This window comes from Amblyomma americanum, chromosome 9, assembly GCF_052857255.1.
Source record: "Amblyomma americanum isolate KBUSLIRL-KWMA chromosome 9, ASM5285725v1, whole genome shotgun sequence".
Classification (NCBI taxonomy): Eukaryota; Metazoa; Arthropoda; class Arachnida; order Ixodida; family Ixodidae; genus Amblyomma; species Amblyomma americanum.
This window is the reverse complement of record NC_135505.1, coordinates 108605373-108749551: the sequence shown is the minus strand read 5'-3', so window position 1 is coordinate 108749551 and position 144179 is coordinate 108605373. Positions and strand designations below refer to the sequence as shown.

At 46.1% G+C, this 144179-nt stretch overlaps 4 protein-coding genes and 2 long non-coding RNA genes across 6 annotated transcripts; 3 read left to right on the top strand and 3 right to left on the bottom strand.

The window, feature by feature from the left end:
• Window positions 1-904: 904 nt before the first annotated feature.
• LOC144105318 (uncharacterized) lies at window positions 905-7305 on the bottom strand. The gene is made up of 4 exons (XM_077638454.1): window positions 7180-7305; window positions 5999-6121; window positions 4703-4932; window positions 905-1138 (listed from the first exon to the last, which is right to left on the bottom strand). The coding sequence occupies exons 1-4, from the start codon at window positions 7242-7244 to the stop codon at window positions 1065-1067; spliced, it is 492 nt and encodes a 163-aa protein (XP_077494580.1). The 5' UTR covers window positions 7245-7305; the 3' UTR covers window positions 905-1064.
• A 25884-nt stretch (window positions 7306-33189) lies between these two features.
• On the bottom strand, window positions 33190-36278 carry LOC144103577 (uncharacterized). Its single transcript, XM_077636256.1, has 3 exons — window positions 36051-36278; window positions 34590-35865; window positions 33190-33680 (listed from the first exon to the last, which is right to left on the bottom strand). The coding sequence occupies exons 1-3, from the start codon at window positions 36201-36203 to the stop codon at window positions 33190-33192; spliced, it is 1920 nt and encodes a 639-aa protein (XP_077492382.1). The 5' UTR covers window positions 36204-36278.
• Window positions 36279-69680: 33402 nt separating this feature from the next.
• On the top strand, window positions 69681-73087 carry LOC144105353 (uncharacterized). Its single transcript, XR_013308774.1, has 3 exons — window positions 69681-69798; window positions 70528-70637; window positions 72996-73087. It is a non-coding gene; the product is annotated as an uncharacterized LOC144105353 (long non-coding RNA).
• A 5141-nt stretch (window positions 73088-78228) lies between these two features.
• Window positions 78229-81777, top strand: LOC144105352 (uncharacterized). Its single transcript, XR_013308773.1, has 3 exons — window positions 78229-78285; window positions 79947-80044; window positions 81697-81777. It is a non-coding gene; the product is annotated as an uncharacterized LOC144105352 (long non-coding RNA).
• Window positions 81778-92471: 10694 nt separating this feature from the next.
• Window positions 92472-118789, bottom strand: LOC144105317 (uncharacterized). Its single transcript, XM_077638453.1, has 9 exons — window positions 118545-118789; window positions 117621-117748; window positions 113105-113205; window positions 110831-111017; window positions 107498-107549; window positions 105078-105178; window positions 102125-102210; window positions 99081-99306; window positions 92472-92600 (listed from the first exon to the last, which is right to left on the bottom strand). The coding sequence occupies exons 2-9, from the start codon at window positions 117714-117716 to the stop codon at window positions 92583-92585; spliced, it is 867 nt and encodes a 288-aa protein (XP_077494579.1). The 5' UTR covers window positions 117717-117748; window positions 118545-118789; the 3' UTR covers window positions 92472-92582.
• Window positions 118790-123978: 5189 nt separating this feature from the next.
• Window positions 123979-130219, top strand: LOC144104028 (uncharacterized). The gene is made up of 2 exons (XM_077636812.1): window positions 123979-124431; window positions 127354-130219. The coding sequence occupies exons 1-2, from the start codon at window positions 124132-124134 to the stop codon at window positions 128827-128829; spliced, it is 1776 nt and encodes a 591-aa protein (XP_077492938.1). The 5' UTR covers window positions 123979-124131; the 3' UTR covers window positions 128830-130219.
• Window positions 130220-144179: the final 13960 nt, after the last annotated feature.

The window sequence follows — 144179 nt, the reverse complement described above, 5'->3', positions numbered from 1 at the left end:
GAGTGGGTGAGGGAACAAACGCGCGCTAATAACATCCTAGTCGAAATCAAGCGGAAGAAATGGGCTTGGGCAGGGCATGTAATGCGAAGGCAGGATAACCGCTGGTCTTTAAGGGTAACGGAGTGGATTCCAAGAGAAGTCAAGCGTAGCAGGGGGCGGCAGAAGGCTAGGTGGGTGGATGAGATTAGGAAGTTTGCGGGCATTCGGTGGGCGCAGCTGGAAAAGGACAGGGAAAAGGACAGTTGGAAATGGACAGGAGAGACATGGAAGAGGCCTTTGCTCTGCAATGGGCGTAATCAGGCTGATGATGATGATCACATTTGTTAAATTTCTTATTCCTTGTGTGGACTTTGTCTTTGAGGTATATGTGAAGGGGTTCAGCTGCCTTGTGGAATGAAGTTGATGTTAAGCGCCTCTGCCGTCATGCTTTTTGTTACGTCCTTGTGTCTAAGTGCTGTCGGTCAGTATGATGTTGTGTTTCAGCGCTATTGGCCAATTCTGTCGTGAAAAGATGAGAACAGTTGAAACATCGCATCATGGCGGGACACAGATTGCGCACCACAGGACACAGTTTTCGTAGATCTTGCTCCTGCGGCGTAAATGACCACTGAACGCGTTTCGAAGTCGTTGCAATGAAATAATGGCAACCCATCTATTACCGAAACTGTCGGTAGTAGCGGCTGGGACCTTCTGATTTGGGGTTTGTGGACGCAGTGCAAGGACAAACAGAGAGAAAACAGGGATTAAAATCTAAGGCATTGGCTCGCAACTAGATCCTAAAGTTCATCGAAAAAGTTATTTCACTGAACATTTCGCACGTCTGTGTCGCAGGAAATGCATGGGGTCGCACTCATGTGCTACTTCATGCAATTCCACCACATTTCCATGCAGTGTAGTACGAGATTTGTTTCGGTATTTATTTTCTGCTTATACTTTCGGCGAGGGAGCAGTAAAACGCTACTGACGCGTGCCATGCCTCTTCAGCAAATGGCGTCCCGTTTCTTCCGAGCGACAAATTTTGCGCCCGGGGCGCTACAGTTGATCGAGTCGCCACGCTGCCGTTGTCATGAAGGAGGCCGTCCGCTTATAGAACTTTCCATTCCCTTCATCGGTCTGTCCATGCCCGCTCCTTGCAATGCTGCATAGAAAGACAAAAAAACGCGAAATATTGTTCCTTCCGCTAACTAAAATCTATTAGAGCGTAACAGCACTTGGACGTCTTATTGTGTTTATTTAAGGTATTCTGTTTGAGTTCGCAACGAAAGTAAGGATCCCGCTTTCCAAACATCTAACCGACCCAGGGGACCTCGAACACGAACACTACATCCCGGATGACCTGTATTGAAGAGCTGCACAGAAGAGCTCTTTCTGGCGGGCAAGTTTGGTACTTCGAAGGTTCTTCAATAGAACAGATGAAAAAAATAAGCTTTTAAAGCTTGAGAATAAGGGGAACCAGATAGTATACGGCTGAAAGGAATATCATCAAGGTGTATTGGAATGATAATGGGCGCAGCGTTTGGGGGTGTCAAAGGGTTCAAGGCCTTTATTTATGCGGACAAGTCAAGGGAACAAATGCATGTTCGTCCAGCAAGACGAATTAAACAGCAATGCTCAAAGCAAGTAATTTTTCTGAAGCAAGGGGGTTCCAAGAGGTCGCCAGTGAGCAAAGTTATATATTAGTGCTTAAACATATAAAACGACAAAAGAGGGAAGGGGGCGGAGCTCCTTAACCAACTAAAAAGACCGTAATTTGAAACAAAGGAGGGTGAACGAGGCTTAAGTACCAAATATAATTTCGTCACTGAAAACAATGCATTGTATTCAGCGTACGCAGCGAACATATAGACACCCTTTGCTGTGCTGAAAACTTCCTTACTTCTTTTAAAACTAATCGCACCCATAACCAAGCTGCGATCATAACCAGCAACTGCCACGATGAGTGTGATACTGGCTCGCATTGACTCAAAGTTCACGAACAAACAAAGGCAAAAAAAATGGTAGTGAATAACTTCGTTATTCAACGGTTATACACCTGATAATACTATCCACGGTCTCTCCACAATGGATTAGGCACAATCTGGCACTGCATAAACAATTTGAAACTTACACAGGGTACAAAACCACTAGGCTTTCCAGTGCGTTGTTACGAAAGCGCTGGCTACATCTCTATAGCTACGAAGAATAAGAATCTGCAAGCATGCGGGAGGAATCTGACGTCTAAACAAGGAATTGTTGGATCAGGAGCACAGTATCCGCCGCCTTTGAAGTCAGAGCCGCTCATTTCAAGTCACCGATTTAAAGCACATTGTTGGCGTGCTCGTGCCGACGGTTATTTGAACATCGTCAGTTCTGGCCAGCACAGAAGCCTATCTGATACAATGTGGATGGTCTGGCGGCTAATGTCTACAAATTTCTCAGTCATGCTTCGAAGCTATGTTGTCCAGATTGGACAATGTTTAAATAACCCTCTGTTCGAGCACGCCACCAATGTGATACGCCCAATGCGTGAAAAGATCCATCTACAAGACAGCGACTTCGATGGCGACGGCCACTCTGTTCATAATTTCGAGAGATATCTGTGGTTGTTAACAGTCGTTCAACGCAAATTACACATGAACTACTACGAGCACTGCAGATAAATATTATAGGAGGTCACTGTGTAAATATGCCACTTATGCTGAGCTGGGAGAGTTGGAGAGGATGAATCTAGGAAAATTCAGCCCAACGAAGGGACGTTGTACTCGTCCCTTTGTTGCGCTGAATTTCTCAGATGTAAATACGCCGTCAGGTGCTGTCTCGAAAAAACAAGATTCGCTGTATATTCCCTATCCGTATCACGACAGAGCTTTGGTGTTCGGGTTTCATCTGCAAGCCCTCTTTTTGTTTTGCTTTTTTTCCTTACGTGTTCCTAAATATTTCGAACAATGTTTAAACTACATATTAGTTCGAATTACAGCTTCGCTGCTGTGTTTACTAGGCGGTGCCTTTCTCCTCACCTTATGTAAAACACAGCTTACGAACAAGCTGGACCCATACCTTACTGAACGGTCAAAGCCACGGCGACTAGCAAGGCAAGAAAAGACGATTTAATATGACGAATGTAATTCTGCATGCTCACATCCAGCCCATCTCAAACTTTGTTCTACTGCTAGATGTCGTCCAAAGAACGAGGCTCAAGCGTTCTCGACAAGTGTTTGGCCCTCTGTACACCCGCCGCCACAGCGTATTGAAGATGGATCTAGAAATAATTTAGCATTTTTGCATGCAGGGCGTATTCCTTGAGGTTTATTCATGCACTGCATAGTTCCCATCATGATAGTTAGGCCGCTTATATATCTATTTCAGGATGCATGGGTTAAAGAACAGCAAATGAAATATTTTAGACTTTTTTCTTCCGGGTGCATATGCGGAATGCACAGAAACATACATGGCAGGGAAGTCAGTTAGCATATCCCGAGACATTCAGAGCCTTTCAGCCACAATTAGGACAGGCAGCCGCCGATATGCAAGAAGCTTCGAGGCCTCAAAAAGACATGTGGTTGTTAGCTTCCTCAAAGTAACAAGTCTGAGAGGTACGTTTTCTGGTGAAGAGGAATAGGAGAGTATATAAGCCATATAAAGACGACATTTTTCAAAATTGGTGAAAATAAAAGAAATTTTACAAATAGTTGCAATGTGACAAATCATCAGCCGTAGTAGTTCAATATCTATGGAGTTTATCTGCATATGACGAGGTTGAAGGACCGAAACACAGGCCGCAAAAGTCGCATTTTGATGGAGGCGAAATACAAGAATTCCGATCTGCTAAGTGATCTCTGTACAGTCGGGGACATTAGTCTCTAGACCACATCGTCCACGAACAGCGGGAATAACTTCATAATTAGCCACAGGTTGGAGACCACTATTCTGTAGCTGAGAGTTAAAATATTCGTTCACATCTAAAAGCGTGGACTTCAGACGACAAATAGTAAACTTATTGGATTCGCTTGCGGATCATGCGGCCCAGAAACTTCTGTCCCCGACTCTACATGTACAGAATCGGAAGATGTCGACATTAAATCGGAACCCTTTACTGCGATTTCCCTGATAGCGTGTGCAGCTTCGGGATGTTAAGATCAGAATGCTCCTGAGGACTGGTACTGGAAAATGTTTTCAGTGTAAAGAACAACGAAATCGCAGGGAGGGCAGCTATCGAATGACGTTTAGTGCCGTAAAAATACTCATTGCCAGCTACATTTAGGAACTGTGTTCCTATCCAATGGGTATGTTCAAAAAGAACCTTTTTTATCTTTTATAGGATCTTTCATAAACGTAGCAATTACTCCACGCCCGTTTCGGGGTGGCGTTCAAAAAAAGCAAGAGAATTCATGTGAATTTCAACAGGCAGTAAAGAATTTTTGTGCATTCGTTAGCAATAGTTACAGAGCAACGAGTGTGCGTAAGCACGCATCTGAGCGAAGACTCGGGTTTGATTTTTACAACCTGCTCAGCATTCGGAATTTAGTAGCAACACCTATTTTAGCATGTTTTAAAACCCCGATTATTATGTCCTTAGAGTACGAAAACAACCAGTGACCCGCTTTGCGTTCCGGCTTTATAGAGCGTATACCGTGAAATATCGAGTGTTCTGTTCACGGTAGAAGCGAAAGCTGAACTATGTATTCGTCGGCGAAACTGCTGAGTGCGCCGCGGGCGTACGCACCATTAGTTATGCCTATCCAGGGCCAGGGTGTGTGCTTGGTGCTGCTCGTAGCATCGATTTCCTGGGCTCTGCGAGGAGCGCCGTGCTTGGTCCGATGGGAGCCACTGGTCAGGAGCAGCGTCACGACCAGCACGGTGAAGATGACCACCGTGGCGGCCAAGCAGGTCCCTCCCGTGAGACGGCGCTCCCAGCGGTTCCACCGCGATCCGCCCTCGAAAACAGGCTCAGGCCTGCAACATATTTTTTTTTTTCAGAACTAAAACAGGCAAGCATATTGCCACTATAGCACCATAAAAGAGCCTCCCCTGGCACCGTTGGAAATGCGAAGCTCTCGAAGAGGCCACCGTGGTGGCGCAGTGGTTGTGGCGCTCGGTTTCGGACCCGAAAGACGCGGGGTCGATCCCGGCCGCGACGGTTGAGTTTCAATGGAGACGAAATTCTAAAGGCCCGTTTACTGTGCGAAGCCAGTGCACCTTATACAACCCCAGGTGGTAGAAATTTTCCGGAGTCCTACAATACTGCGTTTCTCATAGCCTCAGTCGCTTCGGACTATCAACTGTCGTAAACCCACAAATCATTTGGCTCTCGAATTTTAGCAAAAAAACATTTGTTTTTTTTATTATTATTAAAAAGGTGAGTAAAGTTACGGCAAAGAAACATGGCACACAGCCTTGGTTCAAAGAGAAACTAATTGATTTTGTTCTCACGCATCATTTTTTTTATTAAAAAAACACCAGGGTTCACAAGCTCAGGCTAGGAATCCTTCTACGAACAAACCAGTACAAAACCAGAAATGGCCTATTTTCCGAGCAAAACGTTCGTTTGGGATTTTCGAGTACTATTAAAAATTTCTAGGCAGCCAAAACAAAAACGAGGGGCCAAGCAAGAAAATTACTACCAATATTATGGTAGTGGTTATCTTGCAAGCTAGTAGACATCGGAGCCATTTGTCCACGAAAAAACTAATGGCGACGTTCTGGAACATTGAAGCCGACCTGAGAAGCTCAGACCGCTGCATACATAACACTCACGCCACCGCTGACGTGTGAAATATGATATCCGAAATATGAAAGTCATAATATATGAGCAATATTACTATGCATATTAAGAGTAGGCCCAGGAAGTTAATAAATGAAATGAGAACCAAATAGAACAGGCAATATGGCCGTGAAACCATTCCGTCTACTTGGAGTGAAGGAGACGGAGCCATTCCTCTCGAAAGACAGAGCCGATTTTAATCTTGAAGGTTTTCAGAAGTTTCGTGTTCTTAACAATGAAAAAAGCTCCCCTACTCACGCTTGCTCGATGTCCATCGGGGTGGTGGCTGCATCACGTAGAGACAGCGCATTCCGGACCTGAAGCGCAGCCTCCAGAGATCGACTGCCAAGCCTCCGTGCCCGGCCCAGGAACGTCCGCTTACTGCAAGGTCCACGCAATGCTCCTTCAGCAAAAGACGTTGTGTTCGAAGGAACTTCAAGATCACTGCCTTGGTTTCGTAGGATTTTTCTACCTATATATGAAGGAAGCCAACAGTCATCAAAATCGAGGAAAGCATGGGTAAGTGTTTCGATTTCTTTCTATCCATTTTTATGTTTATTAATCGGGAATTATTAGTGTAATCATTCATGGCTGAAAAATAATAGTAAGCACTTTAAAAGACTCATCGTCGAAGTTTGAGTACATCAAAGTGCCTTTATTTAGTCTGCGGTTGTTTTAGACATCGTGTGCCGTGAAGCCTTGAAGGCTGCTGTTAGTATATTTCTTCGTGCATTTCAGAAACACAGGACGGAGGGCTTGTGGATTAAAAGCTTTTATGTTCTCTACAGGCATATCTCGCAGATAAAGGCTAGTTCGTATGCTCGCGCATTCATAAAGCCTCAAGATACTTTACATCAAATGACACCTAGCTCTTATGAAATTCCTTTAAAACAGTAGAAAGTCACTCGCGTTCTCAATGTCCTCGGCACACCCATCTCTCCCATTAATTTGGGAGTTTGGACGGCAATGCAGCTTAGTTTCTGTAATTAAATCGGCTCCATGAGACTATTCCTTTAACTTCGATACGAGTGCAGCGGCTTGCAATTCTTCGGAAAATACTGCAAGCCTCGCCAAATGTTCCATTTGTAACGGGCGTCCAAACATACTTAAAATACAGGAAAGCTACGAAAAATTTTAATTTCTTAGCAGTCTGAGAATTTAGCCACGACATGAATGGTGTACCCTGCATTGCCCAGGTGCGGCCTGCAAAATGTAACCTTAGACGCCAGACAGTACCTTCAGGCAACCACCAAACTCCGCTCTATCGACATGACTTCGTGATCCAAGCAGAAGTGTGGGTATCTAACTGCGCACACCGGTTAGCAACCAGATGCGTTCCTGAAAAGGATATCAACAGACGTCTCTAAAGCAACACCAACCCATGATAATGCGGTACGGGAACTGCACAGAATTATAGTGCTTGTGCGAGTGCGACTTACGCGGCCTTCGACGGAGCCGGTGCGGCCACGGTCGAACTGCCGCTGCTGGACCGGGCGGCCTCCATGGCGGCTACGTAGCCCACCGGGCACCCCCTGTTGCGCCCTGGCCCAGCCCACGACTGCTTCTTTTACTTCTACTTCTTTTGGCCCACAAAGAGGTACCCAATCATCTCTCATACCCAGCAATTTTGGACAAAACCATTTCCGAACGGGAAAGAGTTTATGAGCGCGATTTCTCATATATTGTGAAATGTCATATCACCGCAGATCTCCCGTCGGCAGGCTTGCATTTTATTTCTATCAGCATTTTTGATATCGTCAAAAGCGTTTTACAGTGGTTTTGTCCGGCAGTCTGAACTGCTCGATTCGACCGATGGAACAATTTTAAAAGGACGATTTTAGTGCACATTGGAGGAGGGGACCATTACCTTCAATATTTTTAGAACAGTACGTCACGATTTCATAATCTTCAAATTTTTTGCCTGAGAATGTTAAACATGGCTTCTTTTTCTGCGGTGAACTGCCATATGAGACGTCACACAAACAACATATAACCACAAGACTGCATCAGCAATGTTTTTCTATTCTTGTTCATAGCACCTTCGTTTGCATTTTGCTCCTTGTTTTTTTGTTGTTTCTTCTTTCTTATTTAGCATGCCTGTCTATCTACCCTTACAAACTGCCGTTCAAACTCTCCTGGTCAATATGTTTACGGCGTGCCTCCTCCTAGGCTCTCTTCTCTCTTGTGTGTTTTGCGACTATAACCGCTGAAACTTTTAGGCTAATCCAACATTCTGTTTACCGAGGACGCGACAAGTGTGCAGCGTTTGCTGCCACAGGAACCCTGTTTTTATGAATATTTTGTTCCTCCCTGCTGGAAGTAAGAAGCAAAGCTATGAATTCTTGTGAGAATGCTCGTATGATAGGAGTTTGTAATACCACGGCCACGACTTCAAGTGGGCTTCCTAAGTACTAAATTGACATGCAGCTCATGTTTTTCGAGAAGAACCTCTAAGGATGCCCACATTTGCGTCTTTTTGCTGACCGCTGATTATGCTGTGGAGTCGGAAGAACACTCCGAGCATATCTTTCCCAGCACCCTCCCACATTAGCGTCGGCAAAAATAACAAACGTGTGAATGAAATTAGATGAAAATTGTATCAACGCTGAATAAAATTACAATGTCTTGTAGCAAACACCCGCCGCGGTGGCTCAGTGGTTAGGGCGCCCGTCTACTGATCCGGAGCACCCGGGTTCAAACCCGACCGCGGCGGCCGCGTTTCGATGGAGGCGAAACGCAAAGGCGCCCGTTTTCTGTGCGATGACAGTGCGCGTTAACGATCTCCAGGTGGTCGAAATTACACCGCAGACCTCCACTACGGCACCTCTTATTTCCTTTCTTCTTTCATTCCCCCCTTTATGCCTTCCCTTATGGCGCGGTTTGGGTGTCGACCGAGATATGTGAGACAGTTACTGCGCCATTTCCTGTCCCCAAAAACCAATTTTCATTTTCATTGTGTTTAGTTTGCGTCCAAGACATACGACCCAAGGAATTCGCGTTCGGTACATGCGCCGTGGCTAGCGTTGCAACGTTTGCAGTAAAAACGTGTCGTGGTTCATAGGAGACCTTGTCATCGCCCCTGTGCAGCTGAGGATGTCAAAGGTTGGTGAGAGCCTTAAAATACAACTTCTTGGGCCATGAATTTTGACGCCAACTGTATCTCATGCTTAAAGGTCCGTTCGTTACGTGACGGGCGGTGACGATTAGGTTGGTTCCGACAGGAGTAGTGGAGGTGCTTCCCAGAGTCATCTCTGCCTGTGTTGCTGACAACCTGCAATGTGGAAATGAAACAAGGTGCTGCAACATATTTTAAGATCTGCTAACAAAACAAAATACCGCTGCGTATGCGTACTTCAGAGTTATTTTGCGTTGTCATCATTCGTGCGCTTTGTAGGGCTTCTTCGCCGGAAGCCTATGCTTCGTGTCTTTGGAGTAATTGAGCTATGCAAAAAATACACATTCTAGACACCTTGCTCCATTCAGCTGAAATCGGTCTTGGTGCTTAATTACAAAATTGCTGCATTCAACAGGGTTTGCGGTTACGAAACGTTAATATAACGGAAGGAACGAAGGCATAATTTGCCTTTGTTTATCATGCAATATTTTTTTTGAAGTTATGCTTCCGTGCTCTACCCGTTTTTAAATGAGGTACTTAAACTCGCAATGTTTGTTTTTACAGCGAGAGCTGTCAATGGAGCTCTCGCGGTAATTGAGAGCTGTTAATAACAGCTGTCATTGCCCTCACGGAAGCCAGTAAGAGGCTTCAGTAAAGTACAGCCTCAGGCGTAGTTAGGAGAGAACGAAAGAAGAAATACATTAACAAGGAAGCAAGAAAAGCGGAGGCAGCTCTCGCTTATTGATGTGGCAAGGCTTTGGGCTTAGTGTAACCCAGCACTTTATTTTTGGGGGGGTGCAGGGAGAACATTGTGTCATCGCCTCCGGAAAAAAAGTATTCATGATGAAACCGAATGTAGTAGTTATAACCATCAATTGTAGGCAAAATATTATAGTAAAAGCCATGATCTCCAAGTCCTTTTTGAGAGTTCCTTGAAGAATGTCCCCAAAAACACGGCATCACGACAAAACACAAAGCAAGGATCGATGAATAGTCTCTGGCTGCTAAAACAAATCGCAGTTCATTGACCATGGCATAACGTCCCCTTGCACGAAGCCACTTTTTGACAGTAAAGGTCGACGTCTGGAGTTTAAAAAATAAAACCTTTGCGGCTGATTGAACAGACTTCTGTTGCACCCACCTAATACACTGTAGTCTAGGAAGGCCAGGTAAGGCTGCCAATATTCGACACGAGAAATGGCATTCCAAACAGAACTTTATCATCAGTTTTCTGCAGAGTCTGTAGAGGTACTCAGGGAAACAAGTACAGTGAAGAAATGGAACCTGCCGGCAAGTTCTTCTTTATCGCCTTGGTTAAAAGGAGACCTTGCCTCTCTTGCCGTGCATCACGTGCTGTAGTTAGCTTTCTGATGTATGATATCAGTGTGTTTAACTACAAAATGGTGCTAATTAAGAAATGAAGAGGGAAATACCCATTAACGCTGTCGCGTCATGCCCTTTAAGTGGAGTAAGTGTCATAATATATTGTTGCTTGATTCTTCGAACCAATCAAATAGTTCATGTCAAAAACTATCCCGAAGTTTTCGAATTAGTTCGCAAATGAGTTCGGAAAAGGCACACCGTAGTTTTCTTCAGGGATTGTTTTACGATTGGCGCTCCCTCCGATGCCGCACAGCATACAGCCGTGATCGACCTGCACGGGAAGTAGGATTCAGCGCTACCATACTATTCATTCGAGTCACAACATTAGTAATACTCACAAATTACCTCCATGAATGGGCGACGAGGCAAGGCTCAGGCAGGTTCGGCAAACCTTACTTCGATGACTGTTTCCTAAGGCACCTGCTCATGCGTAGTTCCTGTCCCTCTTCTCTACAGAGGTGCGCCACTAGGTAATTCGCTTTCATCACTAGCAAAAGGTAACTTCTCTAAATGTAAAATATGGCTGTCATTTATGTCATATACTAATTCATGAGATCACTCTTTCGTCTTTTGTCTTCTGTAATTACTCCAACCATTATAGCACCACACAGGAGCGCCGCGCTGTTTTGCACAGATATTCGATTTGTACGAATGTTCGGAACCCGCCGCGGTGGCTCGGCGGTCAAGGCACTCGTCTACTGAGCAGGAGTACTTGGGTTCGAACCCAACCGTTGTGGCCGCGTTTCGATGGAGGCGAAACGCAAAAAGGCGCCCGTGTGCTGTGCGACGTCAGCGCACGTTAAAGACCCCCAGATGGTCGAAATTATTCCGGAGACCTCCACTACGGCACCTCTTTCTTCCTTTCTTCTTTCACTCCCTCCTTTATCCCTTCCATTTACGGTTTGAGTGTTCACCGACATATGAGAGACAGTTACAGCGTCATGACCTTTGCTCAAAAACCAATTTAAAATTTTTCAGTTTCCAATGTTCACAGCAATAACGAATATTGGTGACATTTTATTTACGTATTTGATATTGTTCTATCGTAATTCGACTTGTATTCTGTTTTAGATAAGCAAATCAAGATCGATTCGGTCGCAAAGGTAAGCTATTCGTGTTGGTTTCTATTCGAAAAAACTACTATTCTCACACACATATACTTGAGACCTTTTTCGAGTGAACTGATCACTGTGAGGGACAAGTAATTTTGTTCTCGCAGCGGCACACTTTATTAACGCGACAGCCTTGCTAGGCTATGTCGGCGAAAACAATTCCGAGAAAAGTGTTCGTAAAGTGTGTCCGCAAAATGCGGAAGAGAAATTTAAAAGCAAGGTTGATGTGTCCACCCACATGTAGAGATCTGAGCGCTACTTCGCCCTTTCCTTTCATCAAAAACGTTTCGTTTCCTCAAAACACATGTTTTCGCGGCGTGGAGGTGTCCACAGAGATGTCGAAATCTGAAAGCTACTGCGCCCTTTCTTTTCGTCAAAAACATTTCCTTTCCTCTCCTCACATGCTTTCGCATTCCTCCATGTAAGCAGACTGAAGTTCCCTCAGAATTTTTGAAAACATTTACTCCTATCAAATATATTTGAACAGCTTTTTGAAGTGTTCAAAAACGCAGCGCTCACCTTTTTGTGCTCTTAGGCGTTCTCATAAAATGATCGTTTGCTCTTCAGTAGCAACAAGATTTCCCTATAGATAGTCATCCTTTGTGGCTGAGGCATCTACATCGGTGTGCGAGGAAATGCTGCCCAGCTTAGACCCCAGAACTCCGCACAAGCTGACAGAAGAGGCAAGAGAGAGAGAAACAGAACAGAAAGGCAGGGCAGTTAACCAGGCGATGCCCAGTAGGCTACCCTCTACGTGGGGAGGGGAACACTGGGGAGAAAAGGAATGAAAGGCGGCAACGAAATGAGTTTTTTAACTGTCCATCGACCACTGTGACAAGGAAACAGAGGCTTAAAGCTTAAAGTTTATAGTCGGGAAATCAACCCCGACTCCTCCAAGCCCTTCAGGAGCGCCTTCACCGCAGTCCTTTGTGATGAAGGTTTTGTCAAAGGCTCCAGAGTCTTGGTTTCTGTAAGGGGACGAGAGTCCAAGCGCCGGAGTGTAGCAGCCAGGAAGGCACAATCTGGCTCAAAACGAGGGCAGTCACAAAGTAGGTGTCCGATCGTTTCATCGCAACTGCACTGCTCACATGCTCACACGCTGAAGAGCCTGCCATTGCGATGATATGGGAATAGGCGTTTGTGGATGCCACCCTCAGCCAAAGGCGTCACAACAGCGTAGTATCACAGCGGGGGAGGCCGAATGGTATTTGAACTTCAAGTAAGAGGTGGATGTGGCGCGAGCGGGGTGTCCAGCCTCCACGTGTATAGAACACGACTCACCAATACATTGCTGTGCACGGCAGCCCTAACACATTGTGACCCCTCCTTTAGCGACAGCTGCCCGCACTGTAGAGCGGTGTCTTCAGACACATATATTATGGTGTCGGGACGCCCCTCCAACCCGGCTATTCCCCCCATCCCCAGCCCAACCCGGGAGGACTGGGAGGCGACCCTGCTCGGCTGCCACGGCTTACAGGCCCAACAAGCCTTAGTCGGACGCACCCGGGCGGCAGCCACCCTCCATTTACTGATTGTAAGGACCGGTCTCTTACGGGCTGATCCAAGCATACCTTCTGTCCCTTGTACAGCCAATAAATGTTTTCACCACCACCATCACCACGACTGTACAGTCACGTTTCGGGCGAGCAGTTTAAGGTGCCTTGCTGCGTTAGCTCTTGTTAGTGGTATGCGGAAAATGTTGATTGTGTCGTGAGCCCATCTAGCAGCATCGTCAGCTAAGGTGTTGCCTGCAACGCCAATATGGCAAGAGGCATAGTGGCAAGAGGCAAGAGTAGCTGAAAAATCCAACAGACTGCCAAAATAGGGGAACAACCATAAATTTAAGTTGAAAAAAGAAATGATTTCGGCATCATCATCAACAGAATTGCATCCGCCCTTTTTAAACAGACGGGCACGTAAAGATAATCATTATCATCAACGGCGGTGTGCCGTTTTAAAGAGCGGAATATTCAGAAACAACCTCAGAGAACGACGAAGAAGGTCTGCCTTCACCAAGGTATATACAGCGTCCCTGATTGAAACAGACGGCGTAAGTTCCTCGACATTTACTGCGCTTTTCCTTTCTTCTAAAATCCCAATCACAGCGGAGTACGCACACCGGCCAATTCAGGAAGCAGCCTCACTGCAGCCCTGCTTGGCGCAGCCAAGAGCCAAGCGCCTGCTGAAGATGTGAAATATTCAGCAATTTCCTCTCTCCGGGCTTGGGCTGTTTCAGTTGAGCAATTAAATGTAGCTTCTGAGTGGTTGGTGCTGCCCCTGACTTCATTCACTGTTCGCCGCCAATCGTCCTCTTGTACATTTTCCCAACTATACCTGTGGCACACGCTTATAAGATGGCAGTAAATAGTCAAGGCCTTAAGTTTGTTAATGCCATTATTTTCGGAGTTGGTGCTACACGTTCACATTTATTGTCATTATACTAAAGTCACGATGACGATAATGCTTGCAAGGCAGTGAAAAATGTCACCTAAATACAAACAGTGCTCATAAACACAGTATCTCGGCAATGTTATTCAAATGCAATATAAAAATTATTTCGCAGAAAATGCCACTGCTTTGCTTGACAATTAGAAAAAGTAGCCATAAGCTCGCGTGTCAGCACACAAGCCGAGAGTATCTGCTATAATATTGGTGCCGTTCACATCAAAAATGCAGTGGAGATTCCTCATCTCACTAATTCTTATGAACTAACCCTTTACTGCTGGTTAGGAAGTTGTTACTAACAAAGTGGCGCGATTTTCTGCGTGTGGAGTGGGGACGAGAGTATGCAATGATCCGGCGAATGAGTTGTGGCAAACTCAGTAGGTCGCGCATGGCAATAAGGCTTATTCCATTAAATGTATGCGTGTAGCACCACTCGAGTGCCATTAAAATTTAAGACACTAAGCACTTAATGGCATTAAATTTGCCCGTGCGGCACAGGTATAACAGTGTCGCTCCTCTAGCCAGATGGGCAGTACGCTGAGTACGCACGCACCGTATGGCCGCCAGCATCCAAGAGCAATTCAGGCGCCTGCAGGAGGCTGGATTCCCCGTAGTCCTTCTACTGGCAGTGTGTGAAAGCCTTCTGCAAAAGCTGAAAGCCCCCAAGGTTTCTTGTAGTGAGCAGGGGAGTGAAGAGATAAAAGGCAAGACTCCTGTCCAGGTAATACCATATTATCATAGGTTTTCACATAATTTCAAGAAGCTGGCAGCGCGTTATAATGTACAAGTAGTTTTCTCTGCCCCATGTAAGCTTTCCAAGGTCTGTACTAAGAAAATGGTACAACGAGATGACTGCACGACGAAACATCAAACAAAGTTTACGGAATGTAAGGCGGACGTTGTGTACAGAATTCCTATCAGTTGCGGGCGTCAGTACATTGGGCAGACAGGAAGATGCTTCAATGACAGGGCCAGAGAACATAGATTATGCGTACGCAACAAATCAGGAAGTAACCTGGCCGACCATTGCAAAGCATGTGACACAGAGCAAAAGAGTTGATGCTATCCAAAAATAGATAAAACAGAATTCTTAACATCAGCTAAAGGAAAAACGGAGCGTGAAGTCATGGAGGCGTATTTTATAAGAAAAGCTGGGAAAAACTGCGTCAGCGCACCTTCTATTCAATTACTGGACAGTGAAGTTGAATTCCTTGATGGCTATCTGTAGGTGTGAACCATGTGTCAAGAATGTTTATGGTGTTGTGAACTGGAACGGTTCCGCTTTTCCTTTGGGTTTTCCTGCTGCTTCTATTCCTTGGCATTTTATTGACTTTTACTTCAGTTGTTATTTCTTTTCTCATATTTGCATCCCCCCCCTCGTTGTTTTAGCGTGGAGCCCTCTACACTCGTGTTTTATACTCTGGTTTTATCCTTTTCCTCTTTAGGTCTTTCTGTATTTTTTCATATACATATATTTCATTGTTTCCTAGTTTCAAACTTTTACAATTTTTTTCATTTGATTATGTATAGTATCACAACCCTTATCTGTTTTTGGCCTAAATTTCTGCTATCTTTTACTTCCATTGCCATGCCCATAAATGTAGTTTCCCCATTGTCATTCTGTCTTTCTTCACCACGTGCTTGTCTCAGTGTGGAGCCTTGTACACTCCCCTCATCTTTTAGTCGATCTGTTTATCTCCCTTTTTTGCCGCGTTATTTATTTGGTTCTCACCTTGACAACCTTGAAAAGCGCTTTTTGCAGTAAGTTTCAGTACACGATGTCTCTTTTCTTTCAGTGTTCCCCCGGCACCGTGCTTTCATTTTGTTATTTTATCGTAAAAAAAAATTTTGCTTATTTTTCACACGCTGTAATCCTGATTGTGCTCTTCTTTGCGCATGCTCATCGCTTGATGGTGGTGATCGGCTCCTATATATTAGACGTGGTGGCTTTTCGAAATATAAAGTTGCAAGTTAGCGCTTGTCCTGTCCACTTCTGTGTCGTCCGTGTCCTTTTTGCACTATGTTTTCTAAAAACGCTGAGTCTGACATAAGAAAATTCTGTAGGCATGCCGTTTGCATTCACCATATTAATAAGCAAATCAGGGTCTCCCTCGACAGTGCAAAGAAAAGGACGCCATTGAGACACCAAAATTCCTATTGCACTCTCGACGCATCGCCGTGCCCTCGATAGCCGATACTAGAACGCTTTTTTTTTTCTCATCCAAGTTTCTGACAGGGTGTAGCCGCATCAAGTAATTTTTGAGCGCAAACGCTGCATCAACCACAATACAGAGGGGCCATCTAGACGACGAAGGTAGGTCAAGCATGTCTTCCTCAATTTTTTTTCTGATTACTCTCTTTCTGAAAATGGCACCGTCCGGGAATCTTCCTTCCGCTCCAGTGTCAACAAGCAAAAAGCGATAGTTAGCATCTACGACTGCAAGCAGCGCAATAGAGACAAATCTTTAGTAGTTTAGAAATTCAGAACCACTATTCTCTGGGCACCTGATAGCAAAATGCTTACCATGAATGCTATCTGTGCATTTGGGGAAGTTCTCATTCATGCTTTATGCCTTTCTCATCTTTTCCCACTCTGCTACGGTTGGCCGGCTCAAACCAAGTGGCGATAGGGAGTCCCACAGCGCTTGCAAGGTTTCTTGCAGTATTTTCTTCACTGTAAAGGAGTGCATACAATGTGAACTTTCAGTATCTTGCACGCTGCACTGATGCAATGATCCTGTAAATATGAAGCAATTTTAAAGTGGGATGAACCTACTTTTCAATTTTCAAGCAGCACTCTGCCGTAGAGCCAGACCTAAAGCAATACAATAAGCGCAAACTATCATAACAGGGAGAAGTAAAACATTTTTTGAGCAGGTTTAGTGGTAACCTGGTCAGCAGTGCTTGTAAAATGTGCTTTAAATGCACGGCGTACATTTTGAAAGTACTGGACTCACCTCAGTGTGACAGCCAGCCTTTCTCCTGGAGATATTGGTCCGCGGTGATTTCGTGGGTGCAAAACTTTGTAGCAAACAAGATCCAGCCGATGGTCTAACGGTGCCTTGGTCATTCTGAACTTACAGAAAAACCGCGCTTAAAATCCAGGCTACTTTTTTCATGCTGTCTTCGTTGAGCATAGGAATCGCTTACGTTACCTGAAGTACTTGAAATGATACTCGGGGTCCACTCGTGTGAGCTCTTGTACCAAGTGGTGGTACTCGCCGAGGTCCGGCCGCTTAATGAAGTTTTCTCTTATATATATATATATATATATATATATATATATATATATATATATATATATATATATATATATATATATATATATATATATATATATATATATATACATATATATATATATATATATATATATATATATATATATATATATATATATATATATATATATATATATATATATATATATATATATATATATATATATATATATATATATATATATATATATATACGCACTCTGGGGTCCGTGCGGATATCTGAGTAGTAGCAACAGCGTGCAGGAGGTCCCCGCCGGCCGTATTACTCACCAAAAACCTGCCCCCTTCCCTCCCTCTGTAGCGCGCGTCTTCTGCGTTTTAATGTTTTAATTTTTATATATGCCTCGCTGATATTTTGAAAAAGTGACGGTCTTATTAACGAGGTTTTGTTGTCACGCTTTTACTTACATTTGCTTGTGATGTTGTATATGTCCATACGGATACAAATGCACGATGTTACCTAAGCGGCACAAAGGTTGGGTGAACTTCTGATTACTACAGCGGAGAACATCCCAGACTGAGAGAACAGAACATTCTATATCTAATGCAGCTGAGCTCTTGTAGTTTTGTTAGCTGCATTGCAAAAACTCAACACAAAATGGTTGTCCCTGGAAAATGTGGACTAGAGCATAAATGGTAGTCACCTGCGTAATGTAAAATAGTGATCACATTTTACGTAGAGCACGTAAAGCCTACGGAGTACGTAAAGCCTAAGTAAAGCTTACGGATAACTCAATAATGTCTACGTTTCTTTAGATCAAGGTCTTCACCTATTCGTGCGTGACATTATCTTCTGCTTCAAAGCAAGAACAGCCCCCGCCAAAAGTATACAGACAAAAGGGTTCGCTTCTAAGCTGTTAAGCAGGCCGCCGCGGTGGCTCAGTGGACATGGCGCTTGGCTGCTGCCCCAAAAGACGCGGGTTTCATCCCGAGCGTCAGGATCGAATTTTCGTGTTGCGGAATTCTGGACGCCCGTGTACTAAGCTACGTCAATGCACGTTAAAGAACCCCAGGTGGTCAAAATTTCCGGATCCCTTCACTACGGCGTCCCTCATACCTTGAGTTGCTTTGGGACGTTAAACCCCCTTAATAATAAACTAATCTAAATTGTTTGGCGTGGCTGCCTAAAACATCTAGCTATCCAAATCTTGCGAGGACTGAGGCCTCGAAACCATTTATCGTTGCGGAGATTAAGGTCGCTGAGGATGTGTAACAAGACACTCTTTGGGCTGTATACTTTTGACGGGAAGTGTACATTACTGTTTTAGCAGTAAACATAGCGAGTGTCTTTTTTACACATAGTTGACGAATGCAAAAAGTGTTAGTAAGGACAGACTATCCGAAACGTCAGGACTTCTCACTTCTGTTCTCTTTTCTCTCAACCCCTACTTCAAACTTCTGTTTACGACAAATGAAAAGCTGCAACTAAGCCTGCGACATATCGTGTTTCCTGCTATCCCTCACAATAATTCCAACGCGCTTTCGATACGCCAGCATACGAACTTGAATTACATGTCGCCTACGTCGAACTAATATTTGTGCCATTCATATAGCTTATGCGTAATGTAAATGCTCAGTAACTAAATTACGATACACAACTGAACCGCGTCAGCATAAAATAGATGGATGGGATTGTGGCAGGACGGTGATAAAAACAGTGACATAGCGGAGGGCTCATAATTGAAGTCGACCCCCGGGTTTCGTAATCATGCGCTGACATCACATGGCGCAAGTGTATCGTTGTCTTTCTTCTCGTCGGAAATGTCGCCTCCGCAGTCAAAAGTCGACCACACAACCTCGTGGTCACAGCCGAACACCTTAATAGCTCAGACACACCTATGCGTCAAAAAATTGGAGAATACACTTAAGCTCCACCTTAAGGGCGATAGCGTAGTGGGCCAGGCTTTCCATCCTGAAGAGTTTGACACCTTTGAACGTATTTTTCAATTCCTTAATTATTGCAAAACATTAATTGATCAATTACACTCTATATCTGCTTAATTAGCATAATCAAGCAATGGCTTTTCATTTTAATTCATAGGTTGCCGGTTCGAATCCCTGCCGTGAGCTAGACACTAGCTTAACTCAAGAGTTAATGCTGCACGAAACCTGAATCGTATGACACCATTCGGAACATCCTGCGGCAAACGGGTGGCATGATACGATTTTATTACGCGGCCCCCGATTATTTCCGACACGCGGTGCCGACTACGCCGACGGCTTTTCGACCGAATGAGCTATATACGCTATCGCGTAAAAAATTTGCGGCTACTTTGTTTGCTTTTGAGACACGTACGACGTACTCCACACAACCCTGATGGTCTGAGTATATCTGAAGGGGTGAGAATGCAAGTAACGTCGTCCGTCAGATCGGACCTCCAACTGAGGTCGCCGTAGGCGCTTCAGTTGTGAACAAATAAAACTTCGTTGCCTTGTGACGTTTGGCTACAAGTCAAAAATAGGAGAAAACACGCAGCCCATGCCAGGCGAGGAACTTCACGACCGGAGCGCGTCCATCCTCGTTATTGCCGCTCTGGTTTGGATTGCCGGCGCCATTGTGGGTGGTCTCTTGGGCGTTGTATCCGTACTGGTCTAGGAACCCGTTTCCGTGCGGTCCGGCTACCAGCCGCTGACGACGACGCCACTGCCATAAACTTCTGCTTCACCCATCGACTCTGTTCACTTCGCAAGGGCCCGAGGAACCAGCCAGTCGCACAGTCCGCTTCTCCCGCCGATGTCTTAGGGCACCACGCAGAACGCAGGTATGACAAGACGTCGCTCAAGGCCTTGAATTTGTTTGCGTTGCATTCCATCAGAAGCAGACGAGCGCAAACAAATGAAGATGAGGCGAGAGAGACAGACTTCACAAGCGCTCACTTCGGCGAATTTCTTTGCGGAGACTAGTCATATATACGCGCACGTTTACCTTACTGATGTCACCCATTGAAATGCCGACGTTAAGTAGGTATGAAGGTTGTAATTGGAGGTGTAAGAACAGAGACCTAACATGTACCACTAAACTGTAACAAGACCTACGCTAAGTAGCCAGTCTTCGAAGCGTGTCCCCTTTACAATTTGTTGTAAAGGGTTCAACGTCCCAAAGCGACTGTGCCAATTAGGGACGCGCTTTACAAGTGAGTACTGGCGGCTGATATCACGGACTACTAGGAAAGCCCGGTTATAAGAGTTATCGCTTAATGTCACCATCTCTGTGGACGACATCATTATATATGTTCATGCGGTTTAACGCCCCAAACTGACTGATGCTATTAGGGACGCCGTAATGAAGGGCTGTGGATGGTTTCGACCGCCTGGGGTTCTTTAACCTGCTCTGACACATCACGCAATACAAAAGCCTCTAGCAATTCACCTTCATCGAAATGCGAAAGCCACGCCAAGGATCGAAACCGCGTCTTTTGGGTCAGCAGCTAAGAACCATAACCATTGAACAACCGCGGTGGCGACGTCATTGTGGTGCATCGTTGTGCATCGTGAGAAAAAATTCACCCCTGTGTAGTGGAGAACGATTGAGACGACCATTCGTTCATTGGGTGAAAGCAGAGATACGTTAAAGGTTTCCGGAGAAAGGAATTGATTCCGTATGTTTCCAGCAGAATTTTAATCATGTAGAGACTACTGGCGACATAGTAAGATAGGAAGTTTCATCATTTAAAAAAACAATAACCACGTGATAAGGGTCACAGTTCTTAAGCTGTCTGCCACTGTCGTAGTCTATCCGTGTCTATCACGCACGTTCCTTTGCATTCAATGCGTATCTAAGCTATTGTGGGTTTATTTTCGTTGCAGAGATGGCTGAACCCATCGGCTGACCCATGCTGGGACTAGAACGAACGCGTATGCGGGCGTTTTAAAAAGGGCCTCTAACAAGCGTTCGCTACCACCTCGACCCGAAATCGCCTCGTTAGTGAACCAGTCAGCACTGGATTGCAGAAAAAAAAGCCAGCCCAAACACGTCGCTGGCGCCACAGACGCGCGCTTCAAAGTCAGCAAACTACTGCCTGCCTGCACCTCCCACTGGAACGTTTACAACGACGAGACCACGACCTCGTCCACTCAATGATCCAACACAAGCAGGATATTGTCGTTTCCGCCTCGGCTACTAGGAGTTCCGACGAGGTTCTCGAGATGAACGCAGAGCCGTTGTTCGCGCACCGGCTCAGCAGGCTCGTCGCGATCACTCCTGGTTGTTGTCCGCGCACGCTGACTGGACGTGGACACGCCTCTGGAAACTAGTACCTCCACATTCACCGCAATTGTTTTGTTGGATCTGGTTAAGTACCTTGGAACTTTGACCGGGTTCGTAGGCACTGACCGATTGACTTTGGACAGCTACGTCACGCGCACCGGCTCAGCAGGCTCGTCGCGATCACTCCTGGTTGTGGTCCACGCACGCTGACTGGACGTGGACACGCCTCTGGAAACTAGTACCTCCACATTCACCGCAATTTTTTTGTTGGATCTGGTTAAGTACCTTGGAACTTTGACCGGGTTCGTAGGCATTGACCGATTGACTTTGGACAGCTACGTCACTTTAGCCACGGTGTCGGCCATAATAAACGCTGAGCAGCGAAGCGAGTCTGCCAGGAACCCCATCGTGGAGACCAAGGCTTCTGGCTTGACGTTCGAGGATGTCACGCCGACAGAGTTCGCTTCAGAGCATGACCGGAAGATACCGTACTCCAGAGACTCGTACATGGAGTCTAACGCTGTAACCGTCCTTCTCCTTGAAGCCGTATGGAAGGCCTTGAGCACTGGCGATATTTACTCTTGGACAGCTTGGGCATTTCTGCACGAGGGCAGATCCTTTGTGAACACTGGTGCGCTGGCTTTCTTTAGGAGACGCCGTTTTGCGATAAGTGCATCATTTCCGTTCGTAAAGTTATGCCCGTGCCGTTTGCTGTGATCATTGTTCACGGCGTGTCCAGGAGGGGCATGCAGGTAAGGATTATTCAATATTCAAAGGAATTGTAACGAAGACCGCTCCACTTGACATGGATGTTTGTCACCTGATGAAATGATGTAAAATGCCGGACACCAACCGCTGTTGATGTCCCTCCGTTCGTAAGCCCGTCGGTCGCGCCGTCTCTATAGACCTTTTCGCTGTTTACATTTGAGAGCATGTGCGTTTTTGGGATGCGCTCTGCATGCGCAGTAAGATGCCTGTATGGAAACCGCCAATCAGGATGGTGATGGCACTGCCAAATGGCAATGTGGCGGTGCCCAATAGGGTAATTTTAAAAGGCGTGTATTTACTCGTAACGTCTTCAGCTTTTCTTCTGGTTACTGCTGGGATACAATGTGCTGAGAAGAACTGCGTCGTGTACTTGAAACCTTCAGTCACAAATCTCTTTCGGGACACCTGCAGCCAAGCGGGTTTAGTGAACGCGAAGCATTAATTCAAAAATAGAAAACTCCGCTTTATACACCTAGAGTTAGTGTTTTTTATCTGCTCGATTTCTTTGAAAAGGCGCATTGAAAGCCCTCCAATCAGCTTATTTGTACATGATCTTTTGTGAAAGTATTGAAAAAAGCAGTGCACATACGAAGACAAGGCATAATTTGCATAATTAGCCTTTTACTTGCCAATGTATCAAAGTTGGAACACCCTTCTTCGAAATTTTTGTTTTCACACTGTGTGTCATGAGTGGCGCTATAATATTGCGGCTATAATACTGATTATCCACTTATATAAAAACCTAACTACTCTTGGCAAAGAAACATATGAGCCTTGCCACAAGCCAGTGTTGGTGGAGCCCTTTCGCAGAGAAAAAAGAATGATTAAATGAAAAAAAACAGAACGAAAGTAATGAATGCTATTTGTCATTTCGCGAAAAAAATACCTATAGCCTGCGTGTCTTTCACTCGCAGTGAGTATTATGCAAATGTTCCTTTCTGGTAACATTGTTGTTTGGCAGTAGTACAATTCAAAAACTCGGTACCCCTATTTTAGAGTATCCCGCATTACGCCGCTGGCATAAACGATGTCCCTTCTGTCTCTTAAAAATGTGCACGTAGATTTGTGGATGGTATCAGGCAGCGCGTTGGTGGGCAGCGTCCAAAGCTGCTGCTACGAATGATGAACTCGCTGCATGTCGTTCGATACTCACCTCCCGACTGGGCGATCCGGATGAGAGCCGTTTCAATGTGCATGTTTGGGGCGTCTCCATTACCACGCGTTTGACCCGATGGAGTCAAAGATTGCATGAAGCGAAAGCCGGGTGGGGTGCATGTAGGGTGCCGTCACGCACCTCCTCCCCTCCACCTACCCCTACCTCGCTCGCTGCCCACCTGAATACGACGAAGGCTGAGTGAGGCCCGTGCAGAGGGTGGTCACGAGATGAAGGGAAGGAGCCAGGCGTGGGTGGTCGTGGGGCGTGCGTATCATAGCTCTACCGTAAAAGTAGTTGCTCAACGAATGCTTTCCTGGATACCACGGCGTCGGAAGTGCTGAATACGACACAGCTCGCATGTAAAATAAAATATTAGTTAAGCATAACGCTTTTCTTTGTTTCCTCTCAATCAAATCTGAATACGTTGGAGGCTGCTATAACGCAAGCTTCATCTCCAGAAAGAAAGATGAAGAAATTCGCCCTGTACAGATGATAAAAGCGGTTTGAGATGACATCAGCAATGTGTATATGGGAAATACCAATGTTCCAAAAATGAGGCATGAGAAGAAACATGCTTGTTGACTGTAAATGTGGCTACATATTTTTAGTACGTGTTTAAGAGAACATGAGTTATTTTTCAATAGGAACTTTCTTTAAGCGATATTTATTGCTTCAGAGCATAAAAGGGGTATATAATTATGGAAGAGGGAAAATGATGACTAAGTAAATGAAGAAAGGTTGGCCGTTCTAATGAAGCCAACAAGTCAGCAATGATGCAGTCCCTGCGTCCAAGAATATACGACGAAGGATTCGTCGGCTAGTGACCCGCTACTGCCAGGTGCCGGATTCTCGTCGGCTTCAGCGCAAGGAAAACACACAGGACGCCCTGTATACCACTCTGTGTTCTTGGATTGGCAGAATGGTCAACCGAGGCGGCGATATCAGTCTCGAAATTGCGGCCAATTTCGAGCGACGGCATGAGTGAGGACAACCCTTACCCGAATCTTCCGGAGCGCAACCTCGTCTGCACAGGTGAAACCTCGAGGTAGGGTTATCACGCACGGTGGGATGAGAGCACGTGTGCGGTGCCGGATGTGCTCCTATCTCGTTGAAAGGAAGGTGACATCATCCACACTTAGGAGCCGAGGCTACTACGTGGTTGGCGTTGCATGGAGTGCCGCAGAGTCTGCAAGTCTTTCGGGGCTCAAAAGGTCACGTGGAATCCACTCGATACGAATTGGCTGCGGGATGCGTGCTGCCAGACAGTGGATGTTTTGGACTGCGACTGACGCGTCGGAGTAGGGGTGTTGCCTGAAGGGTATTAGTGCGGGTGAAAATGCAGCCCGAAGGGAGCATGGTAATGGTGGCCGCTGAACAAGGCGCCTCTTGAACAGCAATCTGCTCAGCACTGAAGGAGGAGGGAGCTCCCGGGAGGCGAAACGTTGACTTCTTATAAAGGGCAGGCTTGCAAAAGCAGTAAACTGTAGTGTCCTGCAAATGCAACCTGTGGTACAGGAAGAATTTCGAGGTACGATGCCACGCAATCAAAGCTTGTGCAAAGGGCATTCACCACAAACTTGGCTGACAGATGAGCTTTCAAATTCAAGTGCACACCTGATAGCCGCCAGTGTGAAGCATCGAATCTATCGCCTGAAATAATCATGCTACCCGAAAGAACTATTGGCGCCCGTGGAAGAAACGCGTCTACATGAAGTGAGAATTGGGGTCGTTGCGCTTCAAGGGCTAATGAAACGTCGTAGCGTGAGGCCTGTTGCCGTTTCATATACAGGGTGTTTCACCTCAGACTTTGCACAGTTTTTAAAAATAAGATTTTTGGGTCAGAAGAGCGCTTTCTTCGTCATAGCATTGTCAACGGTGAACTAAATCAGAATAGAGCTAAGATGTGCTAACTAGCAGGCTGGTATAGTTAACTAATATTGTTTAGTTAGCTTTTAAACTATCCCTGTTAGACTAGTTAATAATTTAGTGACGTGTAGCCCACCGTAATTAAATGCATATCAGTTTCTAAAATTTCGAAAACGCGGTTACTCCCAGCACTGTAGCCCGACAAATTTTGGCTATTTCGACGAGTTACGAGCATTGGAGAAGTTGCTTTCCCTGCAAGGTTCTCGAAAGCACATGCATTTTGGCGCGATGTAGCCACAATTAGCTGGGCCACAGCGCCGAGGGTAACCGCGGTTTCGAAATTCTAAAAACTAATATGGATATTAATTACGGTGGGCTACACGCCTCTCAGTAATTAAGAAGCCTAACAATACTACTTAAAAAGTTCATTATTCAGTATTAGTTAACCAACTTGCTAGTTAGCACGTCTTAGCCATATTCGGATGCACCGCAGCGGTGGCCGAGTGGTTGAGCATCCGCCTCGCATGCGGGAGGTGCGGTGTTCGATCCCCAGTGCCGCCGGGCACCCACCGGTAATACAATGGGGACAAGCTTCCCCTAGCCTGGTCCTCGGCTTCTTTAGGGTGAAATGGTTCTTTAGGGAATGGCTTCTTTAGGGAAATGGACGCACTGCGCATGCTGGCCGAGAGGCAGGCGCGTTGAATCCCCTGGATCGCTCGTTTGATAGCCGTATCAACGACAGGACACTACCGCCATCGTTCCGGTCCCTTCCGCGTGTGGTCCGCCCACATCAGCTGACCCAGGCGATGACGTCAACAGAAGCGCGTCAACGCAGCTATATATTCAAGAGCCCCACCGACCAACACTTCAGTGGACTTGGTGGCACCGGACGAGCAGGGATGCTCATTCATTTCTTCTTCGTTGCCCAGGTTGGTGATAAATACACAGTTTATTCTATCCGGGATGATTCCCGTGCCTTGATGGTGCTACCAAGTCCACAGTTTCTTGTTTCCACATTGGTGGAATGTGTTGATGTAATTAGTCTGCTGCTACTAACATCCGGTGACGTGGAATTAAACCCGGGACCGAGCTCTGACTCGGACTCAGAGTCTAGCTCTAACAGTGAAATGTTGAAAAGAATTCTTAAAGAACAGACGAAAACCAACAAAGTTTTGAGGCAGCTAACATCGAATCTGAAGCAAGTAGAATCAACAGTCAGTAGTATTCAAGACAGGATTACGGTAATCGAGACGGAAATGAGCCGATTGAAGCAGTGTGAAAAGAAAATAGCAGAATGCGAGGTAGTCTGTACGAATGCCAATATACAGGTGTTGGACATGGCAGCCAAGCTAGATGATCTAGAAAACAGGAGCAGACGTAATAACCTTCTCATATACGGGGTAAAAGAGGAGCCGGAGGAAGACGCAAAAGTACTCGAGGGTAAAGTCAAGCAAGGAATTTTTAAAGACATCCTTGAAGTAGAAGTATCCTCAATAGAAAGAATACATCGAATCGGAAACTCCAACAGCAAACGCTGCCGACCGATCATGTTGAGATTTTTTGACTTTTCTGAAAAAGCTAAGATTCTGTCTAGTTGTTTTAAACTGAAAGGATCAGACTTCTCTATAAGTGAGGACTTTTCGAAGAGAGTGAGAGACATACGAGCAAACCTTTGGCGTTCTGCAGCGGAAGAAAAAGCGAATGGAGCGAAAGTGTCACTGGTATTCGATAAGCTGAAAGTGGACGGAAAGGTGTACATTTGGAATTCACAACAGAATTGTAGAATGGAGGCACCTCGCTTAGGTGCTTCTGCACTTGACAAACCAAAAGTCTGCAGAATGGAGGCAACTAGCTCAGACGCCTCTGCACCTGAGAAAAAGAAAGCCCGAGGCAAAAAATGACAAACAAGCCATAAAGTTCTCAGAGTCGTATCCCTCAACGCTCGAAGTATACTTAACAAACTCAGTCTTCTTGAAGGCATAATACTGTCTTATCAGCCACATATTCTGGTCATCAGCGAAACGTGGTTGCACGCTGAAGTGCGCGACTCGGACATAATCCCGCCTTCGTACAAACTTATCCGCAAAGACCGAGGCGCAAGAGGTGGAGGAGTCGCGATAGCAATAAAAAACAACATTAAATTTTCCCGCCTGGAGGACATTGATGGTCATGAAAGCATATGGTGTAATATAGAATACGCGGGCAAACGCATACTCCTCGGAGGCGTGTACCGACCACCCAATGCTCCCCCCGAGTATCTCGAAGTAATGCACGACTACCTCATGCAATGTACCAACTCACGATCCAAAATAATCATTACAGGAGACTTTAACTTGCCTGGAATCAATTGGTCAGACATGTCACACGACAACAAGGAAGTGAAAAGCGCTGAAATGTTGTTACTAAGTACCTTTAGTTTTTCATTAAAACAATTAGTAACTTCTGATACTCGTACTGTCGGGTGTTGCTCTTCTCTACTCGACCTTATGCTTGTTAGCAATTCACTTCAAGATTGTTCCGTAAATGTAGCTCATGGAATCTCAGATCATAAGATGTTAATCCTAGCATGTCCGTTGCATGGTTCAACTAAGACTGTGAAACCATCTGTCACTTTTGTTAAAGATTACGAGCGGGCAGATGACACTTCTGTTTTTGCTCGCCTGGAATCTTGTTACCCAGCATTTGAAGCACTCAATGACGTATGTGAAATGTGGTCCTATTTCAAAAAAACTGTTCACTTCTGCGAAAAGCAGTACATTCCTTTGAGGAAAAAACGTGTGAACCGAGAATATCCGTGGATAACGCGAGAAATTATCCATCTGAAAAGAAAGATTAAGCGGCGGCGCAAGCGTTGCCTATCAAGCAACCTTGCATGCCTTGTCAGTGCACTCAAAGATAAAATTCGAGCTGCGAAAACACGTTTCTTCTCGGAGACGTTACCGTCATTTATGAAGCATGACCCGGCAAAGTTTTGGCGCTACTTAGCATGCGAGCAATCCACAGTTTCTGAAATAAAAACGTCCAGTGAAACTATAACCAACACTGCCGCTATTGCTACCAAATTTAACTCGTTCTTTCAGTCTGTTTTCTCACGCTCGGTTTCAGGTGCTTCCCTTGATTCTTACTCCATCACTCATCCCATGTCAGAAATAAACATTAGTGAAGACGGCATTTTCTGCCTGCTGCGCAATCTAGACGTAAAGAAATCTCCGGGGCCTGATGACATCTCAAATAATTTCCTGAACAGATACGCCTTCTGGGTTTCCAAATATTTGTTCCGAATTTTCACTCTGTCGTTGCAAACCCTAACAGTCCCGGATGACTGGCTCATGGCTAAAGTAGTTCCAATTCATAAAGGCGGTCCCAAAAGTGAACTAAACAACTACAGACCGGTCTCGCTAACAAGCTCTACTTGTAAAATACTCGAACATATTACTTACAAAGCAATTATTAACCACTTAGAGGTTAACAACCTCCTCTACAGTAGGCAACATGGCTTTAGGTCGAAATTATCAACAACCACACAGTTGGCAGAGATAACGCACGATATCGCAAGCGCCCTTAATGTAAGGAGTCAGTTAGACGCCATTTTTTTAGACTTCTCTAAGGCATTTGATTTAGTTCCTCACCTAGATTTAATAACAAAACTGCAGGCTATAGGGATCGAAAACACTATCATTTCATGGGTTGAGTGCTTTTTGAAAAATCGTAAACAGTGCGTCAAACTGAAAAGTTCCGAATCTGATAATTTGGATGTCTACTCAGGTGTACCACAGGGTTCAGTCCTCGCCCCCTTATTGTTTTTAATATATATCAATGATATTTATCTATGCGTTGACCCTGAGGTACAAATTCGGCTCTTTGCGGACGACTGCGTGGTATATAAGAAAATAGACACCATTAATGATCAAATTAAACTAAATGAATCTCTATCGTCTATTCAGTCTTGGTGCACTAGGTGGGGAATGAGACTTAATGCCACCAAAACAAAGAGCATAACTTTCAGTAAGAAAAAAAAGCCACTAGATTTTTTATACACTATAACTAATGTTCCTGTCGAGAGAACTAATAACATTAAGTACCTAGGAGTGACACTATCCAGCAATCTATGCTGGGAACAGCACATTAAAAACATATATCATAAGGCCCAAGGTAAGCTGTATTTCCTTAGAAGAAGATTACGCAACGCACCTCCTAACGTGAAACTTAATGCGTATAAAACACTCGTAAGACCGACCTTAGAATACGCGGATCTTATTTGGAGCCCACACCAAAAATATTTGATAGGCAAGCTGGAACGTATTCAAAACCTAGCAGTACGCTTCATATACTCAAATTTTTCTAGACATTCTAGCGTATCTAACCTACTTCACAAAGCAGATCTTCACACCTTAGCACAGCGCAGAATAACATCAAGGCTTAAATTTCTGTACTTACTTTATTACGGTCACTTGAACATCTCAAGAGAAACATACCTCCAGGAACCATTCCGTCACTCTTCAAGAAATAACCATGAAAAAGCACTTCATCAACCCATAAGCCACATTAATGCTCATAAATATTCTTTATTCCCAGCGGATATTTTTTGCTGGAATAAACTACCACCGGCTGCTGTAAACTGCAACTCAATCGAATCATTCATAGAGCATGTTAACAGAGTTGAATCACTGTCAGTACCACCGTGATGAACCTATGTCGCCCAATTTCCATTTGTATTTTCTTTGCAATTACATGTGTTTCCTTTTCAACCCGCTAGTTTCTTCTCCTGGCTTTGACGTCATTAGTACCCTGTGCCACTATAGCGATGAAATGTTATTTTTGTACCCTTGTACTTTACGTATTCCCTTTGTTTTATATTCCCTCCTTGTAACCACTCCTGCATGGGCCCGAGAAGGGCCTGCAGTATCTGTAAATAAATAAATAAATAAATAAAAAGGGTATCTGACCCCACCTTGTGCAAATGAAAAACTACCTTGTGTCGTGGCGCTCTTTGGACAAGGCTGCCCTTGCGCCATAAAAATTCATTATCACCATATTCGGATGTACTACACCGCTGACAATGCTATGCCGAAAAAAGCGCTCTTATATAACTAAAAACGCCTTCTTTTAAAACTTGTGTAAACTCTTATATGAAACACCCTGTATACATTAAATATCCTACTTCCTAAGGAATACGGTGCAAAAGTGTGTGGCGCCTGTGGTATTTTCTGGCCCTGAAAATTCGGCGCGGCTGCGTCTCAAGATTAGCGGAAAACGCCTATAAACGAAGGAACATGAAAATAGTTTTGGTCTCTGCAGAATTCGCGTCGTATATAAGATGTACAGAGGGCAAAACGCGTGTCTAGAACGACCTGTGTGTTCCGCAGCTCCCAAAGCCACTACTACCAGGAAGCCAAAAAAGTACAATAAAATTCAATCTGTTTAGCTGCAGATGTTTACGCTCATATATTAACCCAATTTTATCGCTAGATATCGCGTTCTCAGCCCAAAACATGCACAGAACGTGTTCTAGACATGCATTTTGCACTCTGTGCTGGCTGAAAAGCCGACATTGGACGCACGGGCAGATGTCTCAAAGGCAGACTGCGACAGCACTAGACAGTGGAGTCGCAGATAAGGCGCGATGATTTTGCCGATCATAGCCGTCACAGAAATTTGAGCATGTAGTCATGTATTCAGTGGCATACATGTTCGACGCAGCGTCAAGCAGTAAGGAAGGGGCATTTCTGGCGCCCTATCAACGCAGACTTATGAAGGCGAGATCTGCGTAAGCACTTCCTCAATTACATTCGAAAGAAAGGAAATTCCTGCAGACTGCCATGACGCATGCGTGCAAGTTATTCTGAACTCTCGTTGGTTTCGGCTTCTTTTTCCAATCTAATCTTCATCTGACTGGTATTTTGCTTTTTGTTTTGCCTGGAGCCTGTATTGATTTTTGGGGTTTAACGTACCAAAGCGACATATAGACTTTGAAGGGCGCCGTAGTGAAGGTTTTTTTTATTGATGTAGACCACCTGGGATTTGTTAACATGCGCTGACATCACAGATTTTTTTATATCTCGCCAGCATAGCAAGGCGGCTACTGCAGCAGGGAATCGATCCCGCGACTTCGCGATCAGGAGCTAAACGCGTGGCGTCATTGGGGCTCGCATTACTCACAAACGAGAACTTTATAGAATAAATAAAGAATTATGGCGCTTTTTCGTATTTTTTTCTACTACAAGTTGGACAGATTTTTGTGATTCCCATAGTACCCCTCTGGCGTAATATACGATCATGCCTGCGCATGTAGTACCTTTCAATAAACTAGAATTTCGTCGTGGGCGTTTGTGTTCCTCACTTTGTCTTGCGTGGAACTGTAAGTGCGTTAAAAAAGGCACACATGCATGTCGATCTTTTGTGACACTTAGAAAGCGAGCTGCAATTTGCGCTCCCGGTGCCACACTGTTTACAGACTTGTCTGAAGAATACATCCCATTGAAATCCAGTGACTAAGAAAACGCGCAGGTGTGGGTGGATTACCCTAAATCAGCATTTCTTCTATAGGTAACGCGTCACTTTTCGCCTCAAAACATCACGGTGTAAATGAACATTTCTTCAGCTTTGTCCACAGTTTAAAATTTGCTCAACTGGCCACCGCCATCTTGGCACAGGCCTGTTTAAAAGAAGCTTTCAAATAGACGAATTTCAAATTTATAGCGAACTGTGCAATAGAGAGACAGTCCGCAGAGCATGCGCATACAATCATGTTTTAATCATTTAATTAATGTACTGCTATCAAATCTCTTTAAAAAATACTAAAATCAAAGGGCATTAAAGTACGCGTCGCAGCTGTCGCTAAGAAGTGTCTAAAAGCTTTTAAATCGACAGGGCTTATCACTTCGCGTTCTCTACTTCTGCCAAGACAGAATTTTCGTCAAAAGTTAAACTATAAAAATCAACGTGCAACGCATTCTGTTTTTTAAGATAGCGGTTAGTTGTATATTATATGTCATCAATAGCGCATAGATCGCAGAACGTTTTCTTGCCAAGCACTTTTTTAGCATTTGATGTCAGCACTAGTTATTAGCGCACAAAGTGCCCGCAATAAACGTAAAGGTATGCATAATTAAAACATATTAACTATCAACTACTATCAATTGGGCAGGCACGTACCAATCAGAAATGCTTGTTCTGTTCTATTTCTTCAGCTCTGAAAAGACCGCAGAGCTGATTAGTCCCAGTTGTTGGTTTCATCAGAAACGTTTCCGCTGAATGTGCCACTGATGGCGGGAATTCGATTTCCTGTTCTGATAAAGGCGTTGGTTGAAAATGAGCGGCAGCGTTTAGCCTCGTTCCATCTCTCCTTATCATTTTGTGTGCTTTTGATTATTGTGGAATAGTAATTCCAAACCGTCATATCTCATATCAGCACAAAAGCGGGCGTCTGTCGACGTCCAGGGCACGAAATTGCTCAGTGACGTCACAATGCTTTCGCATGACACAGCAGAAGACCATCAGACAGTGACGTCTACAGCAAAGATGCAAAATAAAATTTCTTCCCAAGCGGCGGCCAACTGAAGCAAGAACCTTCAGATGCGAGGCAAGCCAACACCACCTAGACTTTTTAAGGCCTCTCCACGTTTGCGTGACATCACCGCACTGCGACGGCCCAGTAAGTTCGGCTTCCGCGCTCGCACGCATTTCGCGCATTTCAAAGTGCTGATTATGTCTCTCGAAAAGAAAATTGCTTTTTTTTTAAATCGTGTTTTGCTTGCCCACACCCTAACCGAATGTTTTTTTGTGTTCTTGTGTCTTTGAAAGTAAAGCAGTTACATTTTAGCAGACGTTTACTGACTTTATATCAAAGCGCGCATGTGTGAAGATACGTTCGTAATATTTTTTTTTATTGAAAATGAACAACGCAGAGGACTTTCACAAGTCGTATTTTATTTTCAGATGAGAAACACGATCAGTAGGAGTAGGAGGTAAGGAAACTGTTACAGCACTGAATCATAAAATGCAGTAAGTAAAGCCAACAACAGAAAAGCTGTAAACAGAAAGCAAACAAAATATGCAGAATATATAAGAATACAACGCAAAAACTGGTTTTGAAACTAAAAAAAAACTAACAAAATCAGTCACAAGCACACAGAGTAGTCAATTCTTCAATGTCTTTAATTTTCTCTCTTTCTTTTGCAGCCTTTTCAACTATAAGTTGATCATTTTTTCTTTTACAAAGGTTATTTAAAAGCGTGTTTGCTGCTGCACTTAGGACATAGTGCTTTACCAACTGTGGAGTGTGCCCATTCTCACACACATCAAAGTCAATGCCGTCGTTTAACACATCATGTGTGAGTGCCAAGAGAGCCTCCTTTTGATTTGGTAGTGCATGAAACTGTGTCGCATGCTGTTCGCTTCTCAGTTTGTCAAGAACTATCTCAGCAGTAAGAACAACATTTACTATGGCAGGCTGTGGAAACTTGAGACTACCACGAGTCATGGCCGTGACTAACTTCCCACCTTCTACTTCAATTTCATCTTCTAGCATTAAATTTTCTTTGCAAGTCATGCATGACAGCTTTTTGAACGCAGCGTGGGCACAATAGCCAGCAACGTAAGTGGTTGCTGGGAGATTTGGCGCCTTCGCATAATCGTCGTCCGTTACCTCAATGTCAAACACTTGAAGTACTGCATCGTTTACTGCCACCGCATCTGTTGCAGCCTCAAACTCTGGGAGCTCCAGAATGTTCTGCAGACGAAGCTTTCGCTCCGACTCATAGACTTGTCTTATGGGAATGTGGTATTGCGCACCGGAGAGTTGGCGGTATTTGCCAAACCTCTCTTCCAAGCAATCAGTCTGAAACTTTCCTAAAAGTACATACTCGAAGTTCATTTCATCTAGGCAATACCTAGTCACCTTTACCAAGGTGTCTGTCGTGAGTCGGAGCGCACTGTGAGTCTCTCCTGTAAGTATGCCTGTGTCAAATTTGAGAGACTGCCACAGATCTAGCCACTCCACTATACTTAACAGAAACTGGATCTGTGGACTTGACGCTGATGTAATCGGTGACTGCAGCTCATCACGAAGTCGAGTACCCTTGTGTCATGTCTTTACATTTACAATGTTCCACCACTTTGTTATTGTTTCAAGGAACTGTGCAGTACCAGACACATGATCTAGCTCAAGTCTGGACCCACATGCTCGCAGAGCTGCTGCCGTAGACGGGCTGAATATCCTTAGCGGAAGCGTGACATTCTGTCGCTCAATATTCGATGGGTTCAGAGATTTAGACGAAAGTGTTGGTGCTGATTTAATCAGCTGACCCTGTTCTTTCGAGTGAAGTTCTCGAAGTGTTTTAAATGAAGCTGTAAGTATAAGTGGGTTTATATTAGGTCCTGTGGGGCTAGGAAAGAACATGCATGTTCCAGCATTTCGCTGATTGATCCAGTTATTCTTGACGCATTTTATTAAGTGTACAGGATCAATCAGAAAAAAGAGAGGACGTTTAGAGTTTGCAGGGCGTGGATACACACTCTGAAGTTTGCAGGGGGCCCCAAAAAGTGACATTGTTTTCCGGTTGATTGAGTTATTGTCAGCTATGACTGCGATTATACGCAACCCAACATGCTCTAGCTGAGTAATGATGCTATGCAGAATAGTGTGAAGCTGCTGTGCGTTGATGCGCTCTACTGGCAGTATGGGAACAACATTCTTCTGACGCGAAAGCAAGCTTTGCATCATAAAAACATGGGCTGTTTTTGCTGCATTAGGGCTATTTGTAGCCGCACCAACAATTACTCCTCCCTTATAATCAAAATACGGCTGCAGGTGAATTTCGTCCATCATGAGTACCACAATTTTTTCATGCTCCGTTATTGCTGCGACAAGCTTCTTTGCATACGATAGGAAAGAAGTGCCTTGCTGTTCAGCTGCCGGGCTTACGCTGTAGGAGTTACATATATGACGTAGTGTAGATTGATGGGGTAATCTAAGATTTCCGGAACTGTGAAGGAACCTATAAGCATGCGGAGAAACTGTAAATAAAATGCTTGAGAATACCAGCAACTCTGCAGAACACCGGGATGACCTGCTATGCTTGACAAGAAGAAGAGAAACTTGCTCTTCCAAAAAACTAACTGCATTGGGTTGTTCAACATCTGCCAGTTCACAATTTAAGGCATCTTCAAGCAGGGAAAGTGCCAACTTAAGCAAACCATCAATTTTTTCTTCATGCTTAGACAACAATTTTCCGTGAAACGACTCTACAGCATCCAGCAGACCTATCAAGCAACGGATATCATGTACTGTGTGAGGGATGGTATCTATGCCATCAATTGTAGTCAGCTGCACATTTCGGTAATGAACTTTCACCGTGAGGTTCTCTAAGACCGTGACTGACGACAAAACACGAGGGACGTCATCAACAGCAAGATTGAGAAAAAGGACGCAGGCAGGTCGAGAAATAACATTCCAAAAATCAGAAAGCTTGATTTGAGGAAGGCACTCCAGTAGAACTTGGAAAGTGTCAATCTTGTTCTTTGCTTCTTCCTCCTCGTGTGTCTGGAGTGACATGGCGATGGCATCTCGTAAAGAAGCTGCTTCAAGACGCATTCTCTTTTCAGTCGGTGCTTCTCGGGACGTAGTGGCGGGCGCAGAAAGGTACGCGGGACAGTTCGGGAATACACTGGGAATGGCGTCGGAGCTGAGACGAGCGATCTTCAATTTTGCCTCGACGACTTCGCCCGTTTTTGAGTCCACATACTTAGAAGAAGTCCGAATGTCTGATTCTTTAAAGTGCCGCTCGCAGACCTGCAAAGCCCAGCGCAGATAAGGTTAGCATATTTAAGATGATTAATTCCATGGGTGCAATAGCAATTAGCGCAGTGAAATATTTCAAATTTAGAATATTTCCAGCTCGCCCACTAGGCCATGTTGTAGCGCATTATGTACACACAGCTACGTCGCGGAATAAATATCACGCTTTTTCGGCTTACTACTGAGCGCTTTCCGGGTTCGAAATCAGCACGTGGAATGGCTTTCAACCATTGCCTCCTTCTGTCAGCATCAGCTGGGAAAGTGAAGACGCGCACAGTCTTTTCTCCATCGTAATTCCCGCGGCAGCCGGGAACACAACAGTGTCCTGGCATTTTAACAAATGGCTCAGGAACTGTCACACGCGCACAGCACTTTCACAGACGTTTCCCAGGATTGCACTTCGAGTATTCACAGCCCTTAAGGAAGCTTCAGCAAATGACACAGGAAGAAAGAACGGCGGAGGAACAGCATGTAACACACGACACGTGCAGCACATGTTCAAACACGACGGCAGTGATGTTTACAGCAATCGCGATGTCTCCTTTCAAATGATTGCTTTCAACAGTTTACTAGAAAAACTTCACAAGGTAAGCTTTTAAAAGATTGAACAGTTTCCAGAAATGCGAACGAAGATTGTTACATTTAACCAGATATCTTTCATGTCTTTTAAAACGGTGAAATTCATTATCTTCAATTTGCTATATGCAAATACGCCTCGGATTGGATTGGAAAACATTTAATTCGTCAGAAAAGGCAGAATGCAGACGATCCGTGCTAGGTGGCTATCGGTCCACGGCTGACAGCGACCTGGGTAGCCCATTCAATGGCCCGGGTTTGAACTCCCAAGTCTGAGCTGACCAACACGGCCTCCCACTGCTCGAGAGTAGGAACCTGTATTAGAGATTTCGGGGGCGGCTCCTCTTTACGCCTCGGAGTACTCCGCACTTCAACAATTCGAAACAGCGCGGGAGGAGAACGGCGGCAGCGGCCGCCAGAAGGTGCTGCCGCAGCGGTTGGCGGTGGCTGCTCCCGCGTCGTAGTGCGGTGACGTCACGCGTCGGAGGAGAAATCGTTTAGAGGCCTTAAAAGTCTAGGTGGTGTTGGGCAAGCACACGACCCATTGGCCACTAAGCCACTTTTTTTTTAAACCATGGTATTTACTACTGAAGGCATGTTAAATTTGCATGAACGTTTTACAAAGGAAACGCTACGTAAGACATCTGAAAAATACAAGGCAACAGAGCACTAGACCGGTTGCAAGGCTGAGCACTTCACCAAGAGTAAGTGCTACTAGGTTCGAAGTCGGTCTGTTCACACACTTCCCTCATTTGAACAATCATTTGGCAGAAATGAGATTTCATCGAAACAACCGATTCACAGTACCGGTCCACCAATCTAGTTGTTTCTAAGCTGTACTACACAGCTTTTGGCCACGAAACCGCGTTACTTCTTGGCGAATAAAGGTGAATCTATAATGCATGCGTTGCCTTACGACTCTATGCTAATGAGTAGGTGTGCCATTAGAAAGGAAGGAATCTTTAATCAACCTCGATACAGAGCTCACGCTGAGACAGTGCTTTCGCATTCAAAGCCTGTAAGGAGTTTTAAGTGTCCTTCGTAATTTTTTTTATTACTAAGTAGCTCATAGAAGTACATTAGCCGAGCTGGTTACTACGAAACAGTGCGCCCTACTGCGGTCGACCGTAAGCTGGGTTGTAAATAGAAATGAGTCTTGTCCGGTACAAACTTGACGGCGATCCCAATGGGAAGCCGTCAAGTTTGTACAGGACAAGGCTCATGTCGATTTACAACCCAGCTTTGGGAAGCAGAGCCTCAGCGATCCATTTTAAAGCCATGTACTGAGCATTCGCTTTCCTTCCCTCTTCCATGCGTAACTTTAGACTGCGTCACTGGCGGGGACAGCTTTAACGAGAACTGTTGCGCAAACTACACGCTTACAAGGACAGACAACTGGGCCAATGGCTTTTCAGATTGTAGAACCCAAGGGGAGCGTAATTAGCTTTCTTTAGCCACAGGGGCACGAGTATTCTCATTTCGTACGGAGAAGTCCTAACAATGGCTCCCTCGTCATTCTCAGCGGGGCTTTGGCGCCTCGTCCTGTGAAAGCCGTTCGTTTTGCCTTCATTTCTACTGGCTGAATCAAGCACGTGGACAACGGCAGGCAAGCGCTTCTGCAGTGAACATGCCCACTTTGTTTTTGTTCCGCACAGGAGTCATCGGCCTAAGCACGTTCACTGTAAGTCAGACGCCTCGTCATACTTTGGTCCAATTAAACCTGCCCTATGCCAGCTGGGCCCATCTTATCCCTACAAACTTCCAACCGCCCGAAAGGCTTGTACTTCGCGCACGTGTTCAACGTGAGACGTCAGTTTTTTTAAAAACTGTGACGTCACAGTTTTTTAACGTCACATTTTCCGTCGAAATACGTGCGCAATTAACCAAGACTGATTTTGACAGGACATCTAAAATCTACCGCGCGCGTCAAAAATAGCGTTGCGAACGAAAGGCAGCGCAAGCGGTATCGGATCACAATTATTGTAAGTGCTCGCCGGGATGTTGCCGGTAGAGTCATCTGGCTAGCGCATCAGAGGTTCCCAATCTCGAGGATAAGCTTTTCGAAAGTTGTTGCAAGCTGACACCTACAAGGATGAAGTATTGGTACCGGTATGACGGCCACACTTCCCTAGATACAACGCAAGGAGACTAGTTTATTGCAGAATTAGTGCGAGGCGGCTTGTGCGGAGCACCTAAGATACAGTGGCGAGCTATTTTACCGTGCGGTGCGTAATTGAATATTCATAACTGCAGTGAGAAACGTGCACACTTGTCTGCGTCATATTAAATAAGACCATATCAGAGGAATATGCTGACAAGGAGGGAGAATTGGAAAACCCTTTTATTTAGTGCAAATCATGGTAGGTAAAACGTGAACACAACTATGCAATAAACTGCGAGGGAAAGAGCAGGCGTGCCGAGGTCGTGCTGCTGTCATGGAACGGCACTGGACAGGACGTCAGAAATGCTCAGAACGTCTGAAAGGGACAAGACAAGAGTGCAAGGGGAAAAAAAACTATTTCGAGACGGAACAAAGATTAATGCGGTAAGCATCAGACGAAGCGCGTTGTAAAGTGAACATAACTCTGAAACAGATATTTTAAGTGGCGGTAGATACGCCTCTGTAATGAACAACGTTGAACACAGAAGATAGCGGTTTGCAGGCACAGGAAAGCAGTTTAATCAGCAGTGGTGTTAACGCAGTTCCCTGGGGACTTGAGCGGAATTGAAAAGCAAGGCAAGATAGCTGGGAACCCACCTAGATTACGGCGACCGAATGGCATCAAAATGAAAAATGCAGCGGTAATACTATTTTGCGTAGGAATACTGAACAATACGTTACGTTCCCGAGCAGTTAAGTGAAGCAACACGCAGTGAAGCCGCGGTCAGAGATCACGCGCGCTTTCATGAAATATTGCGCCTCCTTAACTCCTGAATAGATCACGAACGTGCGGAAATCTTCAACATTGAACAACTACGACTTCTGCAGTGTGCGGTGAAGTCTGGAAAGAGGAACACAACCACCTAAACGTAAATAACGAACTTCCTGCTCATCCACAGTTTTGCATTAGTTGTGCGCTAGTTTTTTTTTTAATGACTCACCGGTTCCGGAGACGGCACCTCAAAACTTGCACTGTCTTCAGACTGCGATTCAGATTTATCGAGTCTGACGCCCGGTGCTTCAGCGGAAAGACTACCCGAGGATGGTGCTGCGGCGGACGAGTCAGGCTGCACCTCCTCCGGAGCCGTGTAGTATTTCTCCGTGCTCGGGATCTCTTCCTCCAAAGGGGACGAGTCCTCGGGGCTGTCAGGTGCCTGCGTTCCCTGGGAAGTGTCAACCTCCATGTCGGATTCGGATAGGGACGCTGCGCTCATGAGCTCTTGTTGTGCTCCCGAAGAGAGTTCGAGGCCCTCTGACGCCGACGTTGCTTCAGACCGCTCCGGCGGCGTGTCCTTTCCCGTACCAGTCCCGCTCTTTGCCGGCGGTGGTGGTGGTGGTAAATAAGCTTCTAGGCTTTCTGTCACTGCGCTGCTGTCAGAGTCGGAGATACGTTCGGCGATACTTTCTTGACTTGCTTGTCGTGCGGACATTCCACTGGGGCCGGGTTCGTCTTCTGGCGAAATCTCAGGCATGCTGCCCGAAGAAATCGTCGGATCGGATGGCACCGGCCGTAACCGGCGAGTGCGGGATACCACCACGCCGCTAGTCGTGTCCGTTTCTTCCTCAGGGGCCGGTTCCTCCTCAGGCGCCTCTTCTTCTTGATGTACCTCTTCTTCCGAAGGGGTCACTTCTTCCGGAGGGGTCTCGGAAACAACATCCAGCGAACTCACATCTGTTCGCGGAACTTGGGACGACGGAAGGGAACTGCTGGCGTACGATAACTCTGTACTCCGCGGTACGGCGCTGCCCTTACAGCAAGATAATGCACCTCCATTCAGAGCTTCCTCGCCTTCCGGTTCCTGCTCCACCTGCTCCGCGGCGACAACAGCGGCCTGCTCAGCCGGGGCCTCGCCACGAGCCGCGGCCTGTTGAAGCCGCCGTCTTCTCAGGCAGACTTCGCAGCGCTGGCAGTTGCATTTAGGACTAGTGGGTTCCATGGCTTTACGGGCTGTAGCGAGCGACAAACTAGAGTACAACGTTGGCGTGCTTCTTAAGCAGCAGACTGTGCGTCCCGCGCTTTGATGCATGCACCCGATAGTCTTTCCTTAATATATGGCTCCCATTCCGTGACGTCACTCCGCCGAAGAAAGGCGTTGCATGAAATGCGGTTATCAGGAAAAAATTTGAGGTTTTTGAAGAAACTTAGTCTCACGCAGGGGAGGGGAGTTTGGGAAGGGGCAGTGGTATTGAAAGCAATAGCGTATGTAAAGGACACACTGATGTTTGCATCAGCTTCACTTATCAAGTCCTACATTTGCCGTTTCGGTGATGCTGCATGACGATTGCGTTTGCCTCGCGTCTGGTCTCTATTGGTCAGGCATGTTTCATTTCACTCCGTTTTCATTCTCACAGTTTGAACGAACCATGCGTCTAGCAGTGCACTATCAACCGCATTTGTAATTCGTTATGACAGTGATTCTGTACTTCTTTGTTCTTTATTTAGCGCATTACCAGTACGCGCTACCGCGAGCAGGGATAGTTTTCTGACGCAACGTTGATCTCAATATGTATACACTTATAGCTGTCCAGTGACTGGACAGTTTTCCTCCCGTTATAGGGGAAGGGGGTAGAGGGGTGGGATGGCACAACATAGTTCCACCTCTATCTACCATATTGGACTACTGGGCCGTGACGTAATCGTTGGCACGCGGCAGGTGGTTGTTTCTACAATGCTATATTGCAGATGGCGCTACGAGTCTCAATGCGAGATGTGCTGTTTTCTAATTCCTACCACAGATGGCGCTGTGATCTCAGGGTGGGTGAGAAAAATGCGAACAAAATGAAAAAGGTTAAAGCGGGCATGGAAACTCGCGACAATAGCGTACAGCGGCAGGAGAGTCAGCTAGAGCGATCCGGAGGCCAACAGATGGAATTAGGAAGCGAACGTTTGGGGCCCAGGAGAGTTCTGGTGGTCGGGGACTCGAATGTAGCGAGGGTTGAGGGAGGCGTTCTGACGGCAGTGAAGGCAGACAGGCGGGTGCAGGTGGAGGCTCAGTCGGGAAAGTGCATGGTGGATGCAATGGCCAGAGCCCGGGAGGTGGTGGTGGGCAGCATGGATGGCGAACACCTAGTGGTCATCCATGCTGGTCTCAATGATGTACTGCAGGGGAGGAGCCAGAATCTTGAGACGCAGTTGGAGGTGGGGATGCGTAGGCTTAGAGAGGCCTCTGAGAGTGTGCATGTGACCATATGCACAATCCCAGAGGTCCAGAGGCAGGCTCGCGAAACGGAAAGGAGGGTCGTGGAGACTAATCGGGTAATTAGGCTATTGAGTCGACGACTAAGATACGAGGTGATGGAGGTCAACAGGGAAGTGTACGAGGTTAGGCCCCACCCTTTTGCACAGGATGGCATCCACTACGGTGGTGCCACTGGCAAGAAGGTGGGTAGTAGGATAGGTCGCCAGGCAACAGCTTTTTTGGGGGGACCCAGAGCTCTGAAGGAACCAGTGTAGAGAAGGAAGAATTAAGATCAAACGGACAATGGAACCATAGGGGAAGAAAGAGACGCAAGCGCCAGGGCCAAGTTAATTCAGATATAGGTTTCATTAACATGCAAGGTGGCAGGAATAGACTGAAATGGGAGGAAATAGAAGAACAGTTAAGACAGGAGGAATTAATGGTATATGGTTTAGCGGAAACACATCTTAGAGACATGGAGCAACCACCCTGTAACCCAGACTACGCATGGGAATATTGCAATAGAAGAGAGGGCAGCAGAAAGGGAGGTGGAATTGGGGCATTCATTCATAAAAGTATGAATTTTCAAAGGGTTAGACTGGGATGCAGGGAACATTTATGGCTAAAAGGAACAGTGGTAGGCAAGCAAACACTCCTTGGCTTTGTATACCTGTGGACAAAGTTAATGCCAAAGAGGAAAACAGGAAAATGTTAGAATGTATTGCAAGCGACATTGAGGAGCTAGGAGGACAGAGCGAGATGATTATATTAGGCGACATGAATGCACACATAGAAGACCTGGATGGGTACACGGATTCGACAGGAAGCATGCTGCTGGACATGTGTGACAGGCATGATTTAGTTGTATGCAACAGCACCGAGAAGTGTGAAGGACTCATAACATGGGAGGCGGGGAGTCTGCACTCGACAATAGATTATGCACTAATGTCACAGAGGATGTATAACAGATTAGGGGTAATGAGCATAGATGAAGATGGTTCCAGAAGTCTAGGTAGTGACCACAAGCGTATCAAGTTGAGCTTCAGAAGAAAAAGCAATGTAGGACTGAATCAAGATAAACAATCAGGGGGAAATTTTTACTCAGAAAAGCAATTGGAAGTAGCAGCCAAACAAATCGAGAAAGTAATTTTTGAGGATAGTGAAACAGAATGGACTTATATCAAATTAACTCGATTACTGGAGCTAGAGCTAGCTAAGGTGCGAGTAAAGCTAAAAGGGAAAAGATGCAAACCCAAGAGTTGGTGGGATGAGGAGGTCAAGAGGGCAATAGAAAAGCGCAAGGAAGCATCCAGGGAACACAGATATTCCAAGAAGAGGGGGGAACCAAAACCCGAAGTAGACAGAAAATGGGATACCTTCATAAAGTGTAGAAGGGACGCATCCTATTTGATTAATGAGAAAATTAGAAGAAAGGGTGCCCAATGGATGTCAAAAGTAAATAAAAATGATAGAAAAGCAGCCCAAAAATTCTGGAAACATCTAAATGCAATGAGTAATAACACTAGGCTAAAACAAAGGTTTATTGTTACAGATGAGGGTATTCGACTAGAAGGGGATGAAGCAATAAAACACATAGGAACAAGGATGACGGAAAAATTTTCAGCAAAGCACGTGGTACATAATTTATCGAAGGAGGATAGACCGGTTACAGCAATAGCTTCACTTGAGCAAGGAGAGTGGGAAAGGGCAGAGAAGAAGGTTCCTAGTGGCACATCAACAGGACCAGATGGTATCCCGATTATGTTGATAAAGAAGTTAGGACCAAAATCCAAGCAAACATTAATACAGGTAGTGAACAAAATGATAGTGGATGAGAAAGTCCCCGATGAATGGCGATTAAGTAGAATGAACATGATATATAAGGGAAAGGGGGACAAAGCAGACGTAAGTAACTATCGCCCCATAACAGTGACGTCTGTGGTTTACAGGGTGGTGATGCAAATTATAAAGGATAGACTGCAGGCTTGGGTGGAGAACGAGGGGGTGCTAGGGGAACTACAGAATGGGTTCCGGAAACAAAGGAGGTTGGAGGACAATCTATTTTCATTGACACAGTGTATAGAAATTGCGGAAACGGAACATAGGCCCTTATTGCTAGCATTTCTGGATATTAGGGGAGCCTATGACAACGTTACTCTGGAGCATTTGTGGGACATATTGGGCACATTGGATGTGGAAAATGGAGTAATTAATCTTTTAAAAGATGTATATAGAGGTAACAGAGTGCTCATAAAATGGAAAAAAAATGTATCAGGGCCTGTAGAGATACAGCGGGGGCTTAGACAAGGATGTCCTCTGTCCCCTTTGTTGTTCATGTTGTACCTGCAAGGTTTGGAGGCCAAGCTAGAGGGGAGCGGACTAGGTTTCAACCTATCTTTTTTCAAGCAAGGGGAATTGATTAAGCAGACATTACCGGGACTAATATATGCGGACGATATAGTGATAATGGCTGACAACAAGGAAGACCTGCAGAAGTTGTTAGACATAAGCAGTACAGAGGGAGATAGATTAGGCTTCAAGTATAGTAAGGAAAAATCTGCAGTCATGACATTTAATGAAGAGGGCGGCGAGCATAGAATACAGGAGTTCGTGCTAAAGGTAGTGAATGAGTACAAGTATCTTGGGGTGTGGATAAATAACAGTGTTGAGTATCTGACAGAGCATGAAAAATATGTAATGAATAAAGCTAGTAGGAATGCAGCTGTCATGAAAAATAGGGCACTGTAGAATTACAATAGGTATGAGGTGGTAAGAGGGATCTGGAAAGGGGTGATGGTCCCTAGCCTGACCTTCGGGAATGCGGTCCTGTGTATGAGGCCAGATGTTCAAGCAAGGCTGGAAATTAGGCAACGGGGAGTAGGGAGGTTAGCTTTGGGAGCACATGGCAAGACACCAAATCAGGGGGTACAGGGTGATATGGGATGGGCATCTTTCGAGAGCAGAGAGGCTAGCAGTAAGATAGCATTTGAGGAACGATTGAGAAGGATGGAGGAAAAGCGATGGGCTAGGAAAGTTTTCAGATACCTGTATATAAAGAATGTTGACACGAAATGGAGAAAGCGAACTAGAAAATTGACAAGCAAATATCTGGACAGCAGTAAGGGGGCAAATCAGCAATTATCGGTTAAGAAAAAGGTTAAAGGAACAGAGAGAGCTTTGTGGAAAACAGGGATGCTGACGAAATCGGCACTAGAAACATACCGGACCTTTAAACAGGAAATTGTCAAAGAAAATATCTATGATAATTGTAGGGGAAGTTCTTTGTTGTTTGAGGCCAGGACTGGGGTTTTGCGGACTAAGAAGTATAGAGTCAGGTACCAGGAGATAGACACTTTGTGCACTGCGTGCGGAGAGGAGGAGGAAACAGCTGAACACTTGATACTTTTCTGTAAAGGGCTTCACCCTACAGTGGAAGGCAGCGGGGCTGACTTACCCAAGGCATTGGGGTTTAGGGATAGTGAACGGAAAGTGAATTTTAAGAGGTTAGAAGTAACCAAGCGGAGATTATCCGATTGGTGGCTAAAAGCAAGACAGGAGTAAAATTTCACAAGACATGGCTAGGTGGCTTGAGCCACCGCCCGATGTAAAGGGTTCAGCCGTATCCATCCATCCATCGGTAGCAGACCCCACGAAATCTCGAAACCTGATAAATAAGAGCTAACACTCTTAAAAAAATTGCGTTCATAAACTCCTTCCCGTTGAAAAACGCATTTGTCCAGAATTGTTTGGTATGACTAATCCGATGGGCACCAACCCCGAGCAAAACTCGTCCGTTGTCGCGTTGTCTGTTCGCAGCTGGACTAGCGCGAGCGCTACGTCCAGCGACACTGCCCGCTCTCTGTCGTCTTCTGGTTTGGTTTATGGGGGTTTAACGTTCCAAAGCGACTCAGGCTATGAGAGACGCCGTAGTGAAGGGCTCCGGAAATTTCGACCACCTGGGGTTCTTTAACAGTACACGGGCCTCTTGAATTTCGCCTCCATCGAAATTCGACCGCCGCGGGCTGGATCGAACCCGCGTCTTTCGGGCCGGCAGCCGAGCGCCGTAACCACTCAGCCACCGGGGCGGCTCCGTCGTCTTCTACGCCGCAGCAGAGATCCGTGCTTTCGCGCTCTTTCGAGTGTAGTAAACATTGTCAATATTCACTCCTTTATTGTGCGCTGTACTAATAAAGATCCTGGGTTCATTGTGGCAGATGGTTCTCAAGTATCTTCGCCCTGCACGCTACGTGTCTTCAGGGAAAGTGAAATGCAAAGCGAAACCTTACAGATTCGTCGCATTGGCATTGCACATAATTTATCGTAATCTGCTAAGCTTACATCTAAGCTCGATCACTGGCATATGATATCACGTGGTTGACTGAAGGACGGATTCTTTTTTCTCTCTACCTCCTTGCCCTTGCGAATCGTATCTGGGTCAAAAATTAAAGGGACAGTTAAGCACCGTCTTAAGGGTATGACGCTACAATCTTAATGGTTGTTTGCTACTTTCTTTCTTAAGCAGGCCCTCTTTCTAATTACACAAACAAAAAATTGCACAAACATCAACAAGTATCCTAGACTACGTAGTACTCCGGAAGAAACATAAGGTCTTCGTTTAATCTAGGTGAAGGAACGTGCTTCAATGGCCTATAAATAGCATGCCTGACTAGAGCCCAAGGGTCATGAGTTCGATCACCAGCTAATTTTCAGTGTAATTAATTCACTTTACGCTCTTATGACCTTTCTGTAATGCTACGACCTCACAGTCGCAATTTAACTTGAGTTTTAATCATTTTTATTATCCAGCTCATCCTGTGACGTCACAACTCTCTCGACCAATCGTTAATTAGTGTGACAACGCGCACGGCTTCTCCTCGGAAAGTCTGCTCTACCGCTATCTCGTTGAAAAGGCGAAAGCTGTCTATAATCAGCAGCATCAGTGGTGGCTGTCGAGTGAAGATGCATTATAGCAAGCAGTACTGCGCTAACACAAACGCTGAACAAACAAATGGAAGTAGACTGCACGTGCGTAGACCCATAAGTAAATTCCATTATCAGAAAGTGTTAAAAAATACACCATTGATCTTGGGAAAACATATGTGCAGAATACTTTCGAGATCCCATAATAACAAAGCCACCACAGAATCCGTTGCGTCCAGAAATCACACCTCACTATCAGTAAGCGATGCGAATGCCTGGCTCGCACATCGTTGCCCTCTTTCTGATGTTATATGCCTTTAATATTTTTCAAATGAAAAAGGCCTAGACGCGACGCAACATTCCAATGATCGTTGAAGACGGTTGGCATGTTTTTCTTTCGCATTTCCTGAAATTGGCAGAAAATGCGAAAAATAACTGGATGACAAAGCGTTCGAATCCACGCACAACCTAAGACGAATACTAATCCAACGCCCCGTGCGGCCCACAAAAAGTTTATTCCACTAAAACAAAACGCCATCGACAACCGCCCCATAACATGTCTTGTAGCTACATTAAGGCTCACCAAATAGCACAGCTGGCAACACTACGAGTTATATCAATGCATCGCTCTAATATTGTGCATTGTCTTGCTAAGTCGCCCCTACATGAAGCACATTCACCGCCCTTGGCCTCACAATCTAGCATTTGTAATCGAGGGTAAACATGCCTTGTAATCGAGGTGGAAGTGCCGGTTGCAGCAGCCTAAACAAGTTATTTCGAATGTGGGACATAACGTATATTTGTCGTTTAACGATGAGCGCATTTTAATGCAATGTAGAACTAGTGCTTTGTTTGCTTGTGCGCGGTGTTTCGATAAGTTGCATTTTATCCTGTTTTTTTATTTGTTTCACCGATGCACACATTACTGGCAGAACCAGAACTCGCGAGGTGTTATTCCCTCCTTAAGATGGCTTCCATGCTGACCTCTCTGGAAAGTATTTGTTTTGGTACGTAATAACACTCACGGGAAGAGAAGAGGGGGGTTGGTAAAGTTTTATGTGTTTTCCGAACATAAAATTATTCGCGTCGACAATCTGTATGAATTTCGTCTTCTGAAAACAATGTATTTTTCTTCCACCAATGCAAGAAAACCAGATCGACCCGCCACAACCTCACACACAAATTAAACGAGTTTCCATTCCGTACTGACATATTCAAATACTCATTTTTTCCTCGAGTTACACGAGAAGGGAACAATCTAAACATAGATGTTACTAACAGCTCATCATTAGATGCGTTCAGTGCCCTGGTTATAGATCACCTGTTTGTTTCCCAGTAGTTATTCTCATTTTCCACACTTTTCTGCCCTGTTGATTTTTACCGTTTTGTTTGTGCCTAGATTGAAAATACAACACTAACTGCAGCCGATTTCCTTTTTTGGTATGCTTGTCATCATGTTTGCCGCCTATTATTTGTACCTCAACTTGAATTCTCTAACCGATTTTGTAACTATTTTTAGCATATGTTATTGTTCAAATTGTTTACTTACCAACATGTGCACTACAACTGTATCATTCAGAGCCCTTCCTGTTACAGTCCCTGATGGGACTTACAGTATGAAATAAAAAAATATTTATCTACTTTAGCATCTTTAGAATTGCGCCAGATTCCTGTGAACACAAGAAATCAAGATGCATGGACAATACCAGTTTTTCGCAACAACTACTAATTGCAGTCTTTCTTTACTTCATAGCCAACCCCTTACTTGAGATATTTTAACAACACTGCTGGCAACACCAGAAAAGAACTGCTGAGCAATTTTGTAAAATTATAAATGAATGTGTGTTCATTTGTTTTTAATCGGGCCACTCGCATTATTCTTTCAAACTACTCGCGATACTCTAGCATATCCGCCTTGAAGTTCCAACTAAAATTTCCTTCTCTCGCTGCCCGTTGGCGAATTTCACGTCTCTTCCATTATCACAGGTTTTTTCATTGTTCACCCCGTGACAGCAAGCTCATTCTACCAGTACGTCGGACACCCCGCACAGGCCATCCAAACAGCGTCATCCCGCATCGTGCTCGCACTACTACATTTCAGAAATCATTTTTTGTCCACACAGCTCGCGACTGGAATGACCATCCGTGCGACTTAGCACTAATCCCAGATCCAGCCCGTTTCAAGACTGCCATCGAGGAAGCCATGCCACCGTCATGATTCCCATGTAACATTCATTGTTAACCGCTGTTCTTGCGCCCACTCTTCATGTAGTGTCCCGCCAGGTACCCTTGAGGTTCAAATAAATAAATAAAAAATTACTTATACATTATTTGTCAACGTATTGTGTTAATTTTGTGCAAATGGCTGTTCTGTTTCTTTCATTCACCTGGCTTGCATTTACTATAGCAGTCATCTACATTTTTACAACGTTGTTACTATTGTATGAAAACTGCTTCATTTTCTACCTTATGTTTCTTCTTTGATGCGCATGATGAGTTTCCTTTATGTTTTGCATGCCTCTATGGTTGCGTTTTATTGTCAAGTTTGCTATATTCGCTATGCCTTGTAGCGGTTCCCTGGACTTAGTCAAGCAGCTCTTGGAACTTGTATCCAGGCAACCCTCAGCTCGAGCTGCTCATCACAGAAGAAGAATTAGGGCCATGTGCAGGTTTCCAGTTCAAGAAATTTGTTTTCAATTTTCACATTGATAAACAGATTTCAAGGTAGTTCCCCCCTTTTCAGTCTAAGGAGAGGTCAGCAAACACGCATCGCCTGCGAATAATTCTTTTTCTATATTTTTCTTCGGTGAAAGGCTTCCTTACGATGAAACTAATAAAAATGAAGCTGCAGCTGTTCACGACGGAAACGCTAAACAGCAATGTAAAGTCACGCACAGTCGGCCAATGACTTAGTGGCACTCCGACGCTTGGGGAGCGGCACGCTTGACTAAATTTGCTTAATGCCAACGTCCCCTTGCTGCAAACCTGGAATCGTCATGGCACCGTCCCTGTCAGCATGTTTGCGAACCGCAGTTCAACGCGGCTCGATTCCGCCCTTTGGGTCTTCTGTTACTTGAGATAGTTTTTTTCATTCGCCACAGTGCCAAGCAGTAGCGATGAACTTCAATTTGTGGCGCCGGTGCACCGTAATACGGCACCCATGAATTGTACTAAAAAGCAGTCCCATACCAAGTGGCTTCTATTCTTAATAAACTAGAAGGTACCGTCATTTTACATCTAGTGCAGGCATATTTAAAAAGCACATGAGGATGTCCTATGATATCGCGGTATTATATCCTGGTTCTTATTTTTCCTTTATATTTATTACAAGTGTCGTTCATTGTCTTGTACACTGCCACTGAACAGAACGTCTGTATAATATCCTCGCATTTTATCTTACATATAGCTATCATGCCGCATAGTGTGAACGTAGCGATTGTATTACTTGCACATTTTTTTCCTGCGCGCATTACCTTCTTGTTACGCCGAAGTATTATTGCATTTTTGGCGACTGCAGAACGATAGGGGCCTTCGTCAGGCGTCATCGTCTTTAGCCTCTGCCCCTGCAGCAGACGCTGTATCTACTCTTCTCAAATAAAATCGTTTCTTCTTCTTAATACTTTTCTGTCTGTACATTCATCCAGCATGCCTTTTTTATCGGAAGTGCTGTTGTGAGCAATAATTTCTAGTCAAAAGCACCGAAGTTTGGGCCAGTTGGTGTTGATTCATCTTGAAAAAACGTAGCAGCACGAAAAAACAGGGACGAAATAGACACACATACGACAGGGCGAATGCTGCATTCGTCCTGTGGCGCATGTGGGTCTATTTGTCCTGTTGTATGTGTGCCGGAAGAATTAAGAGAATTGTAGTGCGCGCTAGGTAGAGCGTCCAAGGACATCTTGATCTACCTGGGCACAACAGCTTGCAAGTAACGAAGGTAGGGTACCTTCTGCCTACAACGCTGACAGGAAGCCTCCACGTTATCTGATAAATGTTCGGAACTTTAGATTGTGCAAGCTTATACTGGTATCTGGCACTGCAGGGACATAATGTTCACGTTGCGGATTAGCCCGAAACACTAGGATGACGATGCGACTTCACTGTCCCAGTTCTTCTAAACAACCTTGCATGAAAGATGACAGTTATCGTGGGCTCGGGAGCGAAGCAACGTTGGACGAATCAATATAAAAACACATGGGATGCCCAAGTGAAGACCTTTATTGATACAAAATCCGAGTATAAAATGCACGAACAAAAAATAACCACCTGAGAGACAAAAGCATATGCCGTACTCTTCTGCGATCCATGAGACAGCATTCAGAAGGGGGTAAAGATTCCTAGAGAGCCTGGAAGAAAGAAAGAACACAGGCATTGTACGAAAAAAAAAAGTTTAGTAAAGGTTTCCAACTATTGGAGTAGGATGGCAGCGTAAAATGGGGTGGGGGGGGAGCAAATTCAAAAGCACAGAATTGAACTGCGGTCGATTCCAAAAGACGACAATACAACGCTTCTGCTCTCGAAACGAGATGCGAGTCGGATAATAAATATACGCTCATGATTGGTGAAATGCAGAGTACCGCTTTTGCTGCCGCAAGGAAGCAGTGCGATAAGCGCTGAGGTAGGCAATAGCAGATGCGACGACCCCACAAAGCCTACGTATCATGAACCTGAGCAGGTGCTGCAAACTGCACCTTGGAGAATTGTGTCCATATGTAATGAATGGGACCTAATAAAACAAACTAATCACCAGGTTGGTTTAGTCGTTTTGAGGATTAATATACACTTCAGAACATCAGCTCACAACTGCGTTAATGAAGAGAGGAAAAGGAATGGGGGGGCACTCGTATAGTCAAGCAGCACATTTCTCGGCAGTCGTCTCCAAACACTGTTCTTTGCGTTTCAGTGGACCCGATATATCTGTTAATGCTAACTGAAGGGTGCTGGGAAATATGAGAATATAACGCCAGGTTTCAAAAGCCATCAGCTAAATGTACCGAACGCGCTTCATCGGGTCAATAACTCGCCCTTTGACCTTCTGTCGTGACGGTGCCGAGCAAGTTTTTCCCCCTAGACTCACCGTTTCCGGACTCTGGGCGTCACTGGCGTGGGGTCGCAGTGCGGCGAGTCTTCTTAGTGGAACGAGTGAGGTTAGCGTCCGTAACTTCCTCCGAAGACGGGCGTTGCATTTCGCCAGTGGACAGTGCCACAGAGCTTACGTCGGCGAGCGTGTCGTCTCGGGTGGAAGACATGTCGGCAGAACAACCCTCCCGGGGATAACCCGACTGACTTTCATGGGTCTTGGACGTCACGCCCCAGTCGGTGCTCAGGCCCTCTTCTTCCATCGCAGACGGGACTTCCAGGCTGCCAGAGGCAACCGTTGCCTCGGAAGCGTCGACGTCCATGTCCGCTTGGGCAAGCGTCAGACCACCAGCGCTCGTACCTTCGGCCACAGACGGCCCAGACAGGCTGCCGGATGCCGATGTCACTTTCGACAGGTCTGACTGAGTTCCAATTTCACTGACTTGTGCCAGTGATGATGTGGGTTCTAGTCTTCGTACGGAAGCGGCGCTGTCGGACACGTCGGGACATGCTTGAGAAGCAGGCATTCCTGTAGGGTCCGCTACGTGTTGGGGCGAAATTTCAGGCATGCTTCCCGAAGACAGTGTCGCCGTGGACAGATCCTGCGGCCTCTCTTCGCTAGACGTCAGCGCACTGCTCGACGAGCCACTGACGGCCACAGGCGGCCCTGACAGGCTGCCGGACGCCGATGTCGCTTTCGACAGGTCTGACTGAGTTCCAATTTCACTGACATCTGTCAGTGATGATGTGGGTTCTAGGCTTCGTATGGACGCGGTACTGTCGGACACGTCGGAACATGCTTGAGAAGCAGACATTCCTGTAGGGTCGGCTACGTGTTGGGGCGAAATTTCAGGCATGCTTCCCGAAGACACTGTCGCCGTGGACAGATCCTGCCGCCTATCATCGCTAGACGTCTGCGCACTGCTCGAAGAGCTCAAGTCCTCCCCTGGGGGTGACACCGGTACGCTACTCGACGGAGTATCCGCTGGAGGACTGTCGGACGACACAGTGCTCCAAGAGGACTTCGAAAAACTTAACCTGCGTGCTGCGGCGCCAACCGCCCCGACATTAAGCGCGGCCGCACTGTCCACTTCTTGCTGAGCCGGTGCTTCCTCGTCACCCGTGTGCTGTCCAAGTTCCTTTCTTCTCAGGCAGCTTTCGCAGACTCCGCACTTGCACTTTCGAGGATCACGCTCCATGATTGCAGGGCTTGTTCGAGTGAATTTCGAGCGGGATAAAAACCACTTTCTTTTCGCAGTAAACCGGTCTACCAGCGTCAGCTGTCGAATGAAGCGTGTCGTGGATTTAACTAAACGCGTTCTATCCTTTTATTATTTATGGGCCTCTTTGCGTGACGTCAGTCTTCTGACCCCCTGCATTGCATGAACAGCGCTTATCAAAACGCTATATCAGATGCATGTGCTACTGCACACGCAGCTGTTTAATACTGATCGAGCACAGCGTCATTCGAAGCAATCTAAGCTAGCATGCTCCGTATGAGTCACTGCAGCTGACTGCGATGCGATTTACACACCTTGATGTAATCAATCCCGAACATACTTTCAGGCCAGTGTGATTTCTGCTTGTTTCTTTTATCACATTTTTAAGCGCTACCTGGGCGACTTGCTTTAACGCCGTGCGCCACAATTCGTCCTGGTGATGCTTCTGAATTACAACACGTGTTATTTAGAACGCCGCTAACATGCGCTACCAAGGGCGTGGAAGAATACCTGCTGTATTTTTTGTGTCCAAGTTGTTAATACAATGTTCTAAAATGCACAGCACGTTAAAGAGCGCAGCGGGTTTGGTTATCTAATTTGCTTTCTCCACAAAAACTAACATGAAAGCGTTTTAATGAGCTTTGTTCGTTCGAGCGATTGCTGATTATCACTAAACAAATTAACAGCAAATATTTCTACCTTTTATTATGCATAATCTGTTTTGATGCCGCAGTCAATGCTTTAGGAGTTCCGATAAGTTTTTTCTAAGAAATGTAATTACATTGGCACTTCCGTGGCATGCTATGGCACCTGTCTTGCTATTCCAAGATATTCATGAGCCACGCTTGAGAACTAGACGTTGTCTTTCAAAAAGCCGCATAAGTAACAAACACTTGTTGGGAACGTGCCCGGTGACTGCTCCTATTTGAAAACGGCTCCCCAGAGAGGTGTGCCTGTGGTGGAACCGCGATAGTGACTATGTGAAGTGGACTATGAGCAATCACTTTAGCGGCAACCTGTGCGACTACCTGAGCGAAACTGGTCTTCACTCCTTCTTTTAACTTTCTATCTCCTGCATCCCATTCCTCTTTTCTCAGCTCATGCCGCAAGGCGCACTTCTCGAAGAAAAAAAAAAGAAAAAGATGTTACTGCCAATATCTCCCCCGAAACCGGAGGGACGCCCACTGTAGCGTCGGTCCTTGTCTTGGCCGCGGTATCCAGGATATAAAGCACTTCATGCCCGGGCGGGATTCGAACCACTGCCTCCGAAAACTAAACAGCTTCGTTTTTCGGTGCCTCGGACAATTCGGTCATCCCCGCAGTCTCTGACGCTGCTTACGCGCACTTTTTTTTAGGAAAGGAAATGACGCAGTATCTGTAGCACATCTCGGTGGACACCCGAACCGCCCCGTAAGGGAAGGGATAAAGGAGAGAGTGACAGAAGAAAGGAAGAGAGAGGTGGCGTAGTAGAGGGCTCCGGAATAATTTCGACCACCTGGGAATCTTTACTGTGCAGTGACATTGCGCAACACACGGGCGCCTTTTCCGCTTCTCCACCATCGAAACGCGGCCGCCGCGGTCGGGTTCGAACCCAGGTACTCCGGGTAAGTGGGTGCGCGCCTTAACCACTGATCCACCGCGGAGGGTATTGCACGCACTGTAATTACTCATTTTTAGAGATCAGTTCTCCTTCAGTCACGAGGGTGCGCTCTAGTAGTTTAAACCGAAACTAACCGGGGTTTCCTATCCCTGCCTTCGCAATCAGCCTCCTATCTACCAGCTGGACAGAGCATGCGGACATTTCTCACTGTTTTTGGCGCTTGGCAACCCGTTTCGTTCAGCTCTTTATCTTTTCCGCGCTGGGCTGCACTCTTACCCGCTCTATTTCGGACTTGGCGACGTTATAGGCCTCCCAGGCTGACTCGTGCCCTTCGTGTTTCAACACATAAAACTGCCGTTGGCAACACAGGTAAGTCTTTTACCTATCGACTAGTAGAACTCTTTTGCATGACCAAGGCGGCAAATATACTGCTTTGAGCATTTAGAAGCGCACAGGTATTTGTTCAAATATGCGAAGACGACGTAATAAAGCAGTACCCTATAGAACTACCAGTAGGAACATGCATGCAGGAGTCTGCGGCGCTGACTGGATGGCGTGAGGCATCGAAGAAAAGTTCTGGTTGCGCGGGGGCTGTATCGAATCGTAGTTGGAAAGGAGCTGATCTCTTCACTATGACATTCAGAAGAAAAATTCTGGAATCCGCCAATGTTCAGACCGAAATTCGGCTTGACGTTTGATCTCCGATTTGCCGCATTTTCACAGTGATATTCGCCTGAACATTCTGATGGTAGGATTTATTTTATGCCTAACATAGCACCTGGTCGTGCCTATATTGTCACGTACGAAGTGTTGCTTTCACAAAAATCCTTTTCTTAGGCCCCGAAATCGGCAAGCGAGAGAAAAGTGTTAAAACGAACACGGCGAAAAGCCCAGAAAAGCATTGAATTCTTTTTTCACGGTGCCAAACGTGGCAGCGAACCCTAGGCAGGCTCATTTAGGCCTCGACGTGGCACCTGGTCTCAAGGGACATGGCTGTGTGCTTCCCGCAACGGAACGCCTTGGCCAGTCGGGCCGAATTCTTTGATACGGCGTTGACCACAGCGGAGCCGTCGGATTCGCCGCAGTGACTTTGCGCCCACAGGACAAAGAAGAGCTGCTCGTTGGTGTAGCCCATGTGCAGGAGGGCGCCGCTTGGCTGCGACCGATTCAGCCTTTTTCTGCAGCAACGAACAGACAAAAAACGATCGCATACCTCCAGCAAGCTACTTCTGATCGTTTAGAGTTAAGTATGGGCACATAAGTTTACAGTAAATTTGCGCTCGGAAGTAAAGACTATTGGAAGTAAAAGAGCACGTGCTGCGTTATTTCTATATTTATACGAGAAGGGGTTTACTAGTGTCCTGCTTCGGAATCTTGCTCAATATCGCGAAAAAAAATAAAACAGACAAGAAATACAGACAGCTCGCCCAGCCGATTACTTTGCTCCTGTTTTGGAGGGAAAGACACACTCCAGAACTAAAGGTTTTGAAGTGTGAGCAGAGTAGAGCAGCTCACCCTCCGCAGATTGGCTCGCAGACATGAAATTTGAATTTTCGTCTCGGCGCTGGCCGTTGGTTCGAAGGAGAAGTGGACTCCAAAGCCATAGCTTTGGTTAGAGCATCATGAGGAGGAGCGCAGCTCTCTCAGGGATAGTGCGCTTGAGGTTCCTTCCATAAAAGGGAGCCCTCTTGTTGCCACGCGAGCTACTTTAAAGGGCTCAGAGCGGCAAATACTTTGTCTCTAAAGCTTTTGACTAGCGTCGGAGCTGAAAAGTAGAATCGGCGAGTTTGTGTTTAGCGCCAGAGCGCGGCTACCATTGACGCACTCCGGGACGTGACCTTCTGCAGGGATATCATTAGCATGCATCATTTTTTTTTCCTTTCTAAATGATCATCCGTTGCCCCTACCGCCAAAAACGGCTCCACTATTACTTCCCCGTCGAATCAAAATCACCATCGTCGTCGTCAATGTAAATAGACTCACTGCAGGCCAAGTACCTCTTCCACTAACCTGCGACTACCATATCAGTGGTGACTTCCTTAATTCATCCGCACACATGACTCTCTGCCACCCCCTCTCATATTTCCTTCTTTCAGATTCAATTACGTAATCCGAAATGAATATCGGTTATCCTCTCTTCGCATCGCATGCCGAGCCAATTGTTAATACTAAGTCACGATATCATCCAGGATGTCGGTAAATCGAAAAAAAATTGACAGACGATTACGATAGCCGGCATTGCGAAACAAGAGCGCAGCTCTTCGCGGCCAATAGGAGGCGTATTACGCTGCTCTTCACGTGGCAGATCTTCACGTGGCAGCCACCTTCCAGATGGCGCTTCACGCTCCTACTGGGATAAAAGGTTACGCCGACGACTACGCCGACGACTACGGCGCGGAATCCATGAACGGGCGCCTAACAGATTCGCTGTAAAAGCAAGGCTCAAAATTGGATTAAACCGAGAATGCAGCAGCCCTTAGTATACGTTGTTCTCCTGCTACATCGTGTTCAGTCATGTGCTGTGGTCTTGTGCCTGCCAGAAAAGCAAATTTACAAACTCGCATCCTCGGCACGGTGGCAAACAATACTACTCACCCATAAACGCGGAAAAGCGGTTCCAGTACCGCAGACTCTTCCTCCACCTCACTGCTGAGGCTGTCACTTAAGTTCAGTCGAACAGCCAAGCACTGCGCCGTATCTTTCAGACGCCGCGCTGGTCCCTCAACCGAGACTCCTTCCTTCCGCCTCCAGGCGGTCAAGGCACGAAGCAGAGGCTTCGCGAATGACGGCACCAGCACTGGTTCCAATAAAGAAGACACGTCCACCAGAAGACCAAGAAGACCGGAAGCAACCAAGGCGACAAACTTCCGGCTGTCGTTCGCGAAGCGTACCTGGAAAGTCTGTTATCATTCAGGGTTGAAGTGCTTAAAATGCCAAGTTTAGAGTGCCAAGCCCGTAAATGCAAACGCAAGTAGGACTAATTACGGTTGACAAATACTGCATGATTCGTTACCACGTATGTTAAACGACTACATAAATCAAGGTATCGACATTTCTAAACAGCAACTTTCTGAACTCATCACCATGTTCATCGGCTGAATCTTTATTATTTTGTGTAGCATGTGATATGTGCTCAATAAGTGCAGTGTGATGTTTATTTTGATAAGCTGAACGCTTGTACCACTTTCTACGGTTTCATTTTTATTGCTGTATATTTTGCTTTATGCTGATTGAGCTAGCTGCGTCATATGGAATATTGCTCTTTGTGCTTTTCTGGCTGCTGCCAGTGCCTGATAAGTGGGGTCGAGGACAACTCAAGCCGTGCTTGAAGGGCTTTTCCCTTGGCTCCTTTTTTCACTGTACAGCGAGAAAAAAAGAATGAAAGAATGCAAGAATAACAGCTATTTAAAAAAATGTGCGCTCTATGTCCATGAGCAATTCGACAAGGTTCATTTAAACAGTAATTGAAAAGGAGATTCCTCATTTCAATGACACAAAGAGACCTCGTGAATCGCCGTTGACAGTTCACACTTTCCTTTCATAAAGGTTTCAAGCAAGCCGATGCCCTACTTCTAACGCCTACCCAGGACATAAACAAGATTGTCGCCATCTTTTCTGAGCCGATGCGAAGTTCTTTATGCTGATATTAACGAGGCCGAAAACATAGTTTCATGAAGTTTTCCAGCGCTACATAAACGAAGCGACATAGAAAGAAGTGTACAGGACGGGCGTTCACTCCACTCCAACTATCTTTAATGAAGCAACACGTTCTGCATTTATACCCAATGAAGGACCAGAGCGCATGCGGGTAGGAAAGTTCCGGTAGATTAGGGATAGCAGACTGCATGCTATCGTCTATTTAATAATCTGTGTTCGCTGTCTCGCAGGGAGACTGATGTGGTGCTGACGTACGTGTCGCCCCTTTGTTTGATAAAAAAATGATTCGGACAATTCGCGTACTAATCTGTCCCCACATGTGCTTAGAACTTTGATACGCTCAGGTGTGGCTCACAGTGTTGACCGTTCTCATACTTGCAGGAGCGGCAGTGGCCGGGTAGATTTTCAAACGAATCGGAAACATTACCAAGTGAATGTTCATGTTCCTTGGCACGTTCGTTCACACAGAGGCCAGTCTGCCCGACATACGCTTTGCCACATTTAAAGGGGGATTTCGTATACCACACCCGTGGCACACAGCACGTACGGCTTTGTGTACTTCGCCCCGCAGCCGGAACTGTCAAGGCCGCAACTACTGACCTTGGGACACATCTTGGCCAATTTACTTGGCGCAGATTAGCCCAGCGCACGCCGTACTTGTTGCCAACTCTTTTCAACTTGTGGGACACCCTATGGATGTAGGGGATCACCACTGGCTTAACGCTGCTACGTTGTTGTCTCCTTCATTCCTTTGGCTCCCTTTAATTTTCTGCAAGAGTGTCTGAATCACCGCTGTCAATACATGGTCAGTGAACCCTCCTTTGCGCAGTCTAGCTACTTCGCCCTCAGAGCTCACCTGCATCATGTGAGGGCACGACTTGAGGAGGGCGGATTCTAATGGAAGGCTCGCATTTCTCTGTTGACAGTTTTTGGCTGTGCCGAATCAAAAGGTAAAAAATATATCCTAGCTCTAGGGCGGGAACACCAGCAAACACATCTGTCTCCGAGCTTGAAGCTGAGGCCTAAAAATTAAAAGTACTTTGTCTCAGGCAACTCGTACGTGAAAAAGAGGGCGGACAAGAGATAGGTGCTTCCGATCTCTAGCCCCGAACCCACACAATTTTTGCTTTCAATATGAAGTCGCTGATAAGCTGCAGAGCTTTTCTTTGATTCCTTACGGCTACGCACTGGTGAATGGTAAAGAGTGAAGACTCCCTTCAATGAATCAGGAGTAAACGGTGAAGCTATACCACATTCCCTTGCTTCCCAAGGAAGCTAACTCGAGGCCCCCTAAATCATAACTCTTCGCGAAACATGCTTCGATTTTGATTTTATGTAGTTTAACGTCCCAAAGCGACCCAGGCTAGCAGAAACCCCGAAGTGAAGGGCTCCAGAAATTTCGACCACCTGGGGTTTTTTAACGTGCACAAGCTGACATCGCACAGTAAATGGGCCTCTAAGATTTTGCCTCCACCGAAATATGACCGCCGCGGCCTGGGTCGAACCGGCGACTTTCGGGGCAGCAGACGAGCGCCATAACTACTGGGCCACCGCGGCGGCTTCGAATCATACTTTATTGTACCCGCTAACTAGCGCGCAAGCACATTGTGGGCAGCTTATTCGTGATCTGGCCAGCGTAATCAGGCAGCGCCCTATCTTAACACGTGGTCATGCTCCTCTCAAAAGCATTTTCTTTGTCCAAACGATCAAGGAGCTTTTAGGTATTACGCATAACAGTGACCATGACGTCGTTAAGCATACGCTGTTAATTCCGCAGACCAACCACAGGAAAACATGCATAACTTAAAGGCTTGAAAGGAAACCTCTTTGCCAGGCTAACCCGTAGCTCTGTAAGGATAGCTGTCACACTGCCGTTCGACGCGCCGCCAATAGAAAACGCGCCAACTACAAGCGCCAGGTGTGTGGCCGTTGTGTAGATGTGATGGCGGATAAGGAAGGCGAGGGCGCGGAATTACCAGGTCGAGAGTCTAAGAAGAATCACCTGCGCATATTGCACGCAAAGGGGAGCACGGCATTATCCTCACGGTCAAGGTCGTGATATTAGTCCAGCCGGTCACCGTTTATAAGGGCGGGCTTGGGACAGCGGAGCTCATCTAAAAGCAGCGTTAACTATACGGCCGATTTTCTGCTCATCGCAAGCGCATGTTACCGTGCACACGTTCCCTACTAATTAAGGCAACCGCACCCTGATATTCAACCATTGTGAAAAACGACCACATTAACCGATTTGACGGAACTTGTTTGCCTGGAATACTTTGACTGGAGAAGTGTTCGAAATATTCAAGAGCGCTCTTGTCTGCTCGAAACATTTGAGGAACAAGTGGTTCACAGACTTTTGTCCCCGACTATAGGTTTTAAAATCACTCCAAAAACAAACAGAAAGTTTAGTCAAGACGGCGGCAATAAACAAGCATAACGTCCTAATACCACAATGAGTTAACCCTTGCGTATCCAACCCAGCAGTCGCGAGTTGAAATTTACGTTTCCATTTTTTTTTATTTGTGAGGTCATGGCCATCTATACTGCACCGACGAAGCCACCAGCTGCGTCCTGGACAACAACGTTTCTGATACAACTGCCCGTTTGAAACACAACAATTTTTCTTTGGGGCGTTGCTCCGTCATGAGAGACAGCCATTGAGAAACTAATATTTTGGAGAAAAACCTTCCGTTAAACTGGCACCATGAACTCCAGAAAGTTACCTCAGCACAAGAACACGTCTAGCTTATTATTGAACTCTCTCTGAATTTAATTCTTTGCGCAGCGTTCCAGCGGCATGGTCGCTGAAGAGCACCATTCTCTACAAAGCATCAAACACGCAAGTTCACAGAAAGTCTACTTGGCCTTTTTGCACCTGAAGTGATAGTGTTCTAAACGGCAGACCTAAATTCGCAAATACAACAAAAAGGACAAGAAGCACCTTAAGTAACAAGAAGAACAACAACTTAAGGAGTGAAATTATAAGATATCGATGTACATACGAGTAGAGCGCGCAGCTTACTAGAAAACAGATTCTATAGAAGGTCTTTTATTGTGGGAATATTGCTAGAGGCAGCTTTTAAGAATTACGACTGCTTTCTAGGAGCAGCTGTTTGTCAAAGTGCCGCTCTACGCAAGCTGCTTCACCGCTCTGAATACGCTGGCGGTTTCAGCAAAATGCTCTTCTTTTCTGGGGCAATGTCGAACAATTTCCGATCCTCAACAAAATGAACACGTCTCTCACGTGTGTTTTGGCCTGGGTTGTTTTCGGTAAGACGCTAACATTCTCTGCCAACTGTTCGCCGTAGTGAAATATTATATATTTTTTTAGTGACCGTCTCTCAGTCTTGCTTCCACGTTTATTGGTGTGCTTTCATCCGTTTCTTAGAGTGCATAATCTTCATAAGCGTAGTTATCTGTATAGAGTACAAGGCCGGAAACAAAATATCTGAAAATATGTCTAATCATACTCCTTCCCTAAAAAGCCTTAAAATAAAAACTGCACAGTGTACATGCATACCCAGTCCAAAAATACGACACAGCTGGTATTAAAAGTGCAACAAGAAGTTTTATTATCCTGTCGTTGCGACAGATTTTTCTGCAGCATTGCGAAGCTGTCTGTTCTTGTGACAGAACTGGCTCTGTCGTTACGACAGGACCCTGCTCAATACCACAGAAAATTCTCTTGTTACTGCAAGAACTTCTGTTGTCCGGTCCCAAAATACCAGAGGAAAACCTGTTGTTACAACCTAAGTTTTTTTTTGTTTTTTTTATTTTACTTGATACTGTGAGTTCTATCGGGGACTTTGAGAGGAAGGGCCCTCAATGATACCTACAGTAAATCAGTAATCGGGTGCGCTGCACACATTGATAAGTACAACTGAAACAAGAACATATGACAAAAATGGTTACAAAATTGATTTGAGAATTCCAGAACTATGTCAACTTTGAGGCACAGATAATAGGCTACAAACATGGTGACAAGGATACCAAAAAAGAAGGAAATCGGCTGCAGTCAGGCCTGTAATTTCAGCAGAGGTACAAACAAAAAGGTAGAATAACAGGGGAGAAAAACGAAGTAGGGAAAATGAGATTAATTACTGGGAAACAAATAGATGGTCTCTAACCAGGGCATTAAACATATCTAATGATGAGCTGTTAGTAATCTTTGTGTTTAAATCGCAGCATTTGCGTTTAGCCCATAGAAAAAAGATGAGTAATCGAATGTGTCAGTACGGTATGGAAACTCGTTTACTGTTTGTGTGAGGTTGTGGCGCGTCGATCTAGTCTTAGGGATCGATACGTATTTTGTAACGAGAACCTTTAGTTCTAACGGATACTATATGGTGTGGAGGCAAAACAATAATGGCGGCAAGAAATAAACTTAGAAGCCCATATTAAAGACTATCGGTGAAGTTATACCTTAACCGTAACCTTAACCTCGGCCGTAACGTTCCATGAAATGTTAGATGTCATGTTTTGTAACTTCTGAAGGTGCGATTTTTGTTTTGTTTTGTAGGATTTGCTACATGTGCATTTTTTCAGTACCTGTTCCTAGCCATCCCGCCCCCCCCCCCTCTCTTAACTTGTACCTGGCTTCTTGACTTGTTTATTTCTGTCTTCAGCCGTTTATATGCTCTGCTGCATATTTGTCAAGTTTTCTTAGATGAATCCCCTCCTATGCAATGCCCGCATTGGGCCTTTAAGGTATTTAAATAAATAAATAAATAAGAACTAAATGCAGAATGTGGTCTTTGTTTAGACATCAACAGTCCATAGTACCGTATGATAACCCAGCCCACTCTAAGCAACAACAAATGGTGCTTTTACTGCTTCGGCGACGCGATTATACAAATTCCAGAGATAGGAGCGTCGCGACAGAGTTAGGAAAGGGCTACTTGGTGCACTTGCCACATAGCGCTAAACAGACACAGACGAATTTGACACTGAATTTGAATGCAGAGTGCAAAAAAATGCAAACGTTATAAATGCATTTGCTTTTCTTAAGCCACTGGGAATGGCAATACGCCTTATAATATGCCTGTGTGATAAAGGTAATAGCAGTAGTAGAAAGCTGGTTTTCACGACCATTGCTATACCAATCTATGGGGTGACCTAAAGCAGCAGACGAAAAAGTGCGATGACAACTTTGGGAAAAATATGATGTTTAGATATGTTGCAGCTTCGAAAATTTTATTTGAGAAACGTGCTAGCTTGCGCACTTTAAAATTTGTAATGGTGCAAAAACACTGTCGTTGTCGATCGCATTTTTTAACTTTAAACCTTGCGTACGGCGGCAGTGAACCTTGAAAAACTGTGTATTATTCGCTAATACTGCACCAACATTTTATAATCATATTTTGTCCACCCTATCGGAGCCTCCGAAAAACGCTAACACTTCAAGTCTATAAGAATGTTACAGAACCGTTTTTCTTCTTCGCAGCCGTACGGACGTGTCACAAATACTCGAAGACAATCTCAGCTAGGAGGCGAATTATTGCCTACGCTGGTCACTGGGACTCAAACAGGGATAAGGATGCAGGGACCCACGAGGGGTTGCATCATATACGTACACGAAAACCGCCAATGGTCTTTTGAATGGGAAGTAACAGCAGCCTAAATTTGTGTCATTTTGCGGATATCAAAATTCTTAAGCGAATAATCATTTTGTGTACCAGTTACTTGTGGAGAAATCACAAAGAAAGGACACATTCTTCAAGCTGCAGTACACTTCACTACCGAGCCATTTATGTTACATGTAACCTCACTAAGAGTGTATCACATGCCAAATTGCGGAGTGTTCTGCCACCGAGAGAACCGTGTTAACATATTGAACCTTCGCACCATATTGTGAGCAAACTGACCATCCTGGCAGGTGGGAGATAAAATAATGATTTGTCGCGAGAGGCTGTTTGAAAAGAGCAACCTGGTTCGCACAAGCCCCTCCGGTTACAGCACCGGCCATCATGGGACAGTGACGCATCGCTTAATCGCTGCACCACTGCGCCAAGAGTGGTATGAGGACTCCCAGGAAGCTAATAATATAAAGTAGAGAATGACCAAGTTCCGAATCTATGGGAATTAGCCCATTAACGCGGTCACGTCGTACCCTTAATACGGAGCTTACGTGCCGCCTCCAATTTTTGGCTTTTTTCGATGGTTGTTGCTTTTTGCAGCGATAGCTACAGTATGGTAGCATTTCGAGCCTTCAGCGTGGCGGCGCCGCCACCCTGTGGCTGCGCTGCCACGCTGTCACGTGGTGCGGAGCAGCTGCCGGCGGCGCGGCGCCGTGGCTGATCACGTGGTTCGTCATGTGGTTGGTCACGTGACCAAGCTCCACTCGGCCAGCTGTAGCTATCGCGTCATTCCAGGTTATATATTCAGAGATTTAGAAGCTTTCTTTTTAAGTATGTTTATGTGTGGTAGGAATGTGAGCTTTTTGTCATAAGTTATTCCTAGAAATTTGTGCTCATCTTTAATTGGTAGTGCGCCTTCATTTAAATACAGGGAGGGATCAGTGTGCAGTCACCTTCTAAGCGAAAAAAGAACAGCTACTGACTTTTGCGTAGAAAACTTGAAACCGTTTTTGTCTGCCCATCATTCCAGGTTTAGCCAGAGCTAAACCGCCGCCCATTTTTTTTCAGGAATTGTCGCATCACAACTCAACTTCATACGCAACAAGATTGACTGTAAATCGCCACCTGACATGCAGCTTTGTCGCCAGTATGTCCTGCAGTGGTATTTCGATCCCGACGAGTGGCACTGCAAGACATTTTACTACGGCGGATGCCACAACAACGACAACCACTACAACACGAGGGAGGCGTGCTATCTTGCCTGCCGCATCTGGAAACCGCTCGAGCAGCTGATGAATATACTAATGTTTGGGAAAAATGAACCAAGAAACCCTGAAATGGAGCGCCAAGATTAGGTGTCACATTAAAGTCAAGCTTGTTATTTCTGGCTTGGTTTGATTTGTTTTACGGGGGTTTAACGTCCAAAAGCCACTCAGGCCATGAGGGACGCCGTAGTGAAGGGCTACGGAAATTGCGACCACCAATTGTTCTTCAACGTGCACGGATATTCTAAAATACACGTGCCTCTAGAATTTCGCCTCCATCGAAATTCGACCGCCGCGGCCGGGATCGAACCCGCGTCTTTCGATTCAGCAGCTGAGCACCATAACCACCGAGTCCCGGCGGTGGCGCTTGTTTACTATGTCACTGTCAATGTGTCTGCTATTGTCAAACACATTCAAAGTAATACATTGAAGGTTAGTTTTGAACCAAGGGGAGACGGTGAGAGAATACCCTTTATTTTGAAGCTTTTTAGTCGCAACTACGTTGCTACCCAAGCAGCGCAGGTAATCGTCCCAATATAGCAAATGGATCGTTTCACCCCGGTCCTTTTGCCAACGCGTTTCCAATATTCGGTCGATTGGGGCTTGCCGCACGAGAACCTACTGGTCTTGCAACAGGTCCGCGGAGAGTCAAGCAATCCATAAATGAATGTGGGGGATGGTTATGTGGCGATCTCCTTCTCAATCAACCTCTTCCATTTGCGAACCTGAAGACACCCATGCCGCGTTTAAAAGCTTCTTCTATTCCTAACTGCATCAAGTTATGCTTTGCAGTAGGAATGCACCCCGATTGCCAAGAGTCAGCATTCCGTATATTTATTGATGGAAATCCACTCCGGCACTTGGGCAGCGTATTGTGCCCTTAAATGGGAGTGCGTAAGAGGACAACTTACTTCCCTTTTACTCTCATTTAGGCTTATTCGTGTTTGTAGTGTGTCGCCCTATGACGGCATGTTGCAGAAAGTCACGTAAATTAGCAGATGGGAAAACGTCAGGAATGCAGCAAAAGCAGGCTTGATTTTCGCTTAGTGGTGTCTCTCATAAAGTATTAAAAATTTTCAAACTCTTGCAAAAGAAAAGAATGGCAGAATGTATATAAGCTACGTCAAATGAAGCTAAAAAGAGCATCTTCCGATTTTTTTTTCGCTGCATCATTAATGAAGGAAAATCGTTTAAGAAATTCACGCCAAAAAACTTTACGACTGCACACTGGCTAAAAATGGAAAATTTACGCTCTATCAACTATAAGCACAAATTGTACAAGATATTGAAAATATTTTGTTTTCATGCAGGCTTATATGCTCGGCAAAATCGTTATAACAAACTACTGAGTAGCTTGATTTGTATACCTTGGCACCGTTACTTCGTTATTAAAATCAGTGAAGAAACCGCTGATCGGAGTGAAACATGGAAGGTTTTCATTTTTTGTCTCCCTAAGAGAAGCTTAGCATAAATATTTGCAAACCTGTGGCGAATTATTAAAGATATTGTCAGTACAGGTTGTTTTCCATCACAAATAAAAGTTTAAAAGATGCTACCAATGTGCAAGGAAGGCAGAAAAATGATAGCAGCAAACTACCATCCCATATCTTTTCTTTCTCCTTTAGCAATGATAGCTGGGAAGCCATAATTTTTACATTAGATACGTTTTTCACTTCTTAAGGGTTCTGAGGAGAAAAAGAAAAATATTGCAGTCATACCTTATGTTCATCGGTTTTATCATCAACTAAAAAACGTGGGTAACAGATATGGTGTTAATGTTCTCTTCTCTGCCCCTCAGAAAGTTAGTAGTGTTTGTGCGAAGGTTGCTGCGCGCTGTAGCAGCGGTGTATGTGATAAACGAAAGCGGTGCTGCACTGTGAATCACAAGAACCGCTATGTCAGATGTTCAAAAGGAGTGGTGTATCACATTCCCTTTTCTTGTGGCCGGACCTATATCGGTCAAACGGGCCGCTGCCTTAATGTGCGCTTCCAAGAGCATTTTTTGTCATTGAATAAGTCGCCTTCATCTAATCTCGCTAAGCACTGTTCAAAATGCAGCGGCTGCGAGCCTTTGCTTGACCAAACAAAAATCTTGTTCCGGCACTCTAATCGGCTAACCAGAGAGATTTCAGAGGCCTATCACATCCGTAAGAATCAGCACACGTGTGTTCCCGAACCTATGGTGGTTTTGCATGAAAGAGAGTTTTATTATCTTGACGCACCTGCATGAGCACTTTTCCTGTTACGCCTGCGCGGTGGCTTTTGTTTTGTTTGTGATTGTTCTTCCTTTTGTGTGCTTCTCGAATAAACGCGCAGTTGCGAGTAAGCGCTTGTGTTGTTTGGTCTCCCTTGTCTGTTGTCCTAAGTGCGCTTTATATAATATTTGAAAATGAAAAACCAACTAGCTCAGATGTCATTTCTGCTTCAAAATAAATATTGCCGCGACTGGGTTTCAAACACGCGGCGGCGTGGACAGATCAGCTTCGCTGACTTCTGCACGAGAGCCCTATATGCTACCGCTGCATTTTTTTTTTCAGCATGAGATTTACTACACGAGGTTATGTACGTACAGAAAGGCCTTTAAACAGATTATTTACAAATACCTCAGTTAGTGGCAGCACTGCGCTAGCCTGACAGAAGACAACACAACTAAAAAACGCAGCAATTATAGAGACCGAATCAACAGCGGAAACCAGTCCGGTAGAAAGTCCCTCTCATCATAAATGTCCCTGAGATGGAGCATCATTCGGCTAAAATGACTTCCGGGCGTAAATAGACGTTCACCGTTGTTGTCAAACTTGCGTGTTTTCTGCAGGCTATGAAGTCTAATAAAAAAAAACTTTTCATAGGGTTCGTAATCAGGTTGAGTGGCCACAAGGTAATGTATAGGCCAGGAATTTAGAGCAGCGTCATTTTGCAGCATATCCCAAAAAAATTGCATCCTTGCAGTTAATAAAACAGTGTTCAGTGGTTTCAGGTACATTGCACAGACGACAGTTAACAGAAAGTACAGAATTGTTTTTCCTATGGAGCCATGTTAGGTAGAGCTTTGATGTACAACTCATAGAAAAACGTATAGGTAGGTGCAAGTAGGAATCGGCATTTTGCACACTCGTGTTAGCACATCCTAACGCTTGGGGCCAAAGTACATAGAAAGATACAATGACGGCCGAAAGAGTTTATCAAATCTCTGTATAGTCCCATACTCGTTAGAAAATCGTACTGTCAAAAACTCCACATATACACAAACTTGCTGCATGAAGCGTAATAAAGAGTTTCGCTCAGTAAAATTCGAAAAACAAGCACTAAGTTTGGAAGCAGGGTCATGAAATTAAACTGCAAGAATGCTCTAATAATCGGACTGGAACAATCACGAAAAAAAGAATCAACGGGCAAATGTCGCACAAACCGGGGAACTAAGCCCAATCCTCCTGCACAAAAAGGCGTGAAAAGATTTTCACGTCGCATCGGCTCAAAATTTGGTCTCTAATTAAAAGTAGCAAATATTCGGTGAAAACCCTGGATGTAATATCTAGCGCAGTGCGAGACCTTGAATACATAATAATTATTTTGTTGCCGGGAAGGTGTTGCAGGCCTGAGTACGACCAAAAATGGAAAGCCGATATGGAACAAACCTCTTTGCATAATGCTCAACGGCCGGAACCCGCTCCTTCCAGAAATCTACACGTGACTTAAATGCGTGAAGTAGAACGCCAAAATTCTTAGGGGGTGCACACGACCATATTATTCCGGCCTAACCGAGCGGCGTTATGCCGCAAAGCAGCGGCGCACCATCTGGACGCGCGCTCGGGGAGCGAGCGCCGGCGCGTCGACGCTTGCAACGTTGTTGTAATCTTTGCAACGCTGTTACAAAGAATGATACATCCATCGCGATGTTTAGGTGATGTAGGTTAAGAATGCCTCGCATTAAAACTGTTGACGTTTCCCTTTATATATACATATAGTGCACACGAACCCAAAGTGAAGCTAGCTTTTTAAACAAGCCAAGTTAAAATATATTGAAGTTTTCGTAATGCAGGTATATCCTCCCGTATAGCAGCACCAAAGGAATGAATAAGTCATTCGTATATATGAAGTTATATGTAATTTTTTTTATATTCATGACTTGGAAAATTCACGTAAGAGATCACTTCTCTTCACTTCACGACATAGCCACACTCTTCGCACCTGAACCAACGTAAGCACTGTAACTTTTTGCTGTGTCATTTAATTTTACGACGCACCTAAAGGTGTGTGGCCCCCTATGAACAATACGAATTATGAACCTGCCTCGAACCCGCTGATGGTGAGTCTGGCTTTGCACGCTTCCCACGTCCTTCCACGAAAGCTTGGAAAGATAGAGGCCTTTCGAGCTCTGAGTTATTCATGAGTTTTTTTTTGTTTCTGTCTTATCGCGCTGAAGGCTGGATTCTAAAAGAAGACGCTTGCAATAACTAACGTCCCTTCCAAGAAAGACTGCCGGCCCCGCCACTTGGAGGGCCGCTCTGGACGTTCAGCTGTAATGGCACATCATCTCACTAAATACGGAGAAACCACTGCCTTCTCTCATTCTATACGGAGAGGAGGTAGCGAACAGAACCAAGTAATCCAGTCGGAGAAATCATTACCTTCGTAACTACACTTACGCTAGATTCTGTCGTCCAGAGCGGCAACTGATCTGTACTTTGCATTCGGTGAGTGTCACACAAAACTATACGGTAATGTAAGCGCTAAATGAAGCGGGTGTTTTGGAAACAAACTAGAGTATCCTATTCTCTTTTTGCAATTTGACTTCCCGAGATTAACCATGGACAATGAACGATACCGTGGTAGATGGGTTCATATTAATTTTGACTGACTGGGTTTTTCCTGAATGCGCGCAGGTATCTTAAAGCACACTATCGATTGTTTGTTTCGCTTCCAATTTGGTTAAGCAAAGGAAATAAAAGCTGTTTTTGATGCGTTAGCATTAGAACGCCCATTTTCGCGAAAAGTGTCCACGCTGCCGTGTGAAGCCTCAGTTGCCAAGAGGCAAAGTAGACATAGAGAAGAGTCCTCCGCTCCACTTACATTGCAGAGAATAGAAATGTAGGTGGGAGAGTGAAAGACAGAGAGGGGTGCCAGGCTACCAAGAGGAGTCGAGGGGTGGTAAGTGTAGAGACGGGGTACGGAGTGTCAGACTGTTATTGCTGGATTGGATCACGCTATTTGCTGGCACGGTCTGAAGCCGTCAGCTCCTGCTCTGTCCAAGGGCAACACTAATGCTAACGCATACAATGCCGCGTGAAAAGCATTTTTGCTGGGAATAGTGTGAATAGAAAAGAAGACTATTTCTGAGGCCGGCAACTTTCAGAACATTAATTGATACGTAGAGCCGGTCTTAGTATTTCTCTTGAGACTTTTTCTCCCCCTTTCTCCCGAAGGCCTTCCGTGAGATATGTCTGTGTACCAGCAGGAGTCACCTATGCCGACTCACGTGTTTCAAAGACTGATCAGGGCTCGTGAAAGACCTGGGTTACACATGGAGTATCCGGTGAGCGGATGACACATGCAGACAGTGGCTTCCTGGCAGTGACAAAAAAAAGTGTGAAGAAAAGTGTGAAAAGGGGACAGGGAGATTTGCTTGCAAACTTGTCCCAGCATAGAGATCCACACAGTTTGTAGCTTCCCCTGAGTGTTTGAAGCCGTCGGAACGACATGTTTTCTCTCTCTCTCTCCAGTCTTTTTTTAATGTCATAGCGCTAGAGTCTGGTGTCAAAAAATGCGCTGATTTTCTCAGAGCGGTCGTGTGACCTTGTGACGTCCTCAAAACCTGGTCACGGTGGCAGGCGGTAATTAAATTATTGATTGCTCGAGAGAGGTCATGTGAGCTTGTGCCGTCATCGCAACCAAACCACTGGTTTTGAGCAACCTAGTTTCTGGACGGTAACCTCGATAGAAAAGCGAAAGCAAAAATGAGAAGGCAAAAAATGATATATGTCAATGTCGGCCCCGTCAAAGCATAGCTGATACCTGCTACCGCAACTAGCAGTCCTAATGCGACGGCTTATACACCAACAATTCTAAAGAAACTGATGCGAACATACACTGAAGTTACAAGAGAAAGCTGCGACAAATGGGAAATCTAAGGCTATTGCATTCCACACACAGTGACTTAAGCGACCCCATGTTTTTTTTTTTTTTAACGTAGTTCATAGCTCGAACTATTCATATTTCACAGTGGGCACGTTCTATCTTTTGCGGTCAGGGTAGCTATAGCGATCGCTTCGAGCACCACCTGAGGAGGAGAGGAGGGCTAGAGAAAAACGTGTGCTTCAGTGCAGAGCATGACGTCACGCACAGCCTGAAATATAGTCTATAAACTATGAACTGAAGCATACCATTGGCTTATATATGGTCTATACAGAAGAAAGGAAGCCCATTTGACGCACCGGCTGGAGTAAGGTCTTGCTCAGCCTAGAGTTTCCGAAATACCTGAGCAAGGACAGCAGAAATGCGCGAGGTTCCTCAATATTTTAGGGTATAGACAACGAGCCAGACATGTATTTAGGGACAGTGCATGAAATGCGATTTGGTGACGTGCACAGTATTTTCATATTATGTTTTTGTACATAGTGTATATTGCCTCTCTAACCCGTATCCTTTCGTACTATCGCTCTCCCATTTCTTTCCCTCTCCCTGTCCTCTTACTTCCCTCTTTCTGATGCTAGCTGCAGCTCAGGTGCTTCAGGTTTCGATGGCAGATGCCGCAGCTAGCAACATCTTTTCCTTCCATTGTTATTTTGTTAATAAATAGCCACTAAAAACAGCAACAACGTGCACAGAAGATACCTGTATGTCACAAGCGACATACCTGTACCTGTATGTCACATTCTCGTGCAATAATACCATCACAGCTAAACGTGCGGCTATATTTGCATATTCCTGTTCTTTTACCCGATTTTATCTGACACTGACGGGCATTATTAAAACATCAAAATTCTTGCGTCTATTTGTGCGCAATTAAGTCTTTTTGCTCGTTTACGGATGTTAACAGAGTGGACAAAACACATCAGGCTTTTCTCCAGAAGACTGGGTAGCTCAAAGGAAATGTTAAGATATCGACAAGAGCTAGGGGATCGGTGACACGTTAAACTCTTTGAGACGGGTTAACACAGACAGCCCAGTTCTAGAAATTTCTCGCCTTGTACACGAAAACTCTGTTGCAGTACGGTTGAAATTCGGTGTTGATAAAAAATCGCAGCAAGGTGACGTGGCACAGACCTGCTCGTCACAGTCTCGGCGGTTTCGCCAAAGACTGCCTATAACTAAAAGTTATTCTGAGGCTTCAGCAGGCGCTGTTGTGTGCTCAACAGTGGCGGAAAATCCCCGTTTAAAAGACGCGGTAAAGCCACACCTACTCCATGGACGGCCTCTCAATGTCCATAAGGACACGCAAGGCTCGAGTCCCTCGGAAAAGCGTGCGTTTACTAACCGTTAGACATGTAACGTGTCTTTAACTTTTGAATGTCGCAATTAGACGCTGCAGCTAAGGAGAAATTGCTGCACCAGCTGTAGCATGTGAATAGGAGCAGGGGCAGATCTTTCGTTTGCGTTCTGGCGTGTCATGGTATGCTCGCTACCTAGAGAGCGCTAGGCCACGTGATCGGACTGCCCCAAGCCTGTGGCGCAGCCTGCGGCCGTGATGCGAGACAGTCAGCGGCGTCACACCCCTCCGCAATCTACCGCCGATGTGTTGCACAGCCATAGTTGCCAGCATGGGACTGCCTTGAAACTGATCTCAAGTGAATAGTCTTGATAGTCACAAGTGTGCAAGTTAAGAACGTTGCCGGGTTGTCAGGAATCACTGCGCCGTTTTATTTTTGTCTCACTAATGATCTGCCTCTTCCAGAGCGGCTATAAGCCATTTCCGGACTATAATGGTGCCTTGCAGCATCCCCTGTACGACGGGTACACTATCCGCGTATTCTTCTATCAGCCTGAAGTAGGGTAAGTACAGTAGGCACAGCGCATGCTCGTTATAAGGTCTTCATGTCAAACATTCGCGGGCAAAAATTTAGAGAATTGGAAAACTGTAACCTACCATTATGTAAATACTGAAGCGAACACTCCATTCTTCTGATAGTAGCAAAATCTTTTCTTTAAAATTTCCAACAATCGCGTCGAAAAGTAAAGTCTCCCATAGAAAACCAACAGGGAACGCTTTTGACGAAAGCAAAAGCGTTAATAGAAAAAAATACAAGGCTGTCATCAGGTGATCTGCGGATATCTTGATTGTTACAGTGAAATCTAGCATTATATGAAAAAATTGCTTTCATCAAAGGTTTCCCGCTCAAAAATGATTGTGTCCGGAATTGTTGGTCATGTGGAACTGATGTTTTTATGAACTCACCAAAGCCGTCGTTTCTGGGTGAAACCTTGTAAGCAGCTTGCCATCTCGAAACGTGCATGGTATTAGCGTGATTTAGTTATATCAAAAGGGCATTATCATAAATATCTGTTTGACGCATTTGGCGTTTAGCTCCTGGCTCCAAGATTGTGGAGTCTAATTCTTGTCGTGACCAGCATATTTAGATGAATGAAGAATTCAAAAATACTCCTTCGTTGTATGGTGGCGCTATATGGTAAAGCAGGCCATGTGCTCCAAATTATTCTGATGCCTGAATACGGAGTCTCTCACTGATCACTGACCTCACTGATGCTTTGCGACCGTAAAGCCGTTAGTCGTCTTTTGTGCTTGTGCTCTATGCTGCGTTCACTTTCAGGACTCCAAACAATACTCTTCTTCTTCTTATTCCCCTTAAAACATGGCACATAAACACATGGGGGGATTGGCCAAGGTGTAGTTGCATAAACAAAGAAATTTCCATAGGGGATTAAGACAAAATTTTAACGCCAAGCGTGAATTTTGAAAAAGTGTATTTTTGGAAGTTCGACCTCCTTTACACGACACTTTGTCTTCGTTCCAGCGATGAAACTTTTGTGGAGATTTATTACAGCTTCAAATGGCACACTAGTAGTCGCGTAAAGAATGGAAAAGCCATAAGTGTATACTCTGCTGTCGGAACGGGTGACGATAGCCCCACTATTGAATTCAACAAGACTGTCCCTGCAAAGGGCTACTATTCAATGGGCGTCCGAATCTTTCATAAAAGATACCTTGAGGTAAGTAGCCGCACTCCGCAATTTATGATCCTGTCATTTCCGCAGTGATACGTATCGTGGAGTACTACCAGAATGCATGTTACAAGGCATGTAGCGGTTTTAATCTCACGGGAACAGCGTGGCAACAATTTCAGCTTGCAAAATCATAAGAAAAACGTGTTTCTCCATGTATCGAAAGCCTTGTCGTATTGGCAGCTTTTAGCAGTGAGGACTTCGGTTGCATGAAAAAGTGCAGCTCCAATTTTTTTCTTACGCAGCTCTGTAAGCGTACACCAAGCTGGATACGAGTAAGACGCGATGTTTTTCAACTGTCGTCTTCATGACTGCTCTCGATATCAGCCTCATGTTCGACCTCTCCTACACTTCGGACTTCTCGTGATGCTCGCCTGAATCTAAACCTAAAAACATTTGATCATTTAAAGGACATGGAGTAGTGCGCCATGGAGGGTTCTCTTCAAAATGGTTTCGAAATGGAAAGGAAAATTAGAAGCCAAGAAGCACTGAGAAAACAGGCTGCAATGCAGCGTCCCTTAAGGCGCGTGCCAAAACATTCATGCATAAGACAAAAACTTCCATAACTCGCATTTAATCGCGTAGTGGTGACGGCCGTCGCGGTGGTGCACCAGAAATAACCAGGATGGCAAAGATCTTAAGCTTTTTCTCGGTTGAATGTTGCCACCAAACAGAAAATAAGGCTCGGCGGTAATAGGTACGCACAACAAAACTCGAGAGGATAATTCTGGCTACACTAGGCCGCACTCAATTAGATAGTGACGGCGAAGCCTCGATAAAAGAGGGAACACATAGCTGCAGAAGTCAGAGAAAAATAGAGAAACTGCCGCCCCCTGATTATTAAAGTTGCAAAGGAATCTCGTCATGTCTCGTGTATTAAAGAAACTGATAAGTCTGCGCTCCGGAGGAGATAAACCGACAACGTATAATAAGAAGTTTGGGGGATACCTAAGCTGCGCCTTTAAGGGTATAACGCGATACCGTTAACGGGTCCCGGCAGAGCTCCTATTGCCCCCGGGGACACTGTTTCCGCATTATGCGAAAGTCCTGCATTCATCGAGCTGCACGAACGTGCCTACGCGGCCTATAGGTATCGTGTCTGACTCACCACGTAATAGTCTCTGCTTTGACCTCCACTTATTATTGCCCCAATTTTCTGCTCAGCGCAGTTCATTTCTATTGTATACCTGCATGCTCTAATGAAGTTTCAGTCACGTTGTGACCTTCTAATCTCGAGTTTTCAGGTGTCCAACTCTTCAAATCTGCCGCTACACGTCACATTTTCGACCAATCCGAATTTTTCGCTCACAACGCACAACAAACGCCGCCGGATTTTCCGTAGAACAGGACCCTTAAAACGGTCACTTTAGCAAAGTTTCGAACAAATATTCTGTCGAAGGTGCAGTAACCAGAGGAGAGCCATTATACTCTAAAGAAATCTCTTAAGCTATCCTCGATGGATCGCTTGAATTCGTTAGCAGCCTAACGTTTGTTCTAGCCGAGGATGACACACCATAGTTCGTTGTATTCGAAGGGGTACACTTTGCTTCTTTATATCCTAGGTCAACGCCCTAAGGTACTTACATTCGAGCTCCAGACACGAAAGTTCGTTATATGCTGCGTGACATACATAGGTTCGAAATATGCGAGGTTAACACCCTAGAGTTCGTTATATGCTAGGCGACATACTAAGGTTCGTTATATCAGAACTTCGAAAGTAGTGCAAGTCCGAATAAGTAGTATACAAAGTTCGTTCGTTGCCAGTGGGCAGGTTGCCACCTGCCCACCGTGGCATGTGATCCACCTACCACTGGATACTGACAGACAGCGGTCGCCATTTCCGCTTGAATAGGCCCCTACAATGCTGACGCATTATTAAGGCGTGCCCGAAATCTCACACATTGTGCTAGTAATGCGAGCCAATATATACACGAAACTCGTGCAGTACCACGAAACAGATAGGGTTCGATAGGAACAACGAGAAAAGTCGGATACTAGTCAACGCGTGACCACGAAAACGAGTGTTCGCCTCCATATGCAACGGTTCCTGCAAACATGTACAGAGTTCTTGTGCACACCCAATTCCCCAAAAAACGGCCTTATGTCACCCTTTGTAAATAAACAGCTCATTCATTCATTCCTTCTTGTGCTTCTTAGGATGTACTCAGGGTCCTGGAGATGTCTCAGGCTATCGTTGTTAAGCAGGGTGTTTCACGTAATACTTTACGCAATTTTTAAAAATAGGCTTTTCGAGTTAGAACAGCGCTTTTCTTGGCATAGCATTGTCAGCGATGTAGTACATTAAAATACAGCCAACACATGCTAACTAACAGGCCGGTTAACTAATGTTGAAAAGTAACCTTTTACCTATTGCTATTAGATTCCTTATTTACTGAGAGCCGTGTCGCCCACCGTAAATAATGCCCATATCAGTTTTTACGATTTCGAAAACACGGTTACGCTCGGCGCTGCGGATCAACATTTAACTTTTCGCCGCATTGCGCCAGAACACATGCGCTTTCGATTCATTTGTAAGCAAAGCAACCTTTCCAGTGCAATTAACTCCTCAAAATACTCAAAATGTGTTGGCCGCAGCTTCCGAGGGTAACTGCGATTTCGAAATTCTAAACTGATACGGATGTTACGCTGAGCTACACGCCTCTCAAAAATTATGGGGCTTAGTTATAATAGGTAAAAAGTTAAGTATTCAATATTAGTTAACCAGCCTGCTAATTAGCACGTCTTAGCTGTATCCTGATGTACTATACCACTTACAATGCTCTGCTGAAAAAAGCGCTCTTCAAACTCAACAAGCCTATATTTAAAAAATTGTATACAGTCAAAGGCGAAACACCCTGTATATGCACTTGCAACCCGGCATAACAAATGGGCAATAGCCAACTTGGTATTAAGGGACAAGTTTTCCGCTTCCTGTCTACATTTGTGGCCGCACAATTAGCGGTGTGGTACACACGTTACTGCAACTTCTGCCAAGTGGAGCGCATTATGTCCCGCAGATCTTTTTTTTCCCTTAAACAACAACTCACACGACAGCAGTGGCCTAATGGTTTGAGCATTCGACTCATACGCGGGAGATGTGATTTTCCATTCCTTATGTTGCCGGCTACCCACTGGTCTTCCAGTGGGTACGCAAATTTTCTTTTTTCTGGTGCTCGGCTTCTGTGCCATACTTTTCTTCAAAAATCTGTCTTTTACCTAACCTTGTGTACTAAAAGGCTCCTTGTGACATGCCGCTCTTCCTCCAAGCTGCACTTCGGCCGCGGAAATCCATCGACACCTTCAGTGATAACCTGTTTCTCCTATGATGCCAGTTTTAACAGCCAGCAACGTAGCGTACTACTGAACCATTCCAGAAGAATATTTAATCTTTGTGCAAGAAAACAAAAGTTTCGACGGTGTAGCACCAATTGCAGCGACCGCTGGTGCTCAACAGGAGTGCAGTTAAGCCGGCAGTGGAAAACGCATTCTCTCTGACGTTGTCCACTTCGAGGCCATGTCGTCGTAACCTACTGGCCTCGGATTCGGCAGCACAATGTGCGGAATCTCAACCCGTCTCTTTCTTTCTCGCTACCGAGAACGTCGTAACGCTTGTGCAGAATCCAGGTTTGGTATTGATCATCGGTTTCACCAGGGAACTACAAGGACAACTGTGTTGCCGCGACCTCCTGCCCACACAAGTGAACCCGACCCCACATCTGCAATATTACTACAAATGACACACTCTAGGGAGCCAACATTTTCCTAATGGTGCCGAGCGAACCAACAACCTTCTACTTCCACCAGGACCTGAGCCTCTGCACCTTTTGGTATAACATGGGACGGCAGCAGTGCCTATTAATATAACCTGGCGTCATAGTTCCCCCAAAACCTAACTAATCTGGTCGAAACGAGAACTGTGCGAAGACGTACTGTACTGCTTTTCGTTTTTCAGGCTGTGTTTGACGAAGAAAAGTCGGAGTGGAGAGACATGAAGGTTATTGACGGTACGCTGCATGCTGCTTTTTTGGCTTTATGGGGTTTTAACGTCCCAAAGCGGTTTAGACTGTGAGGAATGCCGTAGTGGAAGTGTCTGGATAATTTAGACCACCTGGGATTCTTCAACGTGCAGTGACATCGTACAGTACACGGGCCTCTAGCATTTCATCTCCAATCGAAATGCGATCGACACGGCAGGGATCGAACTCGCGTCTTTCGGGTCAGCAGCCGAGCACCATAGCTACTGTGGCACACAATAATAGTAATAATTGGTTTTTTGGGGAAGGAAATAGCGCAGTATCTGTCTCATATCTCGGTCGACACCTGAACAGCGCCGTAAAGGAAGGGATAAAGGAGGGAGTGAAAGAAGAAAGGAAGAAAGAGGTGCCGTAATGGAGGGCTCTGGAATGATTTCGACCACCTGGGGATCTTTAACGTGCACTGACATCGCACAGCACACGGGCGCCTTACCGTCTTTCCTCCATAACAACGCAGACGCCGCGGTCGGGTTCGACCCCGGAAACTCCGGATCAGTAGCCGAGCGCCCTAACCACTGAGCCACCGCGGCGGGTGTGGCACACAATCCGCACTCAATTTCCATCGGCTCCCTTTGTCTTTGTGAGATCGAATTCATGATCGATACGGAGTTTTGTGTGCCAATTAGGGGAAGTGATCATCATGAAAAAGAAGAAAATCACTGTCGTAAAGTGCGTCAGCTTGAGGTCGCTTCGTGTAGCCGATTTATCTTGACGTTCCTGTTCTCCTCTGACCCTAGTTTTTGTTTTGCGCTCGCCAAAGAAAGCGGGCGTCTTTTGTCGTGAGATGGCCAAATTTTGTTGAGCCGCAGCGCCGAGGGCAATCGCATTCTCGAAATTCCATAAACTAATGTGACTATTATTAACAGTCCGCTACAAATGCCCAATTGCATTCAAAGGCCTAACCGTAATAGTTAAAAAGCTAATCATCAGAAATTAATTAGTTGTGTTACTAGTCAACATGCATAACCCGTTTTTTTATATCCTCCAACGCTGGCACTCATAGGTCACTGACACCTTCTTTGTAACTAGAACAGCCAGTTTTTAAATACTGATGGGAGGCTTCTCTGAACCACCTGGTAAGGTATTATATTACAATAAAGGCCGCGTTTGGGCGAGTTGGTTTTCCATGCTGAACGCAAAAGCGCATGAAACAAGGACGTAGACTAAGACAGACAACACGAGCGCTCGTGTTGTCTGTCTTATTCTACGTCCTTGTTTCTTGCGCTTTTACGTTCAGTATCACATTAGCTGTCTCTAGGAACAAAACGTAGCTGGGAAAACAACCATTGAGCTCGCTTTGGAGGAGTATACGAGGATGCGTTATGCAGTGCAGTTTACAAGTTTTCAGCCTTTTCTTTGGTATGAAACAGTGAGGTTAGCTAGTTACAGTAATTTGCGTAGCGCTAGTGAAGTTTATGTAGTGTGACCCCAAATGATGAGTCTGTGCTTTCATTGCATACCTTGGAAAGTCTAGATAGCTGCTGTTGTTCATCATTTGTTTCTGAGGGGTGGCTAAATAAACCTCACGCGTACTCTGCCACCTGCCAGTTGACAGTCAATTTTTTTCATTTTAGAGCATTACAGTTTTTGAGCAAGTCTCACCACACCTTCGCGCGTGTCTTTCGTTGCAGGGTATGATTATAGAATGAAGATATCTGCTAAAAAACACGTCGTATTATCTATCCACGTATCCCACGAGGACGATCAAGGATTTCCACAATATGGCTTGGTACGTTCAGGTTTACACGCTTCGACCAGCAACAATGTGGAGAGAAATTATGTTCCAGCGGGAGCTGTTCCTGTTAGCATTTTTCTGCGAACACACTCATGACACCGTAACACAGTCACGCCGCGCCTTACCGGTTGGAACCCGAGTGTGCAACATGGTTAGCGGCGCAGCCAATGGATGGCGCTGCTGCGCTCACGCCGGAGCCGAAGCTCAGATAACGTGCAGACTTTTCCGTCGGGCGAGAAGGATGTCAAAACGCCCCCTCTCTGAGCTGTTGCAAACCGGTTCCGCTGCCGCTTCCACCGTGCTGGCGTGGGCCGCACACAACAGCCCAGCGAGCAATGTGGCGACGCCCAAGAAGGCATTAGTTGGCGCTAGCGGCGCACATTTAGTGACAGGGGGCGCCCACTGCAACAGAAAAATTGAAACTGGGACTCACTACGTTTGCTTGGCTGCCGCAGTTATAACTACGTTGGCCTTCAAGTGCTTTGATTGATAAGCTTGCAATGGAGTTAGTTTTTTTTAGTGCGCAGGATGCACACGTAGCCTGGTCTTTACTTTTTCAAGAACCAAAAAAGACCAGGACACCAAGTAAGCCAACTCAAACGAACCCAGCTAGCGCGGCTCCTATGCTATGTCATGTGAAGTAACTTCATCCATATTCACTGGGCTAATGCGTTAGTAAAATAAGATTCAGTAAGCTTTTCAAGCAACCGAATTGTGCAAGTTGGCCCAAGGCAAACCTTAACGTGGAATATGGCATTGCGCATTTTATATGCTGACGTTTAACTTCAGCCAAGTTTATAATCTCTTTATATCCGATATCCTTATACAGCTAGAGGCGAGGGAGTTTTAGGTAATTTACTTAATATCAGGTAGTAACACCATAGTGGTAATCACAGCAGTGTGCACCAAATGGTTAAGTTCGCATTTCGTATCTCAAGCTGTCTATCTCGAATTCGCATCGGGACTTCTCATTGAAACTTGCATTTGTAATTAAAACACATTACCTTTTTGCTGAAGATTGGTTCATGGTTTGGTTTATGGGGATTTAACGTCCCCAAGCGACTCCGGCTATGATCGATTGACGCCATAGTGAAGGGCTCCGGAAATTTAGACCACCTACGGCTCTTTAACGTGCACTGACATCGCACAGTATACACGGGCCTCTAGAATTTCGCCCCCATCGAAATTCAACCACCACGGCCGGGACCGAACCCACGCTTTCGGGTCAGCAGCCGAAGATTGACGAGAAACATTCTTGATGCAGGAACTAAAAGCATAGAATTCTTATATTCCGATGAGCTGTTTTTGAATAAAATATCTTGACAATGCGGCGTGAACGTTATCAGGCGTCCCCACAACGGTGCTTGAGTATTTGTGTCGAGTTTCTTGTATACGTACCGACCAGTTTTGTCATCGACCTGAATTTTTTGGCTCATTTAAAGCTGAGCTTAACTTAATATACAAACATTACCTATTCCTTTCCAGTCGTCTATAATTAGCATTCTTTGCTGCATTTGTAAAGGAATAATAATCGATCAATACAGGGCGCCAGATTGTCTTGAATAATGGCAGGGTTGTACGGTCGATTTCATTACAACGCACTCCTTCCTAAACAACACGTCCTCCCTTTTTGCTTGTGCACCCAGGGGTCCCGCTTTCAGTTACCTGATCTCAAATGCCCAATTGGATCCAGTGCCGTTGTCCTCGTTGGATATACCGGGCCAGCTAAAACGTGAGTAAGCAAAACTTAGCATAATTATCGAAGGTAATAACAGATATCGTTTATTTACGAAGCTATTTTGCTCGACAAGCAAACCTTTCCTACTGAAGCTCGAACGCTTCTCGAAGACTTTTCAAACACCTTTCAAGTCTAGTGCTCTCCATAGTCATCACTATAAAAATAAGGCTTACCCCCAAAAAAATCCTTCTTTCAGTGTTTTTCAGTGACGCCTGCCATTAGATAACCGATTCAGCCTTCTGCGCACGTTTATTCACCCAGTCAGCATTACCAGCTAGTTGACCATAGAAAGACATATAGTTTGGAAACATCTGTCAAAACCACCCGAAATATGAAATTTTTCTATTTAGTACTAATCAGACTGTAGTACAAATCCTGTAGCATAAATTAAGCATAAATTCATGTTGTCTGCTGCTCCAAACTAACAATAGCTTACCCGAGTTACTCTGGCAAGCTCGGGTAATTTCGGAGGAGCGTTGCGCCAGCTGTAGCCGATGGGAGGAAGCTCGGGTAAGTTCGTAGGATCGTTGCGACAGCTGTAGCCGATGGGAGGAAGCTCGGGCAAGTTCGTAGGAGCGTTGCGACAGCTGTAGCCTATGGGAGGAAGCTCGGGTAAGTTCGGAGGAGCGTTGCGACAGCTGTAGCCGATGGGAGGAAGCTCGGGTAAGTTCGGAGGAGCGTTGCGACAGCTGTAGCCGACGGGAGGAAGCTCAGGTAAGTTCGGAGGAGCGTTGCGCCAGCTGTAGCCGACGGGAGGAAGCTCTGGTAAGTTCGGAGGAGCGTTGCGCCAGCTGTAGCCGACGGGAGGAAGCTCGGGTAAGTTCGGAGGAGCGTTGCGCCAGCTGTAGCCGACGGGAGGAAGCTCAGGTAAGTTCGGAGGAGCGTTGTGCCAGCTGTAGCCGATGGGAGGAAGCTCGGGTAAGTTTGGAGGAGCGTTGTGCCAGCTGTAGCCGATGGGAGGAAGCTCGGGTAAGTTCGGAGGAGCGTTGTGCCACCTGTAGCCGATGGGAGGAAGCTCGGGTAAGTTCGGAGGAGCGTAACGCCAGCTGTAGCCGATGGGAGGCAGGGAGCAGTTAAAATAACTATTGGTCGCGCGTGGTTGCACGCGAACAACAGCATGGATCACACAATCCCTACTGGTGGCTGTGATAAGCAGAGCCACCTGCCAGTGCAGTTGTGCATCGCTTCACCTCTGCTCATCTGCTCCATGATTGGTGTGAGGACTCCCAGGGACCTATGAATGTAAAGTATAGCAAATGACCAATTTCCATATATGGGCATTAACCAACTTGAGCTATCGCGTCATACCCTCAAAACTGAGCTTAAGTGTCCCCTCCAATTGAAGAATGAACGTCTGCTTTCTCACGTCTACTCGGTTTAACTACGTCAAACCCCAACCACTTTTTTCTTGCTTGTTTTGTTGCTTAATGCTCCCGTGGTGCCAAACAATACGAAGGGAGAGAGTGAACGGCGGCGCAGGAGGAGGGAATAAGACATGGTGCTAATTTTAGATTATTGAGCGTGTTTAAATAGAAGTAGTTGGTTGTGGCTACAGTGAATCTAGTTTTATCTGGTCGCACCTCTAGTGGCTAGAAAAGTGAAGATGTCACGGGCTGGTGGCTAAACAAAGTGAACGAAAAAAAAGCAGACGTTCCATTACATCGTAGCACTATAAAAAGAGAAATTAACAGAAATCAACTCTTCCTTATTTTCGACATTTAATTACAGGCCTTTTCATTGCATCACGAGTTTAAAATGTGATAGAAGTTGATTAACTTTGTTGCCTCTTGTTTCTTGATTCTAACTTCAGGATATCCGTGTTCATATGCCAACGGGGCAGGGGCCCATACGCCATATTCAGTGATGTACCTTTAAAACCAGGCGATGAGTTTACGCTGTTCATACGTAACCACCCATCTCACTGGGTGGTCCATACAGACTTTGACCCCGCGCCAAGGAAACTGAGGGGATCAAAGTTAAGGGAGTATATAGACTTCAAGTTAGGCACAGGCGTCTTCATTAAACGCATAAACTTCGTGAGTACTCATTAACAAATAAAAGATACTGCAATAGAAATGGGTATTTTTGGCGGCTCTTAAAGTCGCCAACCCTTTCGTGCATTGTTGAGAGTCGCACAGAGTTATAAATGCAAAAAACTATCTGCACGCTTAAGTCACCTCAATAGTGGAATGCAATAGCACTTGATTTCAGATTTGCTGCAATGTCTGTGTGTGTTTGCGTCAGTATCTTTTCAATTTTTGGTACATCAACGACCGTATTCGGAATGCTAGTTGCAGTAGCAGGTATGTTGTGACGTTGCCGACATTTGCATATACCACATATTCTCGAAGAAATTAGGTTGATCACAAGTCGGTGGAGAAACTGTGATGACGTCACAAGGTCACGTGACTTCTGTCCATCGATCGTTGATTTATTTGCCACCTTCTACGGTGGGCCCATTGGTCGCAATGCAGTGGCCAGATTGCCACCTGCCACGGTAGGCTGTTGAGACGAAGTCACAAGGTCTCGTGGCCTCTATGGACCAATCAGCGAATTTTGTCTCGTACTTGGGCGGGATTTTGGGGCGACGAGTATAATGCTATCGCGTTAAAAAACGAACAGGAACTGTGATACATCAAGCGATTTCTGTACGCAAGGGTGATTAAAACTTTAAGAGGTAGGCGAATCATCCTACACAATCGTCTTCAACTATTCTACCAGGCTTCTGTAGGTGGGGAGTCCAATGGCTGCGCATTGGGTAGTCGGAGTCGAATCAAGTTGCTCGCGCAGAAGACAATCAGGCAACATGCCGGAGAAAGTTTATATAAATGCGACACCTGTCAACAAGCCTGGTGGTGAAGTTTAGGACGTACCTTTTACTGGTGCTTGCGGGCTTTGCATTCCGAAAACAATAGCTGATTGCGCGCTGTGGAAGAAATTGAAGCGTTCCCGTGTGTATGCATGCCTACTGTTTTCTGGCACTGCATAATGCTCGTTCTCAAATGCATATACCTTGCATTCCCATGAACTTTACTACCGCGTTTATAACAGTAGACTCTCCGAATAAAACAATATATAAAAAATAGGTTCCCAGCACGCTGCGGCACAAGAATATGATTGGTATCAATAGCAGTCAGTTCTGTGGGGTACTCAGCTTCTCTGGCAGCTTTCCCTGGCACTCAGCGTTTGAGAGCCTTAGTCTGAGCACACCGTATTTGTTCCTTCAGCCTTGGTAATGTGCAGGGCATGTCCGTAGGCTCTACAAAACTCTGGGATAGAATAATAATAATAATTGTTTTGGGGGGAAAGGAAATGGCGCAGCATCTGTCTCATATATCGTTGGACACCTGAACCACGCCGTAAGGAAAGAGATAAAGGAGGGAGTGAAAGAAGAAAGGAAGAGAGAGGTGCGGTAGTGGAGGGCTCCGGAATAATTTCGACCACCTGGGGATCTTTAACGTGCACTGACATCGCACAGCACACGGGCGCCTTAGCGTTTTGCTCCTTAAAAACGCAGCCGCCGCGGTCGGGTTCGAACCCCTGGGATAGAAAGTGCTTTCTTTACTGCCAAGAGAAAGTAATATGATGCGGTTTAAGTCTATACTGAACTGCGACACACGTCCAACCAGCCTTTTTTTAAATTTAAACCCCAACGTTTCGGAGCCGTTTCGACTCCTTCTTCAGGGGTGAATGGGTGTTGTAGCTTGCGTCGTTAAGCATACAAGACGCACTCTTAACAGAAAGGAGTAAAAGCGAGTAAGCTGACCTCTAGCGCACTCCCTTTTACAAAAGGGTATGTGCTAGGGGGCAGCTTACTCCCAATTTACTCCCATGCAGGCGTATTTGTGTTTAGAATGTGAGGAGTAAAGAAGGAATGTGGCGATGAGGAGGGTGCAGGAGTAGTTGAGGGCCCTTCGCATCACCGCATTCCGTCTTTCTTCCGCAGCACGCATGCTTAAAGGCACAGGCCACAACACCCAGTCACTCCAGAAGAAGGAACTGAGCTAGCTCTAAAACGTTGGGGTCTAAATCTAAAAAGTTTCGGTTGGAGATGTGTCGCAGTTTACAATACCTTATTAAACCCAACCAGGCAAGCAATTCTGTCGAAATGTTTAGTTTGTAGTAAGAGGCTAGCACTATGATTTTTTTCGTCTAGCTGTGCCAGTCAGTCTGCAGTAGTCGGCCGCATTTTATATGTGAATAGACCTGTGCCTATAAACCTCATGATGCGTGAGGAGCGGCAGGATACTGCGTTTCTTTTCCTACTAAAATAAGAATGGTTGGCCCCCGACAAAACTTACTTTTCCCCGAGCACAGGATACAAGGCATGACATCAGTAGAAAATTGTAGTCTATCTGGTCGTCGTGAGTATGCATGAAGTTTAAATGCATCGCTGTTGGGTAGGAATCAGGAGCCGGGTATTATGTCTTTTCGCAACAAGCGCTGGGTGATAGACTTTCCGCGCTGCAGACGGCACGGCCCAGGAAATTGTCTTCGTAGCTTGTTACAGCAGAAGCCTTATACCCATGTTACACGGCCGATTGCAATGGCCACGAATTCGAGAGCCTTCGAGATACTGAATCGCGATCGAACTTGAAGGAGTTGTGTCGCTACTAAACGGCAAAATTTCCATGATTCTTGTGCCTTACGCCAAGCTTGTGTGGCGCCACAATCGCTACTTTCGGTTCTGCACAAATAACAAAAACATTTTTGCGAATCTAAAATAAAGGCTGAAAAACACTTATTTACATTCATGGGAGGTTTTCAGTTATTATTAAATTTCATTTCCGTTGTCTTGAAGAACGCTGCCTTTTGTGCGAATTGCTGTCGCAGCTTGGCAACGCACTGGCAACACTGACACCTCTCGCGTTTCCGTCTTTTGCGGTAGAGAATATAAAATTAATGCGCTTTAAACCAGACCAATACAATATTTAAATTGTTGTACAGACTTTACTGCTTGCATTAAAGTTTAGGAGAATAATGTTTGTTCATACTTTTGTGCTGGCAACGTATCGTGCACGAAAGTGCGTGTTGGTGCCGATCGAAGCAACGCTAGCAACCTTGGGCAACGCTCGAAGGCCCTCGAAATCTCGATAGAGTTCCGCGCTGCTCCGTTGAATCGATGGCTATTGAAACTTCCCGTCTAGCCGCGCTCAGTGGCCTTCGAGTCGATATGCTCTGTTCGAGGGCCTTCGAAATGCCCGTGTGACAGGGATATTCCACTTTATCTCCTGCTTAAAATCAAACTAGCGAAGACTGACTTCAATCAACAGCTTTGGAAAATGTTTTATGCACAGTCAGCTAAGGGAAGCTGGCTTGAGAATCACTGCCCTCTTAGGAGGGCAACGGGCGATTAGATTAGGAATATTTTAGCTCCTGAAAAAAGCGATCGACCTTTTCTGATAGGGGTAGAGCGATGTACTAGGCACACACTTATTGGCGTTCTTCACATCGGCCGTTATGCCACATTGTTCAGTAATCTCTATAACTGCGTTGCCCATGCACTCCTTCACCTTCAGCCCGTGAAGCAGTATTTGAAGGCTCTAATAAATTTTAATTTCCTTTAATATTCTTTGTTTTCACTTTCAGGAGGTTAGCCTCGATTAGCGGGGCACGGCTGCCGAAGTATACGAATGCTGGAAAATAAAGCATAAATAAATAAAGAAAATAAAGGCTCCGGCGGGTCAGGGACGCTTCGGCCGTCGTCTATTATGTTATGTATGTTGGTCCTGTCTGGTGATGTGGAACTCAATCCCGGACCCGACGAAAATGGCGCAAGTGTCTCACTTGAAACAATTGCTGAGGCAATAGCCCGATTAGAAGTCGCACAAAATTCCGTACTCTCAGAACTTACACTTATCCGCTCAGCTCAGACAAACATCGAGAACATTGTGAGCAGCCTTTCTTTGCGGGTAGACGCATTGGAAAAAGCAGAAAATCAGAGGTCAAGCAATGTAGACTCAGATTGTGTGCAAAAACTGACAGCGCAAGTTAAACGGTTGAACGACAAATGCGATGACGCGGAAAACCGTCTTCGCCGATCAAACCTGCTGTTCTTTGGAATTCCCGATGCCAGTGACGAAGCATGGACACGGTCTGAGTCGCATGTAATCTCTGTCTGCTCAAAGGAACTAGACATAACTATCAGTGAGAATGCGATTGAACGCGCTCACAGACTTGGCGGTTTCAAACCCGGAAAGAACCGCCCCATCATTACCGCATTTGCTAACTTTAAAGATAAGACAAATATTTTGTCCGCTACCCCAAAGCTAAAAAATTCAGCCTACTCAATTCGAGAAGACTACTCAGCACGTGTCCGATTAGCCCGTCAAAAGTTATACAATTTTGCTCAGGAGCATGGTGGAAAGTACAAGATCCGCTTCGATAAACTTGTCATGAACGAAAAGCAGTTTTTCTACGATGCCGAGTCTGATTCCGTTTCAGAGACCAAGACATAGCGGTTATCGCCGGCGGCTACGCCTGCGCTTTCCCCTCGTCCTCCCTATTCAAAAGGTCGGAATAGAAAACCTGCTTATAAGACCATGGCCGTTATGCTCGCAAACATCCGCAGTTATTTATCAAAAAGAGAAGGCATAGAATCCCTCTTGCATGATAACAACACCGACATCGCCATTTTTACTGAATCATGGCTAAGTTCCGACATCGAAAACCGCGAGCTACTTCATGATGACAAAGTGTTCACCATTCATAGGCTTGACAGGGAGGGGCGCAGTGGAGGTGGAGTGCTTGTCTTTATAAAATCTAGTATACCCTCATTTCCTGTCAAACTTAATTGCAGTCACGAAATAATGTGTGTCCGAATATCCCTACCGTCAATTACAGTCATTATTACTGCTTGCTACCGCGCGCCTGATTGTGATCGCTCTTTTATTGACGAGCTTAACAGTGTGCTTTTGAACTTGCATTCCCTCTTTCCAAACGCTGAACACGTAGTTTGTGGAGATTTCAATTTCCCAGACATTGAATGGAATCATCTGCATGCACCTTCTCAACAGTCGAACGAATTTCTTGATATGACTCTCTCATTTAACCTTACCCAAACAGTTAAAACAGCAACCCGTGGAAAAAACATTCTTGACCTTATTTTTGCCTCAGATCCCGAACTCATCCAGTCAATGTCATGTGTTGATTTCCTGAGTGATCATAAAATGTTGCTTTTCGACCTCTCGATTTCAATTCCCGTCAGTGAACCTTCCATAAAATACATCCGCAGTTACAAGAAAGCCGATTTCGCTAAGATCAACATCGAGCTGAGCCAGTTCTTTTCGCACTTCCGATTATCGCCATGTGGTGATGCTCGAAGACCGTGGTACACAAGCGCGCTAAGAAGACTATCACAAAGAAAAAAACGCCTTTACCGTGAGGCAAAAAATTCGAATTTTCCTTCAAAATGGAAAAAATACTTTGCATGTCTTCACCAATATATAGGTTTGTTACGGAGCACTAAAAAAAGTTCTTCCACCAGGACCTGATGAATATTATTCACACAAACCCGAAGAAGTTTTGGACCTTACTGACACCAAACACCAGTCGTTCACAAAGCATCACCTTGGTCAACCAAGATGGATCATCCGTTCCCACTGAACACGGTTCAGACGTCATGAATTCATATTTTTCGTCAGTTTTCACCCACGAACCTCCCTTGAATATACCAACATTTCCAGACTCAAATTTTTCTCAGATGCCCCCAGTTTGCATTACAACAGATGGTATTACAAAATTAATTGACAATCTTAAAACATCGAGCGCACCTGGGCCTGATGGAATACCCGCGAAATTACTTAAAAGTACCAAGGACATTTCCAGTCAATTCCTGAAAGTAATTTTGAACAGTCTATATCAACGGGTGAACTACCTAAAGATTAGAAAATAAGTAATGTTGTGCCGGTGTTTAAGGCTGGTAACCGATCAGACCCATCCAATTATCGCCCCATTTCCTTGACATGCATTGCCTGTAAACTTCTCGAACACATAATATACTCACAAGTCGCATCGCATCTCGATCATAACTCTTTCTTTTTCACTAAACAGCATGGTTTCCGCTCCGGTCTCTCCTGCGAAACTCAGCTTTTTGAATTGACTACTGATCTTCACTTAAATCTGGACTCTTCATTCCAAACTGACATCATTTTTTTAGACTTTTCTAAGGCTTTCGATCGCGTACCCCACCATCGTCTCATGTCTAAACATTCCGGTCTGTCCATTGACCCTCTAATTGTAGCATGGATGCACTGTTTTCTAATAGATCGTTCTCAGTACACGGTAATAGACAACCATTGTTCAGGTCCTACTAAAGTGCTGTCTGGTGTACCACAAGGTTCGGTCCTTGGCCCTCTTCTTTTCCTCACCTTCATTAATGATCTTCCCTCTGGTATTTCTTCCACAATTCGCCTCTTTGCAGATGATTGCATTCTTTATCGCCGCATTGCTACTAACAGGGACCAATTATTACTGCAGAACGACTTTAACGTAATTGAACGATGGTGCTCTGAGTGGCTTATGTCGCTAAACATTTCAAAATGCCAATACATGCAAGTATCTCGCAAACATTCCAGCCTCACTTACGCTTATTCATTGCTTTCAAACACATTAACAAACGTGCAATCCTACCGATACCTCGGAGTCATCATTTCCAGCAATTTAACCTGGTCCGAACACATCTTGAAATTAGCGGCCAATTCATCCAAATCACTCGGCTTCATCAGACGATCGTTATACTTGGCTCCTCCTTCTGTCCGTAAATTGGCATATGAAACCTTCATCCGTAGTAAACTTGAATATGCATCTTCTATATGGAACCCTCATCAGGCGTACCTAATTAATACCCTAGAAGCTATTCCGAACCGCGCAGCACGTTACATAACCTCAAATTATGACAGATACTACAGCATCACCAGGATTAAATCAACACTCAATCTGCTACCACTTGAGAACCGTCGAAAAATCTCACGACTTTGCCTTTTTCATAAATTGTATTACAACTTTCCTTACCTCCGTGACTCATTACTCCTACCTCCCATCCGAACATCGCGTCGCCTCTTCAATTCCCTGAGTGTTCAGCGTTTACATGGTTCTACAATAGCCTTCAATAAATCATTTCTACCTACAGCAATAGAAAATTGGAACCAGTTACCAGATCACATCGTAAACAAGCGTGACGCTAGTAAATTTAGAGACGCACTAATGGAACATTACATCAAATGAAAAAAAAAACAACCTCATGCTTTGATTTTTACCATTTATTTTTTTTGTTATTCCCTATTTAGCCTATTCGCCACCATGTATTGTTTAGAACTGCATTTTAACATTTCACAGTGTATTCCAGATCCTTTTTGCATGGTGTTGTATTTTACTGTATTAACATTGTTATTCTCTTTACTTTGTATTTCAACTGTTCCCCCCCCCCTTATGTAATGCCCGAAAAGGGCCTTTAAGGGTACAATAAATGAATGAATGAATGAATGAATGAATGAATGAGAGCGACGCCGGCTACTGCTCCGGTGAGCTCGCGTTCTACGGCTTCGCAACGCGGACTTCCTACCGTTCCTGAGCCCGTTCCGGGGAGTTAACTGAGGACGCTACCACCTGCTACGGCCAGGGGTGTCTCCAGAGCTGTTGCCACCCATCCGGGTGGTGCCCCCAACGCCAACAAAACCGGCATCACCTCCACGGGCGCTTGGACCTGGAGCTTATACGACGCAGCCAGCGACGCCGCCAGCAACGCCAGCCCAAGCACACCGAACGCAGCCTCGACGCCGGCTACGGGATCCATACAACGCCGCAGCCGCACCGAACCAACCGTGAGAACGAACGCCGAACACTAATTGTGGAACGCTAGTAGTAGACGCTGGTAGCAGTGTTCCCGGCTCGTGTGTATTTCTATTCTTTGTGTTTTATTAGTTTTGTGTTCTAGTGTGTGTGTGTGTGTGTGTGTAACGCAGGGCGTATTAAATGTGCGTCTGTGTGGGTACACCTGTCGCCTAGTTCATTCTTTCGGTCCGAGTGTTCTCCGGGGAGATCCGTGACAAGCTCCGCCGTGAGGGTATGATGCGATATCGTAATGCGCCAATTCTCATATATGCGGAATTGGTCACACTCTACTTCACAGATGGCTGGGAGTCCTCATGCCACTTCTGGCGCAGTGGTGCAGCGGTTAAGCGATGCAGCACTACCCTGCGATTGGCAGGTGCTGCCACCGTTGGGTCCTGTACGACGCTCGTTACTGTTCCCGAGCGACCAATCATTCATTTAACTGCCACCAACACCTGTGGGCAGTTTGCTCACCATCCGGTGGGCAGGCTGTGATGATGCCACAAGGCCCAAGGTGACCTATAGGAGGCTCACCTGCCTCCTAAGTTATTTCTCTGGCGATATTTTGTAGATGTTTGGCTCACGGTCAACGACACCGACACCGGATTTTCTGCTAGACAAGCTCATTAACATTTTTGCGTTAAAGTTCATATATCTAGGTTACTGATACAACAGTGGGCAAAAATAAACATATTTCTGCTATTGTTGCAAACCCTTTTTCTCCTGAATGGTCATTGCTTCGGCAAACTGATCGAAGTTTGCAGCAACAAGATTGATGAATTTTGCGCCTGGAGAGAAGGTGTGTCTGCCGTTGGAAGAAGAAAGTAAAAAGACATGCACTTCTTGCGACCGTTAATAAAAAGAAATTTCCAGACGATTGTTTATTTTTCCGGATATGGCACTGTTCGTAACGTTTAAATTGTTTTTATACAAGAATTCGTCTTCCTTATTAGCCGCGTGATGCTAGTGCAGCATTATTTTCTGAAAAAGCAAGAGAAACGCATCAGTACATAAAACAACTTTTTTGCGTGAGTATAAATCTGCGATGAACACAAAAGGCACCGCTCTTAACATGTAATATTGCAAGAAAACATTGAATTCATTTGATTTATTTTTCTTGTTTCTTGCTAGCATTTATGGCCTTTCAGTGTTGCTTGTTTTATCCCTTTTGTCCCCTAAAGAGGGAATCAATTGTTCGCAATTGTAATTCTATATGTAGTTCTTGCTCTATTTGTTGTTCTATTTGTAGTTCTATATGTTGTTCGTGTTTTTTTTTGCTAGCATATATGGCCTTGCAGCGTCGCTTGTTTTATCCCTTTTCTCCGCTAAAAGGGAATCAACTGTATGTTTCTGATGCCTGTCTGCTGACTGCATACGGAGCGGAGGCCTTTGTCAGGCTTCTTGTCTTTTGCCTTTGTTCCGGTTTCTGTAAACCAGAATGCAACAAATAAACTGAAACTGAAACTGAATTCCGTGACATCAACCCAAGGGCGACAAATCGCCTCAAATGTTTAGCTAAAGAAACATTTGAGGTACACTCTAAGCAGAAAGGACTGAAAAGTTAGTAACATGTCCTCCAGTGCACTCCCTCATCTATAAGAGAATGCGCTGAGAACAGGTTACTCCCTTTTCATTGCCATGTATGCGTATTCGTGCTTAGAATGCGTGTCGAAGTTACCGATGGCTTGCGCACTGGAATGGTTGTCTGCTAGTTTGTTCACAAGAAAAAAAGAATAAATCGCCTTATTGAAGGTCTAATAATAGCATTACGGACAAAACCCGTTAAGCACTGCATTTTTAATTGACGCTGCTTTGAACTGGCGCCACATTTGCCACTGAAAGAGCATTTGAGTGAAAAGGGGGTCGATTTTCCCACCGTTCTAACGACCACAATTAAAGCAGCGTTTTATGATATACCACCCAATGTTTGCCACTTCAAACATATGGAGTGGGAAGCATTATGTAACATACTTATAACTAATGTGTTACATTTAACATTTATGCATAACTGTTAACAACTCTCGCGGACATCGCTAGTAAGCATTTAAAATTGCACGAGCAGACGAGCTGAAATAGCGCCCTTCTTATCCGTCCTCTCGACGTCACGTCACGGTCAGCTGATAACATCCACAGTGAATACAGGCGTCTGCATTTTCATTTAAATGGCGCGCAGCTGCACAGCAGTGCTTGCTGTAAGATGATAATAATTGAAGTAATAAAATGGTAATACCAGCTAGTAGATGTCACCTGCAAGCTCTGCGGAGAGCGTGCTGAACAAGAAATTTACACACAAGTTAAACGTAGGTACTCTTTCCGAATTTTTTTCTCCATATTATATCACGAACCAGAACGAGAGCTCCCAACCAGGACGACCGGCTCCCAGTCCTGCGGGAGCGGTCCATACAAGACCAGGACTCTTAGTCAAGTGTGGATGGTATAACGTGCCACCTCTTTTAAGAAGACCGAGATGACAACAGTCCGCATCTGAGCAGCGCTTCGAACATCCAACATCAATTGCAGAATTTCCCAGACTCTTTCAGATGCACCTCTTAGTGAGAGTAAAGCTTGCTACTTTGAGGTTCACTGCCACGGAAACGGCCGGCTGAAGCTGCTTTCTTACAAGCCTACTGGACTAGGACGAGCCAGGTTCGTCATAAGATGACTGTGATTTCTGGCTCATGACGAGTCCAGCTTGCCGTGTGCTTTCTGGCATCCTGTGCCCGATTTAAGGGGTGTATACGGTTCGTCCAAAGCATTTTTTGGTTCGCCGACAGATGGGTGCAGAGGTACTAAAAGAACATTTGCGCATCATTTTAGAAATGTAATGTATCTTTAGAGATTAAAACCGTAGGTGCGCGAGGAGGCGATGTAAAAAGACGTCCGTGTCAGCTACACTAGGCATACTATTTTGCCTTACCTACTGGTAAAATCCGCCGAGCCAGAGGGTATCACCCTAGAGTAGGTACGTATAGCTATTGTTCACATAATCTTTTACGACACATTCTTGATTTCAGGCTTGTATGCTGAGAGCAGGAAGCCGCAGACTGTACTTAAGCGTCGATTTCCGTTATTTCTGTGGGTTTCAGAGCGCCGTCGTTGCTAAGATCATGCTGCTCAGCAGCTTCGGTCACTTTAACACATGCTTGAGCCTCCTACATCTCATAAATACCACTGCATTCGGCATTCCGAAACCTTCTAAACTTATGCAGCCCTTTCGACTAGAACGATACCGTATTTAGGGGATGACTTTATTGAGGTTTTAATTCAAGGACACCCGCAGGTTAACGAAGAAGTTCGAATCGATTCCGTCGTTAGCATACCAACTTGCTAGTGGGCTGTTCAGTGAATCGATGAAATTGCTTCTGCTGCTTATCCGTTTCAACGGATGTAAAATCACTACGAGTTTCACTTTTAAGCTTTAAGAACAAGCTGTGCACTGCGGACCAGTTTTGGTGGGTGCTTCGCAGTGTGTCCATATGACCCTCTAAAAAACTATGTACATTCGTAGAACACCAGCTGAATATTTCCTTTCTGTCACGCGCAGTTAAACAGAAAAGCAAAAGTGAACATGAAGGCAGCAAAAAAAATGAAGCACTTTCATCGAATACGTACCACCACGTTATGTGTTAACGAGAGAGGCATGCATAGACACGATGGTATTCCTAAGTTAACTTCATACTACTTCTCAGGAAATAATCGAGAGCTGATGCATATCGTTCAATGAGAAAGACCACGAGGAAGGTTTTTTTGCGTTACCAATAAAAGAGCGACCTTCCCCTAGAACGGTGAGCTCGTTCTGTGAGCCCTGACCATGTGAACTCGCATCAATACCGTGCCACTCACGACCTACACACCTCTATCTTCCGCCCTCCACCCACATTTACACTACAGAGGCGCCAACAAGCCCCCGTCTCCACCCTTCAACAGTCCTCCACTCCCCAGAAGCCATTGAGACGAGCCCGCCATCAGAGGTGGGCAACCTCATGAGGATTCGAGCTCATGAGGTCGACCTCAACCTCACGTCGTGAGGTGAGGTTGATGTGAGGTCGGCGACTGCTCGAAACTTTGTGAATGAGGTCAGCAAATCAACCTCAACCTCATGCGTGAGTTAGAGGTTGAGTGAGGTCGTCATTCAGTGAGGTCGAAATTTGAGGTCGAGACTTTTTGCAGTTGCCACGTCTTACTCCGACGATTGCCGCTTCCGAAGCGGAGTTGCCGCGCATCACCGCAGTGTTCATGCAATGACGCTTGGTGTTCGGTTTCCCCTGTTTGGACAACCGGATGCCACAGTTCCCTCTTAGCTTCCGGTGCTGCGCCATAATGTCCGTTCAGTCCGAGCCTACAGGAAGACGCACCCCTCTGGTCTTGCCGGAAGGAGTGTTATTGTCGCAGCACGCCACTCTCCATCCGCCTCGCCCCGCTGGCGTGGCACCCGGCTGCCTGCCGGTCGGCTCAAACTCCCGGGAACGCGCAAAGCATGTAACTCACGTTGACCCGCGGTAGCTTTGTTTGATGCCGCAAACAAATAAGTTCAGTCCAACAAGCACGCAATAAATTCATCGCAGCGCAGATGGCCTCAAGCAAGACTGCTTCGTGTTCATGCTCGTTGCCGGTGCTGACGTCATGGCTCTTGCCTTGCAGTCGAATAAAGGGGATCCAGCTGAATATTACAAGCTGACTTAACAGAAACCAGAGTAGTCGTCACAGACGAGAGAATGTGATTCAGGTGGTTCCTAACAAGGACACCTGCTGATTTGATTAAAAAAGCACGAAGACAGAAAAATCTGCATAAAACCGTCGAAGCTTTTGATCGGTGACATTCCCTTTCGAATCTCACACCAATTCTGCATATTCCCGTTCCGTAATGCAAGCAGATGCAAATATAATTTCACTTTTTTATCCTTCCGAATAACCTCACTTTTGGTCTTCGGTTCCTTGTTTCTTCTCGGAAATTCGCTTATTATGCAGAAACACCGCAGCACGATGTGAACGCACTAGCATAGAGGGGTTGCAGCGGCGAAAGAATGCAAAACTATAATGAATGTATGGCGATGTGGTCGCGGATTACTTTTCCTTTTTTTTTAATGAAGATGTGTGGATGGAACTGATTACATGATCGCGCTGTGCTGCTGAGTCGCTGTTTCAAACCTTTTAATATGACGTTTAATGGCGCGCACTGTTCGCTTCTGTTTTTAGTGTGCGATTGTTGCTCGCATTTTTCTAATCATTGTCTTTTTTCTTTTCTCGTATGGGATCAGTTAGGTGGCGACCTGCCTTGCAGACGACCAGGCACTACACGTTATCTCTCATTTAACTATTTTGCAGAGACCCATCGTTCGCCTTAAACCGCTTCGCAGAATGCTCGCGCGGTACTCGTGGTTAAAAAACGTCGAGGATGCTGGCGTACCATTGATTAGCTCAGATTCGAAGGAAAACAATTGATTGACTTAAAGCAGCGTGTCTCAGATTGGTTGACGAAATGGTACCCAGAACTCTGTTGTTGCGTATGAGTACTTCGGATGTTTTGTTTTTTTTCCCCCAGGGTCGGGAGGGGGGGGGGGGGGGGGGGGGGGGGGGGGCTCGGAAAAAGATTTCGCTGCGGGGAAATTTGAGCGGAGAGCCATGGTGCTCTTGACAGAGAAGGCGGTTCACGCTGCCCACTCTAGGCCAGTTGTTCTGACCCGTGTTATTTTAATAGTTGGCACAATGTTCAAAGATGTAATCTAGCCCTTTCATTCAAAATGCCGCGGGTTCACCGAGTCATCGGAGAATACCCAGGATTTCGAAACCATTACCATCGCCACCTGGAGGGAAGTGGCGGAAACGGGGGAGGGTATTGACCTCCCAGGAACATCGACGTCGTCATCCTTAGTTATTAGCTGCAGGTATTCCTATTTTCCCGCACAATAATTTTCTTCGGTTGCTGGGTAATGTACAATATTTAATCAATATTCTGGCAACTTTTAATTTGGTAGCGGTATATCAGCTTCCCCGGGATCATAAGGATACATTGTTAGCATCATCATAATCGCCATCATCTCGAGAGTCAAAAGCATGTGTCGATGCGTTATATTTGCAGTACGTCGTACATGAGAACTGGCGCGTTTACCGGCTGGACAATCCGAATGTCATTGATGTGGACCGGGTTGTGGGCACTCTTTGTAATGCGTCATGTGCGCATGTGTAGTAATGTGGAATCAATATGGATCTTGAAATGGAGGTGGAAGGGGGTGGATGGGGCCTGGTATGACGAGAAATTACATCGTTGTCACGTGAGTAGTTGTGATGTCATATTACAGCGTCGTCACGTGACTAGGTTTCATGGCACATTACATCGCTGTCGCGTGACCTGGTATGACGTCACACTCACACGATGCCATCACTAATTATACTTCTTAGTCTTAGCGTTACTTAATTATAATAATTAGTATTAATTAATTATTTGACCTCATCATCTTCGTCGCGTGACTCGTCGGCTCGTGACGTCGCATGGCGCAGTTTCTTGCGGACACTTTTTTGTGGATATCACCTTGAAAGTGAGCCATCTAATGCTTTCGCATTAGTAAAAGAACCTGCTCGCTACTACGCAGACATCAATACAACCTGCCTCTGTTGTACTACAGTCCCAGCTTGTTAATTGTTTTCGAAGGCAACATACAGAGTACTGAAAACAGCACTCTCGTTGTGCCGGATAGAGCTAGAAAATCGAAATATACAGATATGCGTCTGCATAGCCGTCGCATTGGAAAGTACATCGACGACCAGTTCCTTTATATTCGGTAACTATTCTCAAGCCTCAAAAGAGTATCGTGAATACTTCCCCCATCCTCCCTATTTCTGGTAGATGGCGTGGAAGGGCTGTGTTTGTCAATTGCCGGTTCGTGCGTGAATGAGCGAGAGGCTTCGAATACGAACAAGTATACACGAAGCAGGTTGCCAAATACTGACACATATAAAGTACTCACCTATGTACTGGTGTTAACAGCGTATGGGACACCCCGGCCCGCAGGCCACATACTCTCTGAGGGTTCACCCCAGATTATAAGCTTCTCCTATTGCGTGCACCTCAATAGTGTCTGTACACACCTTATTAAATAATACCATCTTCATTTTGGCTTTCCTGTCTCACGGGATTCTCAGAATTGTTTTTAACTTAAAAACCTCTTAATCGCTTTTTGTTTTGTTTTTCGTTTGTTTTCTGAGGTCGAGCAGCCGACCTCAACCTCACAATTTGTGGTTGAGGTGAGGTTGATAGAGGTCAGAAGTCGGCTCAAGAAAACAGGTGAGGGCGTCTAAGGAGACCTCAACCTCAACTGATGAGGTTGAGGTTAAGTGATGTCGGAAAATTCGTTTTGAGGTTGAGGTGAGCTTCAGATTTTTTAGGTCAAATGCCCACTTCTGCCCACCATCCACCCTACCACAGAGGCTGACGTTTTACTTATGTCAAGGGGGTTTACTTACGTAAGTCAATCGTTTAATGTAGCCGCCTTCCTCAAGTTCGGCGTCTATGTAGTCTCTGTACTTGGCCCCTTTGAGGATTTGTGGCTTCGGATTGAAGCTCGCTTGTACAAGCCAGTGTTCTGGATGATTTCGTATGTACACTGTGAACGCCTCGTTCTTCTGCAGTGAGACGTTTGTGAAAGTAGCGACTGGGCCGGCGTTATCTTGGCGGATCTTAACTTTAACGCTGAAAGGAGAATAAAACAACGCAGATGTATCAGTGTTCGGCGACAAAAACCTCTGTTCTTTATTTTACAGCAAAGCGTTGACACTGTCTTCAACGTCCGCATGCTCTAAAGGCCCGATTACAAGGCAGCGTTTCTTCGGCGTCGCGTCTGCTTCTCGGCTCCTGGTGTCGCCGGGGCGATGTTCAAGCGCTTGGAGCAAGGCGACGTAGATAAACTCAGACATCTGGCGAGGCCAGGTCTTGGCGAGGGCGCCGAAAATACCTCGTAGGCGAGGATTGGTGGGAACCAATGACTGGCCGTGTATTGGGGGCGACTTCCGGATTAAGCCACGCTGTTACTGTACCCGCCATTGAAGCCGCCCGTTGCTGCGAAGGCAGCAGCGTTGCTTCTGCCCTCGTGCTATTGTACCCCTAGTCCCTGCAGTAGGTTCTCGACGAGGACGATTAGTTACGGACAGGGGAAAATTAAGGGGTTTTATCCACGATCTCTCTCAGCCCCCGTCTGGTGACGCCGGTCCGTAGGCCCTCGTGTGTTTGGTCGCCCTCTCCAGCCGGCACCGAACCTCGAAGCCGGTAGACGAGACGCTGACACGACGCCGAAGAAACGCTGCCTTGTGTTAGTGCTTTAAGTGCATAGAAGCAGGACGTATCGTTGTTCTGAGAGTGACGCTACCATACAGTGAAGTATGAGCGGTTGTCCTCTGGTTACATAGACAGCTCTAAAAAGAATACGCCATGCGATAAAGAAGTTTATTGCTTCAGGAGTCCTCTTGCCTGCTGCATCTATTGAGAGTAAGCATTACAGCATTAAACTTGATAGTTAAGCCTGAACACCGACTGTTTCGTTGATCAGGGAAAATTGAACAAAATTCTCTCGGCTTAACTAGCCGTTATTCGGGTTAAATTTCACACAGACGTCACAGTTAGCGCCCAATTTTGTTATATTGACGCCAATGTTTGCAGTGTTTGTTCATTCTTCAAATGTGCCGCCATGCCTCTTTATCCCTTTGTTTGCGACGCAAGACGCGACTAGACTTATCTCGATTGAACGCAGCCAGGCAGAGCTGATTCTACGTTGTTCCAGAATGTTGTAGTACCTTTACACGCTTTATCCCGAAAGTTCGCTATGAGCTTTAAATTCAACACGGCCGACAGCGGCGGGCATTCTGATCGAAGACCGCCGTGCACGCTTATTGCTACGCTGCCGCCGAGTGATTCAGTCCGTGATGGGCGCAAGTCAGCCAACTAAAAAGTTTTGTTTACAAACTATTTTTGCAGCCTTTCTGCTCTCCGGAGTACAGTCACCACTTCGTGACAATATATTACGTTTTGGTGCAGTACTTGCCTGATTCAGTCGGAATCAATCGAGAGTGTTCATCGCCTGCGGTGATGGCGGACCAAAACAACAACAAGCTATTACAGGAGCGGTACCGGTAGCGCCATCTGTTAAACTGTAGAAGTGTAGGTCTAAACTTCGACAGTTTAACATGACGGCCGACACGAAGCCAGACAGTAACGCAAACAGTACTGGGCTTGGTGCGGCCCTTGCACAGCAAGAAAACCTTTTGGCGAGGCGCCCGTTGGGTATAGTATTCAAATAAAGGAGCTATTACTCATCAGCGCCATGGATTGAGGCTAAAGAGTAATTATGCCTCATTTATTAGCAAGTGAAAAGTATCCAAAAGCGTTCTTCGCAACACAGACCGCCACTTTCCGTGATCTTGTGACAAACATTTCTCCACGCAAAAAGCTCAGCTGGAGCCAGGACTGCCAAGAAGTGCCTCTCATATATCCCCGCTCCGTCTATGATGCCAAGTCCCCCCTACCCACCCTTTCAACATGCGAAATTATGTGATTTCCTAGACGTCATGCACTGCAAAAAATATTCCGTGCCATTGTAAACTACAGATCTATTAAGTATAGCCATGGTGCCCCGGAACAAATTTACGTACGCGTGTTAGCAAAACTTTTCTTCACAACACATTTAAAAGCAAACTTTAAAAGCCCTATTCTCACTGACGGCATCGACTCTGTCGTTGCAGTGCGGTTATATCTTTATGCAGGCCAACATCACTCTGTCCGCAGTATAAGTTTAAAAGACAACTCAATTCTAGAAGACAATGCAGACCAGTGATTGGCATTTTAAAGCTGCTTTCGATGGGCAGCATCCGTCGAAGCGACACCTTTTGACCTCTTCGGGGAAATGACCGCGTAGTTTGAATATTGAACATTGTACGCGTTTTAGAAAATGCCATGGATTGTACAGCACGGACATAACTACGGCGTCTTGTCGTCGAGTAGTATGCATTATAGGGAGAATCTACCCTGTTTTAAACCTGACTCGAACAACTGGCAACAGTACTGGTGAATTCGGGTGGTAGAGCCCGAGGAAAAGGCAGAGTGAACAGCAAATGGTGTTCGTGCTGCTGCCTGAAGTCGGCAGCTCTAATCCCGATAGCGTCTTCATGCTTTGATCCGGAGCTCCTGGGTTCGAACCCGACCGCGGCGGCTGCGTTTTTATGGAGGCAAAACGCTAAGGCGCCCGCGTGCTGTGCGATGTCAGTGCACGTTAAAGATCCCCAGGTGGTCGAAATTATTCCGGATCCCTCCACTACGCCACCTCTTTCTCCCTTTTTCTTTCACTCCCTGCTTTATACCTTCATTTACGGCGCGGTTCAGGTGTCCGCCGATATATGAGACAGATACTGCCCCATTTCCTCTCCCCAAAAACCAATTTACCAACCAATTTTTCTTAGATGCACTACAAACTACCTCCTGCTCTTCACAATTTGTCCCGAAACATTCAAAACATACTCACGTTTTGGATGAACCCGTAAACACACAGACTGCTGTGTATGTGGATCCGATTTCAGCTTTCATATTAGGATACTGCACGTGCTTGCCCTGCACGAAACAACAAACCAAAACGTAATTTGGCGTCACTACGCTCCTGTCATAAGAAGAAATGATAGGATTCCACGTTATATATTTCTCTTCATTTCCAAAGAAATTTCCCTGCCCCTAAATTAATGCTCGAAACCGGCGATTAGACGTTGAAGAAGAATCGTCCAGCATGCCCGTCTATGCGTCTTGGACCTACCCAGCAGAGCTATCGCGCTATGTAGAATCGGGGGGATTTTAATAGCCTTCTAAATATTGGTTCACAAGTGAGAATTTAACACATGTTTTCAAGACATTCATCACGAAAATAAACACGAATTTGTCAAAGGGATGCCGATATTTTGATAGGCGCTTTGTAGTTATATAGATGATTATTAGAGGAAAAACAAAATACGCAACCACAGGAGTTCAGCTCAACATAATTCGATTGACGCAATACTTGAGTAGTGTAGTAAAGTGGCGTAAAGTGGACTACAGTTGAGCAAACCACCGAGTACAGCTCGTGGTCTATTAACACAAAACATAGCTGGAAAGGGAAGGATAAAATAGTTTGAGGAGGGGTGAAACATTAAGGTGAATCTTCGAAGTTCGAAAGTGTTCTCACATATGGGGCAGTTGCTAGCGCAGGAGAAACCTCTTTGAAAACATGTGGAGGGCATATTTTTATAATATTTTTATACTAGTGGACGTACCCTTGCGACAGATTATAATAAATCTGTGCGGACGGAGGCCAATCTTAGGGGACCATGGGAAAGGCTTCAGGCTTTGAATGCTGCGCAGCCTCTTAAACCAGCAGTATGCTCTGGAGGCCGAAGCGGGTAATACAGTTTTGCTATACTGGATATGGCTCCTCTTATAATGTTTACACGCACCTTACCTTTATGCTCTGTAGCCTTCAAGCTATAAGCGTCGGTGTAGTGGCACGCCTCTTTGTGCTGCTAGCAAAAAAAAAATTGAGAGGCTCATCTAAACACGTTAAGTTTTGGCATTGAGAGAGTATATTAGAAGCTGTAGCTTTCTTTACATCGAGTTTTGTGTGATTCTTTCGCGTCATGCCCAGGACAAAAAGAAAGTTTTGAAAGTTAGAAAATTCTCAGACACTGCTATGGAAATAGAGAAGGTAATGGTCGATTCTTCTGATATGTAGCAAAATCTTTCTTTTAAAGTGTTTCCATCGGTCGCATCGGCTGCCATACAAAAACTAATGAGGAACGCTTTTGACGATAGCAAAAACGTTAATAGAAAAAAATGCAAACCTGCCCTCAGGTGATCTGCGGAAATGTTGTTTGTTATAGTGATATTTTACATTATACGAAAAAATTGCGCTCGTCAAAGGTTTCGCGCTCAAAATTGCTTTTGTCCAGAATTGTTCGGTATGTGTATGCGGACCCCTACTTGTCTGTCTTCACACGACCAGACTTGCTTCGGTTCACCTTGCTGGCGGTTAGATGTTTCCCAGTAGGTGTACAGAGGTGGCAACACGGGAGTAATCAGGATACATCGAAACGCACAATTCTCTTCCGGTCCGATGACGCCATTTCCGGTCTTAGAAGTCATTTGACCGGTGACGCATTTTTTCCCCAATGGGGAGTATAATGTTATCGCATTAAAAGGAAAAAAAAAGTATTTCTCGTACTGTCGAGCTAATTTACGTTCTCATAATTAGGAACAGTGACAATTGGGTGGCTCCTGCAGCTGCTTCCTTGGTCGGGAAGAAGGGGGTCGTAAGAGCAGCGTCCTAATAAGGACGCCGCTCTACAGAACGGCAGAAGGGCAACAGAACAAGCTATGCAAACGTATTGATAGTGGTAATTCCAACAGGCGGAAATAGAGTCTCGGAATAGAGAGGATTAGACAGTGAATATGATATAGTATCCTTTCTAAATTTAAAGGATGCGGACTGGGCTGCCATGCATGGAATGGGGAAAATAGGACCCCGTAATGCCCACAGGATGCTTCACTTTAGTTTCGAGAACGCAACAACTGGAACAATTTCGTCTGCAACGTTAGATGAAGCGTTCCGTCTAGATGCGAAGCGCTGCGTATGGAACGCAGCCCCTGTGTCGAAAAGCAGCAGAGCCGTCGCATGTCTATAACTCTCTAATTTAAGCTCATTTACGAGCCTCCAAATGCTCTCGCGTTTCAACTAAATACAGCGCGGGAGTTTCCGCCGCAACCTAATACGCATGCTTGTGCCTCTGGGAGGCAACTCTCTGAACGAAACATGCTCCTGGTAGTGTTTATGTAAACACACTAGAAAGTGACATGCCTCATATTTTTAGCATCAAAAATAAGTGTAATCCTCAGAGCATGCGGCGCCACATTTACTGTCAGTGACTGTTTTACCATTGAAGGATCTGCTATCGCCACTAAAGCATACCATGTCCAACTTTCTCGGCCAAATATTTTAAAAATTGGAAAATATTAAGACACTTTTATGAAAATATTAAAGGCAATGGTCCATTATTCTGATATGTAGCAACATCCTTTCAAGTGTTTCCATCTGACGCATCGAATAGTTAGTACTGCCATAGAAAACCAATGGGAAACGGTTTTGACGATATCAAAAGCATGAATAAAAAGAAAATACAAGACTGCGGTCGGGGGGTCTCCGAATACATTGATTGTTATAGTTAAATCTTACATTATATGAAAACTGTGTTCAAAGGTTTCTGGCTCAAAAATGCCTTTGACCACAATTGCTGGGTATGATAGGGACCTATATTAGGCCACCCCAAAGACTGCCCCTTTGTTCCCCTCACTACTCGCCGTCGTTTCACATACGATGAGCCAAGCTCTGTGGTGAAGAAAGCAATCTAATCACACTACTTATATCTAAACTTACCATAGTCATAAAATTCGTTACTTACCAAGCCGCCACTCGGAAAATGTTGGTGAAGTTCGTCGCTTACATGAATGGACAACACGACATGTTTCTCAGCAGTAATATTCATATGATAAGCGTATCCCTCTGTAAAATAGAAACACAGTGCGGGAAAGGTCTGTAAACTGTACAGGTAAAAAGGAAATGATTAAACAAAAAATTGGCGGTGGTTTAGCTTTGGTTAAACCTGGAGTGACGTGATAGCTACAACTGGCCGAGTGGAACTTGCTCAGCTGAATTGCAAAGTCAGTCTTTCGCCGCTCCGTTTCGCTGAGCGTTCCTTCTTCATCTTCGTCCCACTTGACACGGCGCATGCGCACAGCTGTGGCAGCTCGGTGTCGCCGGCGCGCCGCGCCGCCGGCAGCTTCTCCGCACCACGTGACCAAACATGTGACAGCATGGCGGCGCAACCACAGGGTGGCGGCGCCGCCACGTTGAAGGCTCGAAATGCTACCGTAATGCACTACAAAATGGCTGTGGTCCAGCTCTGGATAAACCTGGAGTGACGCGATAGCTACATCGGGCTAAGTGGAACTCACTCAGTAGAATTGCAAAGTCAGTCTTTCGCCGCTCCGTTTAACTGGGCGTTCCTTCATTTTTGTCCCACTGTCCCATTTTTGGCGCACAGCTCTTGCGCGCCGCCGGCAGCAGCAGCTGCTCCGCACCACGTGAACAACCCACGTGACCAACCACATGACCAACAGCGCCGCCACGGAGCTCAAGTGGTGCCACGCTGAAGAATCGAAGAGGTAGCGTAGTGTAGCTATCGCTACAAAAAGAACACACAGGTGCCAAGGGACGTTCAATGTAAAAGTAGCGGTTAGGTTGTAAGCGGCCGCGTGTGTGAAATTTATTAATGTCTGATTCACTTCAGCTAACAGTCGTGAAAACGTTAATTCACTGTCTCGCATTTGAAGCCTCGTTCACTCCCTAAGAAACCAGAAAAATCCCTATTTGCGCTGCGAGCCGTAACACACTGAACGACAATGCGGGTGTCAGTTTGTACACAGAGCGGGTTTTAGAGTGAGAGCCCTGCTCCTCGGATTACAACTTCCGATTTCAATGTGGATGAGACAATGACCTTCAATGCCTCACAAGGTTTAGCCTATCTTAACTGCTTGGTGGTATGGTCCCAGCTATAGTAGCATGACCACGTGATCATATGACTATGATCGTTGGGTTCCTGACCTTTACCTTCGACCTTGACATTTAATTTGAGACAGTGTACACCTGGGCTTGACCTTTGACCTTGACCTTGACATTTGATTTGACACAGCGGAGACCATGCTTAACAGAGCTTTCACTCGTACAACTAGGCTTACGCCACGTTGAACCCCAGCCATTTTCGGCTTCTGCTAACAAGTGTACATGAAAGCAGGGCTGCTAACTATAAACACGAATGCTCTACGCTGTGCACATTCAGCAAATGTCAGAGTCAGTCTCCTCAGCTGTCCGTGTTTTTAACGCGATAGCTTTAAGGCTCGTGTTCAGCGAAAGAGGCGGAGGCGGTGCTGTGGCCAGAAACCAAAGTCACGTGTGTCGGAAACCCCGCACCACGCGTGGATGTCCGGAATAAGAATAATTCAACTGAAGAATTGTAATGTGACCTTCGCGCCCGTGTAAAATCCCAGAGCTGCGAGCGGCAAGCAATTATAGCATACTTGCACTTTCAAGCGCGCATCATCATCATCGCCCTCACCAACTTTACTGCGCCCACTCCGGGTCAAAGGCCTCGCCCATGTATCTCCAATGAATCCTGTCCTTTGCCAGCTGCGCCCACCGTATGCTTGCAAACTTCCTAACCTCATCCGCCCACTTAAACTTCTGCCGCCCCCTGCTACGCTTACTTTCTTTTGGAATCCACTCCGTTACCCTTAAGGACCAGCGGTTATCTTGCCTTCGCATTACATGCCCCGCCCAAGCCCATTTATTCCTCTTGATTTCGACTGGGATGTCGTTAACACGCGTTCCTTCTTTCATCCACTCTGCCCGCTTACGGTATCTTAACGTTACACCTATCATTTTTCTTTCCATGGCTCGCTGCGTTGTCCTCCACTTAAGCTGAACCCTTTTCGTTAGCCTCCACGTTTCTGCCGCGTAGGTGAGTACCGGTAAGATAAAGCTGTTGTACACTTTTCTCTTGAGGGATATCGGTAACCTGCTATTCATGCTCTGAGAGAATCTGCCATATGCGCTCCATCCAATTCTTATCCTTCTAGTTATTTCCCTCTCATCATCTGGATCAGCGGTCACTACCTGCCCTAAGTAGACGTATCCGGTAGACAGAGTGAAGCCATAAAATATTGCCGTCAGCGCAGGGTACAGGGCTCTCGCCCTTAAGATCTGTACAGAAGCGTCCCCTTCTATCTGCACGCTGTTTGCAGTCGTGAGTTGGAATAAACTTACGCAGTTTTTCCGACATATCGGCCTCTTTTCCCACCTTGTCGTCGAACACGCCCTGAAATGAGAGTGTAAGATGCGCTCTCGTGACAAAGTGCACTTCTCAAGCGAACTCATTTTCCATCGAATGCGCATCTGAACGACAGACAAGACTGTTAAGCGGTGGCCGCCTACTATTCCGCCGACATGCTAGAAAGAGCATTCATCCTAGAAGCAATAAATCACCCTAGTTTCCACATTTAATAACAGCGCAAAATACGACGGAGGAGAGGGGGCGAGGCAAACATGTCTATAAGCAACTCGCCCCGCTTTTCGTACTCCAGAAGCACCCTAGACATATGGCTTCCTGCACTCTCATACCCGACGTTTCTGGACAAAAGCATTTTTCTACGGGAAAGAGTTTATGAACGCATTTTTCATATATTGTAATGTTTCACTGTAGCAATCACTGCATCCCCAGATCTTCCGTCGGCAGGCTTGCACTTTTTTGCTATTAGCGTTTTTGCTATCGTCAAAAGTGTTCCCGATTGGTTTTCGATGGCAGTCTCAACTGCTCGATGCAAGCGATGGAAGAACTTTAAACGAAAGCTTTTGCGACACATCGGAAGAATGGGCGATTAGCTTCAATATTTCCATAATAGTACGGTATAGTTTTTCAATAATAATAGTACGTTATAGTTCATAATAGTACCATATGTAGTACCATATGTAGTGCCTATAGTTTCATAATACTACGCTATAGTTTTTCAATATTACAGCCGCAGTGGCTCAGGGGTCATGGCACTCTGCTGCCGGCCCGAAATACGCTGGTTCGATCCCGGCCGCGGCGGTCGAATTTCGATGGAGACGAAATTCTAGAGGCCCGTGTACTGTGCGATGTCAGTTCACGTTAAAGAACCCCAGGTGGTCGAAATTCCCGGAGCCCTTCACTACGGCGTCTCTCATACCCTGAGTCTCTTTAGGACGTTAAACGCCCATAAACCAGTTTTTCAATATTCAAACTTTTTGTCCAAGAATGTGGAGCATGTTCGCCGGAATATTTCTGCGATGCCTTTGTTCGGCTCACTCCCTTATATTGAAGAGGTAGCCTGTTTACATGAGCTTCGCACTTCTAATTTTAATTTGGCGCATTACCTAGCGAGCGTAGCGCCTTGCATACTTCGGGTACCCCAAGTGCGATTCCTCGTAAACTCCTCTACAGGCATCACACTCTAAACACGAATACGCCTATGTAGGAGTAAAAATGGGAGTAAGCTGTCCTCTAGGCGCACTTCCTTTCATAAAATGGAGTGCCATAGAGGACAGCTTACTATATTTTTATTCCTTTCTGTTCAAAGCGTATTTATCTATCTTAAACCAGCACAAATCATGTGCGATGTTTTAGTCAGAAAAACTAGCTATTCGCGTTTATCTATTCCGGTTGGAAAATTGTGGATAATGTTTCAATCGTTCCCAGAAAGCCATAGAACTTAGCTTTGCTCTTCTTTAGCTAAGCGGAAGAGAAACTGCAGTTAGGGGGGGGGTTCTGAATGAAATGCCCGGCATTTCACGGCATTTGCGTAAACACGCATTCTCAACGCATTTCTTTAGTACGCATCGTGAACGCAAATTTCAGCGTTTTCCTGGAATTGACCAGATAAAGGTAACTCATAATTTCGCATCCAGCGAGCATTACCTGCCTAGTACGAGTTACTGAGTCTGCGGTTTAGTATGATAAAATTGTGAGACTGATTATGGATCGAGGTCTATTCCCACTCGCAAGTATGGCGGCCACTTCTCCGAAGACGAAGATGAGCGATGATGAACCATCATCATCATGAATTATGAATCATCATCAGCCAGACTACACCCACTGCAGGGAAAGGCCTCCCCCATGTCTCTCCAATTAACCCTGTCTTTTGCCAGCAGCGCCCACCTGCGAACTTCTTAATCTCATCCGCCCACTTAACCTTCTTCCGCCCCTGCTACGCTTGCCTTCTCTTGGAATCCACTCCGTTACCCTTACGGACCAGCGGTTGTCTTGCCTTCGCATTACATGCCCTGCCCATAAGCCCATTGCTTCCTCTTGGTTCCGACTCGGATATCATTAACTTAGGCTTGTTCCCTCACCCACTCTGCCCGCTTCCGATCTCTTAACGTTACACCTATCATTTTTCTTTCCATGGCTCGCTGCGTTGTCCTTAACTTAAGCTGAACCCTTTTCGTTATCCTCCACGTTTCTGCCCCGTAGGTGAGTACCGGCAAGATACAGCTGTTGTACACTTTTCTCTTGAGGGAAATTGGTAAACTGCCATTAATGATCTGAGAGAACCCGCCATATGCGCTCCACCCCATTCTTATCCGTCTAGTTATTTTCCTCTCATGATCCGGATCAGCTGTCACTACCTGCGCTAAGTAGTCATATTCCTTTACCACTTCTAGCACCTCGCTACCAATTGTCAACTTCTGTTCCCTTCTGAGACTGATGAACGTTACTCTTGTTTTCTGCATGTTAATTTTAGACCCATCGTTCTGCTCTGCATTTCTAACTCACTGATAAGGATTTTCAGTTCATCTCCTCAGGGACATAGCAAGGAAATCGCAGATTTTTTAGGCATTCTCCAATAACTCTTATGACCCACTGTTCCCAATTCGGGCCTCGGAAAACCTTCTGTAAACAGGCGGTGAACAGTACTATACGTCTTCATCATCACGATTACGTACGGATGAAGGCGGAAGTCGGACACTGTGCTTACACTTTCCTCGAGGGATACTCCTATGACCCGTTCCATTCAATTTTTTATTCCACCACATATTACAGGGGTACGCTTTCACTGCGTCTCTGGGCACTGTGGCATTGCTTTTAATGAGAAGGCTGATGAGTGCGTGTGTATCCGCAGCGCTCCCGGGCCAATCCCCCGCCGTGGGTATGCACCACTAAGCCTCAGGTCATCATCATCATCGGTTTCTTCCCTCACGAATAAAAGCGACCGGCCCGGGCGCAAGTCATAGCGAAGTAGGACGACGGGTGTAGGGTTTTGAGCGCGAAACATGGACAACCTCTGCACCGCGGCAACGACGGTCATTGACAGGATGGGCAGGGGCAACGCGATAGTTCACGGGGGAAGGTTGTTCGAGCACCACGTACAGACCAATACAGCGGCTGAGGAATTTTTCCCACAAGCCGGGAGGATGAATATGTACGCACAGATAAAGACGAAGGTCGCACGATGATGATGTATACATACAGATGAAGGCGAAGGACCACACTGCGCTTATAATATCAGTTTTAAAGTGCGTAAAGACACACGTCACTTGGAAAAGTAAACGAGATCTTCGTCCCTACAGACATCTACTTACACTTAAATATCTGTCAGCTCGATATCGGCATCCCATGGAATAGTAAGACCCCGCGGGCACTGCTTTCAACTCTTCTTTGCTGTCTTCCCAGTTGTTAACATTAGAGTAGAAGAAGCTCTTGCCGCTTGTTACTTGAGCACCAGAGTACCATTTGTTTGAATAGTAAATGTCCACTCGCGTGTGAGACCTGTAAAAGCGATAAAAATATGTGATTAGGAAGGCCGTTGAGAAACCTAAGGCTATTGGAACGGAGCACGCAAACAAAACGCTTCTAAAACACGCATGTTTTCAATCTTCTGATTCGACGGCCATGATAAAGAGGCCCATATAACCAAAGCCACCGAAACGACGCCTTATTACCCTTCACATCGGGATGGACTGGCATGAAAGGAGTAAAGACACCTAATTTGGGTGACATGTTTTCGTCTCTACAATGATGCGGAAGACACTACTATGCATTACTCACCATGTGTTATTAGCCAATGACCGCTAAATAATTAGTATTAGAGTTAGGCGCTTAATTTCAATTAGAATTTGTCGCCGGTCGTTATAACGACCGGATACAAACTCTAATCAAACTTAGGCGCCTCATTCTAATAGTCTAATAGTAGAAAACCCAATTATTGAAAATTACATAACCAGCTTCCTTTTTAAAATGATTCACCGGTTTTCTGGTGCCCGCCAACATTGGTAATACTATGACGAAAAAGCTATATTTTTTACCCCGAAAAGATTAGTGTTGAAAGTTACTTGAAGTCTTCCCTGAAACACCTGGCATACTGCAGCAATAGTTTCATTTTTTCGAAGCTCTTTGCTGACATTTGTTCATATTTCTGGTTGGCTGTTTTGTGGCGTACAAAATTACAGCCGCTGCTGGGCGCCAAAGCTATCTTTCTGGTAAAGAAAAAAAATAATGCAATTTCTCTTTGACAGTGATGATGATGTGAGCCGTGATCGAAGCGACTGTTTAGCTCGTCCTTCTGATGCTCAAAGCAACAGGAGTTACGAGATCGAATGGAGTGGCGCAAAATCAAAATAAAATCTCGGAGGTGGCTCAGTGGTTACGGCACTCGGATGCTGACCTGAAACACTCAGGTTCGACCCCGGCCGCGGCGGTCAAATTCCGATGGAGGCGAAGTTCTAGAGGCCCGTGTACTGTGCGGCGTCAGTGCACGTTAAAGAGCCTCAGGTGGTCGAAATTTCTGGAGCCCCTCAATACGGCATCCCTCATAACCTGAGTCGCTTTGGAACGTTATACGCCTATAAACCACAAACCATAAAATTTTCTCGCCAAATGCGGGTGTTCATTGCGCGAGTAAAGTAAAGATGAATGCCGTACAAAGATGCTGGAAGCGCTCTTTTCTTTTTTTTTTTGCGGACGTCGATTGTCATTCAGTTTGAAGGTTGAGGACCATCAGTTGCGTTCAGCAAAATTACAGCTTCGGTCATAGACTACTGACTGCCTGTTCAGTGCAACAGTTGTGTTGTTCACAAAGGAAGGACCTTTCGAAAATCCGGAAAAGCTATGTAGAGAGCACCACCGTCTTATTGATGAGCGACTCGCAAATGTACTGTCGGCCGCTAATGTTTCCGGCACGCGGATGTGTGGACACAATTTTATTTCGACAGAGTAACGTGTGCCAATCTACCTAAATGTCTGAAGGTGTGTGGCCATGTGCATGCTTTATCAGCTAGTAACACTACCTGGAAGCTGTGCCGAGAGGCAGTGCTACTTTTTTTGTGAGAACATGCTCCGCTTAAAAAGTTGTGGTCAATGGCACAATTATCGGCATGCATCTAAAGCCGGTGCTAGGCCACAGCCCTAAATGTGGGTTTAAGCCAGGAGTGGACGCCAGTCGGACGCTTGCCAGGTTTGTATTTTCTCTCATTGTCAGATGGCGAAAGCATTTATTGCCATAATATGTTTGCCTTCGTTTGAGCAGTTTTTTTTTTTTGCTCAGGTCGACGGATATTATCTGACGAGAGCAGAAAATTTCTGGGAATCTAGAGAAAATTTTCGGTCAATGGCGTTCCTTTCAACTGAAACCTCTGCTCAGCAGCTTCTGAAGGCGGATGCTGAAATTACGAAAGAGCTGACCGTGCCAAATGAGCCTTAGTGGTACGACTGTATTCAAAGATTTGATCATCCTTCACGACAAAATATGGCCTGTGAAGAGCAGCGGGTATCTAGCCCGCACTTACATCGCTATTTAAAAATTGCGCTATCGCAGACGAGACACAAAAGACAAGAGGACAAACACTGAGGGCACTTACGTCGCATCTGTCGCAAAGAAGAAGACACGAAAAGTGTACCCGGTGTATGTAGGCTCAATCAACTTGTCCTGGCTCCTGTTAGGAAACTTTCTATGGCCGAACTAGAAAAAAAATATGAAAACCGATAAGGCGCTGATCTGACGTGAAGCTCTGCACACACACAAGACTCGCGAGTTCTCAACTGAACCCTTGTACGCAACATAAACCAATAGACGTTTTTAGCAAACCGGAGACGGATACCGGTTTACCGGACCCGTCCAGCGCATGCGCAGAGGCATTGTTGGGGTGAGGGGGAGCCACTGTGCGTGCGCAGAATGGGTCCGGTAAACAGGTATACGTCTACGCTAGTACGTCTACGGTATGATAAAAACGTCTAATAATCGTGTATGACTTGGAATCTTCCATTGCCAAATGCAACTTTAAGTGCGCGTGAGTTCTAGGACGGATGTAAATTTTAAAGAAGCTGCATGAATGCCTTAAAGGCACATTTACTCTGGTGTATGCAAAACTCGGCACCGATGCGCATTATATGGACATACGGTGTTATCTTTGCCTGGTGTCGCTCGGTATATCAGGCCTGATTAAAATTATACTTCGATTTTTTTTCTTTAATGCAATGCTTACGCATAGAGTGATGAAGTCAAAGTTAGAACTGCCGAAGAAAAAATGAGCATTACAAGTGCTTCTTGGGCGCGAAGCATTCCAGGGTGCACGCGATGTTGGCCCTCTGTGGGCCCTACATGTGCCAATGATGTCGGTGCAGCTTCCCTGATTCCAAGGAGCACTGATAATCGGCCCAATATTGGAAATGTGCTGGCAAATGTTGGCCCTTTATAGGGCTGGCCTTTGCAAATATATTTTCAATACTAGGCCGATTAGCCGTGCTGCTGGGGTGCTTACATTGGCTCCTTGCCGAAAACAAAGGGGAAAGCCCAATTTGGGCTTTTGCCGCAATGTGTAATGTGTAAGCAGGCATGTGCGAATCTCTACAGAGACCGCATTCAAACACCAGCAACGGCCAACACAAGACTGCGGTGCACTCTGAATAAAACAATAAAGAGTGAGTTATTTAAAGCGTTGACATGGTGTCTTGAACATTGCAACCATTCTAGTGAGTTGAGGTCAAATGGGCCTTTTTTTGGCAACCTATTGACACAGTCTTCGTACTTCGTTGGGCAAAAAATTGGTAGTGAGACACACCTTTGGCGGAAAATCTTCAAGCGCCGACCAATCGTTAAAAAGGATGACGTTCCGGCCCCGGCTTACGGGGGCCTTGTTCACACACAAGGCCCCCGTAAGCCGGGGCCGGAACGTCATCCTTTTTAACGATTGGTCGGCGCTTGAAGATTTTCCGCCATGAACATACCCGACCAGACGGGTTTCCGTCTAACCCTGGATTTCATTTCGAGACACACTTTTGCATGAGCACTTTCTTCACGGAGCGATAACATGTCCACTTATACGAGAAAGTTGCCAGTATCTGAGTTTCTTCTTTGTGGTGAGAAGTGGCACTAGTTAGGGTAGAGACGGTGCCCAGTTTTAAGCTAAAATTCCCGCTTGGGTGACTGCTGTATTAGAGGGCGACTTGTTTATTGGAGTTGGATTCCAAGTCTACCATAACTCTTTCTTGTTTCGTCGTCTTGCCATAGGGGTCAACCCGCTGCAATGCGTTAAAGCTCCAATGAAGCCCAATATACGAACCGCCAATAGAACAACATCGGTAGCTTGTGAGCCGCCGCATTGATTTTTTTGCGTCATAAAAATTACTAGACATGACTGGCTGACATTTTGGCACGACACTTAGGTCTATGGAAACTGCGCGTATATATAGTGTACCCCGGACCTATCATTGAGTTGCATTATGCATAAGAAGGAAGCACACAGTCACGAAAACCAAAGACGATGAGGAAATTCGGCGGACGCAGTACGTCCTGTATTACCGCAGGAGTCGCTGGGGAACAATCTCAAGGTTAGGCTACACGCATCATAAATGTCCCCGCAAGATTATTGGACAGCCGCCGCCGTAGCTCACACTTGGTAGAGCAACGGACACGAAATTCGGAAGTCCTGGGTTCGGATCCCACCAGCAGAATGTGGTTGGTTTTTTTTCTACTTTCTTCTCCCTTATATTCCACCGATAAATCAACTACGTTGTTAATTTCCCATTGATAAACACCGTAAAACAAAGATAGAAACATTCCAATATGCTCCTCGCTTTCCGTGACTGCTAGCTTCTTTCGTAAGTTCCCGCGCATTGTGTCATATGAGCTGACGAGTCCGTACAGAACTTAGGCAGAGGTATAAGGCTACACATAACGACGGCCGTAGCGTTTTCTGGGCTCGGACAAATCCGGGCGTGGGTAGAACTGGCGCGCCACCTAGTTTTAGCGTGCACATAAACTACCTAAAGCCTTCGCCAAAGGCACAGCCCGAGCGGTACGTGTCTGGACTGCGGTGCGTAGCACACGTAATTTCACCAGCGAAAGTGCGAGAACACCAGGAAAAGAACGCAGGACAACCCTGAACTAACAAGTGGTGTTCAATCGACAGATGGCAAACCTGTGTTTTCTTCTCCTGATGTTCTCGTACTTTCGCTGGCGAAGTTGTGTATGATACACACCAACTAGACCACGTAGTTGCCCTGCTGCTGTGTAGGCCGTTATGTACATCGCTAGCGTTTCAAATCTCCTGAAAACGAAAGAAACTCGTGTCCTCGTCCCTACGAAAGTTATAATATTTACGGAACTGGGCACTGGCGGCAACACTTGGCACCTGCCAACTGACCGCGTTTAGTGCGCAGAATAGAGGGCGCGCTGGCTCCCGATAGCAACCCGAAGGGCTAAACACTAAGCTGCGCTCCAAATCACCCGGTCGGAGAAAAATCACCATTGTCACTAGGTGAGCAATTCATCAGAAAGCGAAGACACCACATGCAAGACAGCGGACATGGAGCGCCGACTAGCCTGTACAAAAATATCCTATGCCCGGCTATAATTAATTGGCCCAAATATATATAACCTTTCCTATGACCGTCTATAGCTGTAGTTTCAGGCAGATATACTTTTCTAAAATAGCGAAAACGTGTCCAACAATCTGGGACAAAAATCTTGAAAACTGGGAAATTTTAAGATTCTACTTTTACGGTAATGTTGAAGGTAATAGTCCATTCTTCTGACATGTAATAATAATAACAATAATTGGTTTTTGTGGGGAAAGGAAATGGCGCAGTATCTGTCTCATATATCGTTGGACACCTGAACCGCGCCGTAAGGGAAGGGTAAAGGAGGGAGTGAAAGAAGAAAGGAAGAGAGAGGTGCCGTAGTGGAGGGCTCCGGAATAATTTCGACCACCTGGGGATCTTTAACGTGCACTGACATCGCACAGCACACGGGCGCCTTAGCGTTTTTCCTCCATAAAAACGCAGCCGCCGCGGTCGGGTTCGAACCCGGGAACTCCGGATCAGTAGTCGAACGCCCTAACCACTGAGCCACCGCGGCGGGGCTCTGACATGTAGCAAAATCTTTCTTTGAAAGTGTTTCCATCGGTCGCATGGGACAGCTAAGACTCCCACAGAAAATTAGTGTGGGACGCTTTTTACGACAGCAAGAACGTTAGTAGACAAAAAATTCAAGACTGCCGTCGGGTGACCTGCAGATATGTCGACTGTTATAGCGAAATTTTACATTATATGAAAAAATAATATTGCGGTCATAAATGATTACCCATTCAAAAAGGCTTTTGTCCAGAATTGTTAGATGTATTGTGCCGAAGCTATAGCTTAGGTGGCATAAATTTTTCAATGGCCGGCAAAAATCACCGCTTTGGGTATGTATAGACGATCATAAAAGACCATACAGGGCCATTCCTTACAATAGTTTTTTTTTTTTTAGGGTGACGCCCATAGGCCGTTTTTGGATGGGAATGACGCAGCATAATGTTTCAGTGAGAGCAGCCGCTGTTTCCCGCACTGAATGCGGCCAGATCGCAGGTGTTACTTCTATTCGGCTGCCATAGCTCAATATTTTATTTAGCCTTCTCACAATCGCGACACCATCGAACGCGGCTCACGAACGCACGGCCACGTGGTATTTTGCTTTTATATTTAGCGCGCTTTCTTTTGAACGCGGAAATGCAGCGAACATTAAAACATATGTCGATGAGTTCGACGTTTTTTTTTTTTGGGGGGGGTGGGGGGAATATGTCTCTGGAATTATGGCCGGAAACGTAATGGCTATTTTTTAAATTTATTTTCTTATTCAATTGAACAAAATGCAGAACCACTCTTATTTTTAAATACAGTGGTCAACAACCTGATTTATGACCTCTCCACCTGTCACGTCACGGTTTATTTTCAAAACCTACCGAAAGTTACCCGGGACACTTGGTGTGCGCCCTGAAGAGAAATACATGCTATAACAAAGGCGAAAGTGGAATGTGCGCAGTACCTGGGCACCTCCCTCATTATCAGACTTGTGACAATGTGCTCTTGTGGTATTGTTTCGTTTTTGATACTCACCGGGTATTCCACATGAATTCCCGGATTTCGACGGACCTCGATCAATTTTGCATGGACGTGACTTGGCATGGGGTGGCGGGGCGAGTACACAGACATTGCTTCTCAGAGCTATTCGAACAACAGATTTCCTGCGAACAAAAAAAAACTGTTAGTTTCATCAATTAATGCATTTTGTTTATTAATCTATCACCGCCATATCAAGGGACCGAAAACAGAAAGATGCTGCTCTCAGCAGCTCGACTTCATGGTAACCTGAAAGTTCTCAGAACAGTAGGGACCTCGTCACGTGGGAAGTAGATGTCTGGGTTGGATAGGATTCCCCACAATAAACGAATGGTTTATGGGGGTCTCTCATAGCGACTCAGGCTATGAGAGACGTCGTAGTGAAGGGCTCCGGAGTAATTTCGACCACCTGGGGATCTTTAACGTGCACTGACATCGCACAGCACACGGGCCTCTAGAATTTCGCCTCCATCGAAATTCGACCGCCGCGGCCGGGATCGAACCCGCGTCTTTCGGGCCAGCAGCCGAGCGCCATAACCACTCAGCCACCGCGACGGCTAATATAAAAAAAAAATAAACGAATGCTGAAAACATGCTGCGCTATAAGTGTGTTTATTAATGTGCTTGAGCACCAAACACCCTGCGTACGACCAACCGAAAGCCTTTGGTCGTCACCATTTTCAAGTAGACGGTGAAATAAACACAGAAGTTGCATTCGGAATGGCGCTCCTCGGCAAATATTTTTCGTCACATTTCTGTAATGAATCTCTCAAAAGCATTTTGCACACTCTGCCTGGCACACCAAAGTGCAACAAGCCTATTTCAGTAACCTCTGTTATAATGAACTAGGGAGAAATATACACATTTCCTGCTTATGCGCACAAATTTCGAGGTTGCCGGACTGAGTGGCACGCTACTCACCCAAAGACGAACAACGATGTGATCGCCGCTCGAGACGACCTAAATGAGCAAAAGCTGAAGGTGTCCACAGACTAACTTTTAACAAGAAGCTGCTCAAAAGCTGTGTTCGATATGCGCGCAGCTCAAGCGACAGCCCTGTTGTACAGCCTGGGGGAGTTTAATCTTCGCAGTATGTCTAAGGGTTATGTTCTTGATTGACTGGATCCGACCGCACTCTTGTTGCCGCGGCCTTTTGCGACCATTGCTTTCTTCCGCAGGGAACGAATCACGGCAGTGCGCCTAAATGGTGAGCTTCTGATTGGCTGGGTCCGGTCGAGTGTTCGTTGCTGGGGGCTTTCGCAACCAATGGCTTTTGCCGCGAATAGCTAATCCTGAGTGGGGAACAGCTGGCTCCGGAGAACAGGATGGTCTGAGGCCTCTAAAAATAAGAAACGCCGAGATGATCGACGCAACATTGTGGAATTGACGGACCAATCATTCATTTGTATTTAAGAGGCCCACTAGCGTTACGCACCTGGGAGGAAGCCATAAAATAAAAATATAAAAAGAAAGCGAAACCGTCTTAGCAAGCGTACATGTTTGGCCTGATCTTCGTGAAACGATGCCGTTAACATGCTAGATTAAAGAGGCGCCATTGTGCATGGAACTGCACGAAACAGATGGACAACAGTAGAAAACGACACAAACGAGCGCTTACTCGCAACCACGGTGCTCGCAAATAACTTTTTTATTAAGAACGCACATTTTATACATCATAGTCATTGACACTAAAGAGCCTAGAGCATTTGCACAAAGCACTTTCAAGGAGGATATTTTAACAAACCATGATCCTCTACTCTGGCGGCGCGCTTCTCAGCAGCCGCCGCAGATTGACCGTGCTACATTCCTCTCCTCTTGACCCACCTTCCCTCCTCCTCCCACGCATTCCTACAATCTCTGGATACCCTCCTCCTCCCACGCATTCCTACACTCTCTGGATGCCCTCCTCCTCCCACGGTAACCGCCCTCTGTCTGTCGCCTTCCCAAGCCCTCGCCGTACCCTCCTGCTGTCACGGTAACCCTCCTCATCCTTCCAGGGTAACTACCCCCTAGGTAGTTTCTGGGGCAACCAGCGACCTCCTCCTTCTAGAGTAGCCATCCTCCAGTTCGATATTCCTCAGCTCTCCGGATACCCTCCTCCTTTCACGGTAACCATCCTCCGGATGGTTGCTGTCGAAACCATCTACCGGTTACGCATTCCACCGCTGACGTCGTCTTTCTCCTTGCACACCCTTATAAAAATGGTCTATAAACAGTCTATGGACTTCTTATAGATTCTGTCGCCTTTCTATAAATATTTCTTTCTGTCTACTCCTGGACTATAGATTGTCTATAGAAAAAAGTCTACTAAAAAAGTATGATAATAAATCTATAGATTGTCTATAGACTGTCTATAGGATTTGTATTGCCTATAGACTGTTCTCTAGGGTTCTTCTATAAAGAGTCTATGAACGTTTTAGACAGAAGTCTACGGACAGTCTATAGACTGTCTAAAGAAGTTTTTGTAAGGGCGGTAACCACCTCACGGGTGGTCTGCGTGGCAACACAACCAGCGGTTACGCCGACGATTGCGATATACTACTGCTACGACTACGACGCGAAACCCATAAACGGGTGCCTGACAGCTATCGCTGCATAAGAAACCTGAAACTTTTTTTATTTTTATTGATCCATACCCGGCAATTCTCGACTAAAGCATCTTTGAATGGACACCATTTATGAATCTAACTTTTTCATGTCATGTAAGATTTCACTATAACAGTCAATATACCTGATGATTACCCGACGGCAGTCTTACATTTTTTGTGTCTATTAACGTTCTTGCTTAGGTCAAAAACGTTCCTCATTGGTTTTCTATGGCAGACTTAGCTGTTCGATGCGCTCGATGGAAGCACTTCAAAAAAAAAAGGTTCTGCTACGTATCAGAAGAACGGGCCATCACCTTTAATATTTCCATAATAGAACCTAACAACTTGCCAATTTTTAAAAATGTCAGAAAAACTAGAACTTGTATATGTACCACAAAATCGCTTGTTGGACCCATAGCCAAATACAGCTGCGGGTCCAAAACATAAAAGCGCTAGATATGCCACATAAGCATCTGTTATGCATAGTTATGAAAAAGCGTTCACGTAGAACTGCAAGCATAATGAACAATAAGCAAAGCCGTTAGTAGGCGTATAAATTATTTGATAAGGCACTCCCTGATAAAATAAAGAGTAAACAAGCTTTTATCAACTAATAAATTTGCAAAGACGAAAAAATTCCCGTACACATTCTGTCTACGGGAAGAATAAATGGCTTACTTGCACACGAAACTATTTAAATCCAAGATAATCATTTGACGATGAAAACTAGCATACGCTAATACTTGCACAAAACATCAGCAGTGCTTACGAGATCCTGCGAAAAAGAAGCATCAAACTTAATCTCAGGAAAGACAAGGAGCATACCTAAGGTATTACCGGATGCGCCATAATTACCGTCACATAATCTGATCCAGCCCTGCCGAGGCGGTCGAATTTCGATGGAGGCGAAATTCCAGAGGCCCGTGTGCTGTGCGATGTCAGTGGGCGTTAAAGAACCCTATGTGGCCGAAATTTCCACAGCCTTTCACTACGACGTCCTTAATAGCCTGAGTCGCTTTGGGACGTTAAATCCGCATACACCACCACCACCACATCATTTGGTCCATAACTATTCCTCCTGCTTTAAACTTTTTTTCACATCGCCCTTACTAATGTTTCTTCAGTACTTTTCGAGCTTTTAGCTGTGTTTTCTGGTCGTGTTCACATTTTTCAGACCATAGCACGCTCTAGCCAGCATCTACCCGCCATCTTGTCGCTGAGTGATGCCGGATACAAACCTTCTGAGATCGCCAAACTTTTGAAAATTCGCCGCAAGGTTGTTCATCTGGCTTTACAGCGTGACACACTTCAGTATCGACCCCGCTGTCGTTGTCCTGTCACGGTGGCCACTCCTTGCCTTAGAAAAAATTGTGAAGAAAAGAAAATTGTGAAGAAAAGAAACTCAACGACACCCTTGGAGGAGCATTACAAGGCTGACCCTGCAGCTGAATGTATGTCCCACAACAATGAGACGAGTCGTTCGACGGCACCTCTAGTTGTTCCCCTGCAAACTGCAGAAAAGACAAGGCCTACAAGGTGCTTAGCTTAGGCCACTGCATCCGCTTCGCTAACAGCGAAGCCCAGGCAAAACCGACGCAAAACCGTGCCTAACCTTGCTTAACCAGGCGAAGCCAAGGTTTTCGCTCGTCTTGCTAGGTTCAGCCGGGTTGAACCACAGCCGACTTTTTCTCTCTTACTCATTGTATTTTAGGAACCACGTCTATGTTTTGGAAGGCCCAAGTGCGGAGCAATGGGAGGGACTGCTGTCCGCTATACTTTATGGTACGGGCAGAGACACTTTATTTTCCGTTCTTTTTATCGTCCCACAATAATTTTTGTCCAGCGACCGCTGCGAAGGCCGACAAGGTCTGGTACAGCAAGCTCAAAGGGCGGTAGTGGCCAGCGGAGCCCTGGACTGAGGGCAACCGACGACTGGGTACTTAGAAGTGGGCAAAGAATACTCCTGGGGATAAAACCAAGGAGAGAAGATCTCTGAAGATGCCCCAAAACCACAGAGCAGAATAAAGTTTTCTCCGCCTCCCTAGGAAGTCGAAAGGTCCCCAGGTGGTCGAAATTATTCCGGAGCCCTCCACTAAGGCACCTCATTCTTCCTTACTTCTTTCACTCCCTCCCTTATCCCTTCCCTTACGGCGCGGTTCAGGTGTCCAACGACATATGAGACAGATACTGCGCCATTTCCTTTCCCCAAAATCCAATTATTATTATTATTATTATTATTATTATTATTATTATTATTATTATTATTATTATTATTATTATTATTATCGTTGTTGTTGTTGTTGTTGTTGTTGTTGTTGTTGTTGTTGTTGTTGTTGTTGTTGTTGTTGTTGTTGTTGTTGTTGTTGTTGTTGTTGTTGTTGTTGTTGTTGTTGTTGTTGTTGTTGTTGTTGTTGTTGTTACCGACTACCTGAGTGCATGTTGAGTATCCCCTACAAGTGCTTTCACTCTCGAAGACGTTCTCTCCGTGGCGGGAATCATGGTGGGTTCGAACTGCATACTTTACTTCAAGTGAAATGAGCGGATGTCGTCCTTAAGTCGGTCTGAATATTACGCGATAGCGTATACACCTTGTTCGGTCGAAAAGCAGTCGGCGCAGTAGTATTTGGAACAGCATGTCGGAAATAATCGGAGGCTGCGTAAAAAAAATGTATCATGGTAATTTGTGGTTCTAGTGATTGATGATTAATTGGTGTGTGATAGGCGATGACGAGTTAATTAAATAATAATAATAATAATTTGTTTATTAAAAATCAAAAATAAAAATTAAAAGGGGGAGTTCAATGCTGTAAAAATGCTCGGAATGAAATGCCTATGCTTGATGATGCTGATCAAAGAATCTAGAGTGTGTAACTAATGAATTATAATTGAATAAATTTAAAAAAGAAAAATCCGTTCAAAGGTATCAAACTGCTCAGAGTGGAAAGCCAATGTTTTGTGATGCTAAGTATCAGTGTATATCGCTGTCCTAATAAAACAATTATGATTTTGCAACAGCAAACAAATGCCGCAAAAAAATGTTATGTCCATATTCATTCACACACAATCACTTCATAAACTCAGTAATCTTACGGAAAATGAAAAATAATTGCCCGCCGCGAAGGCTCAGCCGTTAGGGCGCTCAGCTATTGTTCCGGAGTACCTGGGTTCCAACCCGACCGCGAAATTATTCCGGAGCCCTCCACTACGGCATCTCTTTCTTCCTTTCTTCTTTCACTCCCTCCTTTATCCCGTCCCTTACTGCGCGGTTCAGGTGTCCAACGATATATAAGACAGATATGCGCCATTTCCTTTCCTTAAAAACCAATTATTATTATTATTATTATTATTATTATTATTATTATTATTATTATTATTATTATTATTATTATGTTGTTGTTGTTGTTGTTAGCCCTCCACTACGGCACCTCTTTCTTCCTTTCTTATTTCACTCCCTCCTTTATCCCTTCCCTTACGGCGCGGTTCAGGTGTCAAACGATGTATGAGACAGATACTGCGCCATTTCCTTTCCCCAAAAAAACAAACCAAACCAAACCAATCCACGCTGTAACGGTGTATAGTTTCAGCAAAGGCAGTAATCGCAACGCATCTGCGTAGCCCACAGAATGCTGGAAAAAGGAAACAAGCGCGCAGAAGTTTCCTTCTCGCCATTATCAGCGGCAACCGAACATCCTGCTCCTCGATGTAGGTGCAACGGTTTTCGTGGGGCTCAGTCGCTGCCGTGTCGCCACCAAAGCAGTGAAGGAGGAACCGAAATCGTTGCGCTTCTGCGCGACACGCTGGAGACAGAGCGAAGCCGTATCCTTCTCGCCTTTGTCGGTGGCGATAACGCTCTCTCAGCGGCAGCACACATCCAGCCTTCCGACATAAGGGCGCCGTCACTTAGGGGCTCAGTCGCTGCCATGCAGGACCCAGGAGGAGGAAGAAGACCGGTTCGCCTGAGCGCCGCCGGCCTGGGTGGCCTCAGCTGGCGGCCCACCCGGTTTGTGGTGGACACGTTGCATCCCTACGTTTGCTCCCTGTGCGGGCTGATCCCCAAGACCACTGTGCTACTCCCGTGCGCTCACGCTCTGTGTGAGCACTGCAAGACGGGAAGCATCCAGGATGGCGCCGGAGGTGTCTGTCCCTTGGACGAGGAGAGTTTCGACGAGAAGGAGTGCAGCAGGAATTCGCTCGCCGCGAGGAGAATCAACAGGCTCAAGGTGAACGCATTCTGCTCGATTATTGTAACGACACGCAGATACACCGAGCTGGGCACCATTGCAAAATGTGCTTGTATGAATGAGGCACTTCTTGGTTGATGCCTCTGGTACTTAGCGGGGTTAGGTCCCCGTGGATATTCTTACGAGAACGTTTTTTTTTTGTGCGTGTGTGTACAGGGTGTTTCATCTAACTTGTGTGAAGCCTAAAAAAACGACAACTTCGTTTACGAAGATATCACTTAAGCATGGTTATAAGCTGTCGTTTCAACCGGGACAGCATATTTAATAACGTTCCTAATTTGCTTATTTACAAAGATAAAACGGCTAACTATTCAACATCAACTCGACCACAAAATTTTGAGTGTAAAAGTTGTAGAGCGAGCTGAGAACGGCACATTTCAGTTGTTTACTTCAGCGTGACGATGGAGTAGATCTTTTTATCGGGCTTAAAATAAACGTCACGAGGTTTAAGTACTCTCATGTGGTTATGCCCTCCCGCGTAACGTGTCCCGACTGACGGAACATGGTTGCGCAAAGCCGCTATCCATGAACAAACCATCGGTCGCAGCGATGAACGCAGCTGCTTTATTTTTGTTGAAATCGTAATGCTGCAGCACAAGCGCAATCCAGCATGACCGCTCCTAGGTAAAGTGTTGACCGCTCTTGTATATTGTACTGCTCATGCGCATGACCTGCGCTCATTCTCTCTTTTCCATTTTCTCGCCCTTCCCCCCCCCCCCTTCTTCACGGTCTGCTAACAAACCTGGAAATTGTCTCATTGACCTCCTTGCCTTTCCTTCCTGCTACTGTAGCGATAGCAACATTACGGTAGCATTTCGAGCCTTCAGCGTGGAGGCGCCGCCACACTGTGGCGCCGCGCAACACTGTGGCTGCGCCGCCACGCTGTCACGTGGTTGGTCGCGTGGTGCGGAGCACCTGCCGGCGGCGCGGCGCCGTGGCTGATCACGTGGTTCGTCAAGTGGTTGGTCACGTGACCAAGTTCCACTCGGCCAGCTGTAGCTATAGCGCCACTCCAGGTTTAACCAGAGCTAAACCACCGCCAATTTTTCTCAGTCTTTCTCATCTTTACCAACATTTTTAACCGGTTTCGTTCTGCGTGAATTCACAACAGTACTACTTAATAAGGAAACACAGCAGGCCAGGGGAAGTTTGTACCCATTGTATCACCGGTGGGTGCCCGGCGGCACTGGAGATCGAGCCCCGCACCTCCCGCATGCGAGGCGGATGCTCAACCACTAGGCCACCGCCGCCGTAGAAGAGGGCACAGAATGCAAACCATATACACCCTAAGGAGTGATTTCTCCTGTGTTTTCGAACATAAACTTTTACACCCCTTAAATGTGACATTTACTGAGAACTAAACAAACGCCCATAAAACAGCCGCTTTATGCACAATCACTCCCATTCTTAAAACGGCGTTTGGACGAATCAGCGTCCTTAAAAAAATGTAGCAGGTACCACTGCACTGTGTTCTTGCGTGCTTGACATTTCGATGCGTTTTTTTTCTGTTTGCGATATTATACAAACATACAGCAGAGCTGTTTCTCCACTTTCTTTGCAAGAAGCTCGAACCAACAGTAATACTTAGCAGCATCTGAGGCGCAAAGCAGCAACGGCGAGATGTTTCGTAGCTTCAACAAACAAAGCTTTTGAGGTATCGCAAAGACTGCAAAAGTGCAGTGCATGAAAAACTGCAATACGCCAATGCATTCGGTATATATTACGCTCGAACATTTCGTACCGTATGAACACTACATACATCTGCTGCGGGTGTTCAGTGGCTTTGGCATTCGGCTGGTTTCATCTTGGCATGGTGGCCATATTTCGATGGAGGAGAAACACAAAAGCGCCAGCATAATGTGCGATGCCATCGCGCATTAAAAAAAAACGCTAGGTGGTCCAAATTAGCCCGCAGCCCTCCATTAAGTGTCCCTCATAGTCCATGTGTCGCTCAGGTACGGTAAATTTCGACCCCCCCCCCCTTCTAAAAAAACGATGCCACATATATTAACTCATATCCAGTAGCGCTCAGCCGTTGTACAAAGGTATTTCCTTTTAAAATAATCCTGTTACGGCGCTTAAACTGTACTAAAAATACTATATACTATAAATGCTGCTGCGCACATCAAACCACTAACGTATTTTTCCCGCCGCGGTGGCTCAGTGGTTAGGGCGCTCAACTACTGATCCGGAGTTCCCGGGTTCGAACCCGACCGCGGCGGCTGCGTTTTTATGGAGGAAAAACGCTAAGGCGCCCGTGTGCTGTGCGATGTCAGTGCACGTTAAAGATCCCCAGGTGGTCGAAATTATACCGAAGTCCTCCACTACGGCACCTCTTCTTCCTTTCTTCTTTCACTCCCTCCTTTATCCCTTCCCTTACGGCGCGGTTCAGGTGTCCAACGATATATGAGACAGATACTGCGCCATTTCCTTTCCCCAAAAACCAATTATTATTATTATTATTATTATTATTATTATTATTATTATTATTATTATTATTATTATTATTATTATTATTATTATTATTATTATTATATGCAGGAACTCCTAAGCCTCAATGCCGCTTGCATAATGGGCGTGGATCAACCCATTTAACAACCCGAGAATAATACTTTAGATGCAGAATGGACGTTACCCTATTGACCACACCCTTTCTATTAAAAATACCAGTGTTGCTAGAGTGCTATATATGGCAATACGCCCTCAAGGGTGTAGATTATTTTGCAGCCTCCCAAGCAGCACAGGTCATCGGCCCAATATTGCAACAGGATGGTCCCATCCTGGTCCATTGTAGGGCCAGCTTTGCCAATACAGTTCCAATGTTGGGCCAATTACTTGTGCTGCTTGGGCTGTGTCACTTGCAAGACTTTAACTAAGCGTCATTTCCGTCCCATTTTAAAGGCGTACTGCTGGAACCAGGAGCAAGGATGCCCGTTCGTGGACACCCTCCCGAGTGTCCTGCGCCACTATGAAGAGGAATGCTCCTTCCACGCTGTGGAATGCCCCCGCTGTGGAAACAGTGTCCCGCTCTCTGACCTTGTAACGCACTACAGAGCCGGATGTGGCGACACCGCAACCTCCAGTCCCCGCAACCTCCATCTGGAAGATAAGCAGCGCCAGCAGAATGAAGGCATCGTCCAAGTTGGTGACGTCAAAGCTGCTCTGGAAGAATTTAAGACCCTCCTGAGCAATCCGCACCAGGACCAGCTTCTGGCCTTGCAGAGCCAGATTAACATACTCACTGAGGGAACAACGAAGCACAACCTTAGCCAGACTAGAACACTCGGACTCATTTCGCGCACTATTTGCGAGCTACGCTTGCAAAATGAAGCCGTCATTTCCGAGCTGAAGCGACACTGTGAAGAGGAATGCTCTTCCCAGGCTGTGGAATGTCCCCGTTGTGGAAGCAGTGTACGGCGCTCTGACCTTGTAACGCACTATAGGGCAGGATGCGGTGGCGCGGCAGCCTCCAAGACGGAAGACAAACAGCCACAGCAGGATGAAGGCGGCTTTCAAATCCATGACATTACAGCCGCTCTAGAAGAACTCAAGACCCTCCTGAGGGAGCCGCTACAGCTGCACCTTCCAGGCTTGCAGAGCCAGATGAATGATCTCACTGAAGAAGTGACAGAGCACAACCAAGGGCAAATGCGAGTCCTAGGACAAATCTCGAGGGCAATTTGCGAGCTGCGCTCGCAAAATGAAACCGTCATTTCCACACTGAAGCAAAACTTTGACGAAGAAGAGAGCTGGGATCGCAGAACGCCCATTCCATGGCGTCTCGAAGAGAGGCACATCCTCCGGAAGCTCGAACTTTTCGCTGACGAATCTCTGGCTCACCTGGAAGATATGCGCCAGGCGGCCGTGCAGCACATCGATCATCCAACCATTCGCCTGGACCGTTTTTCTACTTTTGCTGTAACAGAGAGATGTGGTCTTGGAAGGCACTGCTGGCTGACTTGGAGGGAAGGCTGGCAGGAGTGCCTGAATTATGAATTCATTGTGAAGAATGTTGGCCAAATTTTCCGCCGTGCATCTCATGACCGGGTACTTGTTGGCGAGGTCACCCAGTGGCATTGGAGGGATGTGTACTTCACAGTGGCTATTGTAAAAAATGGGCGGCAGGAGAGCCTGGATGTCTGCTTCCGTTTCGCCACTACTCTGGAAAGCTCCCGCACGGACTGCAAGGTGAAAAGCGTAGAACTGAGAAGCTGCAACGGAAAAGACGCACGCTACATGGTTCGTGCGGACGAAGCCGAACCATCGCGGGGTGCTTTCGAATGGGACCACGTGTTCTGGATTAGAATTTCAGAGCTCAAGAACATTGAATTCGTGAGCGGTGGAGGGGTGAAAGTGATTGCGTCTGTAGAGACTTAGTGCCCGTTATTTCACGCCCCCGCTAGGATTGTAAACCTTGTGTTTTGCCCATAGCAGTCCGGGTTAAGAATGACCTATACAGAGTCATCGCCCTCTTCTGACACCCAGATCACACCTTCAGTGACATGCTCATGCTGGCACACAATGTAGTACTTTCTGTGTGTGTCGGCTCAGGTTTAGGTTATGATTCATGACAAACATAAGGAACTGGACATTGTTCTGCCCGAACGCCACGACTAGCTGTCTCGAGAAATTTCACCTCTCGCATTTACTCTTTTCTAAATACCTCGTCCGAACGCGCAGGTCATCCTCCTTGCGCAGGCTGTGGACGTTGCAGCGTTTTATAGAGATCAGGGGGCAATTTTCATTGTGGTCAACAACAGTGCGAAGACGTTCCTATGTGTCAGCATCACCGTCGTGATGTGTCATAGGCAAGACTACAGACATCTTCTCCAACACGTGATGGCTGCAAATGCAGTAAAATGTCTTGACACACATTTGCACCTTTACAGGGTCATCGCCCTCTTCTGACACCCAGAATCTACGCACTCCTGTGCAAAGAAATACAAGAATTACACAGATTTTTCTTTTTTTCGTATTCTTTCGTTTCACAAACCTTTTATAATGAGGAACCTCTCGTACATGCTCCAAGCTTTTAATTCCTCGTGCACAGATGTGCAGAGAGCCATGACAACGCTCTCTTAACACTATTTCACAAGTATGTCCCTCTCAATAGATCATGTTCGCTTCACCTTGACGTTCAATCACGTATATTTGAAAGATTTCACAATAACCTCAGCTTCAAATGCATCTGCGATGATACATTAAACTTCAATTAATCGACACTTCCTTGGTCATCGATTTATGAAATGATTCACCAGATAACAACGTTTCGCTGTCTCCCCCAGGTGCATTCCATCACCAACTCAAAGCACATTATACTGAAGCCATCGCTTAACAGGCCGTCGGTCACATATCTTTGATATCTTTATTGCTTTGCTTTGGCTGTTAAATGTCATTTTGATGCAATTTTTGTACTCACGTTTTACTTTATGCTTCTCATTTTTTTTCGTATCTGCAGTAATTTGTTGACCATGCATTGGATTGTACTATATCACGACTTGTTTGATTATGCCCTGATAATAACACGAGCTACGTGCATTTTATTTTATTGTTGAGTTCTAACCTGTGTTGTGTATCTCTTCTCTTATTTTTCCGTCGTTTGTTCTTTTACTCTCCTTTTTTTCTTCTGTCGAAATATTTTTGCTGTATTACATTTTTTTAATTATGTTCAGCTTATTGTGTTACAGATACACTGATTGAAATTTCACGCCCCTCTTACACAATCCCTGACTGGCCTGTAAGGTATTTCAAATAAATGAAGTTGCGTCTTAGTCTCACAGTGTTCGCTTCCCGGTATGGTGTCCTCCTGCCATCACTGAAGTCACTGGTGCGATTTACTCTTTCGTTGTGCAGATCCCACCACATTTAGACTGGGACGAAATACTAAATGGTCCGCGTATAATAATACCTTTATAGGAGTTAAAGAACCATACTTTTCTCGGTTATCAATCGCAGCCAAAAACAATGAAAATCAATCGTACCTACTCTAGCCAACATTGAAGCTCTGAAGCATAATATTTCTGCACTCAATAATGTAGACTAAATTACATTAAGATTGACATTCGGACGAAGAAAGAGAAGCGACGTCGCAAACGAAACAGACCAACAAAGTGTGATTCGCTACATCACTGAAGACATAAGGGGTGCCTGTTCTACTCCCACCACCATGAAAGTGACAGCTGAAACCGACATAGCTTTCCAAGAACAAGCACGAGTAACCAATGCGTGTATAGAATCGGCCACGATTAGAAAATTGCGTTGCATCAGTAAATTCACTTCGTCAGAAAATTCAGCACCTCGCATGCGGAAGGTACTGAATTCTAACCACAGAACCGCCGGGGTATTGTGCCAGCTGTTTCAATGAATGCAGGTATCCGCGCGCTATGCGCTCGACTTTACCAGAGGTAAAACGTTTGAGGAAGGCTGCCTACTACACTTACCTCAAGACGTTAAGCTGCCTTCCCCCAATATCGCACTATGATGCTGAGAAACGACAATATATCCTACGTCAATTAGAAGACAGCAGGCAGGGGGCTTCCGCGATGCCACTGCGTGGTTGTACCTCGAGGTATACGAGCGTCCGCGCCCTGCCGAAGTCACGCATAAGCAGCGTGCGTGTGAGCAACTAAGCCGTGCAGTACGCCGCGTCAAAACTAGCAACGCTATCTCTCACGCATGTATGTCACAGAATGTACTGTACATCCTGTGACATGCGCGTGACTGATCACCTTAATTCGTCTTGAGCCAAGTCGCTGTCGGCAGTAGTTTTTGTTTAGCAGCAGAACCATTGCAGAGCCACCTGAAAGGCGTGGCTTCTCCGTAAGTTTTAAGCTTTTGACAGCCTATCATGGTCAACAAAGAGAGTCATAAAACGTCGAAGAGTACATCCAGCCACCAGCTGTCTTGAGCTCCTGCAGCAACACGCTGCTTCAAGTCGACACGTAAGGAGTGTAAGACGAACTGAAATTGTCGCGCTTCTGCACGGCACATAAAGGGCTAGCGCAACGATTGTGCGAATGTTTTTTTTTCGTCTTTATCGGTGTCGATAACGCCCTCTCGGCGGCAGCCGGCATCCTGCCGTTCGACAATGCGGCCAGCGTTTCCTGCTATGCCCGACCAGGGAGGAGGACAGCTGGTTCGGCTGAGCGCCGCCGGCGTGGTTGGCCTCAGTGTGCGGCCCACACGGCTTGTAGTGGACTGTGACATTCCGTGTGTGCTACGAGGATCCACGTTCGACGGCGCGGCGTAGACGGAGACCCGTGACAGCGGCATCATCAATTACCCAGCCATGCTCTTTGAGTGACGACCAGAAAAACCGGACCCGCCGCCGCCCCGGGGAAACAGGCTTTATCCTCCCCAATTTCCGGTTACATTCCAGGACAAGGGAGCTGTCAGCGGGCCAGAGCGCGCCGTACCACAGCCGACGCTATGCGCTACCGGGAAGACGACATTCTTTCCCTCCCCCCCCCTTTGTCGTGGGCTATCGCCGGGAAGGCACCCACAGCTTCCCAGAAGGGCAGCGACGGACACCTGTCATGGCGGACAGGCAGTACTCGCCAAGAATGTGGAAAGACAGGCGCTAGTGAATTAGCTCCGAAGAGAGAGCCTGTGTATACTCTCACTTGAGAGAGAGTGGTGGCGTTTTTGTTGTTTATTTAGTTTGTATTGTTAACAGACTCTGGGTTCGAGGCTAAGCCCAACCCAAAGGGGTGGTCCCCATCTCGCATGTTATTTTGGATTGGAGAATTGATGCTTTGGGCGGGCCACTGGAAATGACCGCCCTTAGTCCTTTGTTAATCAAGTGCTTAAAAGCACATGTAAACGGATGCAGTCCAGTCTGAGCTGGGGCTCCATGCTTAGCATGTAATGTGATGCTACTTAGGCACTAACCTGCCCGGTCGATGAGTAAAGTAGTGCAAAGTTTGTTCTTTTGTAAATTCAGTTCTGCTTTTTCCAGTTTAACTCTCTGTATATGTATGTTGTAAAATTATGCTCTGCTGTCATCATCTACAAGCTCGCCTCCTGTTCATCTTCCAAGCCGAACGACACTAGAGGAAGGGTTTGTGAACCATCCTCGAAGAAACGGACGACTATTGAAATTCTACTGCATACACGCTCAGGACGACATCGTTCGCCAAGAGGGCCTTCAGCGCCGAAGCCCGACGGCGTGCAGCTTCTGCCAGCAACCGCTCGAGCCCAACTCCGGAGCCACTCCATCGCCCCCATGAAGTCGTCGGCACGTAAGCTCGGACGCCCCAGCCTCTGATGTATAACCTTAATCATGTGTAATTATTGAATATACCTGTTTGTTTAAACTGAGCCATACGGTGTCTCTTTGCCTCTCCGTCCCGTGTGGACCTGCGCATTATGGGGGTCATCACACTGGTGTCAGAAGTGGGGTCTCAAAAGCAAATGTCCTCTGAATGCTGTGACATTCATGACTTCAAAATTGTAATCAAAAGGGAATCACGGGACTGATTGTGGGACTTTTACCCCCATTTGAGAGGCTTGAGGCACTGGAGGGCTTGAAAAAAAAAATGACTGTATCTGAGGGAGCTCCCACTCCACAGCCGTCGCTCGGAGCAAGCATGCTGGCATTAGGAAGCGTCATTCCGACGTTTACGGGAGATAAGACAGGGGTTCCAATCTGCGATTTCTTTTCCATGCTAGAAGAGATTGGGAAAATGGGGGATGGTCCGATGCTCAAATGCTGGGAATGGCGAGGTGTAAGATGGCAGGAGCTGCTCATGATTTTGCCTGGCGAGACGAAAAAGTAAAATCCACAAAATCATTTGCGGAATTTAAGAAGCTCGCGTTTGAGCATTTCGACACTGAACCACGTCACGTGCGGGTACAGAGGTTCCGTGACGCCGGACAGATGGTAGGGGAGGACGTGCGAACATTTGCGTCGCGGCTTCAGCGCCTAGCACGCGATACGTTAAGCAGGGAGGAGGAAGGAGACCAGCTAAGGAAGAAATACGCGGAGGATCTACTTAAAGAGGAAATGACCGCTTTGTTCGTGGCTGGTCTGCAAGACCCCGTGCGCCGGTTCGTGCTCTCGCGCAAGCCGAGCAATTTCGACCAAGCCGTGGAGGCCGCATTGGATGAGGAACAAAATGAGGCGTTAACGACAGCCGCAGCGAGAGTACGCGTCATAGAGAGAGCGGTGCTCAACCCTGAGGTTGCTCTCTTGACAGAGCGGTTAGATCGCTTGGAACAGCTGCTAACTCAGCAGGTAGAACGCCAGGTTGAAGCGCGCGCTCAACAGCGCCCATTCGCTGGAAACCGGAGACCGCCACAAAGCTACAGGCGCGGTATGCGAGATTTTGAAGAAATCGTATGCTTCGCTTGCCAGGGTCGCGGACACATCGCCAGGTTCTGCCAAAACGTGCGCCGTGGGGAGCCACAAAGAGAAGCAGGCGAGACACGCCCTAAGCAAGCAGACAGCGGGACTCCAGATACCGAGTCAAAAAACTAGTTAGTCCTCGCCAGCCTGAGGAGCGTGGGGAGGGAGCAGTAGATGATGAGGTGGTGGTAGTTTGTGTGGCCGACGAGGCATGCCCTGTTGTGCGTTGCAAGTTAAATGGTTGTTGTATGGAATTGTTGATAGATACGGGGTCAAAGGTGACATTGCTTAAGGAGAGCAGTTTTAACACGCTTCGAAGGAAGGGGGACCGCGAGGTGTTGGAAGCGTCTGGTGGTATGGCAACCAAATTTGTAGGCATAACGGGGGATCCTCTTGGCATAAGTGGACTCTACCGGTTACACTTCTCTCTCGGCGGAATTGCATTGGAGCACCCCTGCTACGTATGCCCGGACACGGTGTCTCTGCCAAACGGAGTGTCAGGTATATTAGGGCAGGATTTTTTGAGAAAAGGGAAGGTAGTAGTCTCATTCTCTGAGGAAGAGGTTAATGCGGGCGGCTCAAAAGTTCCGTTTTTGAACAGGAGAGGGGCTGAGATTCGCATTACCGATATTGACACCCGTCAAACAGTGGGATCATTGGAGAAGGTATATTCGCGGGTTGCCGTCCGGCTGGTCGAGGAGGCGGTCGTCCTTCCTTGGTCGGAGCACATTTTGTACGCGTTTGTGCCTTCAGATGTAGAGAGCGGCGCCGTGGGAGTGCTTGAGCCGGTCGACTCTCTCAGCAATGGCCTGAAGGCAGCCGCGTGCCTCGTGACAGTTAATGACGACCACAGAGTGCCCCTACGGGTGGTTAACTGTAGCCAGCAGCCACTGAGCCTTCCCAAGAACAAAACATTGGCTTTCTTCACCTCTGCGATAGAGCAACGTGAGCCCACCGATACGGTACTCGCAACTGTAGAGCATGCTAGTCCTTCGGCTGCTCCAAAGGTGTCGTTCGATCTTTCTCACGTAAAATCCAGGGAGAGGGAGGCTCTGGCTGGTTTGCTGAACGACTACTCGGAGGTATTCGCCGCGTCCAACCTGGATTTGGGCTGCTGTGGCGTTATAAAGCACAGGATAGAAACCGGCACTTCATCGCCCGTTTACCAGCGTGCGTACAGGATTCCTTACTCCCAACGTGAGGAGATGGAGCGGCAGGTGCAGGACCTGATTGATCGCGGCATTGTCGAACACTCAAAGTCACCCTGGGGAGCACCAGCACTATTGGTGGAAAAGCCAGATGGCTCGTATCGATTGGTAGTGGACTACCGCAAACTAAATGCCGTAACTCGCATCGATCCATACCCCATCCCCAATAAACAGGAGACGCTTTCTCAGCTGGGCTCTGCCAGGTACTTCACGGTAGTGGACATGGCGGCGGGATTCTGGCAGATAGCAATGGATCCGGCAGATGCCGAGAAAACGGCATTCAACACGCCCTCAGGGCACTATGAATGGAAAAGAATGCCGATGGGTCTGGCCAACAGCCCTGCTGTCTGGCAGAGAACCGCTGATGTTATCCTGGCAGGTCTTCTGGGGAGGCTGTGCTTCGTGTATATGGATGACATTATCATATACAGTGGCAGTTTTGATAACCATTTGCGCGATATTGAGCAGGTTTTGGTGCGACTAAGAGCAGCGGGTCTCAAACTGAAGCCCTCTAAGTGCCAATTCCTCAAAAACGAGGTGAAATACCTCGGGCACGTTGTTTCAGCTGACGGCGTGCGACCGGACCCTGAGAAACTAAGGTGTGTCTCGGATTTTCCATCCCCGACTAGCGTCCGCCAGGTCCGGCAGTTTCTCGGCCTGATCGGTTACTACCGAAGGCACATAGAGGAGTTCGCCAAGCTCGCTAAGCCGCTCACTGCCTTAACAGCCAAAAATGTCGCCTTTCGTTGGGACGAAAACGCGGAGAATGCTTTTGGGGCCCTGAAAAGGAAGCTAATAAGTGCACCGCTGTTACGCCACCCGGATTTTAGTTTGCCCTTCGTTATGGCCACAGATGCGTCAAAGTTCGCAGTTGGTGCCGTGCTATCTCAGGTTATCGAGGGCAAAGAACATCCCGTTGCTTTTGCTAGCCGACAGTTGAGCCCCACAGAGCAAAAGTACGGAGCTACGGAAAGGGAGTGCCTCGCCGTTGTCTGGGCAGTAAAGCACTTCAGATGCTACCTTTACGGCCGCAAATTCAAGCTAGTCACAGACTGCCATCCTCTGAAATGGGTGATGAGTGTCAGGGACCCTAGCTCGCGACTCGCTAGATGGAATCTACACCTGCAGGAATACTGCTTTGAAGTTGAGCACAAGTCAGGAAAGACACATCTGAATGCTGATGCACTCAGCCGCACAGCTGCCGTGGCAGCTATAGAAGAGTTTGTCCCCGTAGTCGACCCCGCCGAATTACGCACAGAGCAGTGCAAAGATCCTGACCTGAAGCGAATAATCGAAAGCTTAGAGGGCGCACCGTCTCATCCCGAACAGCTAGGTTATTTCATTGACAAAGACGGCACCCTGTGTCGGCGCACGAGGCCAACCAGGAAAGGGAGACCAGAGAAAACCGCTTGGGAGAGAGTCGTCATACCTCGGTCGTGGACAGAAAGGGTTCTTCGCGCGTTTCACGATGCGCCATGCGCCGGTCATTTTGGCGTAGCGAAGACACGCAGGCGTGTGGAGCGTTTGTACTTTTGGAGTGGCATGCGACAGGATGTTAGAGACTACTGTGCGAAGTGTCATTCCTGTCTCGAAAGAAAAACACCCAAGGGACGAAGACCAGCTCCAATTCAGCCGTTCCCTGAGGTTTCGGCTCCCTTCGAGCGGACAGGTATGGACATAATGGGCCCATTGCCCACGACCACTTCCGGAAACAAGTACATTTTAGTATTTGTCGACCACCTTTCAAAATACGCGGAAGCGGTAGCACTCCCAGATCAGAAGGCAGACACGGTTGCAAGAGCATTTGTCGAACAGATCGTGCTCCGACATGGACCCCCGAGGCAACTCTTGACAGATCGGGGAACGAACTTTGTGTCGCAGCTAATGAGGAGAGTTTGCGAGCTGCTTAAGATCGCTAAGAAGCAGACAACACCGTACCATCCGGCTTGCAACGGCGCGGTGGAGCGACTGAACCAAACCGTGGCCGGGTTCCTGTCGCATTTTGTTTCGCGCGACCAGCGGGACTGGGACTTGTGGCTCCCGTATGCAATGTTTGCCTACAATTCCGCAGCACACGAGAGCACGGGCGAATCGCCATTCTTTCTTCTCTACGGCCGAGACCCGGACCAGCCTAGTGAAGTGCCAGAGGGCCCCCGTCGTGTCCCATACGCTTCACTGGACGACTATAAGGTTGAGCTAGAATCGCGCTTGCAAGTGGCGAGGGACATCGCAAAGGAGTCCTTAAAGAAAGCGGCGAAGCGCAGGAAGGAGGTGCACGATCGCAGTGCTAGAGACGCGCCGTTTGATGTGGGGGACAGCGTGTACATTGAAAACTGCCAAAGGCAGATTGGGCTAGCTCGTAAGTTCCAGACGAAGTGGAGAGGACCGTGCGAGGTTGTCGAGAAGCTTTCTCCGGTAAACTTCAGAGTCCGAGACGTGAACCGGCGTTTGATAAGGATACACGCAAATCGCCTCAAGTCGGCACCGGTTCAGTATTCACGAAATGAGGAAAGGGAAAGCGCCGATTTTGATGGGGACAGAAGTGAAGCGGAGCGCGCAGATAGTTCGCAAGAAACGCCCTCTCCTGCATTTGTTCGGCAGGCGCCCGAGGTGACGGCCGGAATGCCACCGGATTTACTTCATGCATTGCTAGAAGAAGAAGCGCGCGAGGTTGCCGCGCAGATAACGCCAGGAGAGGCTCCTGCCACGAGCCCTCGCGAGTCCCAAAGCAGACAAAGGGGCACAGACTTATTTAGTATGACTCATGAAGGCCGATATCCGCTGCGAAATCGGAAAGCTAAGTCGGACTAATGGCGTAAACAGAGCGGAGTTGTGAACTGGTTAGAATTGGGTAATGCCGCAGCTCATAACATTGCTATGTGCTTATGTGTTAAGTTATCAGAGTTGGTAGTTAAACCTTTCTGTCATTAAGTAACACCTTCACAGGAGAGCATACGGAGCGCATGCAGAACCTGCCCTTATTCCTTTTGTTATCTATATTTTTGTCTGTGCCGTGATCGTGCTAGAAGTGGGAGCTCCTTTGTAACTGTGGTAAATTTATTTCGTCCAGTTTGGACTAGAAAGGAGAGGCTTGGGTGCTGAGTTTCATGTTTATCTGTAAAAGAAGATCAGTGCTGCCCCTGGAGACGCCAGTATTGACAGCGGAGGCATATGGTGTTGTGCAGTGGTGTTGAGTGCAGCGAAAAGTGTTTTGTCGGACGCACTGTGCGAGGCGATTCAGAAAGACAAGGGGAGCTGCGTGGACTCAAATGTTCGGAGAACATTCTTCTGGAGGGTGAGCGAGTGTGACATTCCGTGTGTGCTACGAGGATCCACGTTCGACGGCGCGGCGTAGACGGAGACCCGTGACAGCGGCATCATCAATTACCCAGCCATGCTCTTTGAGTGACGACCAGAAAAACCGGACCCGCCGCCGCCCCGGGGAAACAGGCTTTATCCTCCCCAATTTCCGGTTACATTCCAGGACAAGGGAGCTGTCAGCGGGCCAGAGCGCGCCGTACCACAGCCGACGCTATGCGCTACCGGGAAGACGACATTCTTTCCCTCCCCCCCCTTTGTCGTGGGCTATCGCCGGGAAGGCACCCACAGCTTCCCAGAAGGGCCGCGACGGACACCTGTCATGGCGGACAGGCAGTACTCGCCAAAAATGTGGAAAGACAGGCGCTAGTGAATTAGCTCCGAAGAGAGAGCCTGTGTATACTCTCACTTGAGAGAGAGTGGTGGCGTTTTTGTTGTTTATTTAGTTTGTATTGTTAACAGACTCTGGGTTCGAGGCTAAGCCCAACCCAAAGGGGTGGTCCCCATCTCGCATGTTATTTTGGATTGGAGAATTGATGCTTTGGGCGGGCCACTGGAAATGACCGCCCTTAGTCCTTTGTTAATCAAGTGCTTAAAAGCACATGTAAACGGATGCAGTCCAGTCTGAGCTGGGGCTCCATGCTTAGCATGTAATGTGATGCTACTTAGGCACTAACCTGCCCGGTCGATGAGTAAAGTAGTGCAAAGTTTGTTCTTTTGTAAATTCAGTTCTGCTTTTTCCAGTTTAACTCTCTGTATATGTATGTTGTAAAATTATGCTCTGCTGTCATCATCTACAAGCTCGCCTCCTGTTCATCTTCCAAGCCGAACGACACTAGAGGAAGGGTTTGTGAACCATCCTCGAAGAAACGGACGACTATTGAAATTCTACTGCATACACGCTCAGGACGACATCGTTCGCCAAGAGGGCCTTCAGCGCCGAAGCCCGACGGCGTGCAGCTTCTGCCAGCAACCGCTCGAGCCCAACTCCGGAGCCACTCCATCGCCCCCATGAAGTCGTCGGCACGTAAGCTCGGACGCCCCAGCCTCTGATGTATAACCTTAATCATGTGTAATTATTGAATATACCTGTTTGTTTAAACTGAGCCATACGGTGTCTCTTTGCCTCTCCGTCCCGTGTGGACCTGCGCATTATGGGGGTCATCACAGGACACACTGCACCCCTGCGTTTGCTCCCTGTGCGGGGTGATCCCCAAGACCACTGTGCTACTCCCGTGCACGCACTCTCTCGATCTGCGAGACATGCAAGACGGGAAGCGTCCAGGATGGCGCCGGTGGAGTCTGTCCTTTGGACGAGGAGAGTTTCGACGATGAGGAGTGCAGAAGGAATTCGCTCGCGGCCAGGAAAATGAACAGCCTCAAGGCGGGCGCCTTTTGTTTGGTTTAGTGCCAGTGGTACGTGTTACCGAACTGCATAACTAATAGAACATGTGCCTGTGAAACTGGGGGCGCTTTGAAATTGCTTTCTTAGGGTTTATGGGGGTTTAGCGCCCCAAAGGTACGTCGTTGTGAAGGTCTCCCGAAATTTCAGCCGCTTGGGGTTCTTTAACGTGCACTGACATCGCATAGTACACGGACCTCTAGAATTTCGCCTCCACCGAAATTCGACTGCCGCGGCCGGGATCGAACCCGCCTGTTTCGGGTCAGCAGCCGAGCGCCGTAACCACTGAGCCACCGCGGTGCCCACTTTCTTAGGATCTCTACCCAAATGTGGCCATCCCCATATTCTTTTGACAACTTATTGAGGCCCAAGTTTTCGTTCATGGGTTGTGGACGGATTCTATCTTACTTGTTGGCTTTCAGAATTACTATTAATTTTCTTTCATTCTTTTCAATTCCCTTTATTTTCACATTAAGCATTTCGCGCCGAAGAATTCTTCTTTTCTTTCTTTTCCAAGTTTTACGTCACTGGGTTTATGTTCCGTCGGATAGAGCTTGCTAGCATATAAGATGATCGTTATGACTTGCTTAACGCTTCGGTACACTTGCACAGCACAGCACTTCGACACTACAGGGCACAAAAGGGAGCGGATGTCACTCGAGCTTGCAAGGACAACGAGACTACTCTGCGGCAGGCCTGTGTGCACAGTTCGTGCACGTTGAAACGTATCTGCTTCCCTGATCAACACAAGGCAGGCCGCCAAGATATCGGTCGAGGAGCCTGTGAGGCGTTATCCCCGTGCTGCTATCGTCCGAGTGAGTCCAAGCTTACGATCTGCAATGACAGACTACACGGAACGAGTCCCTGTAAAGACAGTCTTAAAAAACACCCTCAACCGGTACAAGTGTTGCATTCTTACCTTCGGCGCTTCAACGCCCACCGATTTCTTCGTGCGTGTAGACGTTTCCACAACTTCTGGAGACATACCCAACAATTGTGGACAAAAGCATTTTTCAACGGGTAAGAGTTTATGAATGCCATTTTTTCCGCTATTGTAACATTTCACTATATAACAAACAATATAGTATCCGCACATGTCCCGTCGGAAGGCTTGAATTTTTTTTTCTATTAATGTTTTTACTACAGTCGAAAGCGTTTCCAAATCGTTTTTCTTTGGCAGTCTTAACTTCTCAATGCGAGCGATGGAAAAACTTAAAAAAAAAAGAATTTGCTACATATCGGAAAAATGAACCATTACCTTCAATGTTTCCATAACAGTACTTAACAATTTTTCAATATTCAAAATTTTTGTCCTAAAATGTTGGACGCGGGTTTTCTGGTCTGTGGGGAGAACGCGGGGGAGCTTAATCCTCATCTCTTTGCTGTGCTACGAGCACAGCCCAGTTCCCAATATGGCGGCGCCCATCAACCTCTTTTTGAAAAGGTTTGTAGCCAGACTTGCCGCGGCCTTCCGCGTACCGACGAGTGTGTGTCTCGGTATTTAGACGTACAGCGCGACACAGCGACGGTCGGCTCGAAAAGCACAGAGAAAATCCAGCAGAAATTCGACATGCGTCACTTGTTGTCGGTCAGTCCAGCTGGGCAGTCCACCACCAGAATCGGCCATTTGGCAAGAACCGGAGTGTAGCTGGACTGCAAAGCGAACTGTGCTACGTGGACACAGAGATCATCGTCGTTATTCTGTTTTGCTTTTTCCTAGCAACAAACTTTGTGCCATTTATTTCGTACGCTGCCATGCTGCCCTCTGGGAATATCAACGTCTAGATTTGTTAACTTCCGGCTTATTCACCCTTCCCTGAGGGCACAAACGTGGGAAGTCTAGATGTACCAACGCCGCCAAAGTGGGTGCCATCTAATGAGCCCACTTTTAAGCTCATGCATCCCTTACAGACTTGGCCCACCTTGGTAACATATACATGCTTATTTTATTTCCTTCAACGATTGGGGGTGCGCCGAAAAAAGCTGTAGCATAGCATGTGTATTACTCGTCCCTTACAAGGCAGCAGCAGCTAAAGTAAAAATAAGATATGATAGATTTGTACTATACAACAAATATGGAAATAGCATCGCATTCATAACAGGCTATAGGGTAAATACATTGAACGTAGAAACTCATGTGTGATACAAAAAAGAAGAAGGCCAGCCTGTGAAATCAACGAAATCAATTCACGGATATTTAAGCAAAAAAAAAGCATTCGAGGCTTAAAATTATTAATATTCAAGAAAAATTACGAAGGATAATGGAAGACGTCAAGGCCATACAGAAGACATAGGCGACATTATTGGTACACGACGTTGACATTGTTATACTGTACACGGTTTTAGTGCATAGTAACGGCACATGGTAATGGTGTGTGGTACGTGAGGTGAAGGCATTTTCAGGAGAAAAGCATTCATAAAAATATAGGCGAAACATACGCAGCTTTAATTCCATACGTCAACGAGTTCAGAATACAAAACGGCTGATAAAAACAGTTCGCTCGAAGAAAATAGATCATAGTACTCATTAGTTAAGGCTTATAAGTTATCACTCTTGTTATTTAGGTGGGCGTTTAGTACATTCTTCATACAATATTCTAATGCCTGCAACGCTTAATTAGTCCGTAAGGGATGCACTTTGCAACACTTTGTTGCTGCTAGCTAATCACGACAGTTTTTTATTGGCAGGTTCGAACCCGACCGCGGCGGCCGCGTTTCGATGGAGGCGAAACGCAAAGGCGCCCGTGTGCTGTGGGATTTCAGTGCAGGATAAAAATCCTCAGGTTGTCGAAATTATTCCGAAGTCCTCCGCTACTGCCGCTCTTTCTTCTTTTCTTCTTTCACTCCCTCCTTCCTTCCTTCCTTCCTTCCCTTAGGGCGCGCTTGAGGTGTCCGCTGATATGTGAGACAGACATTGCGCCGTTTCTTCTCCCCCACAACCAATTTAAATTCATTTCCGCCTCATGACGACGGCACCCCGTGCATTTGTCCCTGACCTTTTGTATCCCCGTTACGAACTGAAAGCACGTCCACGACCCGCAACACTGAGGAAGTAGCGATAGACCTAGCCGCAACGCACTCCGCATCGCAATACATAGTTACAGATTCCCAGGCGGCTTATAGTAACTACATGCGTGGCAGAATCACGCGGCTAGCCTACAAAAGTCTGAGTCAATGTATAGGACTTCAGCTGCACGGAAGGAGCTAATATGGGTACCAGGTAACCAGGGAGTTGAAGGAAACGAGCGCGCACACGCTTCGGCCCGAGCGTTTCTTCCCCGGAATACTCCTACGACCTCCCTTATTGATTCAGGCTCTCCGTCTCCTTTAGCAACATATTAAGAGATATTACAGCGTTTGCGCCTTGAAAGGCAGAGACTCCCAAGGCCCGCTAAAGGTCTTAGTAAATCAGAAGAATGTCGCCTTCCAAGGCTACAAACTATGTCGTTTAATAATCCAGCTACGCTTCACGCCATTGAGCCTGAGTCCTTTTCGGCACAATGCAAATTTTGTGGCCAGAAGGCAAACTTATACCATATGGTATGACCTGGTCTGGAAATTAGCAGTATTGGCTGGTTTATGGGGTTTATAACGTTTCAAAGCGACTCAGGCTATGAGGGACGCCGTAGTGGAGGGCTCCGGAAATTTCGACCACCTGGGGTTCTTTAACGTGCACTGACATCGCACAGTAAACGGGCCTCTAGAATTTCGCCTTCAAAGAAATTCTGCCGCCACGGCCGGGACCGAGCCCGCGTCTTTCGGGTCAGCAGCCGAGCGCCATAACCACTGAGCTACCGCGGCGGCTAAAATAACAGTATCGACATAATAAATCAGCCAACGTGGGAGGGCTGGGAGGCGGCCCAGTCCAGCTCGGACCTCGAGGAACAACGAGCCCTCTTCGCCAGAGCACGGGCAGCGGCTTTTACCAACGGTGTCCCGGACTGGGGACCCGATCGTCCTTCCTTTAATATAAGTCATTGTGGCTTTAAATAAACGTTTTCACCATCATCATCATCATCCCTGATCTTTTTGTGTACATGAAAAACTAAGAATAAATGAAGTGAAATTAAATCAAATTAAATTATTTAAATGACGCTAATGTTTGCAGAAGTGGGTAAAGTTCCACGGGTAGACGTCGCTGCAAAAATAGCTAAATATTCTGCGTGTTCTTAGCTATTTGCAAGAAAGAAAGGGGGAGAAGAATAGGAGGGCAGGTAGCCGGTTTGTTGCCCTGCACTGGGCAAAAGAATGCGAGAATTTAGAGGGTAAGTAGAGAGAGAGAGATGAGTTCAAAAATTGAAAGGGACGCTTAAGCTGCACCTTAAGGGTACGGCGCCAGAGATAATGGGTTAACGCCCACCAATGGAGAATTAGTAATTCTCTACTTAACATTCACAGATCCCTGGGAGTCATCGTACCACTCCCTCCCCGAGCAACCTCTCACGGCCAATCA

Bases quoted from the DNA above. Each gene is read 5' to 3' on its own strand.
- LOC144105318 (XM_077638454.1), bottom strand. From the start codon at position 7,244: ATGGAGGCCGCCCGGTCCAGCAGCGGCAGTTCGACCGTGGCCGCACCG. The intron at 6,122-7,179 runs GTAAGTCGCACT...TGGACCTTGCAG, and splicing joins CCGGCTCCGTCGAAGGCCGC to TAAGCGGACGTTCCTGGGCC. The intron at 1,139-4,702 runs GTGCGTACGCCC...CTTTCTATGCAG, and splicing joins CTGGATAGGCATAACTAATG to CATTGCAAGGAGCGGGCATG.
- LOC144103577 (XM_077636256.1), bottom strand. From the start codon at position 36,203: ATGCCAGGACACTGTTGTGTTCCCGGCTGCCGCGGGAATTACGATGGA. The intron at 35,866-36,050 runs GTAAGCCGAAAA...TGGGCTTTGCAG, and splicing joins AACCCGGAAAGCGCTCAGTA to GTCTGCGAGCGGCACTTTAA. The intron at 33,681-34,589 runs GTGTGTATCCAC...CAAATCTCCCAG, and splicing joins GGCCCCCTGCAAACTTCAGA to CAACCACTTACGTTGCTGGC.
- LOC144105317 (XM_077638453.1), bottom strand. From the start codon at position 117,716: ATGTCTGTGTACTCGCCCCGCCACCCCATGCCAAGTCACGTCCATGCA. The intron at 107,550-110,830 runs GTAAGTAGATGT...CTCTCATTTCAG, and splicing joins GAGCTGACAGATATTTAAGT to GGCGTGTTCGACGACAAGGT. The intron at 105,179-107,497 runs GTAAGTTTATTC...TCTATTTTACAG, and splicing joins CGATATGTCGGAAAAACTGC to AGGGATACGCTTATCATATG.
- LOC144104028 (XM_077636812.1), top strand. From the start codon at position 124,132: ATGCAGGACCCAGGAGGAGGAAGAAGACCGGTTCGCCTGAGCGCCGCC. The intron at 124,432-127,353 runs GTGAACGCATTC...CCCATTTTAAAG, and splicing joins GGAGAATCAACAGGCTCAAG to GCGTACTGCTGGAACCAGGA.